This window comes from Equus caballus, chromosome 10 (genome assembly GCF_041296265.1).
Source record: "Equus caballus isolate H_3958 breed thoroughbred chromosome 10, TB-T2T, whole genome shotgun sequence".
Taxonomy (NCBI): Eukaryota; Metazoa; Chordata; class Mammalia; order Perissodactyla; family Equidae; genus Equus; species Equus caballus.
This window is the reverse complement of record NC_091693.1, coordinates 72399514-72543692: the sequence shown is the minus strand read 5'-3', so window position 1 is coordinate 72543692 and position 144179 is coordinate 72399514. Positions and strand designations below refer to the sequence as shown.

The window sequence follows — 144179 nt, the reverse complement described above, 5'->3', positions numbered from 1 at the left end:
ACATGAAAAGAGTATTATTAGAGAATTTGGAGGAGCTACCATTCTTCTCATGCTTCAAATGATGAGGAGGAAATTGGTTTAAGACAAAGGAAGAGGTGAGAACTTGGGGGCACTGGTACCAAATTCTCCCTGACCTCCATGTGTATGTTCAGGACTAGGGATTACGTGGTAGATAAGAACCACTTAGGCTTCAGGTGAAGACCAGCCCTGGTGTCTTATCGCAGTTCTCTGAAGTACTATTTGAATGGCAGGTTATTTAACTGATCTAAATCTCGGTTCCTGCAATTGTAAAATATGGCAAATTAAAGTATACTTTGGTGCCAAGTACATAATTCTAAAGCTAGCTGTTCTTAGAGTCAGTTTTTAGTGCTATTCCAAAGCCCTTTGCCCGAATTTTATTTTACTAAATTGGAACAACTCCATAATTTGATACCTTGTTTATCACATGGCTTAATTTTTTCACTTGTTCACTATCTCTTGCTTAACTCATTTGTATTCATTTGAATGGTTGCACAATCATGCTGGGTGTAAGTTTTAATTTCTTTGAGAGCAGGGACTAGTTTTATATTTCCATTATAACCTCAGGGTCTAGCACAGAAGGAGCAATCAGCGAATACTTGTTCATCATAAATAAACAAATAAGTCAATTGCTTTAAACATTGTCTTCTAATTAAGATGGCAAACCTATAAAGTATTTACTCACAAAGATTCTATATCACTCCATTTCTCTTGAAAAATATAAAAATTATTATAGTTAACGTAATTTATTATATATTATTTGACTCTATTTCCAACATGTTCTTTATTGCTGTCCAGTATGATGGTTAAGCAGTAGGGCCGTATTTGAATCCCAATTCTGCAACTCACTGGGCCTTGGGCCACATGTGTACCTCTTCTAAACCCCAAGTTCCTTAATGAGAATTATAAATAATGCCCCTTTAAATTGGAATCATAATAGCACATATTACCCTTTCACCCACAGGAACTAGATGGCAACTCAGATTGATGAACGTTTAATAAAAAGGTTCTTCACACTGATGTGGACTGGCATCGGGGAAACCTGAAGGGTACTTAAGGCCTAATAGAGACAAGAGGAAATATCTGTAAACGGAACCCAGAGAGTTGTGTGTAGGTGGTTTCCTCATAGGACATAGGGACACAGCTAGGCTTCTGAGACATTCCAAGCAGGGAACCAGGAAGAAGCCCTCCCAATTCAGCCTCCTACCAGCCTCAAACCTTCATCCAGGGCCATTGGTGGAATCAAACCAGAAGCCAGAAGGCAAAGCTGCCCATTGATACAGTGGCAGCTCCAGGTAAGAGCAGAGCAGAAAACGGTAGAAAGGCAATATAAAGGAATAAGTGGAAATAATCCAACCATCTAAAGGGATTGTTGAGTGTATGCACTCAGAGGATGAGCTGAGTTTGCACTTGTGAAAGTGTTATAAACATTAGATATTATTTCTGCTGTTCCTTCCCCTGTATTTCTGAAGTAACAGTTATATCATGGGTCCAAATTCTTCATAAATATTTAAATAAAATTATTATATTTTTAGGTTTTAAGGAGGCACTATAGGCAAATGTTGAGAGTGTATGCTGGAACCAGGCACCTTAAATTCAAATGTTGTCCACACTAGTAATATACAATGAGGATAATAAGAGTACCGTGACATAAGATGATTGATATTCATGATTAAATGGAAAAATACAACTTAACATTTGAAACAGTGCTTGGCATATGGTAAAGTGGCATTAAATGTTAATTATTTTAATCTATATTCTTTTGTGTTTCACTACTGTTAATTTTCACATCTACTAGCTTTCTGGATTATGAAAAAAAGTTCAGAGGCCAGTCAGTCAGAAAACCACTTTCTGCTTCTAACTCTGTCCATTAACAGGCTGGATAAGATATGGGTTCAGTTGTGCCCCACCCACCCACCCCAATTTATATGTTGAAGCCCTAATACTCAGTACCTTGAATGTGACTATATTTGGAGATAGCACCTTTACGAGGTAATTAAGTTAAAATAAGGTCATTAGGGTGGGCCCTAAACCAATATGACTGCTGTCCATATAAGAAAAGGTTGGGACAGAGAAGCACACACAGAGGGAAGAGCACATGAAGAACAAAGAGGAAAAGATGGCCATCTGTAGGTCAAAGAGAGAGACATCAGAAGAAACCAACCCTGCCAACAGTTGATCTTGGGCTTCTAGCCTCAGGAATTGTGAGAAAATAAATTTCTGTTGTGTAAACCACCCAGTCTGTGTTACTTTATTATGACAAGCCTAGCGGTCTATTGCAATAAGTATGAGAAAGTCATGGATTATTTGAGTTTCAGGCTTCTTGAGTTCATAATCACTGGAATGATGGGTTAAACAGGATGAGTGCAAAGGGTCCTGCGGATTCGTTTATTGTTTCCTTTGTTAAATCTGTTGGATTATAACATATCATCACCTCTGTTTCTGCACACCTCCATAGTACCTCTGTCAACACGCTTTTTCAGCCTCATGGACAAGCTCCCTGGCCACTTCTCATATCATGATCTTTCCTTCATCCTGGTAGTCTCAGATTTAACATCTATCACTTGGAGGCCATAGACCCTCAAGACTTAGCCGTTCCAGATATTAACTGTTGATAAACCTTGATTTGTCCACCCCCTCCTAAATGTTGTAGAATGAGATGGAGAACAGGGCAGGAAGCGAGGTTAACAGTATTCTTTCACCATTTGAAATTTGGGCTCAGATGGAAATGAGGAACATGGTATTAGAAACAACCTAAGTGTCCATTGACAGACGAATGGGCATAGACAATGTACAGACACAATGGAACATTATTTAACCATATAAAAGAAGGAAATCCTGTTATTTTTAACAACATGGATGAAGCTACAGGGCATTATGTTAAGTGACACAAGCCAGACAAAGACAAATACTGTATGGTATCACTTAAATGTGGAATCTAAAAAAAGGGAAAGTTGAACTCATAGAACTCATAGAGTAAACTGGTGGTTGCCAAGGGCTGAGAGGTAGGGAAATGGAAGATGTGAGTCATATAAGATAAGTAAATTTTGAGGATCTAATATACAGCATGTTGACTATAGTTAATAATATCGTATTGTACACTTGAAAGTTCCTAAGAGACTAGATCCAAAGTGTTCTCATCAAAAAAAAAAAAAAAAAAAAAAAGTAACTGTGTGAGGTGAAGAATGTATTGATTAACACTATTATGGTAAATATTTCACAATGTATACATATATCAAATCATCACATTGTACAATTCAGAAATCCACAACTTTATTTGCCAAGTATACCTCAATACAGCTGGGAAAAAAGTTTCTGGCAGCAGAAATGCTGCCGACGTGGACTGAAAGGAAGAAAGAAAGGATGAAGGAAGAAAGGTCAGAGGGATCCAGCAGGGCTGGCTTTGAAGATGAAGGGAGAAGCCATGAGCACAGAATACAGGTGGGCCTCCAGAAGCTGGAAAAGGCATGAAAAGGAATTCTCCCCTAGAGACTCCAGAAAGGAGCACAGCCCTGCCAACACCATGCTTTTATCGCAGTAAGACCTATTTTGGACTTCTGGAATACAGAAGTGTAAGGTAATGAAATTATGTGGTTATAAGGCGCTAAGTTTGTATAGTTTCTCACAGCAGTAATAGAAAACTAATGCAAAATTTTAAAACCAAACTGTACCTGCAGATGGCCAAAAACCAGTGCCAGCAATTTCTACTGAGTAGAAAACAAAAGAGACTTCCTTAAAAAATCCTTTTGACTTGTGTCTCACTCTGTCTCTGATTTGACACATAGAAAGAATTGCTTATTTAGAGGCTGACAAGGAAAAGGACATGCATGTTGATGGATTTTGTAAAATAGATACATTTCTCTGAACCCAGAAAGTTCCCACATACCCTTTTCCTGTAAATCTCGCATACCTCAGAGGCCACCATTGTCTTGATTGTCTTAATCTATTAAGATCTGTTCATGTTTATCTTACCTGTTGTTTGCTGAACTTCACAGATGTGTAGATTAATGTTTTTTTGTCAAACTAGGGAAGCTTTGGGGCACAATTTCTGCAAATATTTTTTCTTCCCTTTTCTCTCCTTCTTACACATATGTTGGTATGCTTAATGTTTTTCACAGGTCTCTGATGCTGTGTCCATTTTTCTTCATTCTTTTGTCTTTCTATTCTTCAGACAGGATAATCACTATTGATCTAACTTCACGTTCCCTGATGCTCTCTTCTGCTAGGTCAAACTTGCTGTTGAGCTCTTCTAGTGACTCATCAAATAGAACATATTTTTAATAGCTTCTTTGTTTTCAAAATCCAGCCTCTGGGTCCATTCAGAGACAGTTTTATTAACTTCTCTTTTTTCCCTGCATATTTGTCACATTTTGCGGTTTCTTGGTGTATGGTATTTTTTGTTGAAAACTGGACATTTTAGGTAACTCTGGATTCTAATCTCCTCCTGGAAGTGGCTGTTGTTTCCGACTTTTTTGCGTTGCTTTCTTTTTCATTGTTTTCTTTAGTGAGTTCTAGAACTAATTCTGTGGAGTTTGTTTCCCCAGCAGCATACAGTCTTTGATGTCTCCACTCAGAGTTTTTTGAAAAGTCATGTTTCATATTTGAGTCTGGTCCATCATAGCTTAGTGGTCAGTCAGTAACAGGACAGAAGTTGCGCTTAAACACCTTAAGCTGGTACTATTTTCATCTTTACACTCTTAGGAGATTAGCAAAAAAATTAAAAGTTCAACAACCCTAAGTTTCAGTTAACTCTCCTCAGTTATTCACCTTAGTAAGGGAGTCACAGTTCTTCTTTTCCAACCATTAACAGGCTACGTCTTCATGAAATGGGCTACTTTTTTAAGTTGAGAAATCACTGTGAGAAAAGCGAATCTGAATAATTACAAGGTCAAATTTCTGTCACATTAAACCCTTATTTTCTTAGCAGTAAAAATTTCTCCAATAAAAGAGATTGAAACCTTCCTTTGGATCAAACTTTTATCTAATGAAAGCTGACAGTAGGAAAGATGAAGCTGTGAACTCCAAAGCTACTAAGAGTAGTTCCAAGAAATACCAGCTGGCTTTGACTGTGGCAGTGCCTAGAGAATAGGGGTGAGGGGAAATATGTTAGGGAGGACTTAGGTTATGTTCCAAACCAGATAGTGTGCCCAGTGTAACATCAACACATGCAAAAGAGTCATGATTTGCCTTAGTACACTGGAAGAAATAACTCTTACTCAAGAAGCACTAACAATAGAAGAGAAGCAGCAGATAAGGTCAATGATGCAAGTGAACATATAGGGAAGTTGAATAGACCTTAGAATATTTATCTTTTATGGCCATGCTTTAGAAGACAAACCGACATAATTGAGTGTGGAAGCCTTGAAAAGATGACACAAAACAGTACCTGAGGAACTGACCCCAGGACCTATCTCTACCTCTGTGATATAGTGGTATGAAGACTCTACCAACATTTGCCCAACTGAAGGGAATAACAGCAGAAAAATCATGATGGGTAGTCAAATAAGCATTATATTTTTGTCAAAAATATTGTAGAATTTAAAAAAAAAATGCCTAATCCTTCAAAGTAAAACTATTTGCTACTTGTAGACATGGATTTCTTCCCTCATGTTCTTGATTCCTCATAGTATATCTATTCTTAATTCTGTTTCATAAGAAACAACACAAAGATTTAAAGGCCCCGATAGTAGTGCTACTGAAGTGGAAGCAACTCAAACCGTTTTACTGGTAGTCTGTGGACACAAGAGAGTCATGAGTGGAACAGCAAGAAAAAGCATCCTTGCTTTATGGAGTTATTCCAAAGCTGAGACTTTGAACCCTACCCAGCAGTCCTGAGTAGCTTTGAGCTATTTAAACCATTTACCATCCATTATTTCTGGTCAATTGATCAGAATTTTGCACCTGTCTATTGGAAGATGTGCATGTCAGCATCAGCCTAATTCTTCCTTTTCAGTGAATTATTGATTCTTGGAGCGCTGTTAACCGTTCAATCAATACATCTCTTTGTGCAATATTTAGTCTTCGTCTGTATCTTTCTCCAAGAGCAGCAACACAATTACGCTTCTTACTTGCATTTGCATCAGAATTCACTCTTCGTTTCAGCTAACTCCTGTGGCGTGTAGTTGCACTCTTGTGTAGGGTGGAAAAGTTTTTCCTTCACTCTTCTAGGTTCTTTGGCTTGTCTAATAATTAAATTCATGTAAGACATATTATCAGAAGAAAAACAAATTTGATTAGATATCTATGGGAGCCCCACAATGATATGAAAACTTAAAGACAGTCTGGCGATGAGGCTTGTATACCATCTTGAGCTAAGGTGAAGGTAGTAGGGGGCTGCGGGTTCAGAGGGGAGCAAGACAATTCACAGGAAGATGAGAAGAACAAATGTTTCATAGACAGAAGTTTGTCTAGCCATGCAGATAAGTCTTCTGATATAAAAGGTAATCTCTAGTAAAAGCTCCCTTCCTAGTACAGGCCCCATCTGAATTCCTTCAGACACTTAAGGGAGAGGTAAAAAGCTTTTCTTGAGTTTGCTGGGTCTTAATTGCCTTCAGTTCAAAACAATTCACATACCAAAGGGGCACCGTCTGCAGTGACATACTGTGCTCCACTTCGCTTATCTGTACTGCACTAGTTATGTAGTTTTAGTTGTTTGGTGATTTTTCTAAACACTAGGCTAAATGTATGTAAGATATCTCATCTTACATGGAAGGGAAAAATATTTTGTAATTGTGTTGCTTTGATTTTCAATAAACCTAGCCATGATATGGGTCCAATGTATTTATTCAGAGATTTAGGAACATATTATACTATAACAAAGATATAATTCACTGTGGCAGTATTATTTACAGTCGTATCTAATATAAATATAATATGAGACAGTAGAATTTATGTAATGTCTGATAGTAGAAGGAGATTTTAGGTCTAGCTTGTTTGTTTTCTATTCTCCTCCCTCTTGTGATCACACTAAACTTTTCCCTACCTTTAAATATTTTATCTCCCCAGGAATAGAGCCCACTCACGATATGTCCCTTTTTGTCTTTTTGTTGTGTTTCTTTATTCCCTATTAGTTCAGTAAAATATGAGAAGAAAAAAATATTTCCTATTCTTATAATGTCCACACAACTCTACACAAGCTCCAAGCAGCCCAATCTCTTCTTCATCACAACTCCCACTTGACTGGGTTCCACATTGCACTCAGAAGCAGTATATTTTGACTACCATAAATATTTTTGATCTATTTATTTGTCTCACTTTTTAACATGTATTCACATTCTCCCTGCCACTTCCCAAAGTATTTTTAATTGAAGTACCACTTCCTTTAGATGTGAATGTTCTGGCTCCTGGACTACCTGTTGCTAAAGGCAATTTCTTTATTTTCACTGCATTTCATGGTGCTCTTGAACATCAAGAATTAGATACTGATATATATTTAAAAATAGCCTTAATGGCTCACTTGAATGGACTGTGATTTATCGCCATTCTAGTTATAATTCTCACCTGTTGTAGCATAGGCCTCAACGTTCCATAGTGTGTAATTTTACACATCACATGCCCAGTGTTCCTTCCTATCCAGTTTACAATCAAGTAGAAGCTCAGATGTGGGGCATGTGCATTCCCCCAAGGACAAGGAAGAGACACAGAGACAGAAACAGAGAAAGAAAAACAACACAAACCACATAATTTGACTGAGTGTAGAAAAATGATATATGAATGGATGGATGCATATTAGTGTTTATTGTAGGGGAGGAAATGCTTCCTTCTACCCTCTCAGGTTCTGTGACTGGCCTAAGAATCTGATGTAGGACACAATAACAGAAGAAACGCGTACACATTTGTTTAACATTTTTACATGTGCATAGGAGTCTCAGAAGGCAAATAAAGACCCAGAGAAGCCATTAGGCCTAAAAGCCTATATATCTTTTTATACAATGAACGATAAAAATGTGGGCATGTGACTAGACAAAGGGGCTTGTGTAAGGGGCAGTAAATTGTGGGACGGTAAGTAGGAAATAAATAAGGAAACTAGTGGAAAATAAGGGTTATTTGAGTGGGTTTATGGTACAGATCCACTTTTGGGTTGATTCTCATTCTCTGGTGATAAGAATTTTCTTTTCTTCCTGGCACAGGTACTGGTACTTTTCTCGTGGGAAATTTAATTACCTGCTTTGAGGTAAAAGAGAGAGTTCAGAAAGCCATTCTTTCACCTGCTGTTTCTCATGTGCTTTCAGCTCAAAATAATATGCCAAAGTGGCACATTTGGGGTGGCATATTTGGACCTCTTCAGTATAAACAAAAATTTCAAGTATACCTACCAATTGTTGGCAGTACTTCTGTATGGGGAGTGGACAAGCGTATGAAGCTGACACACTTTGACATTCAGATTTTACTTTATACGTATCAGTAACTTTTTAAAAAACATTTTTTCCATGTTTTATTGAAATGTAATTGACGTATAACATTGTGTTAGTTTAAAGTGTACAATGTAACAGTTTGATATATATATTTATGTATATAGTGAAATTGTATATATATATATATTTATATATAGTGAAATGCTCACCACAGCAAGTTTGGTTAACATTCATCACCGCATATAGTTATAAATGTTTTTTTTGTCTTGAGAACTTTTAAGATTTACTCTCTTAACAGCTTTCAAATATGCAATACAGTTTTGGAAACAATAGTCACCATGTTGTACATTACATCCCAAGAACATGTTAATCTTGTAACTGGCAGTTTGTACATTTTGACCACCTTCACCCATTACCCTCACACCCACCCCTCGTCTCTGTAATCACTAATCTGTTCATTGTTTCTATGAGCTTGGGTTTTTTTAGATTCCACGTGTAAGTGAGACCATACAGTAATTGTCTTTCTCTGTCTGACTTATTTGATTTAGCATAATGCCGTAGAGTTCCATTCATGTTGTCAGAAGTGGCAGGATTTCTTCTTTTTATATGGCCAAATAATATTTCATGGTATACTATATATACCACATATTTTTTGTCCATTCATCCATCAATGGACTTTTACGTTGTTTCCATGTCTTGGAAATAAATAAATAATACTCCCATGGACATAGAGTTGCATATATCTTTTTGAGTTAGTGTTTTTGTTTCCTTCAGATATGTACCCAAAAGTGGAATTGCTGGATCATATGGTAGTCCTACTTTTAATTTTTTGAAGAAGCTTCATACTGTTTTCCATAGTGGCTGTATCAATTTACATTCCCACCAACAGTGCACAAGGGTTGCCTTTTCTCCATACCCTTGCCAACACTTGCTATCTCTTGTCTTTTTGATGACAGTCTTTCTAACAGGTGCGAGGTGATACCTCATTGTAGTTTTAATTTGCATTTCCCTGATGATTAGCGATGCTGAGCACCTTTCCATGTCCCTGCTGGCCATTTGTGTGCCTTCTTTGGAAAAATGTTTATTCGGGTCTCTGCTCATTTTTTGATCAAATTGTTTGTTTATTTGCCATTGATTTGTATGGGTTATTTATATATTTTGTATATTAACCCCTTATCTGACATATGATTTACAAATATTTTCCCCCACTCTGAGGGTTGCTTTTTCATTTTGTTGATGGTTTCCTTTGCTGTACAGAAGCTTTTTAGTTTCAAGTAGTCCCAAATGTTGCATTTGTTTTTGGTGTCATATCCAAAAATATCATTTCAAAGACCAATGCCATACTGTTTTGATTACTATAATTTTGTAAAAGAATTTGAAATCAGGAAGTGTGATGCCTGCAGCTTTGTTCTTTTTCAAGATTGCTTTGGCAATTCCAGGTCTTTTGTGGTTCCACACAAAATTTAGGATTGTTTGTTCTATTTCTGTGAAAAATTCTATTGGAATGTTGATAGGGCTTGCATTGAATCTGTAGATTGCTTTGTGCAGTATAGACATTTTAGCAATATGAATTTTTCCAATTCATGAAAATGGAATATCTTTCCATTTATTTGTTTCTTCTTTAATTTCTTTTATCAATGTCTCATAGTCTTCAATGTACTGATCTTTCACTTCTTTGGTTAAATTTATTCCTAGGTACTTTATTCTTTTTGATACTATCATAAATGAGATTGTTTTCTCTTTCTGCTGGCTTGGTGTTAGTATATACAAATGCAACTCATTTTTTATATTGATTTTGTATTCTGTGACTTTAATGAATTCATATATTAGTTCTAATAGTTCTTTGGCGAAGGCTTTAGAGTTTTCTATACATAGAATCATGTCTTCTGCAAATGAGACAATTTTACTTCTTCCTTTGCAATTTGAGTGCCTTTTATTTCTTTTTCTTCCCTCATTGCTTTGGTTAGGATTTCCAATAAAAGTAGTGAGAGTGGGCATTCTTGTCTTGTTCTGGATCTTAGAGGAAAAGATTTCAAATGTTTACCATTAAGCATGATGGCTGTGGGCTTGTATATGGCCCTTGTTATGTTGATGTATGTTCCCTGTATACCCACTTTGTTGAGTTTGATTGTGAATGAACGTTGAATTTCGTCAAATGCTTTTTCTGCATCTATTGAGATGATAATACGTTTTTCATCCTTCAATTTGTTAATGTGATGTATCACCTTGATTGATTTGCAGATGTTGAACTATCCTTATTCCCTGAGATAAATCCCACTATATTATAGTGCATGATCCTTTTAATGTATTGCTGAATTCTGTTTGCTAATATTTTGTTGAGGATTTTAGCATCCATGTTCATCAAGGATAATGGCCTGTAATTTTCTTTTCCTGTAATTTTTCGTATCATTTTGCTATCAGGGTAATGCTGGCATTGCAAAAAGAGTTTGGAAGTATTCCACCCTCTTCTATTTTTTGGAAGAATTTGACAAGGATTGGTATTGATTTTCCTATAAATTTGGGTAGAAAAAATATTCTTAATATTTTTACCAGTGTGACACTGGTTTTTCTGCTCTTAATGAAATATAATAGACATGGTTCTGCTTCAGGCTATTTGTACTCACTGTTTCTCTTTCTTGGAATGCTTTTCCCCTAGTTATCTGCATGGATTACTCGCTCCCCTCCTTTGTGTCCTTATTTAAATATTATGTTGTCAGTGAAGGCATTCTGGATGGTCATAACTAAAACTTCAGCGTTACTCAAAAAACTTGTAATTTTATTTGCTGTTTTATTTTCTAATATAAATATAATATTTATCACCTTATAATATACCACATATTTGCACGTTTGCAAGGCTATAGTTAGGAAAACAGTATAGTATTCACACAAAAACAAATAAGCAAAATAAACAGGAAATACCTGGGAAATAAGTCTATATTTATAAGGGAATTCAATATAAATTTAAGCATTGTTCACCTATTAATGGGGAAAGGTTGGGTTCTTTAGTGTTGGGAAAGCTGGTATGCTCTATGGAGAAAATACAACTGGATCCCTAGCACCACATACAACAGTAAACTCTACTTGTATTTAAGACATTAATATTAAAGCTAAAACTAGCTAATTATTTTAGGAAAAACTGTACAAGATAAACATTGTGACCTAGGAATAAGGAAGAGCTTCGTAAATAAATATTCAAAGCAGAAAATCTGGGCAATATATTTGATAAATTCAGTTACATGGAAATTAAGAATTTTGGATTTTACTTTACAGAGAATTCCAAGGACAAATTTAATAGATGACAGTGTGAGAGAAAATATTTGCAATGTGTAAAATAAAAAAAGGATTAATATCTAGAATATATAAAGACTACAAATCAACAAGAAGAGGAAAGAAATCCCAGTACAAAAATAGCCAAAGAAATGAACTGAAAATTTGCGGAATAAAATTACCCACCCCCCCCCCAAAATAAACATAGAAATGCAGAATTGGCTAACAATGAGATATTACTTTATACCTATTAGACTGACAAGAATTAGAAAGATGAGTAATGCTGATAGCTGGCAAGCAGTGGATAGATATCTGCATGTATTAGCATATTGTCAATGGGAGAGTATATTGAAGCAGCCATTCTCTGGAGGGCAATCTGCCACTACCTGGACAGAAATCTGCCACTACCTGGACAGATAAAGTACAACATACCAAGAGATTCCTCTCCTGAATATTTATCCTAAAGAAAATCTCATACAGGTCTATAGGGAACATGAGTGAGGATGTTCATTGCAGTGTTGTTTGTGGTGGGGTGTCCATCATTGAGAAAGTGGATAGGTCTATGCAGGGTTGTGCATCATGAATATCAGGCAGCAGACATTAGGAGCAATGGATCAGCAGTAGCACAAAAATGGAGCTTAAAACCATGGTGCATAGTGGAAAAAGTAAGAAATGATGCACATAGATTGAAAATACGGGTACACACAACAATACACATTTCATAAGAATACATTAAAACAGAAGGTTGAACTTTAGACCCCAAGGACTGATTGCTTATGGTGGAAACAGGGGTAGGAATGGAAGTAGGAAATGAGAATAAAAGAATAAACAGATAAGGGAGGGCCTGGAATGAATCAGTGATATTGATATGGCATGAACAGAAAAGAATGATTAATATCACTTTCCAATAACACCTGTTGCCCAAAAAGGGGGAAAAAAAGAAAGAGAGAGACAGAAGCACGAAAAAGGATTGGGGGAGGGAAAGGGGAGGAGAAATAGAAGCAGAAGTGGGGCGGGGGAGAAGAATGAAGCCTATTTTGCCTGGGGGACGCAGTCTTCCAGTCCTCATATTCCTGAATCCCTGCGGACCTGTTAAGGTCAAGACTGGTAACCCTTCAGTCCCCCCGAAGCTGTGATTCCTCCTGCAGAAGTAGTATCTGTTACATGGGAAAGGAGGAAGATGTAAGAAACCCCTTTTGAGCTTCCTAACAATGAGTTTTCATTGTGTTTTAGCTCCAGCCATGATACTATGTAGGCACACGTGGTCATAGTCTTCTTGGGGCACCACTGGAAAACCATAACCACCAATACTAAGGCAGTCAGAGGACCAGATAAGGCAGACACCACCTGTGCCTGCCAGCAGGGAACGTATGCCCCGCGATGATCTCGCTCATCAGGTGCAGTTGTTTAGCACGAGTGATGAGGTCTTTGGGAAGAAAGGCTAGGATTGGAATTGATGGGGGGCCAGTAAGATTTCTCACTTCAGAAATCTGGTTAGTATCCCCACTGGGACTTCTGACCTTTTTGGTAGGTTAAGTCCTTTCAAAACATTGGACTGGAAACATCAGAAGCACGACATTTATAGCCGGTGTCTTTTAAGTCTTGATAGTTACTTATATAAAACAAGCAAAAGAAATGTGAGGAAAGTAAAGCAGCCAGTTTCACCCACATATTTGGTCACAAGTGTCCACTCTAATTAAAATTAACTGAAATAGTCATCACGAGGATTTCTCATATCCCACTAAAAACCAGGGGTCCCACTTTAGCTATCATCTTTCCTCTTCTGTCTACATGTGGGTGTCACAGGTTCTCCTTTAGGTATTTATAATAAACATATTTCCTTAAGTAGAAATCATGGGCAATGTGAGAAAACATGGGGAAGGTAGGAAATATTAAAAGTTACTTCTTCAGTGGAATTCTATTTTTCTGTGCTTACGTTAGCTAACACTGTAGGACTGGGGCTGAGGAAAAAAATATAAAAGTAGGCATATAGGACAATTTAAAAGTACCTTATGTGAAGCAGAAGAAAGCACAGAGAAGGAGGCAAGAATAAATTTATGTGACAAATGCCCATGGAGTTTTGAATGGACCTTCTCCTTAAAAGGAAAAATAACAGCAATATTTGCTGTCTTCTACCCAAACTACGCTTTAAACAAAAAAAAATCCCATCCAGACGAAATTATCATTATACCAAGCATAATAACAAATTTTACATGATTTAAGAACTGATGGCATATCTATTTACAATTTTGGAAAATTCCTGTGCTATTGAAAACAAAAAAAAGTAATATCTTACTGGAATCGTCTGTTTTCCGCATTTATTGTGCTAGATTTATTTTGAAGAACATCGCAAAAGAACCAAAAATCTGGAAACAGTTGATCACGTACCCTTTCCTGAGCACTTCTTTCAAAAGATAGATTTTGGTGAAAGACCATCTCCTCATCTATTCTCTACCCACCTGCCGCACTACTTGGTTCCAAGAGAACTGAAGAACAAAAAAGCCAAAGTAGGAAACAGAAAGCCTGTGACTGCTGAAAGGTAACTGCCCTTTTCATTATTTCCTCTCATTGCACTGATGCTCCATTCATCCAGCTGTTCGCAAATGCAGCATTTTACAGACTTTAATTTTCAATAGCCATTTGAATTCTTATTTTCTAACATTTGACTTTTATTTCTCACCTTGTCTTTTTTTTTTTTGGATATATGTGTAATACAGCTAATTTAAAAATTAAAGAGTATATATGAATAATTTACATTAAAGAGAATATTAGAATACATATCATATATAATATGTTAACTCTAATATTATACTCTTTTAACTAGGTGTGTTACTAATTCAGCCATGGGCTATTCCTTACCTTCTTTGCACTTAGTGCCCTCCCTTCTTCCCTTTGACACTTCCAGTTGATTTTGTCTCTTTCTCCCTCAAAGTGCCTAGTTCCTTTGAAGTTTAAAGGAATTTCAGAGCAAATCACTCTTCTCTATGGAGTGATTCTCTCTTCCCCTCTCCCATCCCTCCCTGGATCAGTCACCTCCATCCATTGAGAATGTCAGTTCGTGGCTCATTACCTTCCTTTCTACCTTGACTCCTGTCACTCATGGGATTATTTCAAAGTTCATGTGGATGGTCTTCCAGCAGGGCCAGGAAGGGTGAGGCAAACAAGGCCCCTGGGCACACACTTGAAGGAGGGACTAGGTCTCCGGGTTGTGCGAGTGCAGGCTTGGCCTCCGTCTAGTTTACTCCCCAGGCTCTGCCCTTGCTTTCTCTTGTCCTAGCCCTGCAGGCCTCTCAGGTTGATTTCTTCAACTTCTCCTCAAACAACCTCAGTTACCGTCTTTTTAACCCAGTTATTATAAGCTTGCCTTTATTTATAGCACTTACTGACCACTGATGTAATATATATTTATTTGTTTCTTCATTTTCTATCGTTCTAACTAGAACGTAAAACCACGAGGGGGTAGAAGTTCGTTCTCTGCTGTGTTTGCAGTGCTTAGAACAGTGCCTGGCAAGTAAACTTTGAATGACTGAGTAAAGAAATCACCAGGCATTGCCCTAACTTAAATTGTGATTTCAAGCATGTTGTTATCTGACTGCCGCCTCCTATCCTTCTTAGTCCTTTTCTGGTGTTCCTATTCCAGTGATGTGTCAGCATCATTCAGATCTCCGGTCTCCTCATCCTACATTTCTTCACTCTCTCATCACCCTCATGTACCCTCACTTTTCTCATTGCCCACCATAGACTTCATATTTTAACACTGTAATCCCTTTTGTTTAAATTCTCTTGCTCCATTCATCTCTACTATAATGAGCTGGCAAACTCTAACTCTGTTTATACACAATTATTATGTATCCATATCTATGTTCAAGAATCTGATAGTGATTAGGGAAAAAACGACAAATACAGGGTCCAGCCTGGTGGTGTAGTGGTTAAGTTTGTATGTTTCACTTTGGTGGTCTGGGGTTCATGGGCTCAAATCCCACATGCAGCCCTAAACACAGCTCATCAAGCCATGCTGTGGTGGAGTCCCACATGTGGAATAGGGAAAGATCAGCAACAGATGTTAGCTCAGGGCCAATCTTCCTCACCAAAAAAAAAAAAAGACAAATACTTAAAAGTTATGCCTGGTCTTTAAATTTAGAGCCACAATTCTCATATTCTACTTCTCTAAAATTTCTGCTTTCTCACTTTTTTTCTGATACTTTCTTTTCTCTTCACAAATCTCAAAAACATTCTGCTCCACCTATCTACTACCCTCAGTTAGTGACTTGCAAATCAGAATATCTATCCTTATTGGTGTCTACTCACTGCCTTCCTTCTTTAAGAAGAGAAAGTGAAATGTGTAAACTGTCTTTTGCTCTTATTAGAGGTCGGCCCTTCCGCTCGTGGTTAAGATCCCCTTTCATTTACCCTACTGGTTCTCAAGTTGGAATGATCGTGTTCTCCAGAGGATATTCAGAACTGTCTGGAGGCATCTTTGACTAGGGTGGGGTCAAGGATGCTGTTAAATGCCCTACAGTGCACAGGGCAGCCCCTCATAACAAAGAATTATGTGTCCCAAAATGTCAATAGTGCTGCTATTGAGAAACCTTGTTCTGTCCTTAATCATTTTGTTTGAGAAATTATTTCCTTCTTTCCATTCATCACTAATTATCTCTTCTTTATTAGATCATTCTCTTTGGCTCCTTTTCTGGGCCTCCTTTGAGCTAAACTTCTTAACAGTATTGAGCTTCTGTCCCCACTCTTTCATTGAACCCTCAATGTCAATGTCACATTTCTTATAAGTTTCCAAATCAAGGGATCAATTCTCTATCATCTTCCTCAGTCTATCAGTGCATCTGACAGTTGGTCACTTTCTCCTTCTCTAAACAATTTCTTTTCCTACCTAACCAAACCCTAGATCCCCGGCTTTCAGTCTACCTCAAGGGATACTTATACTATCCAACAACTATTCCCTCTTCTTTTCTTTCATATCAACAGAGCTCCCATTTAGTTTGGAAATCTTTCCTTTATGTGTTTCAGGACAAACAGTTTAATCACCAGTTGAAGGAGTACAATTGGGCTGGTCCAAGCCAATCATATTGGTCCCAGTCTCCTGGCAGTGATTGATTTGCCACAGATACGTGATATACTTCTGGCCAGTGACACAGGAGAAGAAGTTTATTGAGTGTCTTCTGGGAAAAGATTCCTTCACTCTTTTAAAGAGACCCTGGGAAAGCAAAATTGGTAGCCGTCTGGGACATGGAGGTGGATTATCATGTCAGAGTAGAAAAGTGTGAAGACTACAAGTCCTTGATGACAGCTTTGAGATGAGAAGTCCATGTGACTTGTTCATTCTGATCTTGGGCCTGCATGGTTTGTGAGAAAAACTCAATCCCTCTGCTATTGAGGAAATGTTATCTGGGGTTTTCTCTAATTTATGCAATGTCATTCTGAGACACTGCTCCTTCCTCTTTCCTGGCTTCTCCATCTCTGTCCAACCTCCACGTGATGATGATTCCCATGTATTTGGCTTGGTCTTCTCCTCTTCCTGCTCTGCAGTTAATCCCTAGGTAATATTATCCAATCACATAACTTTAAGTACAATCTCTATGTAGTTTACTTCTCCCCTTGATTCTAGAGTCATATAAACTATCTATTTGATGTCTCCCATTCTACATCTAACAGAGATTTCAAATTTCAAATATCCAAATGGAACTTTTGACTCCCCTTCCCAGCTTTCCTATATTAATAACTGGTATTATTGTCTGCCTTAGAGGGGCAGGACCAGGATGCATGATGTAAGTTACTCAGTGATACCACTGTCACTTTTACATAAGCAATGGTTGTATGACAAGCAGCCATTCTCAAACCCAAAGCTAGAGCCATGAAGAATCATAGGAAGAGACTGAAAGGGACTCCCTTCCTTCATGTGCAGGGGAGTTATTCATTCCTTTAAAGAACTATTAACCATTGTAGATGTCTGTTTGATATTATCACCCACTTTGTTGATATCAACCAAGTCTCATGGCTGAAGGACTCTCTTTCAGTGCAGTGGGGGTTCACTGAGGGATGAGGAGAGCCTCAGATACACCCAGAATCCATCAATTCATCCCCCAGCAGTAAGGGTTGGCTCCAGTGTGCAGGGAGGTGACAGGTAGACGAAAACTTCCCTGTACCCAACTTGGATGTTTCCCAAGAGACGTAACAAAAGATGTACATGCCATTTCACAATGAATGCAGGACCTAGGTTTTGTCCAGAGCCCCTGAATATTCTGTACAGACACTTAATAAGCCACTTAACCAAGGGTTGGGACAGATATTGATGCTATTTTGTATCCCAATATGATTGAGTTGCTTAATTGTTATTACAAAATTATTTCTTCTGGTTGATTATAATAACCAAGTTTTAAAATTAATCCTCTATTCCTTCAATGTATAAACTATGTAAGAAGTAATTTCTGTGTGCTAAAAGCTTGTGTTTTATTCTATGAGGATAAAAACATAAGGAATATGTAAATTAGACACTGAAGGATGAGAAAAATACATTCCAAATTTTATAGTATGATTGAAAATCTTTTAGTCCTTTATTTGTATTCTCATATAATTTTATAGTTTGTGAAACATTTTCACATGTATTATCTAGTTGGTGTAGGAGCAACAGAATGAAGTTGCTCCCCCTGTCTGGGAGAGATAAGGAGAGGGAACTTCTGAGATGTGTCTTGGAGAGTAATTGATAGTCAATAGATGAAGCTAGGAACGAGAGGCATTGCAGAGAAGGGTAAACCTGAAATTCAAAGGAGAGGGCAGAGCATGTACATGACATGGTTAGGAAATTGTGAAAGCTCAAAATAACAGGCTTCACCCAACTGAAATGTATTCAGGTGAAAATACAACAGAATGAAAGCCTCAGAAACAATGATTCCTTTCTTTCTTATAAGGTTATTTACACATACAGAAACTCTCAGGATGTTATCTGCTCATATTTTAATTTTTCATATAAGTTGACAGAATATAAAGCTACAGCTACCATTGAGGAATTCATGGAACTATTTCTAGAAGGAAAAGGTAATTGCACTCACAAATTAAACACTAAGTTTGCTCTCCTGTGATGAGTTTTAAGTTTAATGAATTTGACAGAGGGAAAAATGGATCATAAAATAGAGGCAAACAGGGGTCAGTGGTCAGTTTCTGAAGCCAGTTGGCAGCGTTGTCTTGGATGACCAGGTCCTGCCATTCATACAAATTCTGCTCATGCTCACCCACTCCCAGGTGATGTCTAGATTACAAAGTCCTATTACCAGGGCAGATTTAGATCAATCTGTGAAAGGAATGTGAACAGATGAGTGTTTCATTAGCTCAGATGTTTCTGTTCAGCTCAGCTGAGAAGGGAGCTCAGTTTACATCACAGTACATTTGGTGCTTTGGTACTACATGTCACATGTGGTGCCTCCCAGCAGCTTCTACTTGACTAAATTCTGTTCCACGTTCTCTTCTGAGAAGCCAGTGTAGCTGGTTGAGTAGGACCAAGGCCTGCTGAGATAGATGATGGTCTCACACAGGAGAACTAAGCGTAGGCTCTAATCCACTGTGCAGAGCTGAAGTGACTCATCAGGGAGCCCACAGTGGTCCATGGAGTGGGGAAAGAGCTGTATGTGTGTTTGGGGACAGTGGGGGGAGTGGGAAAGAGTGGATTTGTTCCTCTGACTGATCTTCATTTTGGGTTCTTCCTAACCCCACTTTAAGCTGCTTTTCTGTTTATACAAAACACACTTGTAAGGGATGGTTTTCTCTTTGAATTCATGCAGTTGTTTCCTAGTGGCAGCTCTAGGATTCTCCTAGAATCATGTGACAGGGAAAATCTTGAATCTAGAAACAGACTTCCTTTGCCTTCTTTTCTTACTAAAGATTTCTGTACCCCATAAGACGACTATGGCTTACATTTCAACCTGTTCGACATATTTACCCAATTACTTATCTGTTCTTCCCACAGTGGTAGGAAGCCTTTAGTTTTACCATATCAAAGTTGGTATGAGCACAGAAGCCACTTCAATATTCACTTCACGATATATGAGGAGATGAAGAAGGTGAGATGAGATTACATTTCTGATTTAACCTAAGCTGTAACCCAACCTGGCCTATTGAATTGTCCATGTCCAGAACCAAAAGAACAATATTAAATTCGAGATCCAAGATTAAGTGTAGCATGAGACTTATTTCCTGTATCGCTTCTGAATTTCATTTACCAGGTTTCCATTTACAATTAATGACATAAAATTTCTTTTAAAAACATCATATATGTGTGAGGGATTGTCTGTGTGCGTATGTGGTCCTGCATGTTTGATCTTTTTGAACCAGGCTATTGGTGTCTCATGGATTATTAATTTCATTTTCTGCATTATTCATCCTTCTAACATTCTAGATTTTATGCTCTTCAACCTGGGATGCATTTCTTGTGAACTTCAACTTTTTCTGTGCTGTTTTCATTTAAGCACTTTATGACAAATTAAATGAGAATGTCTCTGTATCATCAGGAAGAATCCAGCTCCTAGTAACAGGCAGCTATAAGTGGCTTAAAACATAGCAATAACTATTGTTTATTGACTGAAATCCAGAGATAGGCTATCCCGAGGCTGGCAACTCAAGGATGTCATGAATGTCCTATGCATTTTCTATTTTTCCTTTTCATCGCCTTTGGTGTGACAACGATGTCTCTTCTCATAGTTGCAAATGGTTGTCACTGTTCCAAATTCATGTCTTCATATTATAGCATCTAAAGCAGAAAGAGAGGAAACTGGGACAAAAAGGGCTTTTTTTCCTTACTCTGTTGCCACCTCCTCACCATATGCCCCCATCCTGTGTCTCCAGACACGGCTCCTGACTTTCTTATCCCGGCCTGTCCCCATCAAGCTTCAGGGCTATTTACCTTCTAATATTTCAATGACCTGATATCTCACACATTCCATGCAACTATAGTGTTGCATAGGCTGCTTCTTTTTTTCTGAAAATTTTTTATTTTTTCCCTTTTTCTCCCCAAAGCCCCCCAGTACGTAGTTGTATATTCTTCGTTGTGGGTCCTTCTAGTTGTGGCATGTGGGATGCTGCCTCAGCGTGGTTCGATGAGCAGTGCCATGTCCGTGCCCAGGATTCAAACCAATGAAACACTGGGCCACCTGCAGCAGAGCACATGAACTTAACCACTCGGCCATGGGGCCAGCCCCCTGCTTCTTTTTTTCTAGGCTATGTATCTCCAGTTTTGTCTCTACAGAAAATTCCTCTTTTCCCTATAAGACCCAGAACAAAGTTTTCTTCTTTCTTGAAAGTTTCTCTGAATTCTGTTACACAGTTAGTCTCTCCCCATAGGTCCTTGTACTCAACCCCCAGCACTGATTGCATTGTTACCCCTCTGTTCACTTGCACCACCACCCAGGGAAATGTCTGACATTTGGTAGTTATTCCCAAAATGTCTGTGAACAGATAAAACGAAATACGCGTGCTCCTGAAATGAAACTAAACAACACTAAAACAGCAGACAAATGAAAGATCAATTTACAACGAGGAATATGAAGTCACTTCTCATTGTCCAACTCCAAATTTACAACCAGCCTAAGCACCTACATTTTTCACTCCCATAATGATATTACCTTTAACATTTGTATGAGTCTTCTTTCTTATAATTTGCATAATTTTCATACTCTGTTTATCTCAGAAATTCTGTGTCAAAAGTCTGTAAATTTCTGGAGAAAGATCTGAATGAGGAGGCCATGGATGCTGTTGTAAGACAGGTCACTTTTCAGAACATGAAGTATGACCCATTAGCAAATTATGGAAATATACTAAGCAGCCAACCTGAGGACAAAAGACAAGAAAGCTATTTTTTTCACAATAATGAAGGTCAGCAGTGAATGGTTGTGTTGGATTGTGGTGCAAATGGACCAAAGTGTAGCCTCTGGGGTTCTTGGCAGAGTCTCCAAAATGAAGCCTTCACGGTCGGCTTCCCTTCTCTAGAGAGTTGATTTCCCATGATCTCTGCTTGGTGCTCTCCCTGAGACTATGTTATTTGGATCCTGAAGGTATCTGATAAGTAATCTAAAATCACAAGGTCTTTATATGGCCCCTGAGAATCTACCAGTGCCTAGCACAGTGCCTCCCACAAAATGGATCTTCATTTAGTGTAAGACTCTTTCCCCTCATTAACATGGACTCAGCGTTGATGATGAGGCAATGATGGGTCTGTTGGATCTCACTGGCCCCTCTTACATCTCTGTGATTTATCCTAAATCTCCCTCAACGGAGAATTAACAGCACAAATTTGGTCTTCTTTTCTTATTGGGAGGGAATATAACATCTCTTTTGTGAAAACAGAATCTCACATCATAAAAATGTATAGTAACGTCTCATTTATCTGGCCTCTGGTGATTGCATTTTTAGAATGAAGGAATTCTTCATACAACTGATAAATTTGAATATTGTAATATTTTTATTATTTTATGCAGTCCTTCTTAATTATATTTTATGATTTTTTAAATTTAGTACATGGAAAATGTGTAATACAAAATTACAGATGTAGAAATTATATGGTTATGTCCCTCTATGTGAAATAGCAACAAATACTGGCTTTGTATTTCTCGAAGTTGGTATTTCTTTGCCTTCATCTCTTACGTCTATCTTTCCTCTGTCTCTTGAAAAATATGAAGCATGGTAACACTAAACCAACCTGAAGAGGGGACATGCCCTTTACCATTAACCCCAGCACACTCTATTGTGTTCTAGATGCTAAGGTCATTGTCAACCGCCAGTATTGTTGCACTTGCATTTTGGGTTTTTTTGAAAAAAGAGAATTTTGTATGTTCCAATGTCTTTAACACACCTGAAAATGAGATACTGATATGGCCAATAAGAATAACAGGAGTCAGCAAAATTTCTTTGTGGAAGTGAAGCATATTCCCGTATGTTTATTTTGCAGATACAAAAACACTTCTCTCTTTGATGTTACCTACCTGAGCATCGTTTGCATTGGCTCTTGACTCCTGCACTGAGTTTTTGTTTGTGTTTTCAGCCTTTTTGTTCAGGATTTTAGTTTGTTTCAGTTGTTTGTTTTCAGTTTAGTGTGTTTTTAAAATCTGTGTTTCTTTATTTGCTTCTGCTTCTATCAGCTGCTACTTGTCACCACAACTTTGTATCTCTGTAAGCTTACTTTAAGGCTGATACCTAAATTGCACAAAGATGGAGTAATTTCAGCTCTGCCATTATAAACTGTATGATCTTGGGCTAATTTAAAAAAATCTTCTGAGCATCCATGTCCTCTTCAGTAAATATTAGCTCAATGATAGCTGACCGCGTGCTATGTCATCAGTAAGTATAAGTTCAATGACATCTGATCCTGTGGAATTTTTAAAAGACTTCTGTAAAATAAAATAACCAGTGTTAACCTGGAACAAACTAGTGATCAAGTTGTGGTAATTTCCATCTTTCCTGGGTGGCTGACAGCTGAGAAGGTGGGCTGATTATATCTACGTATACCATAATTGCAATGATAAATTTGTTTACCTGCTTCCCATAATGTGGGAGGGTGAAGAGTCATAGCCACGTGGAGGAGGAACTAGGAACCGAGTGGGGAGAAAAATAAAGGGGGAAAACAATGTTTCTCCCAACACTAAGTTATCATGCCCCCTGTGCCCCCCCAAACTTCACTGAAGCAATTTCTTTGTCTTTCCTCCATGTATCACTGGAGACTGGAAAAATCGCATGACTGTGGAGTATAATGAAAGGTTTGACAAGATTTTCCAAAGGAAGATGAAAGATTTTCCTTTGTCATTCATCTGGGATATAAATGAAGAATAGAATTCTAAGCTTAGCACAAAAAGTCCTAAGAAAACACTTTCAGAAAACAAATATATTTAATTACACACTTTAATCTTTGACTATAATTGGATCATTATTGAAAAAACCTCAGTGATTAATAAATATTAATGTAGTAGTCTTTACATCGTTTGCCATCTGTAGACTGTTTTCTATTTCCAGGGAAACCTCAGCTGCTGATCAAAAGAGGATTCTTCTTATTGTTTTGCATGTAATTATGGAACGATTTTTATTTTACTTTTGGTAATTCCTAAATTCTTCACCAAAAGGCAGCCATGACATGTAATCAATTTCCTATCTTGAAATGGAAGCCTTAGAAATTTTTAAAAACTACTAGTATTCTTTTTTCATATTTAATATTTTCATTCCTACATAATGAGTTAACCTTTTATTTAATGGCTTCTAGGTTTTGTGCTTTCATAAGAAGGTCATTATCCCAAATATTTTCATTTATTCATAGAACATATCTTTATTTAATTTGCATATTATTCTTATTTTTTAAGGAAGCTATTTTTTAAAATAGATAACAAATTGACCCTACATCATTTATTGAGTAATCTATCATTTTCTTACTAATTAAAATAGACATTATATGTTCTAAATAATGATACGGACATACGTAGTCTCATGTATAATGATTTATTCTGCTGATATAATTACCTTTTCTTTTGTCAAGACTACGACATTTTAATTTCTAAAATAAATTCATAAACTATCATAAAGAATCATGTGGAAATTTTAAGTATAGCTTTATATTTAAAAAGTAATTTAAAAACTGACATCATTACAAATTGAGTCCTCCCATCCAGAAATATTACGCTCTCACATTTACTTGTGTTTTCTTTCAGGTCATTTGGTAAAGACACGTGGTCCTTTCAACAACCTTGTTCATTTCTTCTTAAGTTTATTCCTACAGTTACTGCAAGTATAGACAGTAATTGTAGCTGTTGAGAGTAGGATATTTTTTCAGTTACATTTTCCATGTGCGTATTGCTGCTCACGGACTTTGCTCTCTCGTCCATAAATGGGTTCCTGGTATGAAGTTTGGCTGAGTGGGAAGCAATGCAGCTAGTCTGAGGCCTGCAGTAGTGCAGATGCTGCTACCACCGACCATGAGATTCTGCAGGCCCACTGGCGTATCTCCGCTTATTCGTGCCTAATTTAGGCTTGCTGCTGCCTCACCTGCTTTCATGTCAATTTGCTCATCACCATGTTCATCTTTCCTAAGAAACACACACAATTTCTTTCATAAGCTGCTGCTTTAAATAAAGATATAAAGGGCCCTGATTCTTCATTGGGAGAGAATTTCTCATTTTGTGTCCCCTCCTGGTACATCACCTCCTGCCTTTCTGAGCTCCTTTGTTTCCAGGGCTCTTCACTTCCACAGGCATGGGCGTAGACGGGGACATATGTCTTGAGGCAAACATTCCTTTTCTCCTTCTTTCTCCTGTCTCCTTTTGTCTTCTCAAACAAGGGTTTGGCTTGTAGCAGGAAGGAAATCTTGCGCTTTAAAAAAACAAATATTATGTTCTGTATACAAGGTATTGAGTTTAGAATTATATATGAATTATCTCCTTTATTATTAACAAAAACCTCTGAGGTAGGTGCTATGTCATAAATGAGAAAACAAGTGGTGTAGAGAGGTAAACTGCATTTTCCAAGGGCTAATGTTTAGTAAGTGTTAGTGCTATGGTTCAAAACCTGCTCTGACTAACTCTGGAACTGAAAAGTCTTTAATACTCTTCTTTCAGTTATTAGTTCCCAGTTGGGAATTGAGTTGGCTTGGGACTGCGTTGTCATTTTAATATCAGTCAAGTCTACCTCTGGTTCATCCATGCTCCACTGAGAGCCTGGGTGTCTCTTTTTCCTTAGCCCTTAAAAATGAGAGCATTTAGTTCTTTTCTTCAGAGCTGCTGATTACAGTTCTTTAGTTTCCTGCCCTAAGCTTTCAAAAGTGTAGCCTAAGCCCAGAATTGGAAAATACACCCAGGAAAGAAAACCAAGTATAGTTGACCTAAAAAAGTGCTCCTTCCTCTCTGGAATTTCAGTTAATCTGGTATACATTGTTTCCAGAGATCTAAGGTTTTGTAAAATATAATTTTTATACTTTATCTGTTTTTTACTGGTTTTTTCCATGGGAGCATTGACCTCTCATGACCTAGTATGTCATTCCTACTCAGGAGATGAAGTCTTAACAAGATTTTTAATTATTTGCGTTAATGTTTATCATCATAACTACCCATCTAGTTGCTGTCATTAACAATTATGGTGGCCACCCTTCAATTCTGAAGAGCTCAGTTTGTCTAGTCTTTTGGTTGTAGCAATAAAAGCCACTTGACACTTTGTGGTAGTAATTTCACTCTTGATACTTTTAACCCTCAAATATATTTGCAGCACAGCATGGGTCTTAAGGGAGAGTCACAGCCTATAAGTATGTTAGATAGTCCAAGTGCATGATGCTGTTGATGGCATGAGTTTTGTACCAATGATTCCCAAACTGTGACATACTTTGTCATGTGAAATCAACCTCTGATCATGTTCCCTGAGCGTGCTCCAGTTGTCTTATTACCATAAATAACACTTTACCTGTCATGTTATTGAGCTATCATGTCTTCTAGGAAGAGAGATAAACTGATGAACCTAAATTCATCTGTGAAAAACCAAGATCTGATATGTAATCTGGAAAAATCTTTTATTGTAGCTCGGTTGATTGACTAGGTTAAATTATTTCACAATATATACAGATGTTCCTAACTACATGAAAAATATATTTCTTACAGATTTTTACATAAATCCGTCGCAAAATTTACCTTCCTGTAATGACCTTTCCCAAGGTGAGGCAAAGACTTTATTCCAACCAAGATACACATTTACTTTGACACCGATTTCTGAAACTTAAAATAAATCGAAATTTCTTGGTTTCTGTGTTAAAATACTGATTTCAAGGCCCCAGTCCACAGATATTCTGATTTCACAGACTTTGGGTAAAGTCTAGAAATCTGAGATTTGTGTGTTGTCTGCAGCCACACTTTAAGTGATATTAATCTGGGGCTTCCTTGTATTTATCGGAGTAGTTATCTGAAGTGCATGTGTGTTTTGCGTGTGTATCTTTCTATGAAACAATTCCACATTGTTTATTTTTAAAAATTTAATCCTGAAGCCAGGCCTGGTGGTCTACTGATTAAGATTGGGTGCTGTTACCGCTGTGGCCCAGGTTCATTTCCCTTTCAGGGAACTACGCTATCTGCTTGTCAGTTTGTCGGTTGTCATACTATGGCAGCTGTGTATCGCTGTAATGCTGAAAGCTATGCCACTGGTATTTCAAATACCAGCAGGGTCACCTGTGGTGGACAGGTTTCTGCAGGCCTTGCAGACTAAGACAGACGAAGAAGAAGGACATGGCCACCCACTTCCAAAAAATTGGCCATGAAACTCTATGAAGAGCAGAGACATATTGTCTGATAAAGCACCGGAAAGTGAGAGGATGGTGCAAAAAGACCAGGTAGGGTTCCGCTCTGCTGTACGCAGGGTCCCTAGGAGTCAGAACTGACTCAATGGCACTAACAACAATTTTATCTTGAATACTCTGAAATAGCTTTTGCTGGTTCCAGGTAGTGGAGGATTGTTAGAAGCTTTAATTTACGGATTGGTTTTTTTCAGCCTGTGTGTTCACTATGTTGATAGTGATTTCCAGAATGAGTTAGGTTTTTGGCCAAAACGTCCCACACTGCTGGGGAAAATTGTTGCAAAAAGTGCATCTTACTATCTGAAGAGCATTTAAATTTATGCAGTTTAAGAACATAAACCGAAGTCACTGTCTAAGTGAAATAAATCAACATTGCAGACACAAAGTGCCAATTATTACTAATTTTTGACTTGAATGATGGGTTGCATGGGTGTTCATTTTATACCTTTATGGTTTATTATAGCTCAATAACATGACAGGTAAAGTGTTATTTATGGTAATAAGACAACTGGAGCACACAAATTTATTTTATTTGATTATTAACATAATTTTTTTAACAGAAAGAGAAATAACACGGGGCAAGTCAGAAAGGCCAGTTTCTTCACAAATCCGAGGCTCAGCAGTAAAACTCTGAGGATTCGTTCTGAACCTATGCTGCCAGGAATCTCCAACATGTATCTGCCAGGGCTTCCTGCTGCCTTTCAGGAAAAGAAGGAAATCTACGCCCCACTGTCCTCTGTGATGAGTTCCACTGTGTGACAAGTGGAACTTGGGTCCTGGAGAGAATCTGATGGGGAATCAAGCATCATATACGCTTAAATAAGGATGCAGAGAATTTACGGAGTCTAGATAGTGCCTACACGTAGGGAATATGAATAAACAAAGGATTCCGTTCTTTCCTCCTAACAAGATCAGATCATCTGAGGATACAGTGGTAACTGGCCAATTCGTCATTACTGATACCTTTTGTTCTGTGTGCCTTGTCCTTGATCTTTACCAAGAGTTTATTAATAACTCTCTCATTTGTTAGCTTTTGCAGTGCTACATCCTCTCTCTCAACAACTTCTTATCACGTCATTAGAAAATTACAGTGATACTAATTCTCTTTAAAATTTACTTCTTTAAACATATGAATCATTGGAGAGCCCATTCCAGCTACATAGTCAATATTTGCTGGGCCCAAGCACGACTTCTTCTCAAAGTGGTTTGTTCTTCTTGTATCTTAATCCATAACTTCCCTGCAATTTGTTCAATGGTTACAGTCATATTTTATGTTAGTCTTTCTGATGAATTGTAAAGTCCAAAATGCCTGCAATGATTTCTTCAGTAAATTATCATCAACTGAATCCCTTTGATTGTGGAAATCAAAAACAAGTTTATCCATAGGGATTTTCTCTATGAAATTTCAAATCTTCACCTGCATCTGGTATGTAAGACAGCTCTAATTGTATTTGTCTTTGTGCTTTATCAAGAAATGTTCTGAACTTTCCATTGACATTTGGTGAGTAGTTGGACATTGCCAATATACATGAGAGTATAGCTAATTAACATATTTTTTTGTGTGTGAGACTGTTACTTATTCTTCATCACTGGAATCAATTAGTTTTCCCTCCTTTTGAGGTGTAATAAAAAGAGCATGTATTAAGAACACAAAAGGTTTGTGACAGAACTAACACCTATGATGCTAAAATTTCAGAGTTAGTGTGAATCCTGAGCTGAACTACAAAAGTGTCTCCCATCATTCTACTATATCTCATTTTGGGGGTGAAACAGAAGGGGTTAAGTAATTGACCTCCAAATTTAGAGCTCATATAAGGACCATCTTAGCAGTGAAAAATAGTTGTTATATTCTGAGCTGTACATCAAATAAATGCTCTCAGGGCTCTTTTTAAAACAATTTTATTGAGGGATTATATACCACAAATTTCGTCCATTTTTTTAGTGTATGATTCAATGATTTTTAGTAGCTTATGAAGTTGTGCAACCAACATCACAATTCAGTTTTATAATAATTCCATCAATTCCCCAAAGTCCCTGTGTCCTTGACAGTCAGTCCATCCCCAGTCCCATGCTGCAGGCCCAGGCACATACTAAGCTACTTTCTGCCTCTGTTGATTTGTCTTTTACGGACATTGAAGTCCCCAATGAGTCAATCACATTTCAGTATGTATTCATATTTTGTTCATTTTTATTCCTGCATAGTATTCCATTGTACAGATATACCACCTTTAGTTTATTCACCAGTTGATAGACATCTGAATTGTTTCCACTTGGGGTTATTATGAATAATGCTGCTATGAACATTCACAGACAAGTCTTTGGGAGGATACATGTTTTATTTTTGGGGGGTAGATTCCTAGAGGTGGAAATGCCAAACTGCTTTCCAAGGAGACTATACCATTTACATCCCCCACCATGTGTGAGGGTTCCCATTTCTCCATGTCCTTGCTAAGGCTTGCTACTGTCAGTCTTTTTGATGATAGCCGTTGTAGGGGTATGGAGTGGTATATCATTGTGGTTTTACTTTTCATTTCTCTAATTACAAAATGATGTAGATCGTCTTTTCATATATTTATTAGCCATTTGTATATCTTGGCAAAATGTGTATTGAAAGCTTTTGCCCGTTTTTTAATTGAGTTGCTTATCTTCTTACTGTTAAGTGTCGAGTGTTCTCGGCATAGTTTGTATACAAGTATTTTATACCAGAGACTTGACTTGAAATTTTCTTAATTTGCATCTCATCTTCCCATTTTCTTCATGGTGTCTTACAAAGTGCCAAAATTTTGAAATTTGATGAAGTGCAGATATTAATTTTTTTATTTTATAGACCTTGCTTTTCTTCTGTCTTATCTAAAAAAGCCTTGCCTAACAAAAGGTCAAGAAAATTTTTTCCAAGGTTTATTTTACTAGTTTTATCATTTGAGCTCTTGAATTAGGGTCTATGATCTATTCTGAGGTAATTCTTGTGTTTGTGAGAGAGGTCAAAGTTCATGTGCCTGATGTGGGTATCTGAGTATCCTGGCATCAGTTGTTGAAAAGGCTGTCGTTTCCCCCAGTGAATTGCATCGGCACCTTTGTGGAAAATAAATTGACCATAAATTTAAAAGATTATTTCCACAGTCTCAATTCTATACTATTTACATATATGTCCCCCTTAAAACCAGCACTCTACTGTCTTGATTACTGTACCTTTATACAGTTTTGAATCAGGAAGAGTAAGTCCTCTGGATTTGTTGTCAGTTTTAAAAGGTTTTTTTGGCTATTCTGGGTTCCAAGCATTTCCATAAAAATTTTAGGATCTATATTAGTAACAATTGTTGTTTTTTTCAGTCCCATGAACATGGAATGTTTCTTCCTTTATTTAGATCTTTAATTTCCTTCAGCAATGCTTTGCAGTTTTGAGTGTATAAGTCTTACACTTCTTTTTAAAAATTTGTTCTTGAGTACTTTATTTTTGCTGTTATTGTGAATGTAGTTGTTTTCATCAGATTGCTTGTTGCTAGTATGTAGACATGCTGTTGATCTTTGAGTGATGATCTTGCTCTCTGGTGAGAACCTCGAGTATTATATTGAATAGAAGTTACCAGAGTGGACATCCTAAACTTGTTCCTCAACTTAGGCAGAAAGCATTTAGTTTTCCATCATGAAACACAGCAGTAGCTTTTCGTAGATGCTTTTTATCAGGTTGAGAAAGTTCCTTTCTATTTCCAATTCGTCGAGTTTTGTTTATTTGCTTTAATCATGAATGACGTTGGAGTTTATCAAATGCTTTCTCTTCATCAATTGAGATGCTTGGGTGGTTTTTGTCCTTTCATTCTATTAGTGTGATGACTTCTATTAGTTGATTTTCAGATGTTAAACCAACATTACATTCCTGGGATAAATTCCACTGAGTTTTAATTTATTATTCTTTTTATATGTTACTGGATTCATTTGGCTAATAATGGATTGAGGATTTTGTGTCTTTATTCACTGGGGAAATTGGTTTTTAACTTTTTTTTCTTTTAACGTCTTGGTCTGGCCTTGGTATCAGGGCAATAGGGCCTCATAAAGAGAGTTGGGCAATGTTCCATCTTCTTTATTTTCTGAAAGAATGTGGAAATTCTTTTTTAAATGTCTGATAGAATTCACTAGTGAAGCCATATGAGACTGGGATTTTTTTTTTTTTTTTTTGAGGAAAAAGATGTGTAATTACTAATTCAGTTTTTTTATTTGTTCAATGTCTTGATTCTGTTTCCTCCACTTTCTCCCTCTGCCCTGTTTTTATTGTTTGGTTATTGTTGTTATTGTTGCTGTTTCTCGTTTGTTTGTTTGATGACCTCCCTTGACTAATTCTATAGTTTTCTTACCTGCAATGATCACTGATGTCTCTGCTTGTGTTTTTTTCTTCTCATTTTGGTTTTTAAGCTTGACTTCCTAGGTGTCAACCCTGGGTCAACATAACTTAATGATCAGCCAGTTATTGTCCTAAGTGTGACCACCTCGAGCTAGTAAGGTTTCCACCTTTTTGCGGAGGTATATGTGTATAGATTTCTGTGCATATTTCAATTTCAGGCAATTTACAAGTCCTCCATGGTTTTTATTTTATTCTTGTACAAGACTTCGCATTTAGCCAAGGAAAAGTTGACAACTGGAGACCACTTCAATTTCTCCTGTGTGTGCATGCACCTCTGTGCAAGTGTGTAGACTTCCAGACTCCCAGGAGTATCTGGTTGCTTATCAAAGTCCACTGTGGGTCTCTCATTCTCTGGATTTCTAGGTTATATTTCTGACTGATCTGGTGCTTGTAACAGCCAGTATCACAGCTACGATCATGGTCTTCCTGAATGTCTGCCACCCAGATTACAATTATGAATTCACGCATGTAATATTCATGAATGTTATAGTATGTAAGCTATACCTCAATGTAAACAAAGAGTGTTGGGGGAAAAAAGGGAAAAAAAGAGGTGGGGGTACAATAGGGTTGAGAACTGTTGTTGTAGGATATAAAGACGTTCCACCAAGCTCCTGTAAAGGACGAAGAAGGGCTAAGAGAATTGGCTGACCAGAGACCTAGGGTAGGGATAAGCAGGCTCCTGTGTAGGAGGAACTTGAGACCTTAGGTAAAGCATGGTCACCAGCAGTGGTTGACAGCTTCACAGAACAGACACCTGTGCTGGATACTCAAGTGGAATGAGAGACATTACAGTGGAGGTCAGCCGAGCTGAAGGAGATGAAGGCCAGACTAGAAGAGCCTCCTTCCACCAATGTATGGACCCCAACCTACTTCCATGTTTATGTCCTTTGGGAAGGAGAATGGGAGAGAAGGTCTTTGAGAGGAGGAAACATCCCTGAAAGGGAGCTTAAATCGTCAAAATTTACCTCAATTCAATGTTCAACACTGGAGGAGATATGTTATCTTTAATCTATAGGCTTATTTTTCTTTTTGACATGGGAAGGAGGATTGAAAAATAGGATGAGGCTGGGTATAGAAAATAGAAAAATAATTTATTTTTTTGCACATACCCCTGAGTGATAGAATGTAACCCCTTTACTGGATTGTAGGAGAATTAAATGAGATAATGTAATTAAAGTCTTGGCTTGAATTTTCGTCAGTGGTAGCAGGTGGCTTCTATGGAGCAAATCCCTTAACTGATGCATAAGCCTAGAGGATACTCTATTAAAATACCTGTGTATACGAAAATCATGTAGGTCCTGCGGTTATACCTCAAGAATATTGTGTTATCTATACCAAAAAGACAGTAGTGCTTGTCTTAGAGAAAGTGAGAAGAATTTCTTTCTTTCTATTGTTCCATATTTATATGATGAAAAAATAAGCAAAAATAAACACATGTCCAAGTTTACCTGACGTATTTGTAAATGGGAGAAATGAGATTTATGTGAATTTCATTCTGAATACCATATGATCCAAACACATTATTACAATTTTGGAAGAAATGTTTTGTTCATAACAGAGTTCCTTTTGCTAAGCACAGGCTGTATTCCTCAGACTGCTTGTAGTAGTGAATATGTAAATGATATTTAATTTATTCTCCAGATCATATGTTCTTGGCTTGTTTGTCAAAGATTAGCTGTCCATCAATGTGTGGTTTTATTTCTGGGCTCTCAACTCTGTTCCATTGATCTGTGTGTCTATTTTTCTGCCGTACCATGCTATTTTGATTACTATAGCTTTGTAGTAGATTTTGAAATTAAGGAGTGTGGTATCTCCAGCTTTGTTCTTTTTTCTCAGGAGTGCTATGGCTATGCAGGGTCTTTTGTGGTTTCACGTAAATTTCACAATTCTTTGTTCTATTTCTGTGAAAAAGATCATTAGGATTCTGATTGGGGTTGCATTGACTCTGTAGATTGCTTTAGATAAAATGGACATTTTAACAATGCCAATTCTTCCATGAGCACAAAATATCTTTCCATTTCTTTATGTATTCTGTGATTTCTTTCAACAATGTCTTATAGTTTTCAGTGTATAGGTCTTCCAATTCATTGGTTAAATTTATTCCTGGGTATTTTATTCTTTTTCCTGTGATTGTAAATTGGATTGTAGTCTTGATTTCTCTTTCTGTTAGTTTATTGTTAGTGTATAGAAACACAACTGATTTTTGTATATTGATTTTGTATCCCACAACTTTACTGCATTCATTACTTATTTCTGACAGTTTTTTGGTGGATTCATTATGATTTTATAGAGAGAGAATCAGTTATCCACAGATAGTGACAATTTTACTTCTTCCTTTCTATTTGGATACGTTTTATTTCTTTTTCTTGCGTATTGCTCCAGCACTTCCAATACTATGTTGAATAAGAGTAGCAAAAGTGAATATCCTTGTCTTATTTCTGTTCTTAGAGGAGTAGCTTTCAGTCTTTCACCATTGAGTATGATGTTGGCTGTGGGTTTGTCATATATGGCCTTTAATATGCTGAAGTACTTTCTTTCTATACCCATTTTATTCAGAGTTTTCGTCATAAATGGATTTTGGATCTTGTCAAACACTTTCTCTGCATCAATTGAAATGATCATGTGATTTTTATTCTTCATTTTATTACTGCAGTGTAGCACATTGATTGATTTGTGGATGTTGAACCATCCCTGTGTTCCTGGAATGGATGGCACTGGATCGTGGTGTATAATCCTTTTAATGTATTGTTGTATTTGATTTTCTAATATTTTGTTGAGAGGATTTTTGCACCTATCTTCTTTAGCAATATTGTCCTGTAATTTTCCTTTTTTGGTTTTGGTAACAAGGTAATGTTGGCCTCATAACATGGGCCATCCCATCCTCTTCAATATTTTGGAAGAGTTTGAGAAGGACACATTTTTAAATCTTCTTTGAATGTTTGGGAGAATTCATCAGAGAGGACATCTGGGTCCTGGACTTTTGCTTTGGAGGAGATTTTTGATTACTGTTTCAATCTCTTTACTAGTGATTCAGATTCTCCATTTCTTCATGATTCAGATTTGGGAAGTTGTATGATCTAAGAATTTATCCATTTCTTCTAGGTATCCAGTTTGTTGGCATATAGCTTTTCATAGTATTCTCTTATAATCCTTTTTATTTCTGTGGTGTCCCTTATAATGTTTCCACTTTCATTTCTGATTTTATTTATTTGAGGCTTCTCTCTTTCTTTCTTAGTGAGTCTAGATAAAATTTTGTTTATCTTTTCAAAGAACTAGCTGTAAGTTTCATTGGTCTTTTCTATTGTCTTCTTAGTCTCTGTTTCATTTATTTCCACTCTGATTTTTATTCTTTCCTTCCTTCTACTGATTTTGCGCTTCATTTGTTCTTCTTTTTCTGGTTAGTTTAGGTGTATTGTTAGATTGTTTATTTGGGATATTTCTTGTTACTTGAGGTAGGCCTGTATTGCTATAAACTTTCCTCTTAGTACTGATTTTGCTGTATATCATGGATTTTAGTATTTCTTATTTTCATTTGCATTTGTCTCCAGTATTTTTTAATTTCTCTTTTGATTTCTTCATTGGTCCAATAGTTGTTCAGTAGCATTTTGTTTAATCTCCACATATTTTTGACTTCTCCAGTGATCTTCTTGTAGTTGATTTCTACTTTCATAACATTGTGGTCTGAAAGGATGCTTGATATAATTTTAATCTTCTTAAATTTATTGAGACTTGTTTTGTGGCCTCATATGTGATCTATCCCGGAGAATGTTCCATGTGCATTTGAAAAGAATGTGTATTCAGCAGTTTTTGGATGGAATGTTCTGTATATATCTATTAAGTCCATCTGGTCTAACGTTTCATTTAACGCTGATGTTTTCTTGTTGGCTTTCTGCCTAGATGATCTATCCATTGATGTAAGTGGGGTATTAAAGTCCCCTACTGTTATTATTTTTCTGTGAATTTCTCCCTTTAGATCTACTAACAGTTGCTTTATATATTTTGGTGCTCCTCTGTTAGGTACATATATATTAACAAATGTTATATCTTCTTGGTGGATTGTAGGCTTTATCATTATGTAATGTTTGTCTTTCTCTCTTGTTCTCTTTTTTGGCTTGGAATCTACTTTGGCTTGGAATCTACTTTATCTAAGTATAGGCACATCCACTTTCTGTTGGTTGTCATTTGCTTGGAATATCATCTTTGATCCCCTCAGTCTGAGCCTATGTTTCTCTTTAGACCTGAGCTGGGTATACTGGAGGCAGAATATTGTTGGCTATTATTTTTTAATGCATCCAGCCACTCAGTGTCTTTTGATTGGTGAATTCAATCCATTTAAATTTAGGGTGATTATTGATATATGAAAACTTAATACTGCCATTTTATCTTCTGTCTTCTGGTTGTTCTGTATTTCCATTGCTTCTTTTTCTTTGTGTTTCTGTCTGCTATTTCAGTTTGGTCATTTTCTGTGATGTGTTTCTCAGTTTCTCCTTTTTTTATGTTTTGTGACTCTGCTCTGATTTTTTGTTTTGTGATAACCATGAGGTCTGTATAAAAGATTTCATAGATGAGACAGTCCTTTTTCTGTTGATAGCATCCTATCTCCATTTGCCTATGCAGATTCCATCCTTTACCTCTTTCCCATCTATGTTTTGTCACAAATTATCCTTTTTTGTATTGTGATTTTGTTACCAAATTGAAGTAGTTATTTTTAACGCTTTTTTTCCCTTTAGCCTTTATATTATAATTAATTGTTTACTAACCTGTTCTCATATACAGTAGCAATTTTCTGATTCTATCACCTTGCCTACAGCTTTGTACACGTTTGCCTTTTCCTTTCAGGTAGAAGAGCTCTTTTCAAAATTTCTTGTAAGGTAGGCCTAGAGGCAATGAACTCCTTCAACTTCTGTTTGTCTAGAGAAACCTTTATTTCTCCTTCATATTTGAAAGATCCCTTTGCTGAATAGAGTATTCTTCACTAACAGTTTTTATCTTACAATATTTTGAATGTATTTCACTCTCTCCTGGCCTTTAGAGTTTCTACTGAGAAATCCACTGATAGCCTATTGGGGGTTCATTTGTAGGTTATTTTCTTCTCTCTGGCCACCCTTAATATTCTTTCTCTGTCATTGACTTTTGATAGTTTTAATATAAATGTGCCTTGGAGAAAGTCTTTTTATGTTGAGATAATTAGGTGCTCTATTAGCTTCACGTACTTGCATGTCCAGTTCCTTCCCCAAGTTTGGGAACTTCTCAGCTATTATTTCTTTAAACAAGCTCTCTCCTCTCTTCTCCCTCTCTCTTCTTGGATACTTATCATCCTTATATGGCTTTTCCTAATTGAGTCAATATGTCTCTGTTTTTTAAAAATGTTAATTCTCTCTCCTCTTCCACCTGAATCATTTCTAGGTTTCTATCTTCAAGCTCACTTATTATCTCCTCCATTTGGTCTGCTCTATTTCCAACACTTTCTACTTTCTTCAGCTCCAGAATTTCTGTTTGGTTCTTTTTTAGAATTTCAATCTGTTTGACGTAGTACTCCTTCTGTTCATTAATTTCATTCCTGAGCTCATTGAAGTGTCTGAGTTTTCTTGTAACTCACTGAGTTTCTTCATTAAAGATATTTTGAATTCTCTGTCAGTTAGGTCACAATACTCCATGACTTTGAGTTTGGTGTCTGGAGAGTTATCATTTTCTTTGTGTGATACTGTTACTGTAGCACATCATAGTACTTAAATTATCTCTGCCAGCACATTTGTGGTAGCAAGCACCATTCTCATTTGGGTAAGGCTTTGGTTACTTTGATTCTGAGCTGCTTCTGACTGTATTTGAGAGTCTGCACTTTCCAGCCTCCACTGCCTCTGCCAGAGGTGTCATCACTGCCCCGTGTGCTGCTTGTGCCTCTGAGATTGCTGGTGCCTTGCTGCTCACACTAGTGCTGCAGTCACGAGTGTTGCCACTGGGGTCAGAGCACTTCTGCTAATTCTGGGGTTGCCTGGGTTACATGTTCCCCCACTGCAATGGGGAGGAAGGGGAGAGTGGGGCAGGAGCTGGGGTCACAGGAACCTCTGGCATGTCCAAGTTTGTCGGCTCTGCAGGCATCACTGCTATGGGCAGGGGGGCCAAAGCTGCAGGCGCCCCTGCAGCTGAGGGAGACCAGAGTTGTAGGCTCCACTGTCACTGTTACCTGGCTCTGTGGGCTCTCCACAGGCTCAGGTTCTGCTGCCACATGCACTTCCTACCCTGCTGCTCCCAGGTTATCTTGGAGTGCTGGCAACACTGCTGCCAGGAGTGCTGTGTTTGCGAGTGTCACCACCACTGCCAGGTGAGCTAGGGTCATGGGTTGTGGGTATCACCATCACTGCCACAGGGGTTGGGATACCTAGGTCGCAAGCACCACCAGGTTTCCTCAAATCTCTGCTCTCCAGCACCTGTGTGGTTCCTATAACCTCAGGTCACAGGCAATGCGACTACTGCCAGGGTCTGGAGTCGGAGGTACCACCACTGGGGGCTGGGTTGCGAGTACCACTGCATTCCTGAAGCCTCAAGTCACAGGTGCCACCTGCCACCACTGGGGGAGGGAGAGGGGCTGCTTGCAAGTGCCACTGCAGTTCCTACACCCTCTGGTGTCTGGCACCCGTGCAATTCTTGGAACCTCTGGTCACAGGCGCCACTGCCACTTCCAGGGGTGTCAGGGTCTTGGATGCAGCCCCCACTGCTGGGAGGACCAGGGTTGAAGGTACCACCACTGGGGGAAGGCATAGGTCACAAGTCATCATAGTTCTGAGAGCATCTGGTCACAGGCCCTGCAGTGATTCCTGGTGCCTCTGGGAGCATGGGTTGCCTGGATTCCTGGGGCCTCCATTCATGGATGTAACCTGAGTTCCCAGGGCCTCTGGTCTCTGGACTTTCTGTCACTGCTCCCCTGGTTCCACCACCTCCAGAAGGTCCATTCCCCCCATCTTTAGATGTATAGATGTATGGGTCTCTCAGGCATTCCATGTGCTGTGCAATGCCCTTTGTTGGACTATGGATGTCCTACTGGTTGCAACTTATAGGTGACTGACAAAAAGAACTCACTCTGCCATGATGTGGACATCACTCCTCACCACTGCTTTTCTTAACTTTAACTGAACTGCTCTTTCCGGTTCTTAGGCATCAGCTGGTCAATTTCAAAAAGGATCTCTCCTTAGGAAAAGCAAAATCTCACACCACACAGACTTTTGGACTACTCTCTGCATGAAAATGCTGAACAATGCTGCTATTCCCTTTTAGTGGTCTGGGATCAAGGCTGGTGAGAAGTATCAAACTCCTCAATGATAGTTTTGTCTGAAATAATTTGATTTTAATCATAAGTTCCGACTCCAAAGACAAATGTGAGGTTGATATTGCTGTGCTTGTGGGTATGTGGTCTATGTATTTTTGAATGAAGGCAGCCATTTGCAATAGCACAAGTAATTTACTATTGGAGTTAAGATCCAATCCTCCGAAACTGCAGTGACTGGATAACTTGCATAAAGCCTGGCTCTCCTACCTGGAGTCCCCAAATCAATCATCCCAAATTAGTATGAAGACAGTCACATGTGCGTGGATGTGGATGTGTGGTTTTCTTGTAGATGGTGTGTACGGCCCCACAAATTCAGAACCCTTCAGACTGGTTAATTAGGAAATTAGGGGAACATCACAATATATAGTCTCCATAACTGTAGGAGAGTGTTCTTAATCAGGAGTGTGCATCAGAATCGCATATGTCACTGCATGAGATTTCACTATTTTAAAATTCAGATTGAGGCTCAGTGTTTATTAATGTAAACTGAGAAGGGCCTAGAGTGCACAACTGTTAATAACTCCACAAAGGATTCTCATTAAAATACTACTATGGGACTAAAGTTCATTTTATTCCTGACTATATTATGGGCTTCTGGTTTTAAGACTTGAATTTATCATGCCTGAAGGTGAGACTTCAGAAGGGTCAGTGTTCTATTCACCTCAGTCTTCTAATATTTTATATGAATGACAACACTTAGAATCCAAAAGGCACCACTGTCTCCAGCATAGAAATTCTGACTTATTCCAATTCTGCTGTATAGATACTCACAACTGTGCACATCAGCAGCCTATCTTCAAGTCTCAGTGCTATAAGCAGGATCTCTCTCCAACACTAAATGATTTTAAATATGTGACCTTCTTCCCACCAAAAAGAGGAATTGAACATTTTATATTTAAAATTTTAAGGTCAGTTTATTTAGTTCAATGATGAAAGCTATCAGAAGAATATTCTCCTGAAAATTATTTTTTCTTAGAAAAAAAGAAAGGAAAATCCACACCCTCTCAGCATAGCCACAGATGCTGTGGCAGTCAAGCCTCTGCAGATGGGGATGGTCCGTTAGTCAGTCAAGTCACTCTCTGGGTCGGCAGGATTGTAGTCTGGATCATCCTCATCATCTTCCAGCTCCAAGTCATCCATTTCCTGGAACAAAGACTCATCTACCTCCACATTGTTTCCAGCTGCAAAAGACAAAAGTTTTCACCCTCAGTCTTACACTCAGGAATAACAGATACAATTCACTGGCAATATGAAACAGAAACTTCTAAATGTGCACGTGAAGTTCAAGATGAAATCCTGAGCTATTACTGCAAATCACAACAACAATGATCTGTATTGGTCAGCAGAGACACACACATTTTAAGAGCAACTTCATGCTTCCAGTTCATAGACTAAAAAATCTAGTTACAAAAAAAGCCTTCCTAGAATGAATTATTTATGATGTAGCATACTACAAGATGAAGACAATGATGATGTCCTGGTTATACAGAGTTGATGAACACTGACCATACTCTTCCAATAGTGGCAGATATGCACATTACAGCTCAACTAAACTTATTCAATTAATAAAGTTGATCTTCACTCTCATCCAGTTCCCCTTGTAACCATTGGTATGCCTTTCCAAGATTCCAATATCTAAGCCCTACAGGAAGCAATACCCAGGCTTTGCATTAAACGTCTTCACTCTTCAATTTGTCTGAAGTACATAAAGGTACGATATTACAGTACTCTTAAATCACCAAAACTTGTTTATTCCTTCCCTCTCAGACTCTAGCCCAGTGACATTCAATTCAAGGAGAATGAGTTTTGCTTCATGCCTATGAGCAGCTCAGTAATAAAATACAATTTGCTAACTTCAGGCCAAAGAATAACCGACTCTGTCGGAGAGGTAGTGAAGGCTTCAGAGAGTGGATGACATCTGAAATATCTTCATGATAAATTTGAATCCACCAAGTAGAAAAATTCTAGGTAGATGTATACAAAAAAGGCAGAGAGAAAAGATAAGACCTTGACTACTTCTAACTGGAATACAAGATTCTTGAGGGAAAATATCTGGAGATAACACAGACGAAGGCCAGACTGAAGGACTGTGTAGGTCAACCCTTTCCTCTAGGCAGTAGAGAACCATCAAAGGATTTCAAGGAGAACAACGTCATGATTAAACATGGGTTTTAGAAATACCATCTCAGAGGCAGTAACTATAGGATAGTTAAGAGCCCTAGAAGGAAGAAGAGATGGAAGCATGGAGATAATTTAAGAAGCTACCACAAAAGCTATCACATCTTTCACTACAAAAGTACAGGTGAAAAATGATATAGACTTCAAATCAGGAGGAAAGAGTTAAAAAGACATTTCAGAGGCAGAATCAACAGACAGCTTTTGGTAAGTTATTGGATATGAGGAGACATTTGATTCATCAGCTAGGGAAAGGAGTCGGGAATTAGTGAAGATATAGAACTTCTAAAGTGCAAGAGAGGACAGACAAAGCTTTTTGGATCTAGAATTTCTCAACAAAGTAGGTCAAAGACGCTCCTAAAGTGAGAGGGGGATAGATGAGGATAAGGACATCTTTGTTGTTTTTTGGTTTTTTTAAGACTATAAAAATCTTGGAGCAAGAATGTGTTAAGATAGATAGATAGATAGATAGATAGATAGATAGATAGATAGATAGATAGAATGCTGAGAGTCAGTAAGGGCCCAGCTCAGGTTAAGTATGATTTAGCAATGGGCCACATCAACAAGGATTCTTAACCCTCTCCCAGACAGTCCAGGAAACAAAGTGAAAGGCCAGATGGATCTCCAACTGGCAAGATGGGCATGACAGACAGCTAACGAAGTGTGCTACTGGAGGTGTGACAGATGGAGCAGTTTAATAAACACACCTGGCCATAAGCTCCATGAGGGCAGGGAATTTGTCTAGACTGTTCTCTGCTGTATTCTCAGCAGCCAGGACAGTGCTTGGCATATAGTAGGGATTCAATAAATATTAGTGGATGGATGGACGATGGACAGACAGAAGACTGAAAAAGGGTAAGGGTCAGGACAAAAAGGAGAAGGAAGGCGTAAGGGACTCCATGCTCCGAAGACAGCAAGAGTAGTATGAAATGTAAGATTTCTGGTTGGAGAGCATGCCAGGAGTTCCAGATCTGAGGTTTTTATAAAGCTCCGTGACAGACCATGGAATATAATTTCCATAGATTTATGATACTAGAAATTTGAAGAGAACAGGTCACCTGAGTCACAGTGGCCCATTTTACTAGTTGTTAGATGCTAATATGACCATAATTGTTTATCCACTGCTATCCTTTCGTTGCTTAAGTTATCAGGAAACTTTAAAAAATACTATAGTTCAATGTATAAATTAATCAAATATTACTATTTATTATTCAAAATGTTATTTCCTTACAGCCTTGGAAGGAAAATTTTACAATAAGTTATCACTCTGATTTTCAGGGTTTAATATTAAAAACAACACATCATGTACATGTGGAATTCTAGTATTATCTTACCATCCTCCAAGAACTGGATATCTGATGTGTCAAGATTATGATCTGTTTCAAACAGCTGTTTCCCTAAAAGAAATAAATATGTTTAATTCAAACAACATAGTGGTCCTCTATCTTCCCTTACAGCCCTTTAAAAAGTATAATAATCTAAGAAAACCAGTCTGAAAACCTGTTTTTCTGTGAATTTCAATAAATTTATGAACCCAACAAACAGCTAAGAGACATATGAAATGTATTTGCATTAAAATGGAACAAGTGAAAACCTAGTCTGCCTTAGAGTCCTAGAAAAACAATGGGTTTGACCCTACAACTTCTAAGACTTGTGATCTTGAAAATCATGGTAGCTGTATCTTGGGATCTATCCATTGCAATATCGAGATCAAAGATAAGCCATAAAAATTAATTATAATTATGTGTGAAGAAATATCATCATGTAGAGAGAATGTTTTCTCTTTTTGTACTAGATGCCCAAGTATATTATTTTCTTACAGAAATTGTCCAAATGATCCTCTTTCTATATAAGAAGTGATAAAGGAGTTTGCCGGGAACAGGAGTAGGGAGGGGGGTCATACCACTTAATTTATTTTTTCCTGCTTGTTCTTCTTCTTTCATTCGTTTCTTTTTAATTTCCAAGAGTTCTGCATCAAACTTGGCCTTCCAACTTAAGAAATTCTCAATTGTAACAGGAGTGCCATGAAATAATTGCTTAGAAAATAAAGAAGACATATCATCACCAGACAAATGAGACAGTGGTTTAAAAAATAAAGCCTAATGATCTTCTAGATGAATGAATACAGCCACTTACAAGAAAAAGAGAAAAACAATCTTTCAAGTTTTGAAATATTTAATCTGATTTCTGCCTGCAGTGGCTACTCTCATTGGTTTGGGCAATTTATTCTGGAAAAGTCCATTTTTAATTTTTATTACAAACAACAAAGATAATATGCAATGAATGTACCCTCGCTGCTATTCACTGTTAAGAAGAAAGTTGTTACTGTCGGTAGTATGTTTTGAATACACGTCAATTTACAATACTAACATCACAGCTTATCTTTTTTTATTCAATTCCAGAATTTGATATTTTCTTTACATTTAGTAAATATTTAAATCACTCTGGTAAGAGCTTTATAAGTCTAAACTCTATACAATAAGTGAAATAATTCATATTTCTTGATTTTACCTGTATGAGCTTTACTGACTAATTATTAATCATTACTCGTGCTATGTCACCAACTAAATGAGGGATTTCTAAAATTTTACTTAGTAAAACTTTGTTAAAATTTACTTTTATTTATTTTTGTGATTTCCAAAAAAATTACTGAAATTTCCAAAAGCAAAAAACCAAACAACCAAAAAAACCAGATTTAAAGAATAATGAAACAAAACATGGCTCTTAAATATACCTTTTCAGCTTCTTCTGCTTCTTTTTCTTTCTGTTTCTTTTCTTCTTCTCTTCTGGTTTTTATCTGATCTACTATTTCATTTAATTTTTCTTGCACAGCTGTCACTAAAGTAAAAATCATCACCATACCAAGGTTTTCTTCTGCCTATGTAACCAAAAAAAAAAAGTTGCAGTGAGAAACACACTTCTCAGAAAATTTAAAGCTAACCAATGAAAAAGTGTTTTGGCGTAATCACTAAACTCGATACATTACTAATATGATTACTAATTCAGTTACACTGTAAGTTCAGACACTTGGATAAATGATCATTTAAGAATTGAACATTCACATAAATGTCTTAAATGTAAAAATTCATGTAATTTGCTATATCCAACATAAAATAGATATTTCAGTAAATTCTGTTTAACAATCATAAAGGAAGGTAGAACTCAGAAAACCTTTTCCAACAGTTCCTAGTAACAGTAACATCAGTTCTCCAGCATGTTTTTATTATTTCAGTTCTTTTTGGGTATTTTAAGAGCTGTGACAATGAACTGAATTTTGTAGCCAAGGTGATTTATCTTTACTTTTTTTTCTTTCAATTTGGAATGGTTTAAAATCAAATATAAAAGCATCTCCAACTCATGAAAGGGATATAATTCAAAAGATATTTGGAATTTGGTCATTTGAAGGCAGAATAAAATAAAATATCTTGTTTATCCACAGAAACAAGATAGGGTTCCAAGAAAGCAGGCCAAAAAAAAAAAAAAAAAAAAAAAAAATCCCCAAATACACAAGCCAGAATTTCACTCCTAGAAGAAGAAGACATTTCCAAGCACTCCCTGACAGGGCCGGCCTCAGCAGCACTTAGTGGGTATCATCTCCTGGACCCTCCATGAAGACAAGGCTTCAACCTACCTTCTGTAATCCTTTCCAATGGGGCTTCTCCATTGGTGTCTCCACGCTAACCATCCTAAATCTGACTCTACACAAATCTCTCCCCTGAGTGCCAAACCCATATTAAAACTGTCCACTGGACAGTGACTCAGATGTACCACAGGCATCTCAACACTGAAATCATCATCTTCTCCACAAAACCTATTTCTAAGCTCTCCATCTCAGAGAATCACACCACCATCCACCCAGCCTAAACATTCCCATACCATCATAAGCTCTATCACTGCCTCTTATCTATTCTTATGTAACATTTAAATCCATGTATCGTTCTCTATCAACACTGTTATTATCCTAACCTAGGACACCATCATCTTCAGCCCAGAATATTAGAAGAAACTCCTAAATGATCTTCTTAAAACCTCTGGTCTTGTCACCCCTGACATCAACTTCTCTGACCACTCAATACACACACAAACTGATCTAGTCAATCTCTTGTTTAACATCCCTCAAGAGTTTCCCAAACCAAATGGGAGCAAGGCCATACTTTTTAAAATAGTTTAGAAGACCTTTGGGGAATTAATCTCTTTACTTCCATCATATATTACCACCAACCTCAAATTCTAAGCTAGAGTATTAGTATGACTGGACGCTGGGGAAGGAAATAACGATCTTTTCTCTCTTTCTCACTTCCACGCCCCTTAACAAGCTGGTTCCTCTACCCTGAAACTCTTCTACTCCCTTTATTGCCTGGCAGTCTTCCTTCAGGTCTCAGCTTCCTCTTGGAAGCTTCTCCAATGGCTCAAGTCTATATCCACTCATACAATCCTGCACTTCACCCATCATAGCATTTTTTACACAGAATAATGCTAGTCCATATTCCTCACTGAGTATAAAATCTACAAGAGGGGATGGTGTCTGTCTTGGTCACTTAATGCTTGATACATTTCAATAACAAATCCCAGTAGGATCTCTTTTTAAAAAGTATTCCAACAGAAAAAAAAAAAAATTCATATGCAAACTAGACAACGAGAAGTCATATGAAAAGATTTCAATATCACTAGTAATTAAAGAATTACAAATTACGATTGTATACTATTTTCATCTTCTTATCATTTTTTTCTTCCTAAATGAAAATATCTAGTGTTAGCAAATGTGGGCAGACACCTCACTGGCTGTAGTGAGATCATAACTTGGCACGACCATTCTGATGGTCAACTGGGCAGTGTGTATGAAATTCTTAAGTACACATACCCTTTAATCCAGCAATCCTACTTCTAGAAAACACTGGATTAGTATTCTCATTGTTAATTCATTCTTTTTGTTTATTCAAAAATATTTGAGTCTACTATGTGCCAGGTACTAGGGATTCAATGGAGACTCTGCTCTAAGGATTTATAAACAGTGATATATAAGAATGTTCAAAGAATTACATATTAAATCAGGCAAAATGAGAAATAATTCTAAATTGTTTCAAAAAGGATATGTATAACTATACATACAGTGAAATTCTATGCAGTTATCAAAAACAATGATTCATATACATGTTTACTAAAATGGAAAGATGCCCACATATATTGTTATGTGAGAAAAAGGATGTGATAAAACATTATGTATAGAATGATCTAACTTGGGGCAAGAGAGGGGGACTATAATAGCATAAGAAAAAAAGTCTGGAACTATATCACACCAAAAGGTTAACAGGCAGTTGTACCTCACTGGTGAGATTAAGAGTAATCTTTATTTTCCTCTTCATGATTTTCTCAGTTTTTCATAATATGAACTTATTATTTTGATAATTGAAAATTAATACAACTATTTTTGGAGAAAAAGTACAAATACTCCCTCAATACATCTGATCTCACGTAAGTATCAGAAAGAAACCAAAACTTCTTTTTTGAAAGGAAGGAGTTTGAGTATAAATAAAATATAAAACACATAGGAAAAAAATCACTCAGATCAAATAATTTATATTAATATATGACTAACTGAATACAGCATACTATCCCAAGTTCTTTGCATGTTTTAAATTGAAGCATGTTAAGCCAAATGATAACAGAATTAAGAGAATTTCATACTGGGTAGCGGAGTGAACGGGGCCCAGGAACAGCATAAATTCATGCTTGATATATCTTGTTTCACTCTTCATTTCATAATAGCTCCAAATATTTTTAAAATATCAGCATTCAGAGGACCAACAGTCCTTGAAATATACAAGTCACATTTACAGTGGAGACATATTTTCCAATTCTTCTAGAAAAAAACAAAACTAGGACTTCTAATTTCAAGATGGTGGAGTAAAGACTTTACTTGCTCTCCCTACTCCCTACTCTGAAGAACCCATGAAACCTTTCTACCCAAGCAAGAGAGCTTTAAATACGTGCCAAGCTCAGACTGTGGATGGCCCATCCCATCACAGAACTAGGCAAGAAGAGCTTTCCAATAGCCATTTTTTCTTCCACACAATCTCCCCTCTAAAATAGCAGCCATTGTTGCTATTTGTAAGCTTAGGGAGAAGGAGAGCTAAGATTAAAAAAAAAATCACCAGTCCTCTTTCCAGATTGTAGGCAACTAGCCTGCAACATGTCAGAGGAGTTGGGAGTTTAAATTTTGTTTAAAGTTGGAATTTTTAACTGCACATGGAACTGGACATTCTGAGAAACAAATCGAAACCATGTTTATAACTTAAAGTACCTATCGGACTTTTATCATCCAAAATGACAGGGCTGACTGAGTTTCAAACAAAGGTCTAGGAACTTGGCTTACTCAAATTTTAAAGGTACAGAGTGAGAAACAAAAAGATGCTTTGTGATATATATATATAAATCATGAATTCTGCTTGTTCAATGCTTCACACATTTAATAGCATTTTCTGACTCCTGAAATTAATGTATAATATTTAAGGCCAGTAAAATAATGCCATTACAAAACATAAAATGTTATTTCCTTACCTGTAATGCTAGTAATTTTAAAATGTCTGAGACATCATTATCTTCTAGATTTTCCTGGGAGAATATTTCATAAAGGGGGGCTTCGTCTGGGTATTTTTCACTGTATGTAAACTTGAGGGTAGTCTGGACAGCTAAAGACACAAGATAAAAGTTTGATATGAATACCTTAAAATGTAAAGTACGGAGAGGTCAACATCTTTGTGGAATCAGTAATTAACTTACAATGTGTCAATGAAAAGTAGCTCAACAGATTTTTCTGCATAGAAAAACAAGATTACTATGAGACCAGATAGATACTCATTAATACAAACAACACATACCACAAAGATAAGTGAAAACAAATCATGGGAATACCTAAAATCACTTCTAACACATTAAAAACACTTACAACTTATTAGTATTTTACCAGATTGCATGTCTGAGAAAGAGGATGGATAAAAGTCACTCTTTCTAAAACCTTCCTTAAGATGAACAAAAGGCACTGAATACAACACATAGACAAAGTACTACCTTAGGCTCATTTTCAGGGTTCTCCAGAGCCAGTTCCCAGAGCAATTCCGGCTGTAGCCCTGGGGTCTACTTCCACCTGTACAATGCCAGCGGGGCAGTGCCAAGCAGCTGCTAGGTGAAATGGTTTTCAACTGCACAGTTTGAGAGGTTGTCTGAGAAACTTTTAACCTGACTCATCTCTACCTTCTCATTCACTTTTGGCCTGTGCCAAACATTTTCTGTTAAAACTTATAAGTCATAGTAATCTTTTGTTTAGATTTTACCTTATAACTCACATTTTAATTATTAAAACCTCCTGAGTTTGATGATTATAACTCAAATCTAGATTTCTCTCCATGGAAGAAAAAAAACACCTTAAAATACGCTGGTTTGATATTTTGTTTTAATTTTTGTGTTGGATGTCAACAAAAAATTTTGTCTGTTTGTTTTACTACTACCCTCTAATATTCTCTATATACGCTTTTTTTCTTTTTGAGGAAGATTAGCCCTGAGATAACATCTGCCACCAAAGACTAAAGGTGGAAATGAACTTCAGACACTTGGCCTCCAAATCTGCCAAATTTGTTCACTTAATTTTAATGTATTTGTTTTACAGCTATTTTATTTCAATTTTTACATTTGTCTTAGTCTTATAATTATATAATAGCAGTTTTTATCTGATTTTATGTACATACGTATTTAACTAATGATGGAATATCCATCCTAAAGAGAGAGACAAAAACATCCAGATAGGTGTTTACTCAGCCCAATTTATAACAGCAAATGTCCAATAAACCACCTAAACATTCAAAGAAGAAAAATAACAGTCACTCGATGGAATACCACAAACCACTGAAGTATGTGTGCATGTGAAGTCTTGTGATGGACAAAAATCCCCTACCTTTTCTCCATCTGCTGTATGGTTAATGATTCTGTTTCACTTTTTAAAACTAAGCTTACTGTGTCAGAATATATCTCATTGACTTCCTCTCTATTTCTCTACAAGCCATGTTTACATAGTAAATACTGACTAGAAACACACATTTATACTAGATTCTTTTTTTTTTAACTCATACATAGGAAACTATTCTAAGATTTAATTCCCTTAAACACTAACAGTTACAAAAGTGTTAATCACACAAAACAAAATTTTCAAATCTCTTTCTAACTAAAAGGATATGCAGCAGCCTACTTTGTCCTTTCCCTATATCTCACACTGGGGGTATTTTCAGGAATAAGTAGCATATTACAATGCAATCAAGGTTTGACTTTAATGCTAAAATGTATTGGATTTTCAAAGATTTACATACGCTCTCAGAAGTTTTCCTCGCATCAATTAAAAGAGAATTTCTTTCTTTTTTCATTGAGGTAACACTGGTTTATAACATTATATAAATGTCACCTGTACATCATATTTTGATTTGTGTGAAGATTACATCATGTTCACCACTCAAAGACTAATTACAATCCATCCCCGTAGACACGTGCTTAATCACCCCTTTCGTCCTCCTCCCTCCCTCATTGCCCTTTGGTAACCACCAATCCAATCTTTGTCTCTCTGTGATTGTTTGTCCTTGTTTTTATCTTCTACCTATGAGTGAGATCATACACTATTTGACTTTCTCCCTCTGACCTATTTCGCTTAGCATAATACCCTCAAGGTCCATCCATGTTGTCACAAATGGCCAGATTTCATCCCTTTTTATGGCTGAATAGTATTCCATTGTGTATATATACCACATCTTCTTTATCCATTTGTCCTTTGATGGGCATCTAGGTTGCTTCCAAGTCTTGGCTACTGTGAATAATGCTGCAATGAATGTAGGGGTGCATACATCTTTACACATTTGTGTTTTCATGTTCTTTGGATAAATGCCGAGCAGTGGAATAGCTGGATCATATGGTAGATCCATTATTAATTTTTTGAGGAATCTCCATACTGTTTTCCATAGTGGCTGCACCAGTTTACACTCCCACCAGCACTATGTGAGTATGTCTAGTATACTAGATTTTTAACAGCACCTTAGCACCTCCATATCTGCAATGCCTAGCACAGTGAGTAAAATTCCTAAGAGAGAAGCTTAGAAAAACTACAAGCACTTTTGCCCAGACTTACTTTCATCATTTTCTCCAGCCTCAGAGGTCACAGTAATGGTAAAGCTGGGTGGATTTTCTGATAATACTGCAAGAAAATATCCACAGAGGTTAAGTTATTAAGATGCTTCCTAAGGCAGATGCTTTTCCTTATTAGCAAAATACCACTATTCAGTCCCAGAAAGTGATCCCTAGACTGTATTTCCATTTTCACAAATACAGACTGAACACAAGATTCAAATGATAAAACGTCCATCAGTTTTCTATTTAATTCTAATGTTGTCCGCAATCTGGAAAGAAATACATATAGCAGATACCCTCTTGGAGTTTTATCAAATCAATTAAAACATTAAGTAATTTACCTTTTAATTCAAAATGTCCACCTATACATGGAAAATTACATCCTAAAAAATTCCCAAATGGAACAGCAAAAAAAAACTTTGACATTTCTCATCAGAAACTACCCAATGATATTCAGTCTCATCACCAATTTTTATACTTAGATATTCCGAAGTATAACTCAATCTCCATGACAAACAAACAGTAAATATTAATTTGTTAGAGTTTGTCTTCTAGCTATCTCTTCCTCCCACATCATCCCTAGAACCGAACCTTATTCTTTCACAAACTATTGACCCTCTATCATCTTTCACGGAATTACAAAATTAGTCATGAATTCAAACATCAAATTGCTTACAATTTGTTACCCCAGACACACAAATCAACAGTTATATAAATAGAAAGCATCATATACCTTCTTACAGCCTGACGTCTACCGGATGCTAGATACCTGCTTACTGTCTATTCTTCCACAAGAATGCCATGAAACTTTGTGAGAGCGCCTAGACTGGGGCCTGGCAGCATCTCGAAACTCAACAAATTCTGGCTCGATGAAAGAACTAAACTAATGGAATGAAAGAAGAAAAATGAAAACAAAGAAAAGTTGTATTCAGAACCATCAGAAAAGTAAACAAATAAACAAAACCATTTGAGCCACCTGTGACTGCTACCGAACACAAGAAAAGCTGGTGCCGCACTCCGGCCAGGGAGGCAGCGGCTCCTGGGAGGCTCGCAGCAGCTTAGCAGCCTCTTTCTGAAATGAAACAGCAAGGGGATCTCTGAAGGAGTCACCACGGAGACTACTCAGCTTCCCCTACTCAAGAACTTCTGAGACCTTCATCAAATATTCATTATCAATAAAATTTTCGAGACACATGCCTTCATTTTAACTGATGCCTGAAAGCACGTGAAGCAATGATGAATATCTATGATTACTAGGAAGGGGTTTGTCAGGAGGATAAGAGTCACTGGACACTGGATTCATATTTTAACAGGCCTCAGGAAGTCCAGTCCATGCTGAAAACGTCCCTGAAAGGTAATTATAATAAAGCTTTTATAATATGATTGGCCTTATCTTTTTTTAAAGAAATGTGTATAAAATATATTTGATGTATTTCGTTCCTATTTCATGACCAACTTTAGCATTTACATGTCACGAAATGTAAACACTGCAACTATAGAAATAAAGGTTCAACCTAATGACATTCCAACTTATGACCATTTTCTAGGACTCCGTGAGGCTGTAAGTTAGGGGTCGTCAATACTTAATAACAACAGCTTACATTTATTGAGCATTACTTTATGCCTGTGTTGTGCTACGCATTTACATGAAGGTCCTTTAATTTTCACACCAAGACCACGATTTTATACTATTACCATATTTTACCCAATTTAAGATGCCATCAAGTATGAGATGTACCCTACTTTATGCGCCACTAAGAAAGAAAAAAGAAGCTGCCAATTAAACTATGATAAGTAATTGACTGTAAGACAAATTCATATTTCAGAGATGCTAAAATGTAAAACTATGCCTTAGAATCAATTAAATATAGTACTATCCCAATTTTATAGATATAGAAACTGAGATCAAAGAGCTTTGAAATAATGTGCCCAAGGTTATACAGCTAGTAACTGGAGGAACTGAATAAACTGTATAAAGTTTCTTTCAAAAAGAAAAATTGTGGGGCCAGCCTGGTGGCTCAGCAGTTAAGTTCGCACGTTCTGCTTTGGTGGCCTGGGGTTCGCCGGTTCAGATCCCGGGTGAGGACTTACGCACCACCTGTCAAGCCACGCTGTGGCAGCACCCCTCATATAAAGTAGAGGAAGATAGGCACGGATGTTAGCTCAGGGCCAATCTTCCTCGGCAAAAAGAGGAGGATTAGCAGCAGATGTTGGCTCAGGGTTAACCTTCCTCGAAAAAGAAAAATGAAAAATTGTTTTCCAGTAGAGAAATTCCAGGGAAGTCATTTGAGCTAGGCTGTGAATGAAGGTGTATTGGTAAGGAGAGAGGGAGAAACAGAACGTAGGTGACAGGGACAGGGCAGTAAGGGCATAATGGTGGGAGAGCTTAAGGAATATACAGGGAATCAGAAATTATTCCACTTGGCAGGCGTATGTGTGGGTGAAGAAAACTAGTTGAAAATACAATTAGAAGTTTAGTTGTGGACAGTGAAAGTTTCTTTAGCAGCAGCAGTATGGTGAGAATTTTATTTTTAAACATAGGAAGATAAATCTAGCAAGAATGCATAAAACAGAAGGACACAAACAAGAGCAGAGGCAGGATGAAACTAGACAGCTGCTGAAATCGTCGCAGCAAAGTTAATGAGGTTCTGAACTAGGTTGGCAGCTATGGGAATAGCAGAGAACAGGGAGGAATCTAAGACAGTGATAGATGACGTTCTGAATTTGCAGGCAGAGGATGGTGGTGCCACTAACAAAAACAAGAAATACAAAAGAAAAATCAGATATGATATATTTGAAGGACACACAGTACTTTTGGTTGGAAGTAATGAGCATGCAATCAGACATGGGCAAGTGGAGGTTAAAAACAGGTGGGCTTGAACTGAATTTGGGATCATCCACAGAGAGGTGAGAGCTAAAGTCATTAGAGTAAATGAGATCACCAGAGAGAGAAATAAGGGCCGACACCAGCTCTGAAAGGAATCTTAAGCTTTGGGGAAAAAAAGTAAGAGAAGGAAAAAGTGCCAGAGATTAAAAGAAAAGCAGCAGCCATGAAAGGTAACAACAAACTCAAGAGAAGCCTATATTATTGTGAAGCCACCCCAAGTATCGAGATCCAGGTCTGACGTGGCGGTGTCTAAAGGTGCAGGGTACATGTCTGTGTAGCTATGTGGGGGGTAAATGGGTGATGAACTGTTGGCCCATAAGATCATATCTAAATCTCCAACAAGGCCCTTTGTCATCTGGTCTCTGCTTATCTGTCAGGTCTCATTTCCCATAACTCTCAGTTCTCATTTTATTTTCTAGGAATACCTAGCCACTTGTCTTTTGAAAACATTTTGCTCCCTCACAGAGTCATGCTTCTGCACATACTGTGCCCCTTCCCCTGGTTTCATTCATTTGTTAACTTCTCATCACCCCTCAGTCCTCCAAAACGACTCAGACCCTCCCCTCCCCCTATGCTCTGGCTGTATCCTATACAAACCATGAAAGAATCATCACACTGTGTTGTAAATCACTCATTTGGTGTTTTTTCCCCACAGACTGAGCTTCTAACGATGCATACAGTAAATATTTGGTAAATGAGGAACTATTTGGTAAAAGAGGACACGGGGATGCTAGCAAGAACACCACTGAACGGCCTGACCTTGGGAGCCAGATAGAATAGGGAGGCAAGATGGACAAGAAAGAAGTTGATAAACTATCAATCTATGAGCAATCATGAGAGGCGTGTTTAGTAAGCATGGGAATGAAAACACTGCAGGGCTGCAAAGTTCAGAGACAGAAAGAAGAATGTCATAGACCAAAATTTTAAAGATGGCATTCCCAAGATATAGCTAGGCCCCATGCACTTGAAGGAAATGGAAATCAAAACTGTTGATAAAGAAGAGTCATGTAGCCATATAATTAGAAGAATCAGCAACTAAGCTGGCAAATTTCTATGAAAGAGTATCTTATATTTGTTTAACAGTTCTAAAGTATTTACACTTACATTATTCCTCAAACAGACATGGAAATTGAGGCTTGGAAAGTTTATATGATTTCTCCAAGGTCACATAGCTAACACCCACCACACCAGGCTGCCATTACAGAGAAAAAACTATGAACCAGGTACAAGAAAAAAAAAGATATCAGAGAACACTGCTAATATCCCCCAATGTCCACTCCTCCCTTCTTCCAGTTATACCAGTTTCAACTGAGCATACTGACCACCCAGAATGAAGACTACATTTCCCAGCGTCCCTTCTAACTAGGTCTCTCCCAGTGACTAAGTTCCATCTGATGAGATGGAAGCAAATAAGTCCTTTCACAGTTTCCAGGAAATTTCCTGAAGAAACAGCTATCTTTCACTTCTTTTTTTCCTTCATTCCTTTATCTACCCTACCACTTGGAAAAGGAATACCACCCACTTGACCATGAGGGTGAGACGACCTCTTAGGAATGACAGAGAACTAAAAAAAAGCCTAGGTCCCTGAGGAATTCTTGAACTAGAGCTACACAACTATCTTTTATGTGCAAGAGTAATAAACTTTTATCTTTTTAAAACCACTGTTATTCGGGGGTTTCTGTCATAGCTGAACGTAATCCAAAAAAAAAGAAAAACTATGGAAAGGGAGATAACATTGCAAAGCTTGGAGAAGACTGAAAACTACGGATGGAAAAGTTACTTAACTGGATTTGCAAAGATGAACAATTCCTGAGTTGTGATGAAGGAATAATGCCACTGCAAAGCATTACTGTGAGCTGGGGTAAGCAGAGGAAAGAGAAGCCTTCAGTAAAGACACCAGATTTCCAACATTGTGAGTGGATCAAAATACTTTTGAGAAAAAGAGTCAGATTGTTGGGCATAGGAAAGGAACTAGTGGAGGGGCAGAAGTATGAGGTGATATAGGGGCGGATGATGGTAAACTGGACAGAATTAAGGAGTTTGTCAAGAAGAGAGATAATGGAGGTAGTAGGAGAAAGTTACACTAAAGGGACACATAAATGATATTAAGGTTTTCACAAAGAACCAGACAGCTCACATTAAAATAAGTCCCTCTGGTTCTTAGGGAGTGTCTGTCTTAGAAAAGCTCCTTTCACAAGATGACTTCTGCCCCATCTCTAAGATGCAATTCTAACTGTTAAATGCTCATGGCTGCTACTTAGAGGTACTGACGCAAGCACATACAGGATTACGGACACCTCTGTATAAGACCAAACAGAACTAAGAACTTAACTTTTGGTTAGCCTGAAGCCAACCAATTTGTTCCAAAAAGAGCGCACACAGTCAGAGATTTGGATACAGAAATGCAAATAACCAAATTCTACTACTTAGCAGGACCTCGTTAAGTGAAGCACTACGGAAGGAGAACGCGGTATCAGAAGAGTCTGCTTATATTTCGGAAGACTACTTGTTAGGAGGATTGGATCAGTGTGCTATCAAGCTACAGAATAGGCAAAAAAGAAGAAACAAATTATGATTTGTTATAATTCACAAGAAATGCAACAGTGGACCAAAAGTTCTCTGCAGATAGTCAAGCAATCAATTCTGAAGTTAGACTAAGTCTATGCGGCTAGGAGAATGGGCTGGCTGGATGGTGCCTCTTCAGCATCCACAAGGGGGGTCGTGATGTGTTGAACACAGGCTTCTCCGTCAAGCACTTGACCATCTATTAAAAAAAAGTATATCCACCTCCTCCATCAACAGCATTGAGTATTTACTAAATCTAATATTAAATGTGATTCAAAGTCAAGTTGGAAAACTACCAATTAGTGTTCCTCCACAAAGTGACACAAACAAGCTCTTTCTTAAACCTAGCACAAAAATATGAAGTATGAAATCATCAACACAAAAGAAGGCTACAAAACAGTAAACCCTGCAAATCCTCAAGATTTCAAAAGATCAAACACAGAAACATTTTATTCCAAAGTCCTCTGCCTTTTCCCTGAGAGGTTTCATAAAGAACATGATCATGAGTAAGGCAAAGTTCCTGAAGAACAATAAATCAAGACATCTCATTTTAATATATTTATTGCAAAGCACATAGGAATGGTGATAGGAATTAGACACAGTTGGGCTCAGCTGATAGTGCTGAATACTTGAATGCATCAAAGATTCATAAATTATCTTTATTACCCTGGCTCAGAATCCTCAAGCCCTTTTGCATCTGACAAGAATTTCACATAGTGACTTACATCAGAGCCTAGCACGATTTGAAAGAACCACACAATTGTTTGAGGGTTAAAAAAATGTATCACTTTTATAAAGGCTTATATGCACAGTACTTAATGACGGATACTTTATGTCCAAAGAAATGAAAAGAATAACACATCTTATGCTTTCTTAACTCCGCCTACACAGTGTTCATGCCTGTTACATTTGTAATGTACTAGAAATGACCAAACGTCATAAGAATATAACCAAAAACTGACCCTATATTTTATTTTATTTAGATATTGACATACAAACAAGGATAGAGAAGGGAGCCAGACTCCATACACACTCACCCAGTTAACGACACTCTCAAACCCCTCTTCACTCATCCCCTTAACATCCTCACAGCACAGCCGTACTGCTGGTGAGAGAGAACATGAACAGGACTGGAGCTATACAGGGATAGCTGAGAGACATCTGCCTGTTGGCAAAGCAGAACAAAATTTGCTACCATTGCAAGCAGTGATCAAAAGGTGGAGCTAAGAAAACTAAGCTGAACCATGAAAGGGAGAGAGATTGGAGTTTGCAAGTTAAAATAACCTTCCTTACACTCTGAATTCTAACAATCAATGATGAACACTACTCAAAGTAAGGGATGGGGAATGTAAACCCCACAAATCTACGCGCTCAGAGGCTCTATTTGATCACTTCTCAAAAACTGAGTGTAATGTGAGAGAAGCCATACCGATATGGTTATCTTGCAGCATTTTCAGAATCATCAGAAGCACAGCTTAATATAGAATTCTCTTCCTTTAAAATATACCTAACGAACTTCTCAAAAATATTTTATATTAGCCCAACCTACCAAGTAATCTTCTGCTCCCCCTCATCCCAGCAGGAGCTAGGTCTCAAGTCCCACATGTCTGGAAGGTAAAGGAACAGGAAAGAGGTCCAGACTTAACTCTTGGAATCCGGCTACTACCTTGCTGGTCCACTCAGAGCAAGCCACTCACCCTTCCTGAGCCTCCATTACCTTGCTTGGGAGCAAGGGGAGGCTAGAATAGATGATGTCTAACATCCCTTCTAATTTAAGAACCTGCGAATGTCCAAGGGAACTGAAATTTGGGCCACACCGTTTATTGGGCATTCTGCAGAATGCCAGAATATAAAAAACAAAGAAGGAAAACGGAAAAAAACGCGACAAACTTCAGGGACAATACTCCTCTCAAAACTGACTCTGGGGTACTTTGAGAACAGCACTCTGAATCCCACAAACTTTAAAACATCATCGTACGAAAATCAGCTTCTATCTGAATAAAGGTAAAAATGTGAAAACTGACACCTTTGCGACTCTGGAAAGACTACTCTCACTCGGAGTATCTGTTTTCGTGTATTTCACTAAACCTCGGGTTGCTGTAAGTGACACAGAAACCAAAGTGCCCCCGACTGAATTCTAGGCCTGACACTCTCCAGGGACCTCGCCAGCCTCGACCAGACTTTAGGAGGTTAGAGAACAGAGGAGAAGGGGAAACAGCCTCGGACTTACAGGTAAGTGCCTCACCATTTGGGAGAAGAACTGGAGGAGAAAGTGGAGGGCAAGGTGGCCACGCGGCCTTGCTGTCCCCTTCTCCATCCCAGCCCGGAATGCCGAGAGCCGAGGCGGCTCCGGCCGATCCCACTCCACCCCAGGGTAGCTGCGGGCCTGCGGCCGCAGAAGTCACCTGTGAAGGAGTCAGGGTAGATGGACTCCAGAGCCTCCAGCTCGTTGCGCTGCTCCTCACCGTAATCTGTCATCGTGACCCTCGCCGCTGCCCATGGATCACGCAGACACCCCGCGGCGTGCTGCAGCCGGGACCGCGGCCGCGCCTGGAGAGCGGGCAGCGGCGGGGCGGGCGCAGGCGCAGAGTCACCGGCTGCGAGGCCCGGGGCCCAAAGCCAGGCCGGGCCTGCTGAGCAATCACCCCTCGCCGGCCTCCGCCTGCTCCCTAGTTCCGCGTTCGACTCGTTGGGCCTGGCCGAGGGGCACTGAGTAGCCGCCTGTCCCACGCCCGCTCGGGATTTGCTGGGATAGTGACAGAGTCCTGTCTGGCATTCGCCACGGACACCTAGAGCCGGTTCTAGGGCTTTGCAGGGCCTGAGAAGCCCCTCAGCGCGGCATCCACGCTCGATGTGTCTGGGCTGAAGACCTGCCTCGCGTGCCGGGGCGGGACGGTGTAGCTGGTGGCCGGACGCGGGGGGCGTCGGCGAACTTCGTCGTTTCCGGTTTCCGACCTTGTGGTCCCGGCTGTGAGGACAGACGGTCGTGTTAGTGTCGGCTGATGGTGGGCTCCAGGTGATTTCTACACCTCGAATCTCCACGTTCCTTGGCGTCCCGCGGGAGTTGGACGGGGGTCCGAGACCAGCGTGGAGTCCAGTGGGCAGAGGAGCAGAAGCTCTGCTCGTTCGTCAGCGGGTCCGAAGGGTCGGCCAACTGCTGAATAGCCAGTCGGAGTGCATCCCGGGGAGAAATCGACTGGAAGTGCGGAGATGGGGCTTCTCGATTCAGCTCTCTAGGCTTCACTTTTGAATTTGTACAGTGAACGCGGCTGGGACGTAGATCTAAAGGTGGCTGTGACTGCGTGTTTCTGTGAATTGATGAAGGGGATGTAGGTTTCAGTAACAGTTTTGATAATCGTTGTAAAAGTATCAGTACTCCGAAAAATGTTCAGAACGGTTGATTTGGGAGAATAAAACTAAGGCAGTAATACTTGAAATATGTACATCTGTCATCTCCAAGTTCATGGCAGCAGTTAAAAAAGAAAATTTTCGAGGAACCATAATAGCAAAAGCTAAGAAAATGGCTAGATAAGCATGGCAACTTTTATAAGAATACTAAAGAACTATCTATGTTTATAATAAAAGAACATGGTTGAGTTAAATCAAAAACAAATCGTCAAAAATGTAAGAAGATACCTCAACATATTAAAAAATTTTCACAGTTTTCGTATTTTCCTTTGTTTTCTGTATTAAAGCTGGTTTCACTTGTGTAGTGAAGGAAACAGTGTTTAAATAAGAAGCTGCCTAGTGGCAAAGGCTCTGAAATTTTCTCTTGTTAAAATTGATGATGTCCTGTGGACTGGAACGCATCTTGACTTTTTTATTGGGAAGTATTGCTTACTGAGAGCAGAGGAGTACATTAAAATAAACATATTCGGGTACACTTTCCTACTGACTCCAGGTCTTAAGTATTAAAAGTTGCTTTGGGGCATTCTTTTAAACTTTCAGGAAAAAAGTGGCTGCTCTCCTGACGATAGAATCAAAATACATGAAGTAGATTTGGAAATATAAGGTGCTTATTTTTCTGGGTATCCTCAGTTCAAATAAATCAGTGATTTGTTATCGGGGAGGCCACAAAGCTTCTGAGCAGAGGGAACAGCCAGTGCAAAGGTCCAAAGAATGAGAGCCCACTTGGTATTTTGGAAGCCACTGTGGCGAGGGCACAGTGAACTGGTTGCCGGGTGGAGGGGAGTTTGCAGTTCATGTAGGATCGCTGGACGGTTTAGATGGAAGAGTGACAATCTGACGCTATTACATTAGGAAGACCACTCTGGCAACTGAGTAAATATATGTAAGGGGGACAAATTATGAAAGTATGGAGACCAGTTAGGAGGCTATGGCAGTAATCTAAGCAAAAGACAATGATGATGACCAGAGCTGTAGGAGTGAAAGTAATGAGGCAGTGATCAAATTCTGGATATACTTTGAAGGTAGGGCTGTCAGGATTTGGTGTCCATTGTAAGAGAGGAGTCAAGGATGATTTGGGGCTAGAACAACTGGAATGATGAAGCTCTTGAACAAAATGACAGGTAAGGAAGGCAATGAGTTTGGCAAGAAAGTTGGTAAATCCTCTGAAGCACGTATGTTTTCTGTTGCTGTTCTCTGCTCATCTTTATTGCTAAAGAAAAATGTCCCTAAGAGATTCATCTTGTTTGTATTCATCTAAGTTTCTTCTGCAGGTAATGCAAACTCACGGTTGCTATTTCCCAATACTGTCACTCTTTAAAAATTGTTTTGATGTTTATTTTTACTTTTCTGTGCCTTGTGAGTTTTCTGGCAATCTCACTAGTCTCAGAAGTGAGGAATTGAGAATTATCTATTTAAAGGTTAATCTTAGTTCTCAAACAGTTCTTGGGGCTAATGTTTGTTTTGTCAGGTGTCTCAAAGGCTTGTCACCAGTCACAAATGCAAACAGTCATTTAGAATTCTAATTCTTAGACTCTAAGGAGTCCTCTTGAAAGATAGTGAATCCCAGTATCACTTCTGGTCTGACTGACATCCCTGCTTCCCTCCTTATCTCCTACAGTCTACTCTGACGCAGCACGGCAGCCAGTGATCCTGCTACAATGTAAATTCATCAGTCCTTTGCTCATAACTGCCCGCCATCTCAGATTAAAGGCCCCTGTCTTTGCAGTGTAGGCCTTATAGAATCTGACTCCCTGACCCTTACCTGCAGCTCTTGTTACCTCTCTGACCTTGTCTGCTGTTACTCTGCCTCCTATTCTCTGCTCCAGCCACACTAGCCTCCTTGCTGTGCCTCAAACATGCAAGGTAGGTTCTCCTAAAGTCTGCACTTGCTGTTGACTCTGCCTGGGATGCTTTTCCTCCTGTGCCCACGTGGCTTGCTCCCTCACCTCCTTCAAGTCCTTCCTCAAATGTCACTTTTTCAGTGAGGCTACCTCAATCACCCTACTTAAAATTACAACCACTCCCTTCTCTGTTCTACCTATACCCTTTACCCTATTGATTTTTCCCATGGCAGTTTAAAATTACACCAGATTTATTTATTATGTTTATTTTCTTTCTGCTCCCTACTAGAAAGTAAGTTCCACAAGGGCAGAGATTTTATTTACTGTTGTATGTTGGCACATAGGGCAGTGCCTGACAGAGTAGGCACTCAAATTATATATTTTCAGAGTGAGTGAATGAATCCAATGGAGTGGTGACATGATGTGGTTCTAAAAGCACTGGAGCAGGGCATTCTAAGACTAGTTTATAGCATTTCTTTATAATTGATTTGCCATATGTATTTGGACATGACACACCCTTTCTGGGTCTCAGCTTCCCCATCTAAAAAATGAGGAAGTTGGGCAGAATGATCTTCAAGATGCTTTCCAGATGTAAAAGTCTATGATTCCTCAAGATCATGCTTATTGTGGAGAGAGTTGTGTAGAACCAGACTTCAAAGCTAGCAGTTAACATCTCTGACCCAAGGTGTCATGCCAGAAGAGTGGTATCTGTGGGTGGAGTTGTTACTGTCCTAACAACCTTGATGCTAATGTTCTTGAACCATAGAAAAAGATGAGGCCTCAGTTCTGGAGAACAACAAAGTTGGGACAACATGAGTTTTCAGCAGGCTACACTTCCAATTACCTTGCATGTAAGGACAAAGTCTAAGGTGAGCAGACAAAAAGTAGCATTTGTACACATTCCTTTTCTTCCACCCCTAGCAATGACCATTTTGATCATTTTGATCTTCTCTTTGACTTTTCCTTTCTCTTCCTCCTCCCCACCCCTCTCTCTCTCCCTGTCTTGCTCTCTTTCTCTCTCTCTCTCTCTCTCTCACACACACACACACACGCACAAGCACCTTTGCTTTGGATTTGAAAGAGACTAGGTGGAAAAGGAAGAGAGAAACGAAAGCGCAAAAAAGGTATGGAAGAAGGTAGGGTTAGTGAAACGCAATATGAATTACTTAAAATGTATAGGAGGAAAAAGGAAAATGAACTGGAGAGTTAAAATGGAATAGTAAAATTTAAGTCAAATCACTTTTTTGGCCTCCTGAGAGAAAATATAGTGAAGGGTCGAGTCAGGGATGCCTCTAAGGGTATGCAGTCCTGCGCAAACAGTTTTTGTGGGGATCCTGTCTATCTGAGCAATTTTATTAAAAGATATATTTTAAAAATTTATGGGCTCACCTAAGATACATTGATTTACTGATGAAGATTTAGAAGAATAAAGAAGGCACTTATGCATTTGTTTATTGTTTAATCAGTGTGCCTGAAGATTCTCCTGAGTGTCCATGCAGCCTCTCTTCCTGTGCAGGTTGAAGAACCACCTATTTGTGTTATTTGTTGTCAAATTCACTGTTCCTGTCTAATTTCTTATCTCCCACAGTGATGCATAAAAAAGGGAGCAGTGCTGTTACTACTGCAACGCCATGGCTCTTTGTAATTTCTTTTGTAACATTATAGCTCTTCTTACTTCTGCAATATCCTAATACCATTTAAGTAAAGCTGGTCACATCGCTACTCCTTAAGCTCCATCGTCCATCATGCTACTCCTGAATACTGCTCCCAATGATTTTCTCGAAGAATGCGCCCTCTCGATAATGTCCACGCATTCAAGTCTTACCCAAAGTTTGCAGGAAATGTGAATGATCATTTGTTTCCTAGTCATGTTAAATTTACAACACGTCTTCCAACAATGTATTTTCTGGATTTTTTTAGGCCATAATCACTGCATCCCCAGAATAGGATTTCTTTCTACTTTCCTTACATGGCCACCAGGTGGGAGATAGATGCCTGTGGGCGGAGCTAGACGTTCGGTCTGCCTCTTGTGCATGGAATGCGCTTGACCAACCTGGGGGGGTACGGGGCACCACCATCAGAGACCACAGAGGACAGCTATTGGAAGGGCCAGCTGTGAGCCTCGGAGAACTTGACGCGCCGCCCCAGCGCACTGCCGGATCAGAGGCGCGCCGCCTGCACCGTGGCCGCCCGGGAGCCGGCGGTGCGGACGCTGACTAGAGGACCTGCCCACCCCGCCGGCTTGGGTGCTGGCGACGGGAAATGGCATTTCTGCTCGGAACACCCCGGGCTCGCCACGCTCAGGGAACAGGGTCGAGAGCGCTCGGATAAAGGTCCACGCTGCTGGGTCCGGCTCAGGGCGCCCCAGACAGGTGGGTCCCAGAACATTTCCGAGGATGAGCTCAAAGCGCCTGCACCCTGATGGCAGGCAGTACTGAATTGCATACTAAATTATATTATTCTAGCTCTGCCTCTTATAACCTGGACATTTTTTCGTTTTAGCTTTATGTATTCCACAAAATATAGACCTTTCTCACTGGACCTCAGAGGATCTATTAAATCATTATTGGAGTAAAGGTACTTATTTTGTAGGCAGCTTTCTAAAATTCTGGTTGTCTCAAAGTGAAAGAATGGCAGGTATAAACTAAATCATAAGCCAATTACTCTTGATTTATAAAATTTATATAATCACAAAAGCACCACATCGATCCAGATTAGTTTTTTTTTCCTTTGGCTTTTGTTTTTCCGCATTTCAAATGCTGAAATATGTCCACGTTATGAAATAGTTTACAGTACATTGTTCTGTTGATGTCACTAACACAACTACAGAAGGAAAATATATTTTAAAATTTTTTATTTGCAGTTTAGGCTGAAACATTTACAAATACATATAAAATGTATATTCAGCTGTTCTTTCTGTATTTAGAACACCTTAAATATTAGAACACATTGTATTTTGTATATTTATAAAATATTATAGATATAGTTATTTATTTTTCAGGAGCAACAGTGTCACCTATGGCAGAGCAGCAGCGCATACAGAATCTTAGGATGCTTGTGCTAGAAATTACCTTGAAGAGGTCTTAATCCAGGGGATGTCATTCATGACAGGCTTGTGGGTTCATGAAGTCCTGAAATGTGTTGGTTTGTGTATTAGTTTCCTGTTACCACAGTAACAAACTACCACAAATTTAGTGGCTTAAAACAATGCAAGTTTACTATCTTATAGTTCTGTAACTATAAGAAAAGTATATATTTCTTACTGTTCTGACATGTGAGACATAAGTCTCAGTGGGCTAGAGTCAAGGTGTCATCATGTCATCAGGACTGTGTTCCTTCCATAGGCTCTTGAGGAGAATCCATTTCCTTGCCCTTTCCAACTTCTAGAAGCTGCCTGCGTTCCTTGGCTTATGAACCCCTCCATCTCCAAAGCGGGCGAAGGCTAACTTCTCAGGCATCACTCTGACACTCTTTGACACTCTCTTCCATTGCCACTTTACCTTTTCTCTGACTCTGCTTCCTCCTGCAACTCTCTTATAAAGACCCTTGTGATTACATCCGGTCCACCTGGATAATCTGGGATAATCCTCCCGTCTCAAGATCCTTAGCTTGATCACATTTGCAAAGTTTCTTTTGCCATATAAGGTATAAAGTAAAACTGACAAGTTCCAGTGATTAGTGAAGAGCATCCTTGGGGAGGCCATTATTCAGCTTTCCACAGTGTGTAAACTCTGAGATATGTGAGCCTGTGTCTGTGTGTACGCACAGTTTTTCTGGATATTTCCTCAAAATAGCTTTCCCCAGAATGGCTTTTCAAGGGGCTCTGTGACTTAAAATAGTTTAATCACTCACTCCCACAATTTTATCACCCTCTCCTGTCTTCTATAAGGGAACAATAAAGTCCCAGAGACGTTGACTTGTACAGGACCATATGACTAACGAAAGACCATGTTTTCCTGACCTTCATTTTCACTCTTTGTACCTATGGTCTACTGGAAACAAATCGACCAGTTATAGCGGTGTTGTGTCCATTCCCTGCGTAAGAGAAAGAACACCTGACACTCCTGGGTAAGCTTGCAGCTAGACTGTGGCTCATAGAATCAGTGCCACTGGCTATTGGGTAGCTCAGGTCCAAAGTCATGCCCCAGTGAGAGTGGACAAGTCACTTTTCTAAGAAGCACAGTGCCTTGAAGGGGATGCCCTTCTATATGCCGGTGCAGTGGAAGTGCAAAGAGGGGGCTCAGCTGTGATATGGCACCTTACTGTTGGAGCTCAGGATGTTTTAGTTATTTATCAACAGGAATAGGAGGGAAATCCTCCTAACACCTACAGGGCCCTGGAAGGTGGATAAGCTGCCTCCCGTTGCTGTAGTCCACATGGTGCTGTGGAGTGCAGGGTCAAAAGGCAGACTTCTGAGCTGGATTCTGGCTCTATCACTTATAGGTATGTGACTTCTGGCAAATTGCTTGATTTCTCTGTATCTCAGCTTCCTCATCAGTAGAATGGAGGAACTATCTTATTGGAGTCAGATAGGCCTGGATTCCAATTATGACCCATGATTCACCAGTTATCTAATAAAATAATTAAATCATTGAGAAAGCATTTCATTTGTACAGGACTTCACACTGCAAAAAAGTCCTTCACATTGTCTATGCTGTTTAATGTCATTTCAGCAAGTCATTTTATAATATGTGACTCTGTTTATCAGGTTTTTTGTAGTGAGTAAATGGGATAATTTGTTTAAAGTACATGCATATAGTGCACAGTACATATTATTTTTACTTCTACTGATACTGTCACCACTACAGATTGGTGTAGACACCTATCTTGACCACTGGGGGGCAGCAGAGGAAACTTGAAATCCATTCCTTGATGACGTACTGAGACTGGAGCAGTCGAATGTACCTGGTGGTTAGTACGGAAGAGTAATTCGGGTCAGGAATAATGTAATTTGCCTCTCTGGAAATACCACCATTGCTCTTTGGCCCAGGGTTCACACTTATAGATTTGTGCCCCACAGCTCAAGGATCTAGTTGTGTAGCTGTGTGCTTTAAGGATAGCCTGCCTATATTTGTTTTTTGGTGACCAGTGCTAAATTTTAGCAGACTTATTTACAAGCTAAAATTGTATCTTTACACTTTATATTTGAGGCAGCAAATAGCTACCTAGTCTCGCATTTCGAAGGCCTTTGGTTGGCTGTCGTATTTCAAAGTTTTAGGGTTAATGTGATTTCCCTTTGTGCTACAAACAGAATGCAAGAAAACTCTTTATAAAGTAACAATTGTTGTTTCTTATTACAATCAAAAAAATAGAATTTTAAAAAAATGAATTGGAGATTGAGAACAGAGAAAGGAGACAAGAAGATGATGAGTGTAAGTATAATTCTGCTTTGGTAAACATAAAAAACACTGAGTAAAACACATCCAAACATTGGGATTGTACTTGTCTCCTAGAAAGGAGGCAACTTAGATTGTGGCAGAGGAATGTGGCAGCTGACAAGTTTGAAGTTAAGAAATGAGAAAGTCTGTATATATGCCAAGCCACAGCATTTGATATAGTAGCCAAGAGCATTTGGTAGCAAAATATAAGGTTGTATTAGCATATAATTGATTTTAATTGTATGTTTTAAAATTATATAAATCCATTAAGCATAAAGGGGAGGAAATACGTGTTCTTAATGGGAAAGTTTTGTATGGCTGTGGAACAAAAGAATACTCTGGACAGAAAAAAAAGACTGGGAATTTAATTTATTTAGTTTGAAATGGATAATATACAATGAAATCTCAAGGATGTGTACTACCCTTTACATGTTCACATAGATGCTGTAAAACCCTTTGAAGCCATGTGGAGGAGCCAGAGAATACTTATAATCCTTTGCTAGAAAGCTATAATGGAAGATCATGATTAAGTGGTCCAAAATATAAACTGTGTATGTCATACTCTGAAAAAGTTTTATGTAGAAAGGGCTTCCAGAATCTAGTGGAAAGAAAGTTTCCTGGTGTTAGTGTATAAATAACTACTATCTTGTTTCTGATTATGTAATGTTTTAACTTCGTATACTCTTTGATTTTGCTGTTAACTGAAAATCTTATTGAAGAGTATTTACTCTGGTATATTCCAAGAAAATTAATAAAATAATTCTGAGCATGGTGTAAAGTGTTGATTTAACTAGGATGTCCCAATACAGAGGAATTTCAAAAATTCTCAGATACTTAGAGCAATAGAACTTTTGAGCTGGAAGAGATGATAGAGAACAAAGTGGATGTGACCTTCCATATTTACATGGCTCATTTATATCAGAACCAAACTAGAACCCTAGTTACTTTCCAAATTTAGTTCTATTTTTTTAAAGTTCCCTCTGGTAATGTCATACCAATACTGTATATAAAGTTAGGTGACAAAGTGGAATAGCTTTCCTTGGCCACTTGAAAAAGATCCATACATTAACATTCTTTTAAAAGCGGAATGCCAGCAAATGTCTTTAGAGAAAGCTCAGAATCAAACTTGGTGATATTTTCCTTCCAATAGACACAACCCAGACCTACCACCATTCCAGCAGATTGTACATATTGACCTGTATACCTATAAACATGAACATAAAAATCTTATGAGATTTAGAAGGGATCTCAAGAATTCATTTGGTTCCGTTCCTTTCCTTCCAGCAGGAAAGGTATCATTATCCCTATTTTATAGATGAAGCAGTTGAGTCCCAGAGAGACTGACTGACTTGCCCAATAAGTAATGGTGATGGAGGAACAGATCTCCTGCCCCACCAAAGTACTACTCTATGCACCTGTTACTGGTTAAAAAAAAAAATGGCTTCCTTAAAATTGATTTTCTGTTTGTTTCTATTATGTTTGAAAGATCCATAATTTCACACAAAATAGACTCTTTCTTCTATGATGCATAAAAGTAGATTACCAAGTAATTGATTGTGTTTTAGACAGTCATGTTCTCTGGTCTTCTTAAAAGTAGATCTGGAAAGTCAGCCTGACTATTGGGAGTTGGTCCATTGCCCAGTGAGCAGCCGTCGTTTGGGTTTAGAAAATAAATAAAAGCCCTCATTTTGCTTATTTTGGCCAATGAACCAGTTGCTTAATACTACATATATCAGAAATAATCAAGATAAATTAGAAAGTTGTCAGATATTAGAAGTGCAAAGTCATGCAGAGAAAAGTCAGGCAGGCATCCCCTTTTGGAGTTCTAGATAATGGATAGACAAACAGAGGGTGCAGTCTTGCTTTTTCAAATGGATTTTTGAGAGCAAAGGTGTAATTTGGTAATGAAAAGACACAGATGGTGTCTCTGTGTTGGAGCATCAAGGGGAAACTTTCTAGAATAAACTTTACACGTCATGGCTAAAACAAATGTTCCTGGTGTGGAGGTGCTCCAAGTAACGTTCATGATACTAATGATGATACAATAATGCATCGTCTTCCCCTGGTTGTGACAGGATGACTCAAGACTGTCTTGCATGGGCTTCTCCTTTACATACTGCCAGTTTAGAAAGGGCTTTGTATCCTGATTCCCAAAAGTTCAGATATTTAAGCTTGAATAAAGAGGAGGAAGCAGTGAAAAATTCCTGGATGTTATATAGAGGTAGAAAAAAGGACAACCAGAAATTAGAGACAGGTGAAATAGAAGACATGGAATGCAAAGAGAAAGGGAGAAAGTAACATGTATCAGCACTTACTTTATAAAAGGCACTATGCTAGCACTTTGCTTATATTATCACATGTAATCTCCACAACAGCTCTGTGATGTAGCTACTGTGTGCAGATAGCAAACTGACACTCAAAAAGTTAATTATCACACAGCTACTAAATAACAGAATCAAGATTCAAATTTTGATATGACTTCAAATTCCATGTTGTTTTATTCAGACCGACATAGGCATTACCAGACCATTAGGGAAATTTCAAAAAGAGGTTGGCACAATTATCAGATCAATTGATTTTGGCTAGACTTATGTAAACAAGTATCAGAAGGGAGAGAAAAAGATGAACAGGTTACATTGAAATTCCATCATCACAAAAATAAAGTACCTGTTCAGCAACCTGAATTGTGAAAGATACTATAATCAAGGTTGTAATTCAATACCTCTTGATTTGCTTTCCTCATTATCCTCATCCACCCTGTCTCCAAGGAAGCTATAGTGATGACCTTGCAAGTCATCACCCATGCAGAGAAGACTGGGTGCTGAAATCTCCCTCCAGTCCTGACACGAAGGAATACGGATGTGTTTGATATCTTCCTTTCCAGGAATGAAACCAAATATTTTCTTTATGCGCTGCATGATGAGGAGCCGGGAGTGCTGCTCTGCAGCTTGTTCAAAGAGCTCCCTCTCGTTATGGAGCTGGTTGGTCCAGTAGTGATGCTGCAGAGAGGTGAGGGGAGAGCAGCACCTCGCCAAACAGCAGGAGACTAGGACAGCGATAGTTGCCAAGGTGATCAAAATCCAGCCCAGCATCTTCACGTAATTATTTAAAAGAAAAACATAAAACATCAATACATCAAATATTCTGTAGTAAGAAGCCATAGTAAGAAGGATTTCTTATAAAACTGAGAACTAAACTGTGGGTAAGAAATTTGTTTTTCTAGTCTTTAACGTATTAACAAGTCACTGTTTGTTCAAGGCACATTTGAAATGGATATAGGTGTGATGGAGGGCAGAGGCCCAACCATTTCAACTTGGTTTTTGGATTACAAAGGATATTGACCAGGTAACTTGGAATGGATTCTAAATACTGTCGTTGAAGTGGCAGACGCTATAACGCACCAATTACCCTTGCATAAGGTACATAAGCTACATTCTTTGCTTTTAGCTCAACTTTATTTTTCAACCATCAGCTACAGGCTCAGGCAGTCTTTGGGGACTTGATAAATATTTGATAATGATGGTGGTGAGAATGATGATATGATAGCTAATAATGGTAGCTTCCTAAGGTGTTTTCAATGGCTTCCTAAGGTGCCAACAAGTATTCATTGATATTTCTTCCTAAGTCACTCTTTCTTTTATTTCTTGTGACCAAAAAAGAAAGTGAGCAGACTTTTATGTCCCTAAATGGGTAGCACTTTATTATTTTCCTTTTCATTTCCCTCCTCCTTCAAATACTCATTTGCTGACCAGTGTTATGATTCATTTTTGAAATATGCTCTGAAAGGAATATGAACTAGATTTTATTTGTAACTATTTAGTGTCCACTTTTAAAGGTTGACATAAATGGCTGTTGTCTACTCTTAGTGTCCTTTTTTTCCTTTTCATTATTCTCTGTTTTTAATATTTAGTGGTGGTTGTGTAAAGTGAGAGACACAAGTTCCGCACATTTTGGAGAGTCAGCAGTAGGCAGCCACTGTCTGGGAGGTCAAGGTTCTTCCACAGCTTGTGATTCACCGACGGGACTGGAATTACCAGCGTGTGCCTGCTGGGGTAGCTGCACTCTGTGGAGGTTAAAAGCTACAAAGTGATGCTCATCGTGATTTAACTTAATAGAGGCCAGCATGGTAGAGGAAAGGCCATCACAGGTGCCCATTAAATCATCAGCTGTCGTTTATTGAGCCCTAGGTTGACCTCCCACCAGGTGCTGTAAGTGATGCTTGGTTATGGGAACTCAGTGTGAATAATTTGATATGTTCATTCTTTCCACAATCTTTAAACCTAAAGAAAGAGACAAAATAGCAAGCCAAGAAATGTGGTAAAATGTGCTAGTTTTTGATATGAGTAAACACGGGGCCCAAGGAAGCACAATGGAAGAGAAATGAACTCACTTAACGCAGAGGAGTATCAGGAAACAATTCCCAGCGGAGATGATGCTCAGACTTAAATTATTGAAGAGGAGTTCACCAGATGCCAGAAGTTGAGGAGAGTTCAAATAAGGGAAGAAGGCAGAAAAATAAAGTGTGAAGAGTAGGGAGAATCTCAAGAAGTTTGGATTCACAGAGTCATGGGAATTATGCGGAAAAGCGGGCGGGGTCAGCTACTGAAGGCCCTTGTATGTCATATCAAGAGTTTGGATTTGTGCTTAGGCTGGGGGAAAATCACTGAAGGACTTTATATGGAGGGGGGTGGTTCCCCATCCAATTTGCATTGAGAAAGATAATTTTGGCATGGGTATAGAAGGTGGATTAAAATGGGGTGGAACCAGTCAGGAAGATATTGTAGAATGAGGTATGGGCAGAGAAGGGATTTGAACTTAATGTAATCTTGTGGCCAACTCAGAATAATCAACTAAAAGACTAATATATATTCCTCAAATGAGACTGAAGTTTGAGATGGTTGCAAAAGGCAGCCTGGTGAAACGGAAACAGCATGATCCTCGAGTATCTTGATCAATCATTTATTAGCTCCATGAACTTATGAAAATTACATAAACTCTTTGAGCTTCAGTTTCCCTATCTGTAAAATGGGGTTGATTATACCTGTCTCTTCATATTATGAGGATTTTAGTTGATATAAAATATTTTTACAGTATATGATAAACATCTCAATAAATATTAGGTTTGTTGTCACTAAACCAAAAAACTCACTGGCTGATGGCACTCGGAACAGTAAAACTCTTTTCACAGAAGTCTGTGTATGCATCAAGTAAGACATTTTATTCTGACTTTGAGAAAATCTTACTGATGTGTATTAGATCTTAGTTTTTCTTAAGCAAGAACACTTTTTAAAATTAAAATTGCCCCATTGATTATTTGAGTTTTCACCTATCTTCACATAGCTCCTCTGCCTGAGCTTTAGGGCTAGTATAAAAAAGTTGAGACAAAGCCTGTCTTAATGGGATTTCCAATTTTGCTTAAACTAGGCCATATGCAACACTTCAGTGTGCTGTGTATTGATAGTAATTTTCTCCAACTAAATAGCATTAGCACTTCTAAATTTTAATAAGTGAAAAGTGGTGGGTCAAAAAATGTGTATGCCGGGCCGGCCCTGTGGCATAGTGATTAAGTTTGCATGCTCCACTTTGGCAGCCCAGGGTTCGTGGATTCAGATCCCAGGTGCAGACCTATACAACACTCATGAAGCCACGCTGTGGCAGCATCCCACATACAAAATAGAGGAAGACTGGCACAGACATTAGCTCAGGGACGATCTTCCTCAAGAAAAAAGAGGAAGATTGGCAACAGATATTAACTCAGGGCCAATCTTCTGCACCGAAAAAGTATGCCTTTACAATAAGTAGTTTAAAAAATAATGTGTTTTTATTGTATTGCCATGGCTTAAAAAAGCGTTTTTCCCTGAATCCCTTAGAGAAACTGATGAAAGCCAATGACTCTTTCTCTGCTGGTAAAAATGCACTTTCACACTTTTTAAATTTAACCAAAAGTGCGGTAGGTTCAGGTCTTCTTGCAACTTCACCCCACCCCCTCACACAAACCTCCCAAGGATACTAAATTTAAAACCATTATTGACGTTTATTGTTAATCATAATTAAGCTTCCTCTAATGTTAGATGAGATTTTAATATATAAGAATGCATATTTAAGAATATATATGTGCAGAAAGATGAAATTTAGTAATATAGTAATAATTTTAATAATAATATCTAAAATTCATTGTTTTCAATATGGATTCTGGACACAATACTGAGCACTTCAGATGTATTAGCTCATTTATTACTCACTCCAGTCCTAGGTGGGGATATCAATCCTATTCATATCCCCATTTTACAGCTGAGAAAAGTGAAGCATGGATAAGTTATATAACTTGTTTAAGGTTTCGCAGGTTAATAAATAGCAAAGCAAGAGTCCCATCCAGGTCTGCTGACTCCAAGGCCCCAGATCCCAACTATATTTTTATAGCCATTCTTCAGAAATCACTTTGATGAATGGCATCTAGTTTGTGTTCCATAATTAGACAATATGAGAAGCAGCAAGAATGTGAAATGTGTCCAGTGACTGTCGTTAATATGGGAGAGCATAGGAGAAAAAAAATCAAGAACTTACTTGTGACTGGTATCTGTGCAGAAGAGCAACCTCATCTCTTACGAGAATCACATCAGATGGAGCAGATTTGCAACATGGAAACCCAGCTAGGATCTCTTCCCGTTTGCTGGCACTGACATTGTCAAACACTGGGTAATGGTCCACGGATGCGAATTCGCTTGCTGCACATTCGTAGTAGGTGCCTGTCAGCAGGGTCACCGCCAGCCACGTTAATGGAGCTACGAGGGCCCTCCCGGTGATGCTGAAGAACCTCAGGCAAGCCAGCTTGCGCTCCAGGGGTCTGATTTGCCGGTGTGGAGGGGTACAGCTGCAGCAGTATTCACTGGAAATGGTCCACATCTGGCTTCTCAGAGCATAGCCAGCCACCAGAAGGATCAAGGCAGGAATGACCAGAAAAGCAGAACCATAATAGAAGTTTTTCCCGACCTGACAGGGACATCTGAACGTGAAAGAGGAGAACAGTTGTTGCCCACCAATAGTCAAAGCAGCAATTAAAGAATTGATAAATGTTCCACTCCTCTGCAGAGAAGATACGATACTGTTGAGAGTTAGGCTCATCCTTAGGAAGCTCTTAAACAAATCAGCCTATAGCCCTTCTGACCACTGGACTCCAGCAGCTATAACCATTTTATGAGATCTTACTGGTTTAACTGGTTGTGTCAAGCGACCCAACATCCTTATATATTTAAAGGATCCTAGCATCTTTCCTTGTTGTACTTTGTGAATCCTGAGCTAATAAATGCAGTTCAGATCACAGCTGGAAGAAATTGAAGGAGAGATTCACCTGGGATGAGTGAAGGGGAAAACTTCTTCAGTCTGTCTTCCCACTAAAGAAAGGATGGCTGCTTGCAAGCCAACTCTGCCATCTTTTTCTTGTGCTGCTTTGTGTGACACAAAATGCTCATCACCAGCAAATGGAGCGCTGGAAGCGAAACAGAGAACATTCTTACCTTTGTACTAGACCAGGATTTGGTTACCATAAAATTATGACAGAAAAAAGTAGAAATTATAAAATACTAGAGGGATCCAAAATTTAGGGCTGTCTTGAACATTTGTAACCTAAGACTCCTGCCAGAAGATTCCACAAGCTTTCCCAAAAGACAAAAGCAGCCTTGGGTACCCCTAAAGACAAACCACAACAAAAACATGGTAACTTTGCATAAAAATCTGTTTTTATTGACAGAGTCTAAAATAATAATGTGTTGTTTTTTAAGTTGCAAATTTGTTTATATGGATCTTTTTGTATGAAAACTAAAATATATTTCATATAAAAATATATTTCATATAAAATATTTTTATATGAAAATGTGATATTTGGGTGGTTAATAGTTATACATCTATGAACAAGAAATAAAATGATCAACCATGTAAGGTGTTTTCTATATTTATTTAATCAGTAGATATTTATTGTCAAACTTCTATATAAAATGCAATGGACTAGTCTTGGTTGGGCTTATAAAAAGTAAATGAGATATAAATGTCTCTTGTCAAATAAACTCTCAACTAGACATAGTTAAATACATAATTAGTATATTGAAACATAATGCTGACGAATGCACCCAAAATGCAGTACAAAAAGAGAAAGAAATGAAATAATATATTTTAAAAACCAATTAAAGGGAATAGAAGACAGATTTAGCAACTCCATGATCTGTGTAATAGGAGTTTCAGAAGAAAAAAATGAAGGGATAGGCAGAGAAGCAACACTGGAAGAGAAATAACTGAGAATTTTGCAGAATCAAAGAAAATTCTCCCATCAGAAGAGTGTTAGATGTTCTGAGCAGTGTAAATAAAGATAAATCCACATACAGATACATCATAGAGAAACCTCAAAGTGTGAAAAATAAAGAGAGATTCTTAAAAGCTACCAGAAAGAAGAGACACATAGCCTACAAAGAATGACAATAGACTGACAGGAGATTTATCAGTAACAATAGAGAGCAGAAGACAGTATCTTCCAAGTGCTTAGTACCAGCTAAATTATCACTGAAGACAGCAAAATAAAGATACATAAAGACTAAGGAAATTTACCACCCACAGAACTTTATTAAGAGGATTATTAAATGATATATTTCAGCAAGGAGGAAAATGAACTCTGAGGAAAGACATGAGAGAAAAACTAATAAGTACAAATACAATATTTTTAAAGTTCCTTTAGTTATTAGCTGTAGAAATAACTGCTTTCTATTTTAAAAGATGCAACTAAGGCAATACATGATTATAATAAGATATCACTCTCACTACTAAAATGGCTGAAATTTAAAACAACTGACCATACTAAATATTGCTGAAGATTTCAGAGCAACTGGAACTCTCACACCCTGATAGTAGGAATCTAAAATGGAACAACCACTTTGGAAAACTGTCAGTTTCTTTAAAAGTTAACTATTCACCCACAATATAACACAGTCATTTATCTCCTAGTTGTTTACTCAAGAGAAATGAAAGCATATGTCCATACGAAAACTTGTACATGGACATCCATAGAAGTTTTCTTTATAATAGCTACAAACTGGAAACAACATAAATGTCCATCAACAAGTGAGTGTATCAACAAATTGTTATATATCTATATAATGGAATACTACTCAGCAAGATAAAAGGAATAAATTATTGATATATACAACAACAAGAATGAATTCCAAATAATTTTCTAAATCAAAGCATTCAAACAAAGGAGTACATAATATATGACTCTATTTATATCAAATTCTAAAAAATATAAATTAATGTATACTGACAGAAAAGAGACCAGTGTTTGCTTAAGGAGTAGGGGGAGGAAGAATAAGAAGAAAGAGATTACCAGAGAGCATGAGAAGACTTCTGTGGGTTGTATCAATATGTGCCCAAGGGATTTTAATTTACAGAGGTGATGGAGTGATGATATAGAGAAGCCAATGTCATTGAAAGAAGAATTTATTATTTCCATTTACCAAGAGAAGGGGGCATGCCAGGCCACACAGGGCCACATGGAGAAGCACCAGTTTTTGTCAGGAGTCAGAAAAGAGGAGCGGAAAGCCTGGACAAGAGCTTTTATCGGGGTTTCCATGGGAAAGGCAAGGCAGGCAGGGGAAACAGCTTAAACTTGGCTAGTTTAAATAATTTTAGCCAGTTTGAGAGATAGGAGCTGTCAGCTGTCACTACTTGTCCGGTGCCAGGTCCTGGGTTGACCCAGAGCAGGGGAAATATTGGCTTCGTGTATGAGAGTTAGACAAGAAGGTGGCTCAGAGCGTGGGCTCTGAGTCACATGGGAGATATAAACTACTTTGGCTGTTAGTGTAGCCTGTAATTAATGGATGCCAAATAGACAAAGAATCTAAGATAACACAGTTAAAATGGTGGTGATGGAAAGGTTAGCTATATTGATTGATTTGATGCCTTCAGTGTGGGTACATATGTCAAAACTCATCAAATTATATATCAATTATGTTTCAATAAAGCAGTAAAATTTTTAAGTATAATTATTAAATAATAGAAATACAGTGTACACGTCATTCAAAAAACAGAGGAAATAAACAGGGGCTATTGACAGGAAAAGAGATGGTAAAGAAAGAGAAAAAGATAAAAACAAAGCAAAATGATGGTATAAATGAGACCAAACATGTCAACAATAAAACAAAAAAACTTTAGTTAACAATTGCTGAGTGCTTACTACATACTAGACACTGTTCTAAGAACTTTATCTTATTTAACCGCTACAATAACCCTATGATGAAGTACTAATGTTATCCTCAACTTTTTTACAGATGAGAAAACCAAGGTGTGGTGAGATTAAGGAAATTGCACAGGGTCACACAGAGATGAGTGGAAGGCCAGGATTAGGACCCAGGTGGTCTGGTCCACGGTGTTCACCACCACACCAAAGCTGGAGTAAACTCACCTACCGAGATTAAAAAATAGAGTCATACTGCTTACAAGTGACACACTCAAAACTAGACAACATACAAAGCTTGAAAAATAAAGATATTGAAATATGTATCACTGAGAATAATAATATTAATATTTTGGGTAAAACTGAACTAATAGCAAAAAGTGTCAAGAGTGCTATTTTTGAATACTCCCCTCCTAATAAAAGGAACAATCCATTATGAAGATCTGACCGCGATCAATTTGTATGTCTGTGACTGCATAACTTTGAAATACATAAAGCAAAAACTGATCAAATTATAAGGAGAATTCTTATAATCATAGAGAGAGATTTTAAACATCTCTATTAAAAATGATGATCAAATAAACATTAGGATATAGGAGATGTGAAGAACAAAATTAGCAAGCTTTGTCTCAGATATATAGTATTCCATACCCTAAGAATAGAGAATAAACATTTTTAAAAGTTCCCAATAAATCATTTGCCAAACACATGATCGTGTATGAGATGACAGAAGAAATTTTGGTATTAATGTCCAGTAAGAAGGAAACAGATTAATAAACATGGTAATAGAATGCTATAGAGTAGGGGTTGGCACTCTATGGCTCATAGACCAAACTGGCCCACTGCCTGTTTTGTATGGTTTGTGAGCTAAGAATGGTTTTTACATTTAAAAATAATTGGAATTTTTTTTTTAATATTTTGTGACTTGAAAATTACGTGAAATTCAAATCTCAGTGTTTATAAATAAAGTTTTATTGAATCACAACCATGCCTGTTCCTGAGGTGTCTGTGGCTGCTTTCCCACTCCAACAGTGGAGGTGAATAGTTGTGACAGAGTCCGTATGACTGTAAAGCCTATAATATTTGCTGTCTGGCCCTTTAAAGAAAAAATTTGCTGATCCCTGCTACAGAACTGTGAAAATAAATTAACTGGAGTGATAGCTATGGATATGATTAAAACTTAACAAATAACTTTAGAAGAAAAATGCAAGCTGTAGGATACATGTAATATGATGCATTATGTAAAGTTTTAAAACAAAATAATATTACATATTCTTTATGGTTACTACCATATATAGAGTTTAAAAACATATATAAGAATGATAAATATCAAGTTCTTGGGAGTGGTGACCACTGAGGAAGAAAGAATAGAATGAAGGAGGGTATAGGATATTTCACCTGTCAGTACTACTTTATTGCTTTAAACAAATCATGAAGTATATACAGCAACTTGTTCAGTACATCTTGGGGGTAAGTACCACATCTTTGTATGTTTTTAATTTTATATTAAAAAATCCGTTTAATAGAATATATGGGAAGTGAGGAAGTTAAAAACAACATCGTAGAGCATTCTTTTGGGGGACTATGTAGGAAAGGATGGAGCATTGATTGATGAAAAGTCACTATTTGAGTGTCAAAGTCTTGCTGCAAAGGAGTTTGTTGATGACAAATTCTTAAGGTTTTATTGTTGTTCAATTGAAAGAACTAATTACTTCATCTGCAGTACCGATGTGTAACCTGTCAATGATTTGAATGATTACATCTGTGAGTAATCAATTTTCTTTGGGGCTTTATAGCCAAATGTTCCCCTTCTTAAAGCTGGCTTGCTGTCTCCAGTTTATCTAATATGTAAAATGCCTGCTCTTCAGCAGGGATCCACCAGTTCATTCACTGAGTGCATGCTGGCACATGGATAAGGAAAATCAGGTCTGACAGCCAGAGTGTCTTCAGTGGGATTGGGGTGCCAAGCAAATCAACACTAATTTTATGTAAAGAAATTCGGTTAAAGTAAACACCCAAAGCAGCCTTAACTAGAAAAAGAAGTTGCAAAAAGATAACAAGCTCCTGGACCAGATGTCATGGTAGCTGGAAGCAGCATTACCTTGTCTGACAGTGTGTGGATGATCTCCGATGGTGATCCTGCAGCTGACAGATCATATGTCCTCCTCCTTTAGCATCTCCCCAAGTCTCTACTCAGCCGCCCAGAGACCTCTCAAGAGAGCAGTATAGGAGGGTCGCCTGGTTCATCATTTCCTTGGCTTGGTTGGCTGCAGTGCAGACATGATGAGATTGAAGAATGCATCGTTTTTCCAGCCCCAGCTCTGAATTCAGTCCTAGGCCACCAAAAGAACTCAATACAGGAGGAAAAACTCTTCTGCGTTATTTTGAAATGTTTCTTCTTCCTAGTTTACTTCCAGAGCAGACATCATAAACCTGTTCGAAACATCACCTACCTCTGTGCTTTCTTCTGTTTAAACAAAGGGCGGTTTTACACAAAAAGAAGGAGCTTGGGGAACATAAGGCTCACTCTGATCACAAGAGCTGCTGAAGGTAAGTGGTTTCACAGGCTAGAAAGCAGCAAACCAGGGTCCCGGCCAGTGCCTACTGCTGTGCTTGGGCGGGTGGTGCTCTTGTAGGGTAGCGCCTGGCAGGGACTCCTTCCCTAAGGCCTGTGGTGCTGGCTGCAGGGGCAGGGCAGAGGGGGAGACACATAAGTCTGGAGGAAGACCTGGCTTTTTCTAATGTACCCACCATGTCCTGAATGCTCTTGGTGGCTCTGATGTCACCAAACGATAGCCATTAGAGTTGAGTGAAATCAATTCCTGTACCATCACACCCTTCCCGGCAAGTACACAGGACCTTTCTGTATTTTTCTCAGGAATCTCTCATCCAGAACCCAGAATTGCTTCCAAACTGGACCCAGCAACATGCTGTCACCATATGTTAGTGGGTTTTGCGAGTCTACCTCTAAAATATTTTGCTCTAACATAATTAGAAGGTGTGTAGAAGAAAAAAATTTTTGATTTGGAGTCAGCAAATTTAGCCCAAATCCCTATTCCTTGCCTACTATTCAGCTAACCTTGAACAAATTTCTTAACTTCTCTGACTTTTAGGTTTCTATCCCATAACATGGTAATGATTACCGTACTGACTACTTCACAGATTGTAGTTGAATTCAAATGAGAAAAAGAAAATGAAAACCATGCTGTAAACTGTAGTTTATATAACTATAATGTGTTATTAATCTATACTGTACAACCCAGCAAAACTGATTTTCCTCATAATAGTGTCATTGAAGATAGGCACTAATGGAAATACCTTAAATATTGTAGAATTCCATTGAATATATCCACCTACAAGAATAATCTATAGCAATTAGTGTTTCTATAGTGCATTATAATGTGTTTTATGGCATACATTATCTTTCTGATACTCACAATTATCCCGTGAGTTGGGTATTATTATTGTCATTTCACAGATGTGGAAACTGAGCCATAGAGCAATAAAATGGCTTGCCGGAGGCCACACAGCCCGTAAATGGTAGAACCGCGGCTTAGCCTGACTTCCACATCCTCCTAGGCTCCTTCAACTACACCACATTCTTCTTCAAAATAGCCACTAGTCTGTCACTTTATAGCAAGAGTTTTCCAGAACACATGGGGCTTATTGACTCAAGCTTAAGTGGGAAACTACTTTCTTAAATGGAGTTTTATGCTTCTTTCCCGGAACGGTTTTGATCCTCCGCACCCTGCAGTTGTCAAGATGAGAGAGTTTGTTGTTTTAATTTTATCTGTACTTCTGCACAAATAAAGAGAGCCTTCAAGAGCTGACGTCTCAGGGACTATAGGAAGAAAGCCAAGGGCTTGCTTTCTCTGCCAGAATCATTATACATTATTAAACTGTAGAACACCCATTTTGAGCAACAGTTTTATGAGAAAATATCAGCAGCTAAACTCTATCAATCCTTAAAGTTGCTGTTTATGAAGCAAAAAAGGTACCGGCTATATTTGAATTTTGTAATCACACAAGATGAGGGTCTGTGATACCCATTATTTGGGGTATAATGTGATAGCCGTTAGAGTTGTTGATTAGGTTTGAACCCAGGATTTAGTGGCTAAAGATTGCTGATCCTGTCTGGAATTCACACAACAATCAATATGAAGACTGAATAATGCGAACCTTTAGATCTCTCTTGGACTGTGAAGGTTTCTGTCTGTGATTTTAAAACAATGCCTTGGCATGAGAACAGAACACCACTCTTATACTCCCTTGGGCTAAAGAATTTTCAGTAGCTGGTGCTTCTGGTCTGACTTCTCACTTTCAGCTTAATGCCTCTAGATTACAGCTCCTCCTCGCAAGTGAAGCAGGACGTGATCAGCGGCAAGATACGAGGCTACCAGGCTGTCCTGGTTTGTGATGGTTTTCCTCTTCAGTTCAGCAAAGAGCAAAAGCAGGAGAGTGCAGAAGTAGCACTCGTGTTTCAAAGCAGGGAGGAACTCAAAAAAAACAAACCAAAGGACAAAGATTGGCACACCTCTAAAGAAGAAGCCAAAAAAAAGAAATCGAAGATCATATTCTTCATCTATCCAGCGCTATGTCTCGCCCTACACACAGAAGACCAGAATACCGTAAAATAGTAAGATCTTTTTATAAATATATTCTCAAAGAGATTTTTTTCAACTTCAGAGAAAATGTTTTCTTGAGTGATTTCTGACTTATTTTGAAAGGTGTCACTATAAGTAGATTTTTTCAGTGGAGCAAGGAAGTGTTTAGCGGAGTGTATCACAAATGACAACTCTGGGAATAGTTGCAATGATCTCTTACACACTGTAACAGGATAATCGATTCTTTATGCATATTTTAGGGTCTTCTTTTCTGACTAATTAGATCTATAAAAATGTCAAATTTTTCTTTCATCTCTGACAGAAAATATGAAAAGATTAAACAATGCTTTGTATTTCATACTTGTAATTCTTTGTTTCATACTTAGGAAATAGGAAATGAATGTATATAAAATAGTTGATTATGTGTTAAATTGAATAGGAATAGATCATCAAAAAACTCAGGATTAAAAGATTATCTTTAAACATATATTTCCTTGTCTTAAATGTGTTTATTATTATTATTTGTATATGCTATTATCCTTTCTATATATTCCAAGTTCAGAGTTACTTTAAAAATTTAATTATTTGAGATTAGATTTAGATAAATATTCTTCTTTAATCTTCTCACTATAGTTTTAGACATTCAGAAGTTATGGATGTGAAATCTCACCATTAAGTTTAAAGCTCCTTTAATTATTTCAGGACACTGATGGGTGTTGGATAAAATTAAGCTAATTTCAGCCATAGGTATAGAATTATATGACTAACTGGCACACCTTGGTTGGGAATGCCTGCAGATGACCCCTCTGGCATTCTGGGATCAAAGTATAAAGAAAAAAGAAATCTCAAAAATTTGCTGCTACAGTTGACTTCCTCCTGATGGTCTCCTTGGCAGATTCAGAATCCATTAGGGATTGTGCAGAATCATGAGAAGTCTCACCCAATTATTTCTTTCAACTGAAAACATGCTCGGCATATACCAAAGGCCATTCTAGAACGTTAGAAATTTATATCAGCAACTAGTATTCTTTTAAAAAACTTCCTCCATGAAAATACATTGCAAGTTATATAATGGAAACAAATGCACAGAAAGACGTCCTTGTGTTAAAAAATTTATTTTATTTCACAGCTCTCCCCACCCACCAAGTAATGTATCCGATTATGGGTACAATTTGTTCTTAAAAGTGAAAATTGTGGCAATAATTAGAAGGAGGGTGGAAAAAGTGAACAGATGATCTGGAAATCTGCTTCCAACTAGAAAGATTTGTGGAAAAGTAATAGAGTAACATATTGTTTGTAACTTTGCCTGTAACATAAAACCAACCCTTTTTCTCTAGAACAAAGATCTTTTCGTCCTCACCTATGGAGCTCTGGTTGCCCAACTGTGTAAGGATTATGAGAAAGATGAAGATGTGAATAAATATTTAGATAAGATGTAAGTAGAAGTCTTTCATTCTTGTGGAATGTATGTTGTTTCTTAGCATCCTCTGCATTTTGTCCACCTCTGATGACTTTCCAGTTCCATTTCATCAGCTCTTCTCTTCCTTCAATGATTCACATGTTAAACCGAACATAATTTCTGACAACTGCCATTTGGATTGTCCTAAAGTAGAAAGCAATAGGAAGGAACTTCTTTTCTATGAATATCAAGCGTGGAATGTTTTTTTTTGGTTAGAAATCATTTCTTTGCTAGTCGCTTATAAGCAAAGGCTGTGGTAAAACCAAAATCATTGTTTTAACGCTATGATGGATCATCAAGTTGGAATCCTTTCAGAAGTCTTTTGTTCAAACATAACTCCTTCCAATATAAACATCTACTTACATAAGCAGAGACCATCTATGGAAAGAAATGCAAAAAACTACTAACGGTAGTTTCCTGAGAGAACTGGGAGAATGAGGATTATAGTTGAAGAGAGATTTACTTTCTCCTATGCAGTATTTTTATTGTTTGAATGCTTTTACATTACTATGCTTTACTTAAAAATATATTAAATAGAGAAACTCACTATTTCCTTTGAAAATAAAGACCATTCTTTTTGACTTTATTCATGGGAATTCTGTCTGCACAAATTCAGCCTTTAATTTTCTCAGAATAATTATATGATCATCAGATTCATGCCCAATAATAAAATATCTGTCAGTATTTTTTAAACCTCTTAATAATGGATCCTGAAAAGGACACTAAGAGGGCAGTGATTGGAAAACCTGTACTAGTTAGAAGATTTAAACAGATTGAAGGGCGAAATTAGCCCAGTTGAGCATTTTAGAGCTTTTTAAAGTTTACTTTATTTTATTTTCAGTTGGAATACAGAAAAAAGACAAAGGAGAGCTTGAAAGATTTTTTGTTTTGAACCCTTGGTTTCCTTCCTTTCTTTTTGCTTATTCTTTTTCTATTGGAAAGTTCTTTTCCATGGTCCTGTGTTTATTTTGGTTCACACACTTTTTTTTTTCATTTCTTCTTAGTCAGGAGCACTCTTTCAGCTAAACTGTCTGTAATGGTGGGAGCTGCTTAAACTGTTTTACACTTTGGTCATCCTTAAACATGTGATGTAGCATTTCCAGAAGTTACGCCATTTTATTTAACTTATGTTAAATTGGTGTTGTTTTGTGAAACAGCTGTAGAAAATGAAGAAACATTTGTTTGACTAAAAAAATACCTTTGGTTAGCTACATGGATGCACATTTCAACAAATATGAATGAAACATTAAAGAATAAATTTTGAGAGGCTGCAGAAAAGCCTTGCCTTAAAAAAACAATAATTCACATTTGGATTTCTTTAATAGCTTCTGCTGAGAGCATCTTACATTTTTACTTTAATATGTAAAATATCTACTTTACAGAAACATACCTTTGACCAAAGCAAGATATATATACGTACACTGCACTAACCATAATGTTCTGGGTTCCCATTACTGTCGCCAGTGGCCAAGCCTGTGGATAGGCAGAAAAATTAGAAAACACTGGAAACGTTTTTTAAATCCTGGTACAACTATTTCTGTAAAGTGTATGTTCTGTTCTTTGAAAGTCTTTTCAGTGGGAACTTCCTGTTTAGGATCACAGAACATTTTTCTCGAAAGGCAAGTAAGCTAAATTGAATATTTCTATGCACTCAGAAATATAAATACAATATCTCATAGATTTAATGAATTAACGAGCACTCTGACATCAAATCCATCTCCCTCCAACCACCCAGTCACAAAATATCTCCCCCACTTTTAGACCCTATGGAGCAAATATTGCGTCTGCAACTGTGGAGTCTTTACTTTGCTGGGAATCTGTTGCTCCGTTCAAATTCCTTCACTTGTCTGTGCATGTGTGGCTGTAAAATTCAAAGACAATTTTGTGCCAACAATTTGGCAAAAGCAGTCTTATTCCTTTCTATTTCTACCATTAAGGCCATATCTCCTCAACTAGATTGAAAGTTCTTAGGTTCTTAGGTCTAGCTTGTTGAAGGTGTCTTCTCAGCCATCTTAGCCACATTCTCCGTTGTATTATCGCATCTCAATAAAAGACTTTCAGAATCGTACTTCAGGTACTGCTCAAGCTGTTTGCTGTGTGCTGGAGCTAACAGATAATACAAATAGCTTCTCCCAAGTCCCATAGCTTCAGTTTCCCTGGTATGAGAAATGAATTTTCTGAATTTGGCTTTTTTTCTTTTTACTAAACTTTAGAGTTCTAACTGCTGATGCCTGCAACAAAACTGATTTCTCTATTCCCTTCTTCCCCTCCTTCCAGATCCCATCACAGACACGCCTCCCTCCTACCGTAACGGCTGTGCTAAGAGAAAAATGAGCATCCGGGAACCACATCTGTAGCCAACAAAAAGCTAGCTAGACCCTCATTCTGTTTCCGTCAACAGCTAATGATGAGAGAGTTAGCTGCTAATGAGAAACATCAGGCTGCACACATCAGACTCCTTTAACTTTAACTTACACTGTCAAATTTGGGCCAGCCCTTACTCCTCAGACTCCTTTGCTTGTAGGAGACTAGTTAATATTTCCTGGAAGTGTTGCTCTCTGTTTCTATGGTCTGTGGGGCTCCTTAGCCCACTGCCAAATAGCCATTTGACTTGTCAAGTTTAGTTTACTTTGTTATCCTCTTGTGCAAGGGCCGATCAGATGAATCCATTCTTAAACATTGATAGACGTCACTAATTCTCAAATATTATCTTCAGACCACACTCTTCTCCTTCATCCGCAGGGGATATGGCATTGGAACACGGCTGGTGGAGGACTTTTTGGCTCGCTCTTGTGTAGGAAGATGCCATAGCTATTCAGAAATCACAGACATAATTGCCCAGGTGAGCGCATTTTTCGGTCTGTCAGTATGTTTTGAAAATCTTTGATTCGTCCTCAGTTTGGTGATTTTCTACTCCGATGGAACCAAGTTCCAGTTGTATTCATTATTAGGTGCTAAGAGAGGGGATTCTGATCGAAAAGCATTTTATTTAAGCACAGAGATAAAGCTATTGTGAACGGAGAAAAATGCTTTAACCATCTATCGATTTTTCTGAACACATAGTGTATGCGGAGTGTGTGTCCCACACAGGGAAAAATATTTTGAGAGGGTAAACAGAGGGGAATGTAGTAGGGCAACTTTATAACATGCATGTCCCGAACCAATTTCTTTATATAATCGTTTTCAGCACATGGAAGGAGATAGCCCTTGGCTGTCTCAGAGAATATTATTGTAGCCATTTCATTCCCAGAGCAATGTTTTCCCAAGAGGAAAATAAAGCTTCCTGCAAATGGAAGTGCTCTAAGACTTTCACAGTCCTCATATATGAGACAGAATTTGGCATCATCCAGAACTAGCTCAAATTTCTTAGATATAAGATGAGATGGGGAAATGCAGCCATAGTGAGACTTTCCTTAATCTGCCAGGTTATCAGATTAAATCAGGACTATGGTTATTACCCTAGTGTTGTTCATTTGAAGAAGACCTAGAAAGTGTGCACGGATGTGAGATATGTATGAGGTCCAGGGATGCCACCTCCAGGTTCTCACAACCGGCCAATTAAGTCAATCTCATTCTTCTTTTCTCTCCTGATGCTTAACATTATTATACGTTGCCGTACTGACTCTTCACATGAGTGGCAATCATAGTGCTACATGTGCCTTGTGATTCTAAATGCAGTGTTACATATCTTTTTTGTCTTTCCTCCTTACAGTATCTCTGTGAAGTTGGCAAAGTAGGAGTTATTATCCCCATTTTTCCAGATAAGAAAACTGAGTCCCAGAAAGCAAATAATAAATTGATTACTAGTACATGTGAAAAAGAAATTTGCACATTCAAAAACACAATCCAAATGAAAGATTTTCCCGCTTATTGTCATTATTACTTTCATTATGTCATGGCTAGTGGATCATGTGGTTGAAATGGAAATCCAGGTCTTCTAGTCCTAGTGTAGTGAGTTTAGCACAGGACTAAACAGGTTGTTAAAAATTCTCTTTCCATATTGGAGGACTATAACTAAGATCTTGAAACAGTAGTTTGAAAAATGAAATAATTTTTCACTAAATCAATTCTATGGGCAATACTATAAGAATACCAGCTGTTTTAATGGAAAGGAAATATTAAAAATATCTAAATGCAGATGGTTGTGTTCTATTTCTGTAAAAAATGCCATTGGGATTTTGAAGGGAATTTTACTGAGTCAGTAGATTGCTTTGGGTAGTATGGGCATTTGAACAATATTGAGTATTCCAATCCATGAACACGGATGTCATTCCATTTGTTTTTGTCTTAATTTCTTTCATCAATGTTTTGTAGTTTTCAGTATACAGTCTTTCACCTCCTTAGTTAAGTTTATTCCTAGGCACTTCATCCTTTTTTTGTGCTATTGTAAAAGGAATTTTCTTAATTTCTTTTTTGGATAGTTCATTGTTACTGTATAACAACACAACTGATTTTTGTATGTTGATTTCATATCCTGCAACTTTACTGAAAAGATTTATTAGTTATAAACAGGTTTTTGTGGTGTCTTTAGGGTTTTCTACATACAAAATCATGTTATCTGCAAAAAGAGATCATTTTACTTCTTTTCCAGTTTGGATGCCTTTTATTTCTTTTTCTTGCCTAATTGCTCTGGCCAGGACTTCCAGTACTATGTTGAGCAGAAATGGTGAGAGCAGTTATCCTTACTTTGCTCCTGATCTTAGAGGAAAAGCTTTTAATTTTTCACCATTGAGTACGGAAATGGGAAAAATGTCTCTTCAACAAATGGTGCTGAGAAAACTAAATTACCACATGCAAAAGAATGGAATTGAACCCTTATCTTACACCATACACAAAATCAACTCAAAATGGATCAAAAACTTAAACATAAGACCCAAAACTATAAAACTTCTAGAACAAAGCATAGGGCGAACTACCATGACATTGGTCTTGACAATGATTTCATGGATATGACATCAGAAGCACAGGCAACAAAAACAAAATAAGCAAGTCAGATTACATTAAACTAAAAAGCTTCTGCATGGTAAACAATCAACAGAGTAAAAAGGCAACGTACAGAATGGGAGAAAATATTTGCAAACCATATATGTGATAACAGGTTAATCTCCAGAGTATATAAGGAATTCCTATAACTCTAGTAAAAAAAAAAAAACAAAACTGCTAACCCGATTAAGAAATAGGTTAAGGATTTGAATAGACATTTCTCCAAAGAAGACATGCAAATGGCCAATAGGAATATGAAACAATGCTCAAAGTCACTAATCAGGGAAATGCAAATCAAAACTACACTAAGATATCACTTCACACTTGTAAAGATGTCTATTATTAAAAAAAAATACAAGAAGTGTTGGTGAGGATGTGGAGAAAGTAGAACCCTTGCACACTGTTGGTGGGAATGCAAAATGGTGCAGCCACCATGGAAAACAGTATGGAAGTTTCTCAAAAAGTTTAAAATAGAGTTACTATTATGATCTACCAATCCCACTTCTGGGTATTTATCCAAAAGAATTAAAATCAGGATATCAAAGAAATATTAGCACTTCCATATTCATTGCAGCACTGTTCACAGTAGCCAAAATGTGGAAACAACCTAAAAGTCTATTGACAGATGAATGGATAAAGAAAATATGGTGTATACATCAATGGCATTAAAAAGAAGGAAATTCTGCAATATGCAACAACATGGTTGAAGCCAGTCACAGAAGGACTAATACTGCATTATTCCACTCATATGAGGTATCTAAAATAGTCAAATTCATAGAATACAAGAGTGGAATGGTGGTTGCCAGGAACTGTGGGGAGAAGGAAATGGAGAGTTACTAATCAATGGGCATAAAGTTTCAGTCAAGCAAGATGAATGAGCTCTAGCGGTGTATTGTACAACATTGTAGCTATAGTCAACAATAATGTATTGTACACTTAAACATTTAAGAGGGTAGATCTCATGTTAAGTATTCTTATCACAATTTAAAAAAAACACTTAAAAGAAACAGGTCTGTTTGATATGAAACTAAGAGCATGTATTATATCCATTTTCCCAAATATCTCTTCTCTAAACCTTTCATGTCTTTTTGACCTTTCTGATGTCATGCAAATTCTTGTCTGCTCCTCCTGTCCTCAGTGAACTGGGAAAAGATCCACTTCCGCTCCCATGCAAGAGTCCTTCTTAACAATGAGGAGAATATTTCCTCACCCTTACTCATCTCTTGCGCAGACAAGTTGTCTCCTGGTCTTTGCACTTTCCTTCAAAGGCTTCCCTCTTCATCATTTTCACTTCTCCAGCAAAATGTTCTTTCACATGTGGGAATGATGTCACCCAATTCAAGAGCATTTTAACACTGATGAAGGGTCAGACTTTAGTTATGTCCTGACCCACTGAAGCTTTGCTTATAATTAGCAGCTTTCATTAAAAGGTCTGGCCTTCGGGAGCGTTATCTCGTTAATCCTTGTAAACGCGCCTCAGAGGAGGCAGGTGTCAGACGTTCCAGAGTCAGTTTTATAGAGAAGTGTGCGAGGTCAGAGGAAGTTTACGGTAGTCACATGCTGCTTGTGGAGCAGGGCAGAACCAGGAACAGAACCTGATGGTTGTGACCTTCGTTTGGCTGCCCTCTCAGACCATGCTCTTAGACAGAACACCATTATCATCCTTCTCGAGTGCCTGTATACATGCACTGTGGCTTCCACAGAACTCATGATCCCTGCCCTGGTTTCAGAGAAGGAAAAACAGAGACAGAGAGAAAGAAGATGCTTTTGAAGAGAACTGACTAGATGACGAAACCTATGCCCAGATGAGTGAAGTGAGTCCTCCAAGAGCTAGTTAGTGAAACACTGTGCGTAGGAACAGGTCTCCTGACCTTATGCTGTGCTCTACACTCTGCCGCTGAGAGGGAAAAATTATGTAACTTCAGGTATTAATAGCATCCCTTTCTCTCTTATTTTCCTCACTTTGCCTTTTCCAAAGGAGAGGTCACTCTATCACTAAGCATCTGACAAATCGCGTCGGCAGGGCTTAGACCTCAAATTCCGCCATCTAGTGGTCTGAGAAAAAAATCCCATGACACAGGCCAAATCATTGATTGGAAAAAATCTTTAGTCAGCCTTATATTTTACACAAAAAGAGATGACAGGCTAATTCTAAAGGCATCTTCCTGAAACATTAAAATGTACCCATTTTTAACATGCGATTTTTTTCGTATACAAGCCTACTTTTTGTGGTGATTGCCTCGAGGTATAACTAACTACACATTTCAAATAAGACATATAATTTATAAAAATTGTCAGCCGCATTACAAATGATATTGAAAAACTTTGGTAATACAAAATCTTTCTTCATAAAAGCTCAAATTCCCACCTTTTGTCTTTTTTTCCCTTATGAGAGCCTTGTACACTAAAAAGGGCATCTATCATTAACCCCATTTTACTGATCACGTAATTCAGACTTAGACGTCACCACAGACACATAGTAAGAAAAGTCAGCTTAGAATTCAATTCTTCTGACCTTATTCCAGTGTTTCTTCCAAATATTGTTTCTTTAAAATATGCCTTTGAAGATTTTCTCCTATTATGATCATTATTATGAGAAAAATGAAAATGTGGAATTTGCAGGAGAGTTGCCATAGCGGTTTTTAGTTGTGGTATTGAAATATTAGAAAGTTTAACTGTAACTTAACAGGCATAATCTCCTTCAGTTTATTATCAGGATGAATAGAAAATACAAAGTTACTTCTCTTTGGTCTAAGGTCTAAAAAACCTCCTTAGTTATACAAAAATATATTTCATGGTTTCCAAACACACTTATGATAAAAGTTTTATTATTAGAGATAAACTTGATTATTTAAATCAAGATGGTCATATTGACAAGAAATATTATAATATTGCCTTTTAAAAGGAATTTAAACACAAGGAGCTCTGATCCTCGTCAGATTCAGAGCAATAGTCTGATCAAGTCCAATGTAGTAGACATTAAAAGGTGAGTCCACATCCTGTTCAGCCACATTCCCAGTGTGACCCTGAGCAAATCGTAAAGACTGCCAGAACCTCAGTTTCCATATATGTCAGACGAGAGTTTTCTCAGTATAGTTCTCCTGATTTTCAGCTGTTACTTTCCCAAGCTGAAATCTAGACAGGGAACTATAATCATAAATAGCTGAATGTGGTGGGCGTAGCTTCCACGGCCTCTCTCAGAGCATCCATAGCTTCTAGTTACTGATGGTGTTTACAGCTGCTTGGTGCAGCACGAGCTGTTCATCGCGGCTGGGAAAGCTTTTTACTGTCAGGTCGATGTCATAATGATGGTCGCTCTGAGGGGTATTGAGGGAATTTATAATTTTTCAACATAAACATCACATTATTCATGTTGTCAGTGTAAGATGAAATTTTTAAAGAAAGAAAAATATGATATAAAATACATAAAAAGACTTGTAAAACTTGAAATTCTGGTCTTCAGACTAAAAAATTGGAACCCAATATATTGTACTTGTCGGAAATTCTGGAAAGCAAAAATGAGATCATTTCCTTTTAATAGTATAAATTGAAATTTTGCCTTAATTAAATAATGTGAGCAATGATTGTTTTTTGGATAAGTAATAAAAAAAATCGAAGCAATAATTGAAAGCAAGTGTTCATAGGAGGCAACATAAATGAGGATACCTAAAGCAGGAAAGGAAATCTAAATGGTGAATTTTGTAAATATCAACTCCAGGACAAAAGATTTAGGAATATAATCCAGAGAGGAGTCTAAAAGGCAGAGGAAATTTTTTTTTAGTGGTTAAATCATTTTTATTTCAATAAAGTGGTCCATTTAAGACTAGAGTTGATTCTAGAAGGACTCCAGCAAGTCCTTCTGGTCATATTTCTTTTATTCTGCTTCCGATCTGAATGCGCAAAACTGCCATGGCAGAATCTATACAAATAATTCAAATATTTTGAAGCCTTAAAGTCCTGAGTCACTTTCGGATGGTGGCGGCTCCGTGGACGTAGAATTACCATCTCCAACAAAGATTCGTACTCAGAAGCACTGATTTAATACCTCAAAAGGGACATCCAAATCTGACTTTATTAGACATTTTCAGAGGGGTGTGCCATGGCTTGGAAGGTGAATCAGTGAGGTCTCAGTCAGGAGATAGAAATCACACAATCATTTCAACAAGGAAGGTTTAGCATAAAACATTAGTAACTATTTACAGGGGACTACCTGGTAAGAAAGGGAGAAAATGCTAAAGAATTCCCTAGTGCTGAGAGAGAATACCCAAAGAAGGAACACATTTTGAAGGAGGCCCCTCTTCCCAAGGCTGAGCCTCTAACGTCTTTGGAGACGTGTGATTGAAGCCCATGGATGGGGGAAAAGGCCTCTGGGTTGCCTGGCTGAGACTGGTGGGCAGGGGATCATGGATCAAAACTGGTAAGTGGGAATCTCCCACTGGGGTAAAAGTGGGTTGAGGCGGGCAGTGAAGGAACCACGGGCCGGGACTAGCCAGCTGGGAAGGGAGTGCCACTGGGTAGCCCACGCACTACCAGTCACCATTTCCAGCAGGAGTAAAACAAGAAAAGGCACGCTAGAGCCAGGAACAGCAGCCCTCTCTCCTGCTGTGCCCCTACAGAACCTTCCACTGGCAAAGGAGAGAGATTTGCAAGATCTACCTCCAGCATCACAAGCAAGGCACTGAAGAGTGGGTTTGGAGCTGAGAGGCAACAATCCTGCTAACAACCAGCCCAGAAGGCAAGAGCCATTGTGGTGCTTGCTTACATGTCTACTGCCGTTTGTGACTTTGGTGGCCTCATGTTTGACCCTATCCAAACTGCTTGCCTACACATGAGCTGTTCTCACCTCTAAGTGCAACTCTAGCAGGCTGGTGGAAGGGAGATGTGGCAAGGGAAACCGCATTCTTTTCTTTGAAGGGTAGGGCCAACTTCCTTACAGTGAAGATGCAAAATAGAATGAAAAGCACAATTTTCAATATGCAAACTTTTCTTCTGAAAGAAAGATTTTCTGTTAAACACTGAAGTTTGTTAAATACAGCCGCTGCTTCTTTTTCTACGAATTTCTCTGTAACCAAATCTATGTCCTCTCTCCCCTAACTATTAAATCTACTCTGTTTTATTACCGTTAGAAGTGGTATTAAATGACATTATGGGCCAAGAACCGCAGAATGTGGCTGACCAATAACTTGTACTCTCTTCCATGGAAGTCCACGGAAGTGAGATGTATGGCACAATGCAGGTCGGCACGTAAGCTGCCACCCAGTGGAAGATATGGTGGGATCTTGGGGCTGAGACTTACAGCCCGCGTAAGGGTCTCAGAGGCTTTAAATCAAACAAGTGCATTTTCTGAAATGTCCATATGTTAACGTGCCAAAGGGCGAAACTTCCTTTGCGTTGTAGGAGGCAGGCGTTGCGAGGTCCAGATGAGTAAGCGAACATGACAGAACAACCTTGAAAAGGTAAAGGAACTCATGATTAACCTTACTTAGAACATCTTTATGATGAAAATAGAGCAACCTAAGCCTGCATTTTAGTTTAATGTTTTAATCAGTCTGTGAAATACAATTTGACTGTGTTTTGTGCCTGTTGATCTTCCAAGAATTTGCTGTTGCCCAGCTTCCTTTGTATATATTTCATTCTCCATCTAACCAGAACAAAAGTGTTTCACAAAGAATAGAAATAATATAGTTTTCTCAGGTTACAGTAATACTCATTAACTTTGTTTGATTTGGTACTTTATTGTACTATCCAGTGAAGTTAACTCTCTTTTGTGGGACATTTCATTTCCCCATGACGTCTGTAAGCTTTTCAAAGGGAGGGATAATTTCAGGCATTCCTGGGGGTTGTCCCACTGTGCTGTGGCAAACCAGCACATTGTAGACATTCATTAAGTACCGTTGAAGTGAATTTAGGAAATATTTGGAGATGTTTTCACACATCTACTCACTGTTGCTCCTCCTATTCTGTCCACAAGAGGGCAGCAGTCCACATTCATCTTCAAATTAAACACTCCACTCCCTTTCCCTCGCACCCCAACTCTCACCACCTGCAGAAGCCCCCTTATTTCAAGCAACATTTATTACACTGAAACTTCAGCACTCCAAAAGTGTCTAGTTGCTCACAATAACAATTCTCACTAACCAAATTTGAACTGCAATAGGATCCTGGACAGGAAAATATCTGATTCTTATTAAATAATAGAAAGTGAATTCATCTTGATAATTTTATTGAAAGGTTTATTTTTTCCCCTATTTATATGAGTGGAGAAAGTTTCAGGAGAAGAAGGACATTCATTCTTGTTACATTAAGGTCAATTGTGATTACAAAATGCAAGCATTAAATAGGTAATCAAATGATTAGACAGTACAATTCACTTAACTTACTTAACAGGCATGTATCTCTTCCAGTTTATTATGAGGACAAATAAAAATGCAACTGTATCCCTCTCTTGTCTAAGACATAAATACATCTCCCTAGTTACGCAAAGCATATTTCATGCTTTCCAAACACATTTATGATAAAAAGTTTTATTATTAGGAGAAGCTAATTAGAGATAAAATTGATCATGTAAATAAATCATTGCCATTTATTATGGAAAATATTCGAAATGTATCCTAAAATTCATCACGGAGCTAAATTGTGTTAGGTAGACTCCTTTATATTGCTGGCATTGGGATTATGTCAGGTCATCGTGGGTTATGGTAAGGATATTTTGCGGCTCAACAGCTAGGCCTCATGGAAGAATAGAAACTAAAAATCCTTCATTCCATCTTATCATCTCGGTAGCAGACATTAGCAGTTCCCTACTGCAATCCTCTGCCACTTTGGTGACTCGTCTATTCTTGGCTTACTTTGCTCTTACAGCTTCCTGCCGGCATCTTTCTTTCTCCTTTATCTTCTCTCCACTTCAGCAATCCTGCTGCTTCATGGTTTTTGCTGCCTGATAGCTTCTGCTTACTCTCTTTTTCTGCATATTTTTTATCATCCAAACTGTGACTCTGTGTGTCTCATACTCAAAGTCCCAGGAAGAGGGTCTCCAGCCTGTCAGTCAATCACTAGCCCTCTGCTGGGTAAAGCTTTCACACTAGGCCACTTCCACGCCCATAGCCAAACTATGTACTGACCGCCTGGGCTTTCCAATGCCCGTGCAAGTCCATTGTCTGTGGCCAGAACAGCAGGGTAATGAGACACAGAGCATGGCCATCATAGGGAACCCCTAGGAAGGGGATTTGGGTATGAAAAACATTCTGAGATTTCCCAAAATGGGACAAAGTCATTAGCAAAGACCTTGTTCTTCCAGTCTAGGAAATCTGTAACAGTAATTTGAGTCTTACTTTACCTATGAACCTGCTGCTCGCTTTATTCGTCTTACTGATGCTGGTGTTTCCTTTCCTTTGCTGCAGAGGCTAGAATTTGTATAGAGAATAATGCAGCAGGCTCCATTTAGCATGCTGACTATAAGGTATTGAAATAGAGAGAATTGTCATTGTTAGACGTTTTGCAGATAATAACCAAGTAAGCAAAGCTTTCAAAAGAAAACTTTCCCCTATGAAGCAGTCCAAGTGACACTACATTGTTAGTTGAAAGTAAATATTTTAGACCGTTAGCAGGAGTGGGTCAGACATTTCTCAGAACAGTAAACTTAGGGACCTTTGGTGGAAGGGAGATAACCAAATTCTCCTGGGAAAATGATGTTGTACTACAGTAGACGGTATTAAGTTTTCTTTTGAATTTCTAATAAGGGAATTAATCATAAAAGTTCACTCTTTTCCTCTAATCGTATGCAGCTTTTACTTTTGTTTCTCTTTTTCTAAATTTTTTTTCAATTCTTTCTTTTGTCATTCTGTGTTTTCTCAAAGAATGTTACCAGTGATGACCTGATTTTTCTTTCTTTCTTTTTTTTTTTTTTTTTGAGGAAGATTAGCCCTGAGCTAACTGCTGCCAATCCTCCTCTTTTTGCTGAGGAAGACTGGCCCTGAGCTAACACCCATGCCCATCTTCCTCTACTTTATATGTGGGATGCCTACCACAGCATGGCTTGATGAGCGGTGCCATGTCCGCACCTGGGATCCGAACCGGTAAACCCCAGGTCGCTGAAACAGAACCTGCGCATTTAACCGCTGTGCCACCAGGCCGGCCCCTGCCCCGATTTTTTACGTGAAGAGTAAAACTGCCCAGGTGAAATGAACTTAAACCAGGCCATTCAAGTTGGAGACATCAGCGTATCTTAGGGTTGTTGTTTTTTTCTCTTAAAAACAAAACATTTTTGTTCCTTATACTCCTGTAGTTTAATTTCCTTCTTTTTTCTGATTGTATTTCACTTCCTTCATTTTCTAAACAATTTTTTTAATTGTGCATGTTTCAAACACATATTTTTTTCTAAAACCCACCCTATTTCACAATTCTGGCTATAAGCCTAAAAGTAATGCACCCAGTACAATGCACAACACTTGAATTGTGTTGACATCGTAATTCTACGCACAAAATGAGAAGGCTTTTTTCTGTCCTTTGAATGTTCTTTCTTTCACCAGGATAAAAATTTAAATCTCAATTATAAGTTGCCTCCATTCCCACGCCACACACAGACTCACAGACACACACACCCCTCTCTCTTACACAACTTACTCTAAGGGATAGACTAAGAAATGCCACCTGAATGGCATAAAATAGAGGGAGACCTGGAAGCTTTTCATTACTAGGCAACCCCTGCCCTTTGTTAAGATCTCTCACTGATGTTGAGGACTGGTTTTTGGTGATGATCCCTCCAAAGGTGCCTCATTCTAGCTGCTTCACCTTATCATGGCTGGGAGCACATCACTGCCACTGCCACCTGTCGGCAGCACCAGATGATGATAATATGCCCTGGTTCAGCCTTCCGCCTTCTGGGACACGGAGAGGAGGCTCTGTGCTCCCCACACAGATACTAATGAAGGGTAATTTCCACTCAGCTCAAATCTACTCCAGCTCAGGCAACTCAGTGCTATACTCAAGATAACCTGCCAGGAAATCCCAACAGTACAGGGTCAGGCAGGGGGAGAGGCTGCAGAGTGGCAACCACTTACTTCCCCTCATCAGACAGCCAAGAGTTGTCACTCTGTTAGTTACAAAGATCCCCCAATCCTAAAATGATTAGGCATCTTGCCAATGTTTGATACTAGAGTAATTTATAAAGAGGTATTTGAGAATTTAGCTATTATTGTATATGCCTCCCACTCTCACCCAAAAATTGAAGTGGGAAATGGAGGTACTGGAATGGTTGAGTCCTCTGGGTCCAGGTCGGGTTTGGGAGCCGGGCATTCCTTACTGTATGACTTGTGCAGGGTGCTGAAGGGGTGGGGAGAAGCCAAGTGAAAGGCTCAGTCATTAATTGGAAGGGCAGACGTGGAGAGTGAGGGTTCACAACCGAGTGGCAACAGAAGACCAAGTCACAGAGAGCAGTTCTCAGTGCCGTGCAGGCAGGAGTGGATTCCAGCACCAATGTGTCTCAGGCTCAGTGCCTTCCTAGGATTACTGCTTCCTTTCACTCCTCAACTGAGCAATGGGAGCTAATCAGATTAAGCCTAAATATTACGTCTTTCTTTGCTTTTAATTACTATTTTTCAAAGGCTAACTCACAATTTAGTGATAGGGCCCTATTGAGTTGCTTTACTTTTTCCACTTTTTCCAACATACGATATTAAAATAAGTGGGAGCTCTTGATAAACAGGGATGGAATTCCACGGAAGTCACAGCACAGCACCACACAGCATTCCAGAGAAGGCTGGCCTCACAGTTAGCTGAAGGCCAAGCCATTTTCCTTCTTAGTAACATTCTGGAGGAGGGAAGAAGGGAGTAGTAAAAATTAAAAGGAAAGAAGACCCCTTTATAGTCATAAAATCCTCAATATTTAAAAAATGATGAATATTAACAGCAAAAGGAACTCATAAAATATTTTGAGAATTCTTACCATTTGGGCCAGAAATATGGCAGATGGATTATTAAAAATAAGAAACTTGTTTAAACAAACATAATTGTTTAGGCTTAATTCTCCTATCCGAGTAGGCAAGAGCTGCCTTATATAAACACCCACACATTTGATCTTTCCCCTTTGTACCTCTGGGAAGGGTGAAAGAAGAAACGCATAGGAAGTATTCTTTTGTGCAAAGCCTGTGTGCATAGCTGCAAGATCTGTGGGTTCTGCAGACTGATTAGGTCCCACCCAGAAGACCACACCCACCGCTTAGGGCAGAGTTCCAACCTGAAGGCAAGGCACTTGCAGGAAACCTATCCTTAACCTTTCATTATGACTACATTTGCGTAACATTATTTTTCCTTGAGTCACGGAGGAGTATCTCTTAAGGCTCAATTCTCAGTGACTTCTGCAGGTTATCTCCCCTTACTTATGAAAGCCAATCTTCCACTTCTGTTTTTGATCAGGTCTTACAGGAAATCTGGCTTTATCTAGGCATCTTGTCTTCTTGGCACTCTTACCAAAGACATTCCAGGGGGAGTTTTCAATCTTCCAGATATTTCAGCACTTGAAAATCTAAGCTGTCCTAACTTTCCATTGGAGATTCTTGGTTTTATTTCTGTGGCTTAACTTATTTAGCTGAAACTCATGAAAGATTGGCTTGTGAAAAAACCTAAGAGTGTGGATTGAAAATAGCAGTAGTGTCGTGAACACTTCATGTAGCTATTTACAAGGAAATTCCTTACCAGAAGATGAAAACTATTGAGGAAATAATCTGGGAGACAAAACCCCAAAGGCTAAAGCAAGATCCAGCTGGAGCTAAGGATTCATAGACACTTCGGGAAGTCCAGCCACACTCTGGGTCATCCCTGCTTGGTGTGACTCTTAGTTCATGTCAGGAGTAAGATTTTGTCCAGATTTGCCCTAACATCTCAGTTGATGCAGTCTTTCCTGCTCCATAGAAACACCTGGAGCGTTGCAAAAAAATCCTCCTGTCCAGGCCTTACCTTTGATCAATTACGTCATGGTCTCTGGGAATAAGGCCCAGGCATCAGAACTTTTTAGATGCTCCCCTACTGATCCTAATGGGCATGCACTGCTTTGGAGCAAGGGTTTTCCAAACTGTGTTCCTTGGTGGTCAAGGGCGATTTTTGTAAAGGAGAAGTAGATGTGAGGGCTGCCCCTCTTCCAGACCCTCAGTCCAAATTCTCCCAGGGTTACACTCTTCTAAGTGTTTCAAATAAAATAAAATGTCATCGAAAAAAAGTGAAAAACACTAAAGAGATATAATAAAAGATAGTCTTGATCGAAACAAACCTCACCCCACCAGTGTTTGCGATGTAGCTTATCCCTTAGAGAGGAGGTAGGAGAGAAGCTGCATCTTCCAGAACATTCACTCCGAAGAAGATGGAAATTGATCAAACACTTGTTTGTAGCTGCATATTTCTTTAATTGTTTTACTTCATATACAGGGTCAGTAAAACCCATTCTTAGCCAATTGTTTAAGGAACAAGCCTTTTTAAAACACTGATTACTATCCTTCATGTTTCCTCCCATGACGCAAATACCAAAAAGACCTCTGGGAAAAATAATTTTGTCCTGTTGACACCATCAGCAACCATTATTACTGCAGAAGCACATCCCTTTATGTTAAAATGTAGGAGTAAAATGTTGTTACAACACAACTATTATTTTATAGGTTATGTACTTTGCCAAAGGATGAATATATTTTGACGTACTATTCTTAAGCAGAATTACTCAATATCACCTGAGTTCATACTTTTCTTACTTTATCCTATTTCTTGAAATGATCTAGAGAATATGATTAGGTGAATTAATTAATTCATTTTCCCCCATTTTAATCTCAGTTTTCAATACAATTTAAAGCTTTTAAAGATTTTTCTCTGGCATTGGTGTAACTATAGGATCAGGAAATCTGAAACTATAAAAAGATAGCCAGGGGCTGGCCCAGTGGCGCAACGTTTAAATGCGCACATTCTGCTTCAGCGACCAGGGGTTCTCCGGTTTGGATCCCGGGTGCGGACATGGCACCGCGTGGCAAGCCATGCTGTGGTGGGCGTCCCACATGTAAAGTAGAGGAAGATGGGCACGGATGTTAGCTCAGGGCCAGTCTTTCTCAGCAAAAAGAGGGGGATTGGCAGATGTTAACTCCGGGCTAATCTTCCTCAAAAAAAGAAAAAAAGATAGCCAGTCATGTGGACAGACAGGAAGATGGGCTTTAAAAGATATAAAAATTAAAGTTTGGGGACCATTCTAAATCTTTTACGAACTTTTCAATGCTGAAACTTTCTTCTTTATCAATTGTCATTTTTATCTAAGGAAATAAAATAGGAAGTTGACCTTACTGGCATAGTGAACTAAGCATAGTTTGAGCATAACTGTCCCAAATATCTAGAAACCCAAGGTAAAAAGCTATACAGGATGGGAAAGAGGCCAGGGACCCACACAGAGGCCAGGAAACTTGGAGATAGACATCAATTCCCAGGAGTACACCAAGAAGCCAATTGACTGGGTATTCACGTTCTACTGGCTGTAAGATTTAGGAAGACAGAGTCGAAAGAAACTCTGAGATGTACTAATCCAACACTCTAATTTTACACCTGAGAAAATACACTTTTAAAGGTTAAAATGAATACTTGAGAATATACCAACATGAGGCAGCATTTATGTGGTGAGTTAGGAGTCAGACAAATTCAGGCCCAAAGTTAGGCTCGATCTCTTACCTGTAGCTTCACCTTAAGCTTCTGAACTTTAGTGTTATTCATAAAGATAGAAACAGTAATACCTCCTTCCTAGTAAGCTTGTGAAATTTTAAATTTAAATTAAATGTAAAGTGCACATAATAGGTTACCACTAAACATTAATTCTGCCTTTCCTCCTTTGTGGAAGAGCAAAATTTAGAATATGATCTCTCTTACAGCTAGACAAGTATTCCTTCTGCAGAAGTCAATTTGAACAAACAGCTGAGTGTTGAAAACATTCTTTGAAGCTGCCTAAAAGTAGCTTCCCTTCAAGACTCAGATACGACATTTTACGTTTGTAATAAGAATGTTCCCATCCCCAAAAGAGAGGAAACTAACCCAATGCTCTTGAACAAAATCCTACACAACTAGGTATAAGTCCAAAGCCACTGACACATGCCTTGCCTGTAAGAAATTTAGGCCTCTTTCTGGGGTTGCCCTCCGTACTCAGTCTCCAGCCTCAGCAGTTCAGCTTGCCCTTTTGCCTCTCCTAACATCTCATTATGTCTCAGGACACGTTTTGGGCTTCACTAAGGCTTATTCAGAAGCCATGGCTATAAATGACTAGAACTGGAGCTCGACCCTCTCTTGTGTCAGCTCCTCTGGGCAGCCAAGGCTCTCTTGGGACCTTTGGGTAATGATGGGATTAGCTTGAATATATGATAACAATCGAGGCAGCAACCACACAAAAGAGAAAAATCTTCATCCTTGCCACTACCATATAAGAGGTGCATATCCGGATCCACTGGTGCTTGGTACTTACCTCACAGGTGAGGGGCTACAAATGTCAAAAAGTCAAGTACTGACTCTGTTCTGGTTGCATGGCAGAGCAAAATGGAAGGCGAGGGTAGGAATAAGTGAAACAAGAATCAAGACCACAAGACTCACAGTTTTTTTAAATTGCTATTAAATTAAAGAAATTCCAATAGGAACATAGCAGTTGCTTAGTTCTGAATCCAAAACCATAAAGTTTCTTGAAAGTCACATAGAGCAACGAGGAGAATAAGGGAAAACTCACAAACTCCATTTTCTTGATTGAAAAGAAAATGTTTCTCCATAATGAAAGAGTACAACTTGTAGCAGAGAAAATTAACCCAAAAGACCCATCTGAAGGCATATTTAGTAACGTTATTTGACTTTAAAGATAAAGAATCCTGTGAAAATATAGGCAAAAACATCACATTAGTAATAAATCAGGATGGAATCAGATTTTTCCTTAGCAACGTTCAGTGGTGAAAGATAATGGAGTAACACTTAAAATATAGAGCTATATTAACACTTAAAATGTATAGAAAGCATGAACCAGATAAGCCGCCCTTCAAGTACAGGTCAATAGTTTGAATATGTAAGAATTCAGGAAACAGTGTTCCTGAGACCTTTTCTGAGAATAATACTAGAGGGTAAACTCCAGGCCAGAAGGAATAGATTGACAAAATTTCAGCAAAAGAACTGAGTTGAGCATATAATTTATTTCTTTGCAAAACTATTGTGAAATTTTTCAAACATAAACAAATGTAAAGAGAATATGTAATAATATTTCCCTATTCCCCATTCATATTTCCCTAAATAATCTCAAAGATATCCTGTTACATTTGGTTCTTTAAAGCAGGATACAAATAAGGCCCACGTGTTGCTTCTGGTTGTTATGTCTCTTTTATTCTCCTTTTTTTTTATGTCATTGGTCTGTGGAAAACTGGGTCATATGTCAAATAGAATGTCTGATATTCTAGATTTACTCGGTTACTTTCTCATAGTGCTAATTAACTTGTTTTCTGTTGCCTATATTCCCTGTAAACTAGTAGTTAGGTCTAAATACTTCATTAGATTCAGATTTAGTTTTTTGGGGAAACAAAGATTTCACAGATGGTACCGTGTACTTACTCTTGCATTGCATCTCATTAGGAGACACATGATATCTGGTTGTCCCATTTTTAGGGATGCTAAGATAGATAAGTGGCTTCAAGTTGCGTGGTCCTCACCCTTTCATGCTTTCACCTAGTAGTTTAGAATTCATTATCTATTGTCCAGATGTATTATGTCATTAGGGGTTGCAAAATGGTTATTTTCTAATTCTGAAAAGCTCTACAAAAAATAAGAGAATAAAAGAATCAGTAGAGAGGTATAAAATTGATATGCACAAAGCAATAGCTTTTTCATGTACTCAAATAACCATCACTTAGAAGATACGTTGGAAAAAAGAAACTGTTTACAATAGCAGCAAAGAAAAATACCTACAAGTACAAGAAACTTGCAAAACTTAAGTAAGGAAGACTTTAAAATACTCCTAAGGACAAAAGGTAGCCTTGAATAAATGGAAAGGCACCCCATGTTCTTATCAGGTTGATAGCAACATGACAAAGAGGTCTGATTCGGTAGATCTGGGGTGAGGCCCTATCTTCCTGTGTTCCCCAGTGTGGGCTGCTTTGTGCTTTAGAGGAGTTGTTCCCAAGATGTGCTCTCTGGAACAACGGCGTCAGCGTCACCCGAGAACTCGTTAGAAATGCAAATCCTCCTGCCTTAACCCAGACCTACCAAATGGGACGCTCTGGGGCTAGGGCTCAGCAGTCCACATTTTCACAAGCCCTCCAGATGATTTTGATGTGAGCTAAAGTTTGAGAACAGGGCTCTGGCACATCTACATTGAAATTACACAGGAATCACGTGAAACTGCAGGCTTGATTCAACAGGTCGGAATGGGGCCGTAGTTCTGCCTTTCTGACGAGGTCCTTCTTGATGCTGATGCTGATGATCTGAAGACGACATTCTGAGGAGCCAAACGAGAAGACCAATCTGTTTCCAGCTTACTCAAGGCCAACCTATCCTGTATCCTCCACTCCCATTTTTGTCTAGGTATTAATGACAAATAATGTTGCTCCTCTCAGTAACATGTTATTTTAAACAGAATTTAATGCACAGAAGTATATTCCTTTTAAACCAAGTTTAACCAGAAATAATTAAAAAGGAATCTCAGGCTTTGGTGGAGCCATTATGGAGAGGTACCTACTCAACATCTATCAAATCATTTCATAGAGGATATACTGCTGACTGGATTCTAGAGGGAAAAATTATTAAGGAAAAGCCTATGCATAGAGATAATCTTCATATAAATCTATGTATAAATCCAATTGGCCTCTAACTTCTCTCCTTTAATAAATTCTGATTTTCATGTGTTGGTGTTCGGGCTATCTACTGCTTCAAACTGCCTCCAAATTTGAGGGCTTAAAACAAGAAACATTCATTTAAGCTCATGATTTTCTGGCTCAGGGATTTGGACAGGACATAGTGCAGACTGCTCTACCATGTCTGCAGCCTGAGATGGAGTGGCTCAAAAGTCTGGATGTCTAAAGTGACTTCACTAGGAGCAAAGATCTGGGACCTTTGTTGTGGCTGTTGGTTGGGTTGCCCGGTTCTTCGCCATGTCTTGTCTCTTGAGGCTGGAATGTCCAAAATGGTTTCTTTGCTCACATGTCTGGCACCTAATCCGGAATGATTGGAACAGTTGGGTCTAGCCAGGACTCTGTCGCTCCCTCTCTTTTTCTCTTTCTCACTCCCTGTCTCTTTTCTCTCTGTCTCTCCACTTGGCTAGGTTGAACTTCTTCAGGGCTTGCAGCTCTCAAAGTAATTGGACTTCTTACATGGTTCTGGCTTCCACCAGGTTGAGCATTGCCAGAGACCAAGGCATAGGCTGCAACACTTCCATAATCTGCCTTCACTTCTGTACATTCTATTGGTTTGTTAAGACTAGATTCAAGGTTGGTAGTGAGGAGAAGAATGTGACCCCATCTCTCAGCTGGAGCCATTGAGCCAGCTTTAATTTATCACAGTTAGGTTTTATTAAAGTGAATCCCAGATGCACCAAAGTTGGTTTGGCTAGAATCAATGTAAATGCAAAGGCACACTATCTATAATACCTTCCTTGAAAGCTCATACTGGCTCAAGAGAGCCATGGTTAGCATCTCTTCCTAACTCTGCATTCAGTGATATCACCTTGGCAACTTGAAGTTACACCATATCAAACACTTCAACTCAGGGCTTCTTTTCTTTTTTGAGAGCCAGTTGGTAAACATTTATCACATATCATATTTACAACCCAAATAAGATTTCAAATATTGCAACCTCACAGCCCCCACCTCCCACTCTTCTACCTACACACACACATCTGACCCTGCACCTTTGAGTTCCCAAGGATATGATCCAGGTCTAAAATCTATAGGGTCCTCCCCCTAGTTTTCAATAATGTTCCATGGCAGTAAGGAGTTAATCCCCAAGATTCTCAAAATAGGAGACAAGGACTGCCAGTGATATAAGGTGTGAGCCACAGCATAAAACATGGTGCCTCTTCCTTAAGCATCAGTTCTACTCAGAGATTTAGGGAGAATTTTTAAAAGTGTATATATTTAAACTAATGTGGATATATTACATAGTAGGTTGCAAAATTTGCATTATTTATTATAAATGTAAAACCACAAAACAGTTTTACACCATCACTGCTTTGAATAGCTTCCCCAGACCTCGAGGCAGGGTCAACTTACCCATTCATCACAGTAGTGACTGTGCCTGGGGCCCATGATACTTGCAGGGTCCCACAAAAGTGTTTTTAATTTCGTTTAAAATCAGAAGGAAATAAATAAATGAAGGTTGAAGAAAATGTTTTAATATATAATATTAACATGTCTTTATATCAATACAGTTATAAATATATGTGTGTGTGTATTTTTTAATGTAGACAGGGTCCATGAAGGCAAAAGTGCCTAGGACCCACACGAGTCATAATACAGCCCTGCCTGTAGGGACATTCTTTCAGTACACAGTGGAAACATGTGATAAGCTCTGAATTTTAGGAACCATATCCTCTCAATTGGTTATTGTTGAGAACTGATATCTTCAGATTCCAAGGGAATGAATTTGAAATGGTAGAATTTCATACATCCTTGAAAGGCGATAAGATAGATTTATAGGACAAGGACTCCCACTGACTACACCACAGGTCTCACCCTGCACAACAATCTATGTTGAGTACCTCACTCACAAGTCACCGCTTCTGTCCCCAGATGCCATGACCAATATTTATAGAGTGGCAGACCTTCTTGTATGAATCTCAGTGTCGAATCATAAAATCTCAGAACTTGAAGTGGCTGAGCCCAACCCCCAACCAATGGAAGAGCACCTTTGTCATCATCCTTGACCAGTTGCTCAGCATCAGTTTAAACACATCCTGACACCATCTGCACTGGGGAGCTGCAAAGCTGCTTCCCTTTGTATTATTGTCTTATAAAGGAGCACTAAATGTGAGGAAAACAGATCTACAAGTTGCTGTTGATGCAGTAGGAAGATGTCAGAATGAGTGTACTCCTGGACACCGTGAGTCAGTGATGATGGATGAACTAAACATTGTGGGCAGTACCCACAAGGACCATCGTGGTCTCATCGACCTCAGGGCTAAGCTCCAGACCGTCTTCCACCACCTTATGGAGGGTGCTGTAATGTTGCCGGCTTTGGTCAAAAGAATGCAGCTCTGAAGCAGCCTCCCAGGCTGCAAAGGTGGGCATGGGGAAGACATCTGGCCTCTTGTTTTCAAAAAAGCATTTCAGGTTTCTCTCACTCAGCTTGTTGGCGTACTCCAGGAACATGTTTTCCAAATGCTCCTTCTCTTTTTGTACGTAGGTCTTCCAAAAACTCAGCTGAAGGTAGCTAACTTTGGATCGGCAGCGAGCATAACAGGTGGTGAGCAGAGAGAAGAAGGATGCTGAACAAATCAGGCACCATCCTAGAATCTTAGAAAGAAAGAAATATTGAGGACATGTAAAGGCAAGGCCACTTCTCAGGGAGCCAAGTGGTTGTCATCAGGAAGGGTATGGCTAAATTAATACCACAGTCACTGCCACATCTCAGTTGAAATCCTTCATCTTAATTTTTTATAAAGATTGGCACCTGAGCTAACATCTGTTGCCAATCTTCTTTTTTTCTTCTTTTTCTTCTTCTCAAAGCCCCCCAATACATAGTTGTATATTCTAGTTGCGAGTGCCTCTGGTTGTGCTATGTGGGACGCCACCTCAGAGTGGCTTGATGAGCGGTGCCATGTCTGCGCCCAGGATCTGAACCAGCGAAACCCTGGGCTGCCGCAGCAGAGCGCACAAACTTAACCACTCAGCCACGGGGCTGGTCCCCTTCATCTTAACTTTTTAACTGTCAAATAAAATTAGGGTTTCCCTAATCTCTAATCTCTAACCTACACACTGTTGCAGGTATGCGAAGAAATAACCAGAAGCCAGGCAAATGGAAAAGAGTAAAATGTATAGATTATCCAAGAATTGGATAAACCAAGTCCTCAGATAGTATTAGCTATTAGAGGAAAGAATTCTGTGTGTGAGTAAATGTGGTCATTTGAGCAAATGACCAGTTCCTTAGCCAGGTGTTTTCAAGCATTGGAAAAAAATTCCTCTCTGAATACAAACTGGTTCAGCTGGGGTTTTTTTTCCTGAATTTTAAAAGCAGAAGTCTAAATAGCTCAACTTCTAAACTTTTTTGTTCTAATTATATTTTTCATGATTGGAATTAATTTCATATTTAAACGACCAACAGAGCTCTTTCAAAGTTTCTCTTGACATTTTAGTTAAACGACCCTTAGTATTTCTCAGCTGATGGGCCTATTTGAAAATGGAAACAGAAATCTGCAGAGGAGCCCGTTCAGACTGTACCGGAACCATAGATAAGCTCATTGCTTTGAATCAGTGGCTTCTAAACTCTGGCTCAGACCATGGAACTATTGTGCAGGGTCTCAGACTCCAGAAGAATGCCAACCCTGGATTGGCCCAACTTTCCCTTACGATGGGTGCTCTCTGTGCCTCAGTCTCCTCAGTTGTAAAATGGGGTTACTCATCTAAAGTAATTTTGGAGGGTAATTTTGGAGATTAAAATGAAACAATGCTGGACACACATGTGCATTCAGTGTTAGCTGTTATCACTTGCTACTATTTTTCAAATGTATATACGTTTACGTAAAAGCATTACTGAACTCGTAGTACCTTCCTGTCATTATGACTAGTGAATGAAAGTCCTCATATTTACTTGGAATCACTTGTGGTTGGCTGCCTCAGAACTTTCTCTTTTCTGCATCTTCTGCCTTCTTCTTTCCCCACCGCCATGCCTCCTGTGTGGGAGCAGCCTTCTCACCAGTATCTGAGCCGTTTCTGCTTGAGTCATAACCTATTTGATCAGTTTCAGACCTCCCGCCCCCGTACTGCATCACCTTAGCATCACCTTGCTCTCATTTGAGTGCTGAGCACTGAGCCCTCTTGTTCTTCTCCAATTCACGGTACCCAGAATCTAACTAGACACAGAGATGCTCCTACACCAGCCATAAATAGCCCTCAATATTGTAGCATTCTGACTGAGTCTCTTATCTCAATTTTCTCACCAATTTAGAATTGAGGACACTTACCATGTGCCAGCAGCTTTATGCCCATCTATGTCCATTATCTCTAAACCTTCCAACAACTCTCCAAGGTAGGTGTTACTACCCAACTAGAGGAAACTGGGGCTCAGAGAGGTCAAACCACTAGCTCTAGGTCACAGAGCTGGTAAGTGGTAGAATCAGGATTCAAACCCAAGGCTAACCAACCCCAAGGCAGAGTTCTTGTCACTACTCCACTCTACCTTCCTTAAGAACAGAGAGCCACCCAGCAGGAGTTCTTGTTTCTCTGCCCAACCCATGGATGGGGCACTTTTTCCACCCCCGCCCACATACCCAACTATTGGCCTGGACTGTTTGTTGCTCCTTCCTGCCTGAATCATGCAGTCAGCACCTGCTATGGATACGGCTCCTCTTGTTCACATCCCCCATGCATCCTCCCCCGGGAATCAGCCCCAGGTCCTTCTCATTCTGCTGAGAAGTAAACAGGTCAGAGTGCCCAGGCTGAGCTGTGACAGGATGTGTGTGATTTCCTTATACCCGTGTTTAGAGAAGAAAAGCTCACACAGTGATAAGTGTTTGGATCTGGCACTAACTGAATGGAGCCAGGGGCCTGAGGACATCAACCATAAATCACTCATTGTATCACAATGTTCATAATTAATACCTTCCTTCAACAAAAAAGGGAAGACATTTGGGAGCTTGGCATGTTTTTATCTAAGATGCACTTCATGAATTAAACAAAAGACTTTGTTTAGGGTCATTTTTAGGCTTTCAGTTTCTGAAAAGACTATGACTATACTACCAACCAGCTTTGGAATGTATGATTTTAAAAACAGACTTTGATGTCAATTATGCCTCATTAAAATTTTTTTTTTAAAAAAAACAGACTTTGCCTGGACATGTTGTCATAAAGGCAAGTCGTTGTGGAAAATACAAAATTATACTATTTTCAGTGCATTTATTCTTAAACAAATAGCATTCCTGACAAATTGTGGATCTGTTTATCTACTCTTGTTGCTTGTTTGGTTTGGGGAATGCAATTCTTACTACTCACAAGTAGGAATTCAGTCTTTTCCTGAGGCCAGGGCAAGGCTTCACATCTGGATTTGTGTTCCTGTGTCTGCAAGGATGTCAAGCTACTTCCCTGTATCAGCTGTGATTTCTTTCTGTTAGATAAAACAATGCCCCCAGTCTCGAGTCTCTAAAGTAATGTAAGAACTTTTTTAGCTGTACGGTACAAAGAGCATAGGGCGTAACCTCCGTGGAGAATATGGTCCCTTTTCACTGACGGCTATTTAAAGACTGCCAAGTCCTACTTTCTGCGGGAAATTCTTCTGAGTCTTGACAGTGTTTACAATAGAGATAGCAGTTGCCAGAAATCATTCAAGGGAATCCCTACACTAATTATATTACATGCAACTTTGAGAAGTATTAGCTCATTTGGTTCAGCTATATTTTAATAGATGAATACTATGTGTGTGTTTCTGAGAAACAAGTTTGCAAATAACTAATTGATAGAAGGCAGTAATTTCTAATTACAGCTCTGCCATTAACACTCAATTATGAGTTAGTGTCATGCATTATTTACAAAGTCAACCCAGAGAGATTGTTTTCAAGTACTTAAGTATTTACATATGCATCACCCAGAGGATATTTTCTTTCTGGAAATGGAAAAGACAACCCAATCAGCAATTCTACTGAGCCATCTAAGCTCTAAAAAGCTTTTCCCGAGATTGTCTTAATGCTGCATCTTGTTCCAATTTCCATTTCGTTTCGGAATGTTCTAGCGGGATTCAGTCTCAGCCCTGGCTGAAAGGAGTGGAGAAAAAGCTTCAGGCTCGCGCTGGGAGGGCAAGGCGAGCTTGTCCTCTCTTACCTGAGACTGGGCTTGCAGGGACAGTTTCAATTCTTCATTGTCTGTGGGTGTCATGCTGGTCTTGCCACAAGATACTTTGTGAAGTTCTTCCCAGCACTCTTTGGGCTTGCCCTTGCAAATCAGTCCCAGGAGGCTTGAACTTTTCGTCCCGCTCATGGCACATTCATAAAAAGTCCCATTGAGCAAAGCCACAGAAAGCCACATCATTGGTGCCACCAACGAACTCAGAGTGATCTGGCTGAGGACACAGAAGAAGCGGCTGCTGTGACGTCTGGAGAAGATTTTCCTGGGATTCACACAACAGCCTGTGAAGAGTCTCCAGGACCGGTTGTTCAGAGAGAATCCCAGGATCAGTAACACCCAGGCGGGAGCGAAAAGGAAAACCAGCCCATAGACCATATTCTCAGTGCTGCAGGGGCACTTAAAAGCCACGAGTGAAAAGAGACGCTCACCTCCCACGGTCAGCAGAGCCAGGAAGCTGTAGCCAATAGCAGTTTTCTGGTTAAGGAAGAATTTTAAAATCCCCTGAAAAGCATCCATGTTGGAGATACACAAAGAGGGAAAATGCTTTGCTCTTATTCATTGGCAGAGCAGCTGTGGCACTGGCCGAGGGTGGAGCTCTTTCTTCATTAGAAACAACAGTCCTCCTTCTCAGGCTGAATTCAGCCAGATAAGGAAATAATGTCATTCCCTAGGAATGAACATTTCCCAACTATGTTCAGATAATGCCTCCTACTGTTGTATATTGGTCCATGAAACCAGTGCCAAAAGACTGAGAATTAGAGTAAATTCAAAGCACACAGCCTCCATTTTTATGTTATTTTCATGGGGCTTGGATTTCTGATTCTCAATCATATAAATAATAGTCTAGGAATTTTCCAGCCAGAGGAATCAACCTTAGCAGAAATGGGTTTCAGCCAATTGATAGGGAGCCAAATCGTCTCCAAGCCTGGAGTCTCATGGTGGTTTTTTTCTCTTGCTTCTTAAAGATTGCTACTTTTACTATTTTGACTTAAGATCTGGAAGATTCATTTTATAGCCTTTTAAATTGACTAGTGTTAGAGATTTGAACCGTGTTTTAGGATTTGGGCTATTTGAAATTTATATGGAAACGTTTAGGGAGAGTTTGAGTTTTGAATGAAAGACAAAATGAGAAAGAGCCTCATCATTTCTTTCCTAGACTATCACAGTAACCTCTTGATTGGTATCTCTGCCTTTGACCTCGTGCCCACCCCCACGCTCAACCCTAAATCCACCCTCCATGCTGACATGCAGGAGATCCCTCTAAAGCAGAAATTCAATTCTGCCCCAGCCTACTCACACCTCAGGGCTTCCTACTGCCCACAAGTTCATAGATGCCAACCTCTCCTGAACCTCATCAAGGTATTTCATCTCCATGATATGTTCCCTCCACCTAGAAGATCTCTCCCACCCCACCTTGTCCACCTGGGAAACTCTCCCTCAAGATTCATGGCAGGATAGAAGTCACTACCTCTGAATATTTCCAGGATTGCCTCCTACTATACAACACTGTACTTGTAGGACTTATTCCGTTGCAATTACTTGTTTAATATCTGTAGTCCCTTTTTGACTATGAGCTTTTATAAAAGAGGAACTATGTGCTATTTTCTTTTGTATTGTGGATCTAAACATGGTGTCAAACACAGAATGGCTGCTCATTTAATAATTTGTTTTTCAAATAGTTATTGAATCCCACTGTGTGCCAGGCACGGTGCGAGACAGGCAGCGCTCAATGAGTACCTATTGAATGAATGGATGAATGAATGAATGAAGAATGAACATTTTAGTACTTCTAATTATAAATAATTCAAGGAAATTGTTTCCATTTCTCTCTTATACTGGTCTTAATTTTAAAAATTAAATTAATTAAAGCACTTGAATGATGACAATATATCAAACTGACAACTTTCCATTAATAAGCTTCAAATTCCGGGCCTGTGCATTTTGTGAAAAGAAACTGGCTTGGACTAGGAGTCAAAGAAATAAGTTATAGTATAGCCTTGGACATGTCATTTTACTTCTCCGAATCCCAGTTTATTCGTTTGTGAAAATTCGTTATAAAAGAAATAGCCTCCAAGGTTTCTGTCTCTGCACTGTGAAATTCTGTAAGCCCTGTAAAACAGCAAACTTTTGGGGGAAGTTCTTTTATGACTCGACTATACACCTCTCCCCCAACCCCTTGCTCCTTCTCAGAGACTTGTCATTCTTAGTGATATTACTCCCTTCATTTCCCAAAACACACCCTTTTTGGGGTCTAATCTTCCTGTAACGTTCTTGGCTCTATCATCTTCCTATTGTGGCAGATGTGTCCTCGGTCCCCTTCTGGTCCTAATTCCAGATCCTATCCTTTACTAGGCTCAGTATGACAAATATAGTAGTGTGTTGATGATTAATAATATTTTAATTTTTTACCCTGGTAAAAGATATTTATTTCTGAAAAAGATTTTTTTTTGAAAATGATGCCTTAATTCTGTGTTTCATAAACCATATTTTTTTCACAGAAAACTAGTCCCTTAGGAGGTTGCATAAAAATAAAAGACCTTAAGACTTATACAAGTCATAGGGTCAGTAAGTTCCAAAGCTAGGAGTGAACCCAGACTTCCTGACTATAAGCTCCACACACATACCCATTTTGCACCACCTGGAACAGGGTATTGGCTGCCCTACTAGTAGACACTTGTTCTAGACCAAATTTTAGTAATTTGTTTTTCCTCTTTATTAGGTTGCTTTCAAGATGTACTTGGGAATTACACCAAGTGTGACCTGTAACAATTCAAGCAGAAACGAATTTTCTCTGATTCTAGACAAGAATCCTCTGGTGGAGTTTGTGGAAGAGCTCCCCGCTGGACGGTCTTCTCTGTGCTACTGTAATTTACTCTGTGGGATTATCAGAGGTGCCCTGGAAATGGTAAAGTACATACTTCATTTTGCCGGGTATATTCGTTATGCAGTGCCATGTAACAAATTACCCCAAAATAGAGCCGCTTAAAACAACAGACATTTATTATCTCACACAGTTTCTGAGGATCAGAAATCTGGGAGAGTCTTGGCTGGGTGGTTGTGGCTCAGAGCCTTTCACAGCTAAATGCAGATGCAGTCAAGCTGTTGGCCAGGGCTGCAGTCTCTGAAGACTTGACTGAGCCTGGAGAATCTACTTCCAACCTCATTCACTCGGTCTCAGTGCCTTGCTGGCAGTTGGCTAGAGGCTTCAGGAAGTTCCTTGCCACATAGGGCTCTTTGTAGGTCTAATCACAACAGGTGCTGCCAACCCTGGTGCAATGTGGGAGGGGACTACCTGAGGGCATGAGTAGCAGGAGGTGGGGATCATTGCAGGCCACTTTGGAGGCTGGCTTCCACACCTGAATTATTCATTGTTTTAGCTAAGACAATTATTAGCATCTGCTAAGTGTCAGGCACTGAAGTTACAAAAAAGAGCAAGACATAGTTGCTGTCCTTCAAAAATCTTCTGTCCTGTGGAGAAATCAGGTGTGTAAAGCAGTGTACCTAAGGGCTATGGGAGGACCTTGAGGGAGGGGGCACGGTTCGGGGGCAGGGAAGACTTCCTAGAGCCACTCTAAGATAGCATTTGAAGGCTAAATACGAAATGAGGCATGGCCGGCCCAGTGGTGCAGTGGTTAAGTTCGCACGTTCCACTTCTACAGCTCGGGGTTCACCGGTTCAGGTTCTGGGTGAGGACATACGCACCACTTGTCAAGCCATGCTGTCATATAAAGTAGAGGCAGATGGGCATGGATGTTAGCTCAGGGCCACTCTTCCTCAGAAAAAAGAAGAGGGTTGGTGGCAGATGTTAGCTCAGGGATAATCTTCCACCAAAAAAAAAAAAAAAAAAAGAGGCAAAGGTCTTGGGGTAAGGTAAGCAGGGGAAAATAATATTCCAGGTAAAAGGAGCAGCATGTCCAAAAGCACAAGAAGAATGTTTTATTCAAGGAACAAGGAACTTGAATTAGTTCAGTATGAGTGACATGTAGGGTGAGAGAGGTCATGAGAAAGTAGATTTAAATTCTTTATAGGGGCTGATGAAAAAAAACAAGGATTCATATGACAAGCTTAGGAATTTGGATTTTTATGTTGAAAACAGCCATGACCCATTATAGGTTTATAACAGGGAAATGAATATTTTGATATTTGTGTTTTAGGAATTTCATTCCTTTGTCAACAAAGTGAAAGTGTACAGGAGGGGACAGGGCTGGAGGGCAGGGGAGAGCAGTTAGGAAGCTGATAATGGTAACCTCCAGTAAAACCACAACAAAGCACTGACAGTAGGAGCGGAGAGAAGACAGATTTGAACAACTCTGAGAAGGCAGGACAGATAAGACTATGCTATTAGTTGGCTTAAAGGGACAAGATTGAGAAAAGGATTCAGGAACTCTTTTTAGGTTTCTGAGCAACATGTAGGGATGGATGTGCTATTAACCAAGAGAGTAAAACCAGGAGGAGTATACTGGGGGCGTTGGGGATTAGAAGAGACAAAGTGAGGAGTTCGTTTTGGAAGCTGCTGGGATTGAGGTGTCTAACCCCCACACAAGTGATGATACCCACTCAGCAGTTGTTATACATGTCTGGAAGTCACAGAGAGAAGTGGACCAAACAGGCATTGGAACTATCAAAGAATGCCTAGAGAGAGCATGTAGAGTAAGAAGAAAAAGGAGTCACAGATGGGACCCTAGGAAGCAACAAAATATAATGAGCAGGTTAAACAGAGAAGTCAAAGACTGCAAAGGATACCAAGGAGGAGTAATCAGAGGTAGGAAAAACACCAGGAAAGAATGGAGCTATAGAAACAAGGGAGGAGACTATTTCAAGAAGGATTGATTCACAAGCTCAAGGACGGCAGAGAGGCAAAGTAAAACAAGACCTAAAAAATATTCACATTTAGGGACCAAAAGGTCAGGAAGGACCCTGGTAAAAGCTGTTTTGGGAAAGTGGAGGGAGAAGAAGATAATCTCTCAAAGACTGGTGAGACAAGGGCAGCTTAGGAAGAGGTAACAGTCAACAGAGTCTCAATTTTCCAGAAGCTTCGCTATTAAGAATGTTGGGACCACAAAGCAGCTAAAGGTAAGACATGTGTTGACCTACCCAATAGTGAGACATGGGTATAATTTTCAGTTATTTGTGATAATTAGGGGAAGGATATAATAACAGGTAATCCAAAAGAGTAAAACAATACAAATAATGTGTTATTCACACAGGTCCTCCATGCTCTAACATTTTTTTAGGCTTGCCCTACAATCAATGGCCGTGAAATCAAGAAAGGGGAAGGGAAGAGTTCTGGGAGCTAATGGGCAACGAGATGAACCATAAAACCAAGGCAAAAATAGGATAAGAAAGTCTCCAGCTTTCATGGATAACAGTTGATTACTATGCTGAATGACAAATACGTGTCAGAGCTCATGTGACCCCAAATATGCAAATAGTTTCAAATTCATCTCCTTGTTATTTTCATTGATTTGCTGTTAAGTTTTGGCAAAGACAAAAAAAGATCCTATGTGGATAAAAATAAGGGTGAATTTAGCTTCTATATTTCAGAGTGCAGTCTACATCCTTCTATTGGGTGGTGAGCATCACAAAGGCATGGTTTTTGCACCCTGTATGAGTCAGATAATTTGCCATACCGAAGTCTATGGGTTACTCAATCCAGACTGGTTGGCCAAGAATTCTTAGTGAGAGAGGGGAGTGAGTCAGATAAGATGTAATAAATAATAATAAATTGCCTACCAGACGCAGGCTTTTTCACTTATTATTTGCTTTTACTAGGTACTTTTGCTTATTTATCTTATTTACCCCAATGACTTAAAATAGCTCGACGCTCTGTTGAGAGTAGGTCAGCAATATCATGCTGTTTTTACGTGAATACATTTTAATAAATAGAGAAGTAAGCCCTTAGGGCTTACTTCAATGTCTGGGAAACGGGAAATTCTTGCCAGTGGAAAAGAAGGCCTGGGTATCACATATGCATGTCTGTAATTTCAGTCTTTAATTTTATATGTAAACTTTATTTAGTTGATATTTTTTCAACGCTCTCAAACTATTGTCGTTGAGTGACAAGTGATTATGTTATTTAGCTAATGACAAAATGATTTATAGCAAGTCAGTTGCAGGGGAATTGTTTAAGAACCCATTTATCCTTGGGAGTTCTGCTTGGCAAGGCACACTGAGTCAAGGCATCTTTGAGTTGGGAATTTGTATTCCTCTTGAGACGGATCCATAGTTCAGACCTGCGCTGTGACCATAAATGGGTCCACATCTCTGGGCTCGCCCCAGAGTCATCCAAGTTGGGCCTGGCCAGGACCGCCCTTTTCTTTGCAGACCCACACTACCGAGCTGACACACAATCAGACCATCTCTGGAGGACACAGTAAAGGGCCCTTCGTCCAAGAACAAGCTTACTTTTATTACTCCATAAGGAAAATCAGCTCCGTATGGGGTAAATAAAGCTGAAAAAAAAAGACAAAAAATTTAGAGAGCTTTTATTTAAAACCTGAATGACGCAGGCCTGTTTTATTTTTTTTCTTTCCTAGGTTCATTTGGCTGCTGATGTTACATTTTTGCAAGACAGACTAAAAGGCGACAGTGTGACAGAAATAGGAATAACATTTCTGAAAAAGCCAGAGGAGAAAAAATATAGACGGAAAAAATAGGAGAAAAAATATAGATGGTAAAAATGAAGAATAGCGTGCAAAATGCCACAGGGTGGCTAGTTGAGCAGTTAATGTTAGCTAAACATATACAGCCATAGAAATTTTGAATTGCTTAATAACATGGGCTTTAAAAGGCTTATAGATCAGCCAGAAATTTGAAATGTAGAGCACTAGGATTTAGAGCTGTCTTTTTTCTTTGCCTGTAAATCACACATTCGCAATCTCATGTCCACGAGATTTCATATATAAATAACTCCCTGTAAGATGGCAAACATGAAATCCACATATTACGTAGTCCATGCAAAGAGAATCTACTCATTTCACTTATTATTGTAAGGAAAAAAAAAGCATACCACCTATACAGTTGATCTATTTATCCCTTCTCGTTGGAAGAATGGATGAAATGATACACTATAGAATTCCTACATAGAAACAGTTTCTAGTACCATATATTGCACTCTCTATAGAAACAATGCCATTTGTAACACTTTTCCATATTCTTGAGAAACTATGGATGTGATTTTTCTCATATATTGGCTTGGCTTATAGCTTCAGCCTCCTGAAGCTACTCTTGGCTTGTAATCAACAAGACAAGCTATTTATTTGGATGTTAATTCTAAACATTTAAAAATAGCATCTCATTTTAATTCATTTAATTTTTAGACAGCAGGTATTAACCAAATTCCTTCATTTTCTCATGAAATGTTAGTGATGATCAGGCCAGGAGATCTCTAAAATGAGAGGTAAACCATATTCTTTGAGAATACTTTCTTACCCCAAAGGTTATTCAGTTACAATTTTTGCTATCATTTTTATCCCCTAAAATCTTACAGGTATGTTTTGTCTGTGACCAGAACATATTTACAATTCAAAATGTACTGGGTAAAATAAACAGTACTCTTTACCAGACCGTTGGCATTCAAAGGCAGCCTTTACAGCAGTCCAGAGTCTGCTAGGCTCTGCAGTGGACTCAAATTACAAGTAAAAGTAACAATTAGTGTGGCACTATCAGTTAAAACTGGTGTTAAGTGATATATGCTAGTGATAGACCTCAACTAGGACTCAGGAGCCTGAAGATACAGACCCGGTTCCATTTCTAGTGGCTTCAGCTGATCCTGACTAGCTGCCGATCCTGAGCAAGGCATATCATCTCTTATTCTCTCTCTCGCTCTGTAAAGTGAAACGATTGGACACGATGAATATCTAAAATTATATCAGTGAATTTAAATGACATCAATAACCACTGAAATTCCATATTTGGGGACTTTAGAAGACCATGAAGAAATTATTTGTTCCCTACCTACCCATCTATCTCTTCAAAAGGACATTGAGGTGGGTACTAAGGACCAAATAGGGCCCCTGGAGCAGGTGCAGCATCGGGGAAGAAACTTCAAGCCAGTTGCACAGAAGGCCAGGAGTCGAATCTGGAAGAAGAAAATGTCTGCTATCATAAGGGATATCGCAATGCCATGTACTTTAACTGAGGCCTCCAAGAAGAATGTTTGCCTACAGTCCATCCCAAATCTTCTTTTCAGGATGTTTCCATCTTCTGCTCAGTTTCCTCTTTCTTCTTTATAGTACACTCACCCCTCCAGGAGCCCAAGATATTCATGTCTAAGGGCCTCTCTCTTAAATCAGCCTCCCACTAGCCCTCTTGAAAATGCTCCATGCCCTGGAATGTTCTCTACCTGTCTACACCTTCCTCTCTTTTCTCTCCCAACCCAGCCATCAAAACTCACTTGGCCCAATTTCTTCATGACCTACCCCTTTGAAAGCAGCTTAATCTGATTCTCTCAGTGATGCTGAGTGTTGGAACTGGTGCTGGTTTCAGGATGAGATTTGTTCTCCATGTCTTTTTTTCCCTCACTCTGGAGAGGGAGGGCAGTCTGTCAGCATTGAATTTATGCTATGAAAGGTGACCTGTATAACCAAGAGAGTGGCTTGTTTGTATTCAATAGGCATCCCATCGTGAAGAATGTGAGAATCTGGAAAGTGCTGTCCATTAAAATTATGAAAGCCACATCTATAAGTTTTCCAACAGCCATATTAAAGAGTAAAAAGAAACAGCTGACATTAATTTTAATAGTATATTTCATTTAGACTAATTATCCAAATATTATTATTTCAACATTTAGTCAATAAATTATTAATGAGGCATTTTGCATTCTTTGTTATACTGTCTTTAAACTCTAGTGTGTGTTTTATGCTTTTAGCACATCTCAATTCAGTGCTAAATTTCCAAAGTTTACAGACCCATCAAAACAATAAAATTGTGTTTAGCCTTGTTTAATAGCTTCAGTTTTTAAATCTAAGTTAAATAAAATTAAACTAAATTAAAAATTGATTTCCTGGGGCTGGTCCCATCACCTGGTTGTTAAGTTCAGGGCACTCCACTCTGGCAGCCCAGGTTTGGCTCCCAGGCATGGATCTACACCACTCGTCAGCAGCCATGCTGTGGTGGTGACCCACATACAAAATAGAGGAAGATTGGCACAGAACTTAGCTCAGGGCAAATCTTCTGCAAACAAAAAGGGCAGTTTGGCAACAGATATTAGCTCAGGGCAAATCTTCCTCAGCCAAAAAAAAAAAAAGTTGATTTCCCCGGTCACACTAGCCACATTTTAAGTGATCAGTAGCCATATGTGACCAGAGGCTACTGTAACGTACAACACAGGTCTAAAATTCCCCTTCAGAGATCCGTTGGTCTCCTTGACCTTGGACACAAGGGGGAGTTTCCAGGTTCACAGAGAGAGAGAATGGGAAGAAAAGATAACAGGTAAGGAAAACCAGGACAAAAGAGACTGTCAGATGCATGAAATGCCGTCTCTCCACTAACTGAGTGGTGATCCATAAAAACAGAAAAGTTTCTGTGTAAAGGTTTCATAGTAAAGAAAGGTTGCACAGCATCCCGCGGGCTCCAAGTGTATTTTCCTCATCTTTGTGTGAAGTTGAGTCTTTCTAATAAGGGCTTGTGGAAGTTGCACAGAATAACTACAGAGTTATATGATATTTTTTTTCCAAAAAAGTCTTCACTCTGAACCCAAAACTTTGATCGATGCAGAGATTTTCATCATCTTGGCAAAGCCAAAGGGGCAGAGAGATAGGTTAGTGCTATTCAAATGACATCACCAGATTGTTGCCCAAGCTGGTTACTGAGGAGGCCTGCCTCAGTTGCCCGTTCACTATTTAAAGTTCCCTGGAATCAGAAATACTTCCATTGGTGGCCTGCACACTTATTGTCTTTTCAAATCTCTTGAGTTCGTCCACTAGTTCTTAGAAGGCTGGATCTCTTTAGCAGTTGGGATAAACTGTTATGAATAAATGGAAAGTTCCCTCTTCTCCCCGTTTATGAAAGACTAAAGTAGAAATTTTTAAAACCAGATAATTGAAGTGAGAGAATGACATTAAAACTTTTGTAACCAAAGAGGCCGCTTTAACCAAGTTCTGCTAAATGTTAACTAACCCAGTAGATGCTGAAAGATATGATATTATTCATGGTTAAGCATCCCTCCAATTGGGTCTGTAGACGCCGGGTATTGTATTTGAGAGCTTCATCCACCAGCTATGGAGGCTAATTCATATCTCCTTAGTAACACCAAAGGAGTCCATGATGAAGGCATCCTCTCAGGCCTTGAAATTTGGTATGACCAAAGATTGCTTCTTAAAAAAGGGAGCAAAATTTTGTTTACTCTGTTTGGTTGCATACTCCTTGAAAAATCTGTCCAGTTGCTGCGCTTCCTCATTCTGGTAAACCTTCCAGAAATTTAGCTGGACATGAACAGCGGTCAGCCAACAGTGGCTAGGGCAAATAATCAGCAGAGAGAAAAGGGATGCAGCTGGTATAAGGTCTGTGGTCTGTAAAGGAAATATCTGTTCTTATTCAATCAGCCATTGTCACCCTCAAATTGAGAGTAAGGCATCGCCACAACAATCATTAGCAAAAATTTATTTTTCAAATGTTTCTTTAAGAAGGAAGAAGCTAAACAAAAGAAGTCAAAAGTTAGAAATCCTTCCCTAAAAACAGTTAAGAAATAAATGTCCTAGGATAATTCCTTCTTCTCTCCTAAACTCAGACTCTGTCTTTCCCAGTTAAATCTTTCTCTGCTTTTCTTCCGTCATTTCTTTTGTCTTCCATTTTTTTTCTTCTAGGAGCTCTGTTGCCACTACATATGCTTCTCTTTCTTCCAAAGAATCTTCCTGCAACTCCTTTACTTCTTCCTTTATTCCCTCTTCCGTTCCATTTATTCTAATTATGCTTCACATAATGAACACTTGTTGGCTGCCTGTATCTTTTCCCCTCCTAAGAGAATGACATTCTTCTGTTAAGGTGCTCACCATTTTATTAAGAACCTATCTACCTCAGAGGAAGTCATCCCCCTCCCTAGCTCCACTGCTATCACCTGAGCACAGTGGCTCATTCCCTATTGAATACCACCCCCCTGTTGGCCAGATATCGCCATTCAGGAGATGTCATTCCCCAGATCACAGTCACTGCTGCTGACATAGGAAGGAGGACAAGGATGACTGGGTAGAAGAGGAGAAAAGCCTATCTGTTACACGAGCCAGTAAATTTCCTGTATTCTTTAAGAGAGTAGAGCTGGGTTTCTGTTATAGTAACGCAACAAAGTTCATTGTATGATAAATATGTAATAAGTCAGATAATTTGCAACATATTGGAGAATTCCAAAGACAATAAACTGTTTATTATTACATTTTTCAAATGGTTGAATGCTCAACCAACAAAATGTGGATTTACAATAGCTCTCCTCCTCACAGAGAAGAGAGGTTTACAGGAAAGAGAAAATAGAAACTTGCATTATAGTGTACAACACACCCAGCTCACAAGTCCCAGAAAAGGGAGATCTGTAGGGAGAAGACCTTTTACATCAGTGGTAGCTCTTTTAAAAGCAAAACAAAACATGCATTTCAGGTCCTTGCTTCAACTATTTCTGCTGGAAACTTAAATCTCATCAAGAGTCACTTGAGGATTCCAAAGTCAGAAAAATCCCCCAATTTCTGAAGCCTCTCATAGCCTAAATCTTTCGAACTAAGAGATGGTATTTAGCGACTTGTTATTTCAGTGTAGCATGTGAGTCACTTAGATTTTAATGACTTAAAAGAGGAAGTGCTAAATCCTAAAGGTCTGTATATCCTCAACAATAGAAGCACCTGGAAATGCTGGTTTCTTGGCTTGGGATTCAATTAAGATTTTTATCAGGTGCTAGGCACATTAATTATGTGGTATGTCACCTTATTTTCACAACAATCTATGAGGCGTTAAGTTGGAACAGAGAGAGAGAATGGATTGGATATGAAACTACAAAGGAGGTAAATTTGCCAGTGCTGTAAATGCATTAAGATGTGGGGCTGGTGTGGAAAGGGAGTTGGCAATGGCCCCTCAGTGTCCAGCTTGGGAGCCTCAGTAAGAGACCACAGGAGAACGGGCTAGCGTAGAAAAGAAGCAAATAAGCTTTGAATATTTTGAATTCAAGGTGAGTTTGAAACATCCAGACAACTTCAGAAGAGAAGTCTGAACTGACGATGGACTTTGGAGTCATCAGTATATGGATAATAGTAAAAGCATGGATGTGAATGGCAACATCTGGAGAGAGAATGGACTTGAGAAAATATAAGGAGTAAAGATGGAATCTTGAGAAATACCACCATTCAAGAGGCAGCAAGGAAAGAAAGAGACAAGTGAGACTGAACTTTCAGTCAAAGATGGAGATGGGAGAAACTGGTGACACTTACACCAAGACAGTTTCAAGGAGAATAGAGTGGTCAGAGGTATTAGATGCCACACCAAAGCCAACAAGTTTAGGCTAGAAAAGGGAGGTTGGATTTGCCAAGAAGACGGTCTTTGCCTCAAAGCAATTTCGGGGCAAGTTGGAGACAGCAGCCTCATTGTAGTGAATGGAAGAGTCAACAGCAGGTGAGATACTGCAAATACATGACTCTTGGAACTTGACCGTAGATGGAAAGAAATGCAGGGTATTCAGTGCAAAGTTGGGCTGTTTGCTCTTTTATTTTGATTTTTTAAGACTGCAGCCATTTGAAAATATAGGCGAGAGGTGATGACCGATGAAGCAAGATTGTGAGGAGGTGGAAGAGGGCAGGATCCAGATCCTAAGAGTGAAGTTTGACTCTGAGCTGCATAAAGACTACCCCTTTCAGTAAGAAAGAGTGATGAAGTTAGAGTGGGCGGAGATGAGAATAGGGTTGGAGGTGTTAGGGAAAACCTTGATAGAGCCCATGAGCATTGACTCAACCTTCCCTGCAAAGCAAGGTTCAAGATCTATGTGGAGATGGAGGTGGCAGAGGCCGGATGAAGATCATTTCTGCTGTAGGCCACCGCTCATACTCTCAATGCTCACCCCCAGAAGTAGAAAACAACCCAGCCTTCAGGTTGCATGATCATACACACGCCTAGGGAGAAAATACAGATCACATTTACTTCGCCTGTTGCTCTAATAAACAATTCTCCATCCTCTCACCAACACAATGGGGAGAACATCCCAAGTGGATGCACTTACCTGAGATCATGTGGATCATATGTAAGACTTCCTCTGTCTCTGATGGAGATAGGGAGATTTGGTTGCGGGCTCTCTTAGCTCTTCCATGCAGCAAGTAGATTTGATTTGTGGCTACAAAGCTGCCACAGGTACTCCTGCATTCTGAAACTGCTGATGGTGCACAAATAGAAATGGCCACTCAAGAAAACCACAGAAAGTCACACAACTGGACTTTTCCCAAAGATGTAAAAGAAATGGCTTTGCTCGCCTTGGGAAAGATTTTCCAAGAGTTCACACAGAATCCTGAGAAAAGGTGACAAATGTCACTATTGAAAACACATGCTGGGCAAAGCAGCACAAAACCTGGAGCCAATAAATAAAAGTGCGCATAGATGTAATTTTTACTGCTGCAGAGACACTTAAAAACTGACAGAAAGAAGAAAATCCCCACCCCCACTGTAACCAGTCCCTAAAAATTGTAACCTACGACTCTCTTGTGGCTGCCTAAGACATTTCAGACAGTCTGGAAGAGCTCCAGTTCTAAATAGTGTACTTTCCAACCCTCTTGAGAGATGAAAAATTGCCCTTTTAAGCTTTTCTGAACACCTGCTGGATGGAGTCCCTCATGAGTATGTTAAGTCAGAATGAATGAAAAGGAGCCCCAAAACTAGTTGCTCAGTTTAGATAGCTCGCAGGGCAAGTCTTTACCTAGAATTCAACTTCTCCAGGCCCAATTGTTGATTAAGATGGTATTTCTATGCATGGACCGACCAGCTGCGATTATGGGCGTGAGAAAAAGGAGATAAAAAGGTCAGTTTGATAAAGAACCTTGTAGCCCAGAATTTGAATTAGAAGCTATCAGTATGAACTTATGATATATTTTTATGTTTTAAAAATCCAGATGTGATACCAGAAGCACAGACACAAAAGAAAAAGTGGATAAATTTTACTACATTAAAATTGAAAGCTTGTGTGCATCAAAGAACACAATTAACAGAGTGAAAAGGCAACCCATGGAATAGGAGAAAATATTTACAAGCAATATATGTGATAAGGTGTTAATATCCAGAATACGTAAGGAACTCTTACAGCTCAACAAAAACAAAAATAATTCAATGGAAAAGTGAGCAAAGGACTTGAACATTTTTCCAAAGAAGATATACAAATGGCAAATAAGCACATGAAAAGATGTTCAACATTACTAATTGTTAGAGAAATACAAATTAAAACCACAATGAGATACCACCTCACACTCATTAGAATGGCTAGGATCCAAAAGAAACCCCTCAAAATAACAAATGTTGGCAAGGATGTGGAGAAATTGGAATCCTTGTGCACTGTTCTTGGGAATGTAAAAATGGTGAAGCTGCCATGGAAAACAGTAGAGTGATTCGCTGAAAAATTAAAAATAGAGCTCCATATGATCCAGCAATTCCATTTCTTTTTTAAAAATTATTGTATCTGGGATTATAATGGTTTATAACATTGTGTAATTTCGGGTGTACACTAATGTTTATCAATTCCTTCATCATGCTCACCCCCAGTAGTCTAATTTTTATCCATTACCATACATATGTGCCCTTTTATCCCTTTCGCCCACCCCCCATCCCCTCTGGTAACCACTGATCTATTGTATTTATCCATGTATTTGTTATCTTCCACAATGTGTGAAATCATGCAGTATTTGTCTTTCTCTTTCTGGTTTATTTCACTTAACATCATGCCCTCAAGGTCCATCCATGTTGTTGCAAATGGGACAATTTTGTCTTTTTTATGGCTGAGTAGTATTCCATTCTGTATATATACACCACATCTTCTTTTTTTATTTAGAGGAAGATTAGCCCTGAGCTAACTGCTGCCAATCCTCCTCTTTTTGCTGAGGAAGACTGGCCCTGAGCTAACATCCATGCCTATCTTCCTCTACTTTATATGTGGGACACCTACCACAGTATGGCTTGCCAAGTGGTGTCATTTCTGCACCGGAGATCCAAACCGGCGAACCACAGGCCACCAAAATGGAATGTGCGAACTTAACCACTGCACTACCAGGCTGGCCCCCACCACATCTTTTTTATCCATTCATCTATCGACGGGCACTTGGGTTGTTTTCACCTCTTGGCTATTGTGAATAATGCTGCAATGAACACAGGGATGCATAAATCTCTTTGGATCATTGATTTTCAGTTCTTTGGATAAATACCCAGTAGTGAGATAGCTGGATCATATGGTATTTCTATTTTTTTTTTGAGAAATCTGCATACTGTTTTCCATTGTGGCTGCACCAGTTTGCATTCCCACCAGCAGTGTATGAGCATTCCCTTTTGTCTACATCCTCTCCAACATTGGTTGTTTTTTGTCTTGGTAATTATAGCTATTCTGACTGGTGTAAGGTGATAACTCATTGTAGTTTTGATCTACATTTCCCTAATAATTAGTGATGTTGAGCATCTTTTCATGTGACTGTTACCCATCTGTATATCTTCCTTGGAAAAATGTCTGTCCACATCCTCTACCCATTCTTTGATCGGGTTTTTGTTGTTGTTGTTGAGTTGTATGAGTTCTTTATACATATTTTGGAGATCAACTGCTTGTCTGATAAATAATTTGCAAATATTTTCTCCCAGTTGGTGGATTGTCTTTCCATTTTGTTCATGGTTTCCTTTGCTTTGCAGAAGGTTTTTAGTCTGATGAAGTCCCATTTGTTAACTTTTCCTTTTATTTCCCTTGCCCAAGTAGACATAGCATTTGACAAGATGTGGTTAGGACCAATGTCAAAGAGTGTACTGCCTATATTTTCTTCTAGGAGTTTTATGGTTTCAGGTCTTACATTCAAGTCTTCAATCCATTTTGAGTTAATTTTTGTGTATGGTGTAAGATAATGATCTACTTTCATTCTTTTGCGTGTGGCTGTCCAGTTTTCTCAACACTAGTTATTGAAGAGAGTTTCCGTTCTTCATTGTATGTTCTTGGCTCCTTTGTCAAAGATTAATTGTCCATAGATGTGTGGTTTTATTTCTGGACTTTCAATTCCGATCCATTAATCTCTTTGTGTGTTTTTGTGCCAGTACCATGCCGTTTTGATTACTTTAGCTTTGTAGTATGTTTTGAAGTCAGGGATTGTGATACCTCCAGCTTTGTTCTTTTTTCTCAGGGTTGCTTTAGCTACTTGGGGTCTTTTGTTGTTCCATATAAATTTTTGGATTCTTTGTCCTATTTCTGTGAAGAATGTCACTAGGATTTTGATTGGAATTGCTTTGAATCTGTAGATCAGCAGTTCCATTTCTCGGTATATACCCAAAAGAATCAAAAGCAGGGTCTCAATGAGAAATTTGTACACCCGTGTTCATAGCAACATTATCCACAATAACCAAAACATGGAAATAATCCAAGTGTCCATCAAAGGCTGGAAGAACGAATAAACAACAATGTGGTATATACTTATGATGGAATATTATTCAGCCTTAAAAAGGAAGGAAATTCTGACATCTGCTACAACATGGATGAATCTTGAAGACATTATGCTAAATGAAATAAGCCAGTCACAGGAAGACAAATACCGCATGATTCCACTTCTATGAGGTACCTAGAGTAGTCAAATGAATAGAAACAGAAAGCAGAATGAGGGTTGCAGGGGCTAGGGGGTAGGGGGGCATGAGGAGTCGTTCCTTAAAGAGTACAGAGTTTCAGTTTTGCCAGATGAAGAGAGTTCTGGAGATGGATGGTGGTGATGGTTGCAAAACAAGGTGAAATTCTTAATGCTGTTACATTGTGTATTTAAAAATAGTTATGGTGGTAAATTTTATGTTATGTGTATTTAACAGAGTTAAAAATTTTAAAAATAATAATGAGTCAAATGACTACAATAAAGAATTGCTTTTAAAAAAGATACTTAAGGGCTATAGCAATTTCGCAGTATTTGGACCTTGTTTCAATCCTAATTCAAACAAGTAATACCTTTATGAAGCAAGTGGGAACTGAAACATTGACTGGATATTGGATGGCATTACGGAATTGGGTAAATTAAAAAAGAAAAGAGAAACAAGATAGTTACGAAAATAATCACTAAAATGTAGAGAAAGAATCCATAAATGTTATCAATGTCACAATTGATGCTTTATGTCTTTTGCAATGCCAAACTGTCTTCCTGGGGTCCCCCAAATGTGGTCCTTACATCTACAGAGAGGAATATCTACATGACATCAACTTCTGCTTAAGATCTTCCAGTGTTTTCAGAACGGATTCCAAATAATCTTACGACTGGACCCATCACAATCTACTCTTTGAGAAGAATCTCTTGTTACTGAGATGAAACAAAATTTCTAGTGACCACTTTACTCAGTTCTGGTGACTATTTTGTTTTATTGGTTTAAAGTATGAAAAACAATATTCTAGTTATTGAGTAGATTTTCTTCACTCTAGCCTTTCTTTCTCTTTGCAATGTCACTCAAAAAATTTTAAAGCAGGAGCCAGTCTGATTTAGTAAATATTTATGAAAATCGGGTGCAATGCTTTTTATGACCCAAGCTCTGAAGATGCATATCATCGCTTCCCTTTTTTCTGTTCTTTGGAAGTGAGGCAGTAAGTCCAGCACACAATCAAGAGAGGGAATTAGTCTCTATCTCTTGAAGGAAAGAGTTTCAAAGAATCTGTGGCTGTGTTTTAAAACCACCACACACTGTTTGAAAGAGGTTGCAGTGATTTTCCAGTAAAATATTGGGGACTCCTAATTTTGTTAAAATTTTAACTTTCTTCCTTTCTAACCCTTGACTAACCTGCATGGGGCTAATCTTATTATGGGGGCTGACTTTACCATCACTTTTGTCCTTTCCTTTCACTGGCATCTTAGAGATTCCCTTCTTTATCTTCTATGGGATCCCTTGTTTCCTTGATCCCATGACTTTCCTTTCTTGGTGTGCTCTCTCTTCTGGAAGGGTGCATACTCTGGTAGCTTCCTGATACAGGGTGAATAGGAGATAAAGTTTGTGAAAACATGATTCAGCTTCCACTTGTTTTTCAAATGTTGCAGTTCCTTTTGAGTTTAAATTCTTGATCTGTTCTTTTCCTCTGGAAAACTTTAGGGTCTTCTCCTTAACCCCATTGTTTCAAAATTGCACCATGATGCGTCTCACTGTGGGTGTGTATCTTTCCATTGTGCTGATCACCTGATGAAATTTTTCAATCTAGAAATCCATGTCTTTCCATTTGGGGAAAACTTATTGAAGTGTTTCTTTGATGATTTCTTATCCTATTCTATGCATTTTCCCTGCATTCTCCTGGAATCTTTTTAGTACGATGTTAGATCTGCTGGACCAGTCCTCTAATTTTCTTTACTTTTCTTTCTTTTCCGTCTATTTCTCTTAATCTTTTACTTCCTAGGCTATTTCCCCAAGTTTATTTTCCCTTCCTTCTATTGCATTTTTAATTTCTGATGTAATGTCTCCACTTCAATCTTTAAAGTCATTATTGGTAGGTTTTGGTTTTATTTTAAGTTTTCTTAAAAGTTTATTGTTTCTGTTTCCTCCGAATAACTTTTTCTGTTTGCTTTGGCTTCTGTCTTTCATACTTTCTCAAATCTCTGGAGCTCCTTGGTTATCCACTCATATTCGATACAATATGATCTTTGGTAGAGCTTGGATGGTAACATAGGAAGGTAAGTTGGGGAATTTAAATGTGAATCTCAAAACGTGTCATTTTAGTGAAGTCTCTTCTCCTGCACAGTCAGATTTGCTACACATGGCTCCTCTGACCTACTGCCTGGAGAATATAGGCCTGAATGCCAGCATTCTGGGAGCCAGGTTGGGGAGAAAGGAGAGGGAAATAAAAATTCGTTATGTATATTTTAACTTAATTTCCATTTGTTTCACTATAGCGTCCTTGCTTTCAGCTGGCTAGTCTAGTGTCCCTCAGTTCAAAAATATCTTTGGAAAACCATATCTAGAGATGAAAAGTATCCACCTTTTGCTAGGATAGGGAGAAGCAGTCACCCAGCTGCTTGGAATGGAGACAGAGACCTGAGGGGCCAATTCTTCTTAAACAGGATTTCAACCAATCCTGTTTTCAGCCCTGCCTCCAGCACCATTGCCAGAGGCCACTGGTGCTCTAATTCCTAAGCCCTTTTTCCCACCAATTCCTCAGTACAAATCACATTGCTTCTCCCCTTTCTCCAGTGCTGATGGGATCCAGGTTTCCCAGGTCCGTTAGAACAGTCACCACTTACCATCTGCTTCCGACTTCCAAAAATTGTGTTGCTTTTTCCTCTCCTGTTCTCTGGTTGCTTTATGACATGAAAAAGATCCCTTTGCTTTTGTTTTGTTGTGCTTGAATATGTACATTCAAAACAACAATTTTAACCAGAAGTACATTTTTTGGTGGTCTTTCACTGCCAGTAATCATATTTACCAAGCTTTATTTTTAATAAGTGTACATTGAGGAATCTCAAATTGGAGTGGGAATATGTATAGAGGATCTGGAACAAAGGTTCACATTTTAAGAAAAATAAAAAAACTATTTTATAGAGAGAGTTTCAGCATACCTCTGCAGGGAGAGTTAGCAGCTTCTAGCTGGGATAAATATGTTTGTGAAGCTGGAAAAATTCAGGAGTTCTGTTGGTATGAACAGTGGCAAGCAGATTTGAAGTCAAAGAATGTGGACTCCTTAAAGTTAGTTTTCTTAGACTGCATATGAATTGAATAGGAACAGTTGTCTCATCAAGAAATCTTGAGCAGAGCTACAACCTAAGAAAGGGGTTAGGATGGTTTTGATTTTTAAGAGAAAAAACATCTGTTTTTTATTTTATGCACTGCCCTGTCTCCAAGTGCTAAGTATCTTTAAAGTCACCTAGACACATAATGATCTGGTCTCCATGAAATAAACTAGGGTCTAAAGAATTCCCTACATATCTATCTACTTGCTTGGCCATTAAAATAAGTTGTCCCACAGTTTGACCATATCTCAGATTTGAGTTTATTCAAGTTCCTATTTTTGGATAGACTCTGTGATTTAAGAGTATTGTTAAGGAAGGCAAACAACAGTTCCTTTTTCACCTGCCTCTGGTTAGCTGAAGTACTGTTTCCCAAACTGTGTTCTGTGGAACATCACTCAATGACCCAAGTTGTCAGTGAATACTCCATGAAATAAAAATTGTCTTTCAAATTTTGTTTCTTTACTATATGTAAGAAAAACATTAAATACATTTATATAATGGTTTTTCTTATGTTATAATCTTCCTTTAAGAAATGGAGTGCCATTCACAAAAGACCAACAAATAACATAAGAAATCACCTGATTTATAAACACAGGATTTTCAAGTCTAGGAATGGTAACATATTTACCAAAATGCAGCCTCTGGTTGCTAATTTATTATGTATGATTATGTACCTTGTGTCTTAAATTTTCAAGAAATATTTGTGATACTTTAAAATTTTTCTTCTTAATAACATTTTACAAATTTAATCTTTCTGACTTGTTTTTATCAGTTTGTTGCTGTTTTGTACCATTTTCAAGATAACTTTTTTTTTTTTTAAAAAAAAAGAAAAGCCTTCAGAAGGCATAAAATCATGCTGGGAAGAGAAAACATATATTTTTAATATGATACAAAGAGGTATATGATCAAGCGCCATAGTCAGTTTGAGAGGTGAATCCTAAGAGTTCAGAGAAGGAAGCAGTTGCTGTGAACTGATGCAGTTGGGGACACATTGAGGAGGAAGTATGATTTAAAATGGGACTTGAAAGACTGAAAACATTGCATGTTGGGACATAGTCCTCCATGGGTCTCTCACGCTTTTATATGTCCTACTGGTATGCCAAGAATGCAAGGCTCTGACTGCTTTTCACTCAGCCATTTTCTCAGGGTTGTGTTTGCAGCAAGCAACCTTGAGAGACGAAGTAATCTCCCTCTTGGACAAGGAGCAGCCTTATTACTATATGCTGTAAAATGGTGGTGCCCCAAGCTCAGCATCCTCTCCAGTAACACAACCTAGTGTGTGCAGGCATCCATCTTAGCCTTCTGTGTTGTTCCCAGAGGACTTGGGGGCTAGGCAAACCAATGCAAACATAATGTTCATGCTGTTTGCTCTGCTGTGACTAATATAGTCTTTTGTCATTGGCCCAGAAATTTCGTCTATTCTACCAGCTTCCAGGATACAGTAACAGACTGTTAGCTTATGAGTAGGGTGAAATCAAACAAGACATTGGAATAATGACAGAAAAGAAAATCAAGGGGAGTGAAGAAGAGCACCTGAGCCTTTCATTCTGGTTAATAGGTGTGGGAGAATGGTCAGAGAAGACTTGATTAAATCGGAGATTGTATATTGGAAGAATATGGAAAAATAAGGGTAGCTAGGTGGGATGGAGTGGAGGGTAGATGGATTTTAAGGGCTTAGAGTGGCAGTGCTGTAAACTGAATATTTGTATCTCCTCAAAATTCTTATGTTGAAACCTAATCCCTAATGAGGTGATATCGAAGGTAGGGCCTTTTGGAGATAATTAGGTCATGAGGGTAGAGCCCTCATGAAAGGGATGAGTACCCTTATAAAAGAAGCTCCAAAGAGACCCTCACCCCTTCTGCCATGTGAAGCTACAGTGAAGAGAGGGCTGTCTAGGAAGCAGGTCCTCATGAGACACTGAATCTATTGATGTCTTGATCTTGGACTTCCCAGCCTCCCAAGCTGTGAGAAATCAATTTCTATTGTTTATACTCAGTCTATGGTATTTTGTTATAGCAGCCCAAACAGACTAAGACAGAAAGGCAAAGGGTTTTAGATCTGTTTCCTAAGTCAATATATTAAGCACTGAGCATACAATGGGGAACAAAATCGGACACAGTCCTCCCAACTCATGTGAAAATGAAATGTTCCTATCCCCTAAACTCAAGAAAGGGATTTAGGCCATAGAAAGGGCCCTAGACCCAAGCTTTGAATAAGAAACCACTATAATCAAATTGAAACCTGTCTCAATTGACCACTGAAAACTTTTGCTTCAGTAACCACGATTCTGAAAGCCAACCAATCAGTGATAGTCTCACACTTCTGAAAGTCAGCCATCAGTTACTCTCCCATAATTCAGAAAGTCAGCCATCAGTGACAGTCCCATAATTCTGAAAACCATCCAAACACTGTCCCATAATTCTGAAAGTCAGCCAATCAGCAATAGCTTCCCTCCAATGACTGCACTTCCAAGCTTAAAATCCACCAATTCTCAAACAATTCCCTTACTGAATGTCCACAAATTCCTGAAATCTACCTTTTCCCAAAATCCTATATGAGATCAGTAGATTTCTTTGTTTAAGAAGCCTGTGACCCACAAGCACAGCTCTCTTTTGCTTAACAAGCAATGAATGGAGCTTCTTGTTTCAGAAACTGAGTGGTAGACTCTTTCTTGCACATGGAGCTTAAGAGTCTGGATTTGATGAGACAAAAAATATGGATCTCTCAAACAGGGTGAATCAGTGTTTTAGGAAACTTGAACATGCAGCCACAGGAAGGAGGGATTGGAGGAGGGAGAAAGTGCAGACAGGTAAAGCAGGGAAAGGACGATCGCAATAAACCAGCATCAGAGGAGACAGAGTCTGTGGAACTTGAAATTCATCTCAGCACCTTATGTTGGATCCAGCATAGAACGTGCTTCAGTGTGTTGACCTAGAGCACCAAACACCACTGAAGAAGGAAAGATACGTGGCTCTAAGAAGCAGCAAATTGCTGAGGAAAAGAGACAAAGGAGAAGGGACCCCCTGAGAGCTTTCAAAATAGGGAGGGGTTGGTTTGTTTTGATTTACAGCAAATGTCAAAACAAAATATTTGTGGATATTTGGGTCTTGGTGACAGGTGCTATTTAATAGGTGAGAAAAGGTGACCATACACTGCCACCATGCTGGGAAGAGTTCTGAGAGAGATGGTTTTCCATGGCAATATTGTACTGAGTTAGATAGCTTCTTAAGCTGCCACTGTTTTTAAAAAATCCTACCCATAGTGAATGAAACATTACAGTGAAAAATATAATCACTACCTGGCAACAAGAGAATGAATTCAAGAAAAGAACAGCCCAGAGGGATGACGTATTGTACAGAAACCCTGAAACGACTGATTCCTGTTATCACTAGCTGTTTACGTATTTTCCTATCAATTCCTTGAGAGCAGAAGGTGCATCTTATTTCTTGCCTTTTCTCCAATCCATTTTGCTTACTGTCTTAACAGTAAGAACTATAAATTTTGTTTATTGAGCATTTTCTAGGCATTATCTCATTTATTCCTTGCAAAAATCATCTAAGTAATGTGATTATTTCACATTTTATAGAGGCTGAAACTGAGACATGGAGAGATTTTTCAGGTTATATCCCTAGTAGAGGCTGAGCCAGAACATGAACCCAGTACTACAGACTGAGTGTTTGTGTGTTCCCCGCCCCCCAGCAAATTCATATGTTGAAACCCAACCTCCAGTGTGATGGTATTAGGAGGTAGGACCTTTGGAGGGTGATTAGGTCATGAGAGCGGAGCTCTCATCAATGGGATTGGTGCCCTTACAAAACACACCCTAGAGAGCTCCCTTGCCACTTCCACCATGTGAGGACACAGTGAGAAGTCAGCCATCTATGAACCAGGAAATGTCTCACCAGACATTCAAAACTGGGAGAAAGAAGATTCTGCTGTTCATAAGCCACTCAGTCTGTAGCACTTTGTCTCTAGTGACTAAGCTCTTAATCAGGTAGTGTAAAGACTCTCACATACAGTGAGTATTCTCAATACGTGTTTGGATGTTTCTTGAATGACTGAAAATGAACATATTAAGGAGCTGCTGATGAACATGAGGGCATTGGTTAAATGGAGCCCAAACCTTGACAAGGAGAATCACTGAATGGTGAGCTGCGGAGTTTTAAAAGCAATCTGTGACTGTTGAATATGCATGCCCATTTCTCACCATTATTAATACTCTTATCAAACCAAGTTTTCTTAAGTAATATTCTGCTCGCCAAAAAAACTCCCAAAAATGAACACACACATACATACACATACACTTCCCATGAGACTAATTCCACAGTAACATTCTCTATCAGGTCTCAGGCATTTCTCTCCTAGTTCCAGGGCTATGGCCATCCATTGTCTAAAGGGACCATCAGTTCCTCTTTTTTAAACCAGCATTTTGCCTTCTGTTGACTGTCCCAAAGTGTCCAATGATCTGACTTAATCATCAGATGATTTAGGCACTGTAGGGAATATGTGAGGTGGTTATTCAGTTCATTTAGAGTAAAAGCCAAAGTCCTCACGATGGCCCCAAGGTCTAACATGATCTGCCCCCTTCACCACTCTGACCTCCTGGCGTACTTCTATCCCCCAGCTCACTACTCACGGGGCCGCAGTGGCTAACCCTTCACCCCTTCAAGTCTCTGCTCAAAGAGCAGCTCTCCAAGCTCCAGAATTTCTTTCTTTCTTTTTTTTTTAACGACTGGCACCTGAGCTAACATCTGTTGCCAATCTTTTTTTTTTTTTTCTTCTTCTTCTCCCAAAGCCCCCCAGTACATAGTTGTATTTTCTGGTTGTAGGTCCCTCTGGTTGTGCTATGTGGGACGCCACTTCAGGATGGCCTGATGAATGATGCCATGTCCTCACACAGGATCCAAACTGGGGAAGCCCTGGGCTGTCAAAGCGGAGCACACAAACTTAACTATTCTGCCACAGGGAGGTCCCCCAGTTCTAGCATTTCTGATGCCACTTAGAATAGAGGGTAAACCTTATTTCTGATATATATGTTCTTCTTTTTTTCACTGTGTTCTTCTCCTCCTTACATATTCAATTATTTACATATTTATTGTGCTTACTGTTTATTATATCTCACTCCCCTTACAGTGTAAGCTCCACATTCACCAGCCAAAAGTACATAATTGGAAATACCAAGTGTTGTAGTGGAGAGAAGCAATGGGAGCTCTCATATAGTATAAATTGGTTCAACCCTGAAGGCAAAATTTGACATTATCTTGCAAACTGGATTCTCTACATGCCCTTGTGCTTCCACCTATTCCTAGGAACATACCCTAAAGAAACATTTGCACCTGTACTCCAGAATGTTCACTCCAGCATTGCTCATAGGAGCCAGCAACTGGGAATGACCCAAATGTCCATCAGCAGTTAAATGGATAACTAGATTGTGGTATACTCCCACAGTGGAGTACTATACAGCCTTCAAAATAAATAAGCTGTTCAGGGCTGGCCCCATGGCCGAGTGGTTAAGTTCGTGAGCTCCACTGCAGGCGGCCCAGTGTTTCGTCAGTTTGAATCCTGGTTGCGGACATGGCAGTGCTCATCAAACCACACTGAGGCAGCATCCCACATGCCACAACTAGAAGGACCCACAACTAAGAATATACAACTATGTACCTGGGGGCTTTGGGGAGAAAAAGGAAAAAATAAAAATAAATAAAATAAATAAATAAATAAATAAGCTGTTTTACACATAATATAGATGAAACTCTCAAACAAAACGATCATACAACACTTCCTAGAGGATTCTAAAAAGTTCAAAAACAGGCAAAACTAAACATGAATAGTTTAGGAATGAATACATAGATGGTAAAAACTATAAATAAAAATAAGGAGATGATCACCCCCACTTGTAGGTGGAGAGAGTTGGGCTTCTGAAGAGGCACAAAGGGCAGGGGGATTTTGGGGTGCTGGAAATGTACTATTTCTTTCCCTTCTGTAATCATTACATAGACCTTCGCTTGTAATTATTTTTTAAACTATACATAAATGTTTCATAACTCTTCACTGTGTTTATCTGACAATTTTTTAAATGACAATAAATTGCCTATTCTTGTAGAATTTCCCTTTCATTTGGAAGTATTTAGAATGCTGTTCCTTGTGGCAAAGGGTCTGACAGACCATGTCCCTTCTTTGATACAGGTCCGTTTCCTTAGCTAGGAATATAATCCAATCAATTCCACAGTCCTTCCATTGACATTCACGATGGATATTTCCTAAATAGGGAATGAAGAGGAAGAGACAAAATAAGATCAGCCAAAGGCTTAGACCTCAGGGCTGGCCTAGTGTGTGACACATGGTAGACACTCAGTGGGAGTGGCAGCGGCTGTGGCTGCTGCTGGGGCTGACTCAGCCAGGGAGCATCTATCCATCTTTTGTCTTAGGAAGAGTTGCTTACAATAGGCCACCTGGTAGATAAGGTGCAAGATGTTGTGAAACTTAGGGGTTCTGAGATGTTTTTCAGCCAGAGACTTTTGCGGACGCGGCTAATTCTATTTTGGGATGCTTCCTTCTGGACTTGCTTCTTTAATCAGTGCATAGAGTATTGCTCTTTCTGTTCATGGCTTTGGATGGAGCAAAGAGACAAAGCCTAATCTTCTGCTCTGTAAATTGTATCACCTTGCCAGTATTCAATACATTATGGAATCACCTCTTGGAACAATATGGCTGTCTTCAGCTACTATTAACAGCAAGGCTGTGTCTGAATCTCTTCTAAGGTCAAGGCTTTAGGGCAGCATAACACCAGCGTGATTATGAAGAATCGTTTGGTGAGCCAGCAAATAAACATGCTGAGTGGAGAAACGCTTCTTGGGTGGGGCCAGGCTCAGAGGAGTGGTGTGTCCTACGAAACAGGGGTGACCATGTTCCCACCAGGAAATAACTGTGCTGTGTCCTGATCTATGTCTATTCAAAGCGGTCTTAGCTCTCAACAGTTGCCAAGTTTCTGAACGAGATGATGAAAAATATTGGGGATCACTAAGGATATCTTTATCTTTTCTGCTCACAAAGACACTTATGCTCAAAAGGGACAACTCTGGCCTACTAATAAAAACAGCCAAGTGATTGCTTTCAACCACATGATTCAGAGAGGATCGGCCTCCAGCTCCAGGCCTGTGTTCACTGACCACGTGAACTTGGACTAGTAACGTCGTGTCTCTAATCCTCCGTTCCTCACCAGTAAGCGGGAGTGACGTGTTTCACAGGTATCCCACAAACTTGCGAGGTTTAAAAAAAAATCCCCGTCCCATTTTTAGGCTCTGGAATTGACCAAATTTGACAATTTGATGCTTATCTTTATGTACTTTAAGATTGTATGTGTTTTTTTTTTTTTAACAAAAAAGGGATCATATCCTACTAATCAGTAAAATACTATGCGGAAATTTTTTATGAGGTAAATTGTTAGCTTATACATGGAACAATGATATTTCATGTGAAAAAGTTGCAGAACTATGCATACAGTACAGTAATATCTGTGCAGTCACAGAGTAACGCTTCCTCTGGAAGGATGCACGGCAAAGGCATGAGGTAATAGTACTTTTTACTTCACACAGTTCTCTACCATGGGCATTTTTTATCTGAAGCGTACATACTTTCAGAATAATTATTAAAGACTGTGCAAGAGAAAGTCAAGCATAAGTCAACAAAATGGAGATGATATGATCCTGTTGAAAATGAAAGTACAGTAAATAGTAGGCCAGAAAAAGGATTGAAAAGGAAGAATTTATAAAAGAAATTGGACGATGAAACAAATAGAGCAAAAATGAAAGGAGCCATAATACGATTTTCAAAATTATTCTCCAGGGAATAGAAAAAAAGGGATCATGCAGTTTCTGATGCCAATTTTCTTACTATATACGACTCTCAACTACAGGATATCCAGCCCTGCAGACTAGCTCTTTCTAATGGCCCCATGTAACGAAGGGTAGATAAAAGCCAGCATCGTGGTCTGCCAAGAGAGGAAGAGGACTAAACACGATCAGTGCTCAATTGTTCCAGCTTAAAGTTTTCACACCTCATTTTTAAAAATGCACAAACAGCCAAAAATTATGGGATGGGCAGGAATGACAATCAACTGTCCCCTGAAACTTCTTGGCATTATTGATCAACAGAATTGTATCTATAGACATCATTGTTTTCAATAGATCCTTGCATCTTTTCCAACAACAAATCCTGTCATTCTTACATTCAAAATCTACCTGAATCTTTCTGTTTTTTCAATTTTCATCACCGTCCACCCAGTGCAGGTTCCCTCCCACCTCTTTCCCCGCAGTGGTCTCCCGAGGAGTTTCTCCACCTCCACCTTGGCTCTCCCTCTTCCCCTTGTCATTCCTTTTTCAACAAGAAAAGCAAGTCAATCCTCTTAAAACATTTATAGGATGAAAACCAAAATCTTTTGCATGACGTTGGGGGCCTGTGTGATCTGTGCCTTGCTCACTTTTTCCAGTTGCTTGTGAGGCTTCCGACTGCGCTAAGATATTTCTCACCTCAGTTTTGCACATACTGTTCCTCCAAACTGAAATGCTTTTTTTTTTTTTTTTGACGAAGATTACACCTGAGCTAACATCTGCCGCCAATCGTTCTCTTTTTGCTGAGGAAGGCTGGCCCTGAGTTAACATCCGTGCCATCTTCCTCTACTTTATATGTGGGACACCTGTCATAGCATGGCTTGACAAGCAGTGCCATGTCCGCACCCGGGATCCGAACCAGCTAACCCTAAGCCTCCGAAATGGAACGTGTGAACTTAACCACTGAGCCATCAGGCCGGTCCCTCAAAGGGTCTCCTTTCTACTCTACCAATATTAGTTTCTCACAGACTTCTCCAACTCCCCACCTCCCCTAATCTGAATCAGGTCACCAACTTGTATTTCTGTATTTATTTGTACCGTATGGGTTTTATCTGACTTCTCCACTCTGTTGACACTGTGTAATAACTATATGGGGGTTCACAATACTATCCTCTCTACTTTTGTGCATATTTTAAATTTACTATAATAAACAGCTATAAAATTTTCCTTCTGATCCTACAAACTGAAAACAACACTTATGCCTACAATTTTCCTAGTTTTCAAATTTTGTGTTTAAAAAAATTTACTTTCCTTTTCATGATGAGTTTTCGTATTTTCGTTTAGAAACCATATTAGAACCATAAATTGCCAGTATTTTACAGTTCTAAACTGTGTGTTGTCTGCAAGAGAGTGAATTTGAAATTAGCATCAGATAACCTGAAAGACAGGTCTGAAGTTCAATTGTTCTTTTGCTGTTTTTGCTACTGAAGTCTTTTATTTGAAAGCAGCATTATTATTCGGTGGAAAGGACCCTCGACCTGGGATATAAATCTTCTGATTCAGTTCCAGTTTGTCCTTTTGAGTAAATCATTTAACCTTGCTTCCTTTTTTGTATAATTAATATAATAAAGAGGTAAAGTTCTAAATTTTTATTTGATTTAGTATTCTGTTTCCACAATTTGGAGGACCAAAAAAGCCAAAAGCAGTCATAAATAATATCAATGTTTTTTTTTTTTTAATGAAGCAGCAATTCAAAAGAACTTTTCTTCTTATTCATTAATAAGGTCATATCTCAGCAGTGGTCTCCATAAAGGTAAATCTACACAGCCAAGAGCAGAAACCACTTCATCTCATTCAGAAGAGTTGCTACTATGCTTCTTCTCATTTGTTTTAACACATGTCTGCAACAGGATGTCCTCTTCCTCATTTGGTTTTAAAGTATATAGCGATGAAATTTGCTGCCGGTTTTTAATGCTTGGAATGTTGTATTTCTCTGGAGGTGAGAGCCCAAAGAGACATTTAACATTTTCTTCTGCCAATTCAGCTGCAAGCTTTTCGGCTTGTTTTTTAAAGGTCTTTCACGCCTCTTCCAAATAGATTTTCCAAAGTTTCAGCTGCAGGAAACTACCTGCAGCTCGACATTCCTGGACATGTACAAAAATCAGCAGGACGATGATAACAGCTCCTATCAGGATCCAGCCCAGCACCATAGGAAAGCACATCAAAATAGCAATTTAGTCACATTTCTTATAAGAAATTTTAAAACCCTCAAAGTTTGAACTATCCACAGTTATGATGATGAACAAGCAACAATTTGGGGTCTTTGTCTGTTAAGAGAAAGAAGCGGCAGTACCCTCCCGCACCCCTCAGCACAGCTGCTTGCTTGACAAGTCAGTCATTTGCCAAGTCATGTCAAGGGCCCAGGGAAGAGCCTAGTGTCACTCCTCTAGAACTCAAAACGTGGGATTTGGGCAAATCCAATGAAACAAGCATTCATTTTCAAGAACCCCTGAGCTTTACAAGCCCAGAAGCATTGTGGGGATGATGGCTTTAGAGCCAAGCAGACCCATTTTATTGTAACGATTCTTCTACCCTTCTTCCGGCTGGACACACAACGACCTCGACTCAGTGTGTTCGCTATAAAGACGTAAGAGAATAAGGCAGAACGGACCTAGACGGCCCAGAGCGTTGTCTGGCCCAGAGTGGATGGCTGACACTATTGGCTGCCTCTTCTCTTCTTCATTCGTTTTATTTAAATGTTCGCCTGTCTGCTGACTAGATGCAAATAGCCATTCTACTTTGTCTTCTGGTGTCACCTGTCTAGAGAAAGGGCACTGATTTCTACCCCACCCCGTGCGCACCTCAGAAGCCCGCACCTCTCCGCCCCTGCCCTCTCCTCCCAACCGCACCCAGCGCGAGCGCCAGCGCCCGACCTGCGACTGGGCCCTGAGCTCCTTCAGGAGGTCCTGCGCGTCGGACTCCTCGCTCAGTCGGCAGGGCACCAGCGGCAGCTGGGCCGCAAAGCTGGAGTTGCGGCCAGCGCACAGGAAACGTGCCACAGTGGTGCTCCCGCTGGCGCCGCACTCGTAGAAGGCGCCCCCGAGCAGCGCCACGGCCACCCAGGTGTGGACGCGACCAAGGCGGCCCCGGGGAGCTGAGTCCTCCCAGGGGCCCCGCGCCGCTCCGCGCCGCAGCCGGCGCAGGCGCCCTGGGCACAGCAGCAGCGGGTCACCAAGGGCCAGGCGCGCGCGCTCAGCACGTAGGTCAGGAGGAAGAGCTCCGGCGCCGGCCCCAGCAGGAAGGACAGGCCGTAGGGCAGGTTCCAGGTGGCGCTGCAGGGACACTGGAACACCACGGTGGAGAGGAGGCGCACCCCGCCTGCTGTCAGCAGGGTGGCCAGGCCATAGCCCGGGACAATGGAGTACTTGGGCACAGTTTTAGCACCTCCGGAAGCTTGTCCATGGTCCTTCTACCCCAGATGTCAAGGACCCGTCCGGATGCTTCTGCCTCTTCGCTGCCCTGCTCCTCTAATGGTTTGGGAGAACTCGGGGCTGGGGCTTTGCACTCTGCTAATAAGTAGCTTCCGAAAAGGGATGGGCTTTATGGCCTTCGTGAGCTTTGCTTTCTTATTTCAACCAACCGGCTCTGGCTGACAAACAGACCCAAACACACACCATTGACCTCCCCAGTACCCACCCCTTTCCAGGGGCCTCCGCACTGGTGGCCTTTCTCCCCCAGTTCAGGAACTGTGACAGAGGATACACCACTCTGTTCCATTATTACCTTTGTTTCCACCGAACTCATAAGGAAAATTGGTTTCCTTACCCTTCCTGACCCAATGCAGCCACTCAATGGAAAGAATACTTCTGACCTGGGCAAACTGGGAAAAAGCCAGATTTTCCTCTGTTGCAGCCATCCTAATTGCTAAGCCAACTCCTAGTAAGACCAAACAGTCACACACAAAAAGGATCCAGTTCTAGGGCCTCCAAGATGTTCTGTCCCCTTCGTGTCCCCCTCTGGACAGAACCACCAGCCTAATTCACACTGACTGTTCTCTCCCCTGCCTAATCTCCCACAGGATGCTAGACTGAATATATTGTATTGACTTCTACCTCTTTTCCTCCTCCAGGTGTGTCATGACACTGTCCGTACCTGGAGGATGTCAAATTCTTACCCAGTGACCACCAAGTGAATGGGGAGAGGGGAGTATATATGGTTGTTCAAAAAAATACTAGTTAAACCAAAATGTTCACACTGAAGCTACGTCTAACTACCATATTGTTTCCTCCACCTTCAGTTTTCTCAAAGCAGCATCGCTCTGTCACAAACTGTAACTGGAACAATATGGCTGTCTTCAGCTACTATTAATAGCAAGGCTGTGTCTGAATCTCTTCTAAGGTCAAGGCTTTAGGGCAGCATAACACCAGGGTGATTATGAAGAATTGTTTGGTGAGCCAGCAAATAAGCATATACTGACTGGAGAAACGCTTCTTGGGTGGGGCCCGGCTCAGAGGAGTGGTGTGTCCTACGAAACAGGGGTGACCATGTTCCTACCAGGAAATAACTGTGCTGTGTCCTGATCTCACTATGTCTATTCAAAGCGGTCTTAGCTCTCAACAGTTGCCAAGTTTCTGAACGAGATGAAAAATATTGGGGATCACTAAGGATATCTGTATCTTTTCTGCTCACAAGGGCACCTGGGTTAAGAAGGGACAACTCTGGCCCACTAATAAAAACAGCCAAGTGACTGCTTTCAACCACATGATCCAGAGAGGATCGGCCCTCCAGCTCCAGGCCTGCATTCATTGACCACGTGAACTTGGACTAGTAACGTCGTCTCTCTAATCATCAATTCCTCACCAGTAAGTGGGAGTGACGTGTTACACAGGCATTCCACAAACTTGTGAAAATGAATTGAAGTGAACATCCAAAACGGCTTTGTTGACTGTAAAGCCCTATGCCAGTGTACGGGTTCTTTTAAATCGTTCCTAATTACATGGTTAATATTTATTAGTCATTACGTCAAAAACCCAACGATCAGAAGTGCCTGAGGTTTAAAAAAATCCCCCGGCCCATTATTAGGGTCTGGAATTGACCAAATTTGACAATTTGATGCTCATCTTTAAGTACTTTATGATTGTGTGTGTATGGGTTTTTTTTTTTTTTAACAAAAAAGGCATCATATTCTACTAATTAGTAGAATACTGTGTGGTAATTTAAAAATATATATTTTTTTGAGGAAGATTAGTCGTGAGCTAATTACTGCCAGTCCTCCTCTTTTTGCTGAGGAAGGCTGGCCCAGAGCTAACATCTGTGCCCATCTTCCTCTGTGTTACATGTGGGATGCCTACCACAGCATGGCTTGCCAAGCAGTGCCATGCCCGCACCCAGGATCTGAACCAGCAAACCCTGGGCCACCGAAGCGGAACGTGTGCACTTAACCACTGCACCCCCGGGCCGGCCCCTATGTGGTAATTTTTTATGAGGTAAATTGTTAGCTTATACGTGGAACAATGATATTTCATGTGAAAAAGTTGCAGAACTATGCATACAGTACAGTAACATCTGTGCAGTCACAGAGTAACGCTTCCTCTGGAAGGATGCACGGCAAAGGCATGAGGTAATAGTACTTTTTACTTCACACAGTTCTCTACCAATGTCACTTTTTATCTGAAGCGTACATACTTTCAGAATAATTATTAAAGACTGTGCAAGAGAAAGTCAAGCATAAGTCAACAAAATGGAGACGATAGGATCCTATTGAAAATGAAAGTACAGTAAATAGTAGGCCAGAAAAAAAGCACTGAAAAGGAAGAATTTATAAAAGAAATTGCAAAGTGAAATAAATAGAGCAAAAATGAAAGCAGCTATAATATAATTTTCAAAATTATTGATTAGGGAATGGGAAAAAAGGGATCATGCAGTTTCTGCTGCCAATTTTCTTACAATATATGATCTCCACAACAAGATACCCAGCCCTGCAGACTAGCTCTTTCTAATGGCCCCATGCAATGAAGGGTAGATAAAAGCCGGCAGGAGGGTCTGCCAAGAGAGGAGGAGGACTAAACACGATCAGTGCTCAATTGTTTCAAAGTTTTCATTATCTCATTTTTTTTTGGAAGATTTTATTTTTCCTTTTTCTCCCCAAAGCCCCCAGGTACATAGTTGTGTATTTTTAGTTGTGGGTCCTTCTAGTCGTAGCACGTGGGATGCCGCCTCAGTGTGGCCTGACGAGCGGTGCCATGTCCACGCCCAGGATCCGAACCAGCGAAACCATGGGCTGCTGAAGCAGAGCGCGCGAACTTAAACACTTGGCCTCGGGGCCGGCCCCTAATTATCTCATTTTTAAAAGTGCACGAAAAGCCATAAATTTGGGGGATGGGCAGGAATGACAATCTTATCTTCCCTGAAACATCTTTGCATTATTGTTCAACAGACTTGTGCCTATAGATAGCATTGTTCTCAATAAATCCTTGCATCCTTTCCATCAACAAATCCTGTCCTGCCTACATTCTAAATCTCCCTTGAATCTTTCTCCTCTTTCTATTTTCATCACCGTCCACCCAGTGCAGGTTCACTCCCGCCTCTTTCCCCGCAGTGGTCTCCCGAGGAGTTTCTCCACCTCCACCTTGGCTCTCCCTCTTCCCTCCGCCATTCCTTTTTCAACAAGAAAAACAGATCAATCTTCCTAAAACGTTTACAGGATGAAAACCAAAATCCTTTGCGTGACTTCAAGGGGCTGCACGATCCGTCCCTTGCTCAGTTCTTCCAGTTGCCTGTAAGGCTTCCGACTGGGATAAGCGATTTCTCACCTCAGTCTTTGCACACACTGTTCCTGCAAACTGAAATGCTCTCTTTCTACTCTACACATAACAGTTTCTCACAGACTCCCCCAACTCCCCCCTCCCCTAATCTAAATCAGATCACAATTTCTATTTCTCTATGTATTTGTACGGTGTGGGTTTTATGAGACTTCTCCACTCTGTTGACGCTGTATAATAACTACATGGGGGTTCACAATACCATCCTCTCTACTTTTCCGCATATTTTAAATTTACTATAATAAGCAACTTTAAAATTTTCCTTCTGATTCTACAAACTGAAAACAACAT

General features: G+C 39.0%; 4 protein-coding genes and 1 pseudogene across 14 annotated transcripts; 1 reads left to right on the top strand and 4 right to left on the bottom strand.

Moving 5' to 3' along the window:
• Positions 1 to 39553: 39553 nt before the first annotated feature.
• RWDD1 (RWD domain containing 1) lies at positions 39554 to 58355 on the bottom strand. 9 transcript variants are annotated; one of them, XM_070222739.1, is made up of 10 exons: positions 57861 to 57999; positions 56493 to 56620; positions 50737 to 50886; positions 50005 to 50070; positions 47622 to 47655; positions 47400 to 47530; positions 43576 to 43719; positions 42745 to 42877; positions 42176 to 42238; positions 39554 to 39847 (listed from the first exon to the last, which is right to left on the bottom strand). In XM_070222739.1, the coding sequence occupies exons 4-10, from the start codon at positions 50011 to 50013 to the stop codon at positions 39726 to 39728; spliced, it is 636 nt and encodes a 211-aa protein (XP_070078840.1). In that variant the 5' UTR covers positions 50014 to 50070; positions 50737 to 50886; positions 56493 to 56620; positions 57861 to 57999; the 3' UTR covers positions 39554 to 39725. The 9 variants fall into 9 exon arrangements, with proteins under 9 accessions (XP_070078840.1, XP_070078839.1, XP_070078841.1 ...); XM_070222738.1 differs by lacking the exon at positions 50737 to 50886 and having other exon boundaries at positions 57861 to 58119; XM_070222740.1 differs by lacking the exon at positions 47622 to 47655 and having other exon boundaries at positions 57861 to 58115.
• A 4428-nt stretch (positions 58356 to 62783) lies between these two features.
• TRAPPC3L (trafficking protein particle complex subunit 3L) lies at positions 62784 to 118186 on the top strand. 2 transcript variants are annotated; one of them, XM_070223678.1, is made up of 5 exons: positions 62784 to 63076; positions 82240 to 82337; positions 85104 to 85203; positions 112086 to 112271; positions 115903 to 118186. In XM_070223678.1, coding segments are annotated over exons 2-5 (408 nt in total). In that variant the 5' UTR covers positions 62784 to 63076; positions 82240 to 82335; the 3' UTR covers positions 116023 to 118186. The 2 variants fall into 2 exon arrangements, with proteins under 2 accessions (XP_070079779.1, XP_001504172.2); XM_001504122.4 differs by lacking the exon at positions 62784 to 63076 and adding an exon at positions 80526 to 80934.
• On the bottom strand, positions 68550 to 73298 carry CALHM4 (calcium homeostasis modulator family member 4). Of its 2 annotated transcripts, none has more exons than XM_001502695.4 (2): positions 72647 to 73298; positions 68550 to 69174 (listed from the first exon to the last, which is right to left on the bottom strand). In XM_001502695.4, the coding sequence occupies exons 1-2, from the start codon at positions 73202 to 73204 to the stop codon at positions 68785 to 68787; spliced, it is 948 nt and encodes a 315-aa protein (XP_001502745.1). In that variant the 5' UTR covers positions 73205 to 73298; the 3' UTR covers positions 68550 to 68784. The 2 variants fall into 2 exon arrangements, with proteins under 2 accessions (XP_001502745.1, XP_070079778.1); XM_070223677.1 differs by lacking the exon at positions 72647 to 73298 and adding an exon at positions 70473 to 70523.
• On the bottom strand, positions 101503 to 109992 carry CALHM5 (calcium homeostasis modulator family member 5). The gene is made up of 2 exons (XM_001504121.5): positions 109343 to 109992; positions 101503 to 105826 (listed from the first exon to the last, which is right to left on the bottom strand). Exons 1-2 carry the CDS (start codon positions 109880 to 109882, stop codon positions 105437 to 105439), a joined length of 930 nt encoding a protein of 309 aa, XP_001504171.1. The 5' UTR covers positions 109883 to 109992; the 3' UTR covers positions 101503 to 105436.
• A 20515-nt stretch (positions 118187 to 138701) lies between the features above and the next one.
• Positions 138702 to 140844, bottom strand: LOC100072680 (calcium homeostasis modulator protein 6-like; annotated as a pseudogene).
• Positions 140845 to 144179: the final 3335 nt, after the last annotated feature.

Excerpts from the sequence above, each read along its gene's own strand:
- CALHM5 (XM_001504121.5), bottom strand. The coding sequence starts at position 109,882 with ATGGATGCTTTTCAGGGGATTTTAAAATTCTTCCTTAACCAGAAAACT. Across the intron at positions 105,827-109,342 it reads CCCTGCAAGCCCAGTCTCAG|ATTCTAGGATGGTGCCTGAT; the intron begins GTAAGAGAGGAC and ends TTTCTTTCTAAG.
- CALHM4 (XM_001502695.4), bottom strand. The coding sequence starts at position 73,204 with ATGAGCCTAACTCTCAACAGTATCGTATCTTCTCTGCAGAGGAGTGGA. Across the intron at positions 69,175-72,646 it reads TGCACAGATACCAGTCACAA|ATGCTGGGCTGGATTTTGAT; the intron begins GTAAGTTCTTGA and ends AATTACGTGAAG.
- TRAPPC3L (XM_001504122.4), top strand. The coding sequence starts at position 80,893 with ATGTCTCGCCCTACACACAGAAGACCAGAATACCGTAAAATA. Across the intron at positions 80,935-82,239 it reads GACCAGAATACCGTAAAATA|AACAAAGATCTTTTCGTCCT; the intron begins GTAAGATCTTTT and ends CTTTTTCTCTAG. Across the intron at positions 82,338-85,103 it reads AATAAATATTTAGATAAGAT|GGGATATGGCATTGGAACAC; the intron begins GTAAGTAGAAGT and ends CTTCATCCGCAG.
- RWDD1 (NM_001309241.1), bottom strand. The coding sequence starts at position 57,933 with ATGACAGATTACGGTGAGGAGCAGCGCAACGAGCTGGAGGCTCTGGAG. Across the intron at positions 42,239-42,744 it reads AGGAAAAAATAAATTAAGTG|GGAAACAGCTGTTTGAAACA; the intron begins GTATGACCCCCC and ends TATTTCTTTTAG. Across the intron at positions 39,848-42,175 it reads TATCCAGTTCTTGGAGGATG|CTGGAAACAATGTGGAGGTA; the intron begins GTAAGATAATAC and ends TGTCTTTTGCAG.